At 38.6% G+C, this 144,179-nt stretch overlaps 1 protein-coding gene and 3 long non-coding RNA genes across 14 annotated transcripts in view, besides 12 other annotated features; all 4 read right to left on the bottom strand.

Moving 5' to 3' along the window:
- LOC124908062 (uncharacterized) overlaps positions 1 to 18,190 on the bottom strand; it is a 39,374-nt gene extending 21,184 nt beyond the window's left edge. The window contains exons 1-3 of the long non-coding RNA XR_007088698.1: positions 17,994 to 18,190; positions 10,879 to 10,995; positions 10,024 to 10,073 (exon numbers count right to left, since the gene is read on the bottom strand). This is a non-coding gene — a long non-coding RNA (uncharacterized LOC124908062). The remainder of the gene's footprint in view (positions 1 to 10,023; positions 10,074 to 10,878; positions 10,996 to 17,993) is intronic.
- Positions 18,191 to 20,848: 2,658 nt separating this feature from the next.
- LOC124900605 (uncharacterized) lies at positions 20,849 to 32,521 on the bottom strand. Of its 5 annotated transcripts, none has more exons than XR_007088697.1 (3): positions 29,606 to 32,521; positions 26,253 to 27,851; positions 20,849 to 24,265 (listed from the first exon to the last, which is right to left on the bottom strand). It is a non-coding gene; the product is annotated as an uncharacterized LOC124900605 (long non-coding RNA). The 5 variants fall into 5 exon arrangements; XR_007088696.1 differs by lacking the exon at positions 29,606 to 32,521 and having other exon boundaries at positions 26,253 to 26,300; positions 26,391 to 29,353; XR_007088695.1 differs by lacking the exon at positions 29,606 to 32,521 and having other exon boundaries at positions 20,849 to 23,842; positions 26,253 to 26,300; positions 26,391 to 29,353.
- A 342-nt stretch (positions 32,522 to 32,863) lies between these two features.
- NABP1 (nucleic acid binding protein 1) lies at positions 32,864 to 41,671 on the bottom strand. Of its 7 annotated transcripts, none has more exons than NR_045623.3 (7): positions 41,102 to 41,671; positions 40,679 to 40,817; positions 37,790 to 37,861; positions 37,212 to 37,315; positions 36,003 to 36,078; positions 35,511 to 35,577; positions 32,864 to 34,208 (listed from the first exon to the last, which is right to left on the bottom strand). NR_045623.3 is itself a non-coding variant. In NM_001031716.5 (6 exons), exons 1-6 carry the CDS (start codon positions 41,190 to 41,192, stop codon positions 34,039 to 34,041), a joined length of 615 nt encoding a protein of 204 aa, NP_001026886.1. In that variant the 5' UTR covers positions 41,193 to 41,671; the 3' UTR covers positions 32,864 to 34,038. The 7 variants fall into 7 exon arrangements, 4 of the variants coding, with proteins under 4 accessions (NP_001026886.1, NP_001241665.1, XP_047301488.1 ...); NR_045622.3 differs by having other exon boundaries at positions 41,566 to 41,671; NM_001031716.5 differs by lacking the exon at positions 37,212 to 37,315.
- Positions 39,301 to 40,500: an enhancer, noted in NCBI's record as "CDK7 strongly-dependent group 2 enhancer chr2:192544033-192545232 (GRCh37/hg19 assembly coordinates)". NCBI's record gives its function as "activates an origin of replication core promoter dependent on BRD2, BRD4, P300/CBP, MED14 and CDK7 cofactors, with strong dependence on CDK7, by STARR-seq in HCT116 cells {active_cell/tissue: HCT116}" and the evidence as "EXISTENCE:reporter gene assay evidence [ECO:0000049][PMID:35650434]".
- Positions 40,970 to 41,029: a silencer, noted in NCBI's record as "silent region_12197". NCBI's record gives its function as "represses an Ori minimal core promoter by ATAC-STARR-seq in GM12878 lymphoblastoid cells {active_cell/tissue: GM12878}" and the evidence as "EXISTENCE:reporter gene assay evidence [ECO:0000049][PMID:35858748]".
- Positions 41,328 to 41,830: an enhancer, noted in NCBI's record as "H3K27ac hESC enhancer chr2:192542703-192543205 (GRCh37/hg19 assembly coordinates)". NCBI's record gives its function as "activates a minimal SCP1, AML or CMV promoter by ChIP-STARR-seq in primed H9 embryonic stem cells {active_cell/tissue: H9 hESC(primed)}" and the evidence as "EXISTENCE:reporter gene assay evidence [ECO:0000049][PMID:30033119]".
- Positions 41,328 to 41,979: a biological region, named in NCBI's record as "H3K27ac hESC enhancer GRCh37_chr2:192542703-192543205".
- Positions 41,630 to 41,979: a silencer, noted in NCBI's record as "silent region_12196". NCBI's record gives its function as "represses an Ori minimal core promoter by ATAC-STARR-seq in GM12878 lymphoblastoid cells {active_cell/tissue: GM12878}" and the evidence as "EXISTENCE:reporter gene assay evidence [ECO:0000049][PMID:35858748]".
- Positions 42,040 to 42,119: an enhancer, noted in NCBI's record as "active region_16883". NCBI's record gives its function as "activates an Ori minimal core promoter by ATAC-STARR-seq in GM12878 lymphoblastoid cells {active_cell/tissue: GM12878}" and the evidence as "EXISTENCE:reporter gene assay evidence [ECO:0000049][PMID:35858748]".
- Positions 43,713 to 43,822: an enhancer, noted in NCBI's record as "active region_16882". NCBI's record gives its function as "activates an Ori minimal core promoter by ATAC-STARR-seq in GM12878 lymphoblastoid cells {active_cell/tissue: GM12878}" and the evidence as "EXISTENCE:reporter gene assay evidence [ECO:0000049][PMID:35858748]".
- Positions 43,713 to 44,064: a biological region, named in NCBI's record as "Sharpr-MPRA regulatory region 14503".
- Positions 43,770 to 44,064: a silencer, noted in NCBI's record as "tiled region #14503; HepG2 Repressive non-DNase unmatched - State 22:ReprW". NCBI's record gives its function as "represses a minimal TATA promoter and a strong SV40 promoter by Sharpr-MPRA in HepG2 cells {active_cell/tissue: HepG2}" and the evidence as "EXISTENCE:reporter gene assay evidence [ECO:0000049][PMID:27701403]".
- Positions 73,478 to 73,617: a silencer, noted in NCBI's record as "fragment chr2:192510916-192511055 (GRCh37/hg19 assembly coordinates)". NCBI's record gives its function as "represses an EF-1alpha promoter that drives an FKBP-Casp9 reporter gene in an ReSE screen in phorbol 12-myristate 13-acetate-treated (for megakaryocytic differentiation) K562 erythroleukemia cells {active_cell/tissue: K562(+PMA)}" and the evidence as "EXISTENCE:reporter gene assay evidence [ECO:0000049][PMID:32094911]".
- On the bottom strand, positions 82,304 to 104,787 carry LOC124905959 (uncharacterized). Its single transcript, XR_007088692.1, has 3 exons — positions 104,638 to 104,787; positions 84,118 to 84,304; positions 82,304 to 82,483 (listed from the first exon to the last, which is right to left on the bottom strand). It is a non-coding gene; the product is annotated as an uncharacterized LOC124905959 (long non-coding RNA).
- Positions 122,161 to 122,612: a transcriptional cis regulatory region, noted in NCBI's record as "candidate enhancer chr2.5925 targeted for multiplex CRISPR interference". NCBI's record gives its function as "positively regulates NABP1 gene expression with high confidence in K562 cells {active_cell/tissue: K562}" and the evidence as "EXISTENCE:mutant phenotype evidence [ECO:0000015][PMID:30612741]".
- Positions 125,390 to 125,684: an enhancer, noted in NCBI's record as "tiled region #3391; HepG2 Activating DNase matched - State 9:DNaseU". NCBI's record gives its function as "activates a minimal TATA promoter and a strong SV40 promoter by Sharpr-MPRA in HepG2 cells {active_cell/tissue: HepG2}" and the evidence as "EXISTENCE:reporter gene assay evidence [ECO:0000049][PMID:27701403]".

Here is a 144,179-nt window from a genome sequence, read left to right as displayed (position 1 = left end):
CTTATCCAGAGGCTCCCAGACTTTCATAGTTTATAACGTTCTTGGTGTCTCGGTTTGTCTTGGTGTCTTGGTGTTTTTTCACAGCGCCCCTAGACAAAAAGTTTTAAAATACTCAACAGTTTCATTTATTAAGGAGTTAAGTTCAAATAACTTGTTAAATACCCACTTCCTAACAACTGAGTAGCCATTTAAAAAATAATGCACATAAATTGGAAAAAAAAACTTATTTTCTTCTTTAACAATGACACACGCTTACCAATAGGATATATGCACCTGTTGGGAACTGCACAGCTTCTCAAACCTTAGAATCAAATTGGACACACCACCTTTTCTGTTCTACAGTGATTTCCGGAGGCACTTGGCTTTTATCCCAGTAACCACAAACACCTAATGCTGCAAATACATGCCATCACTGAAAATATTAAAGTGCCACCTAATGTTGAAATGGGAACTACCTTGTGCCAGTAGTTCATTGCCTGTCAATAGATATTGAGTATTGCTCAAAAATTTAAATATCTCACTGAACCCCTCTGAGTTTGCAGTAGCATCCTTGAAGAATATCTGAGTCCAAGTCTAGGGCAGAAATACATAAGATAAGCCTAGAAAATTTTCTCATACCAAGTTTGTGTGGGGGTGAGGGGAATCTATTAAAGACTGCTAGAATCATATCAAAGTATGGCATGGAGAGGGCCTTTCCAAGATGTTAAACCCAAAATTATAATAGAAAATACTGAAATTTTGACCACATACAAATTTTAAACTTTTGTAGAAGAAGAAATACCACAAAAAAGTTAAAAGACAAACAACAAATTGGAGAAAGATATTTGTAACACACACATCAGAAAATGAGGTAATTTCTTTAACATTTAAAGAACTCATAAATCAGTATTTAAAAACCACTGCAATAAAAAATGTATGAAGACATGAAGCATCAGTTCCCAGAAAAACAATTACAAGATCTATTGCAGCTTTCTTCATAATAAGCAAATTCTGAAAATACATGTTTATTGATTATCAAAAACAGAGGGAAACATATAGATTAAAATAAAATTAAAATATATACCAATCAATTACATTGTGTGGACATTATTTGAATCATGATTCAAATTTTAAAATTTCAAAGAAAAACATTTATGGAACATTGGAAATTTGAACATTGACTGAATATCTGATGATGATAAAAGATTTGTGTTAATTTTTTTGGCCTGATATCATCGATGTTTTTAAAAGCACTTATCTTTTTTGATACTCATGCTGAAGTACTTACTTATAGATAAAATTAAATGATGTCTGAGATTTCCTTCAAAATAAATAAGGAGAGAAAAACATAGAAGAGATATTAATGGCTAAGTATTGATAGTGCAGCTGGGTGTTGAGTACATATTGATTCATAAAATTACTCTGTCTACTTGTTATTGTATATTCAAAATTCTCCTAATAAAATGGAGCTTTCTGTTTTGTAAATAAAAGCTATAGATGAGACAGTATAGTCTGATATAATTTTAGGAGTGAAAGCTTCAGAGTCAACAGCCTAAATTCAAATTTAAGCTTCATGGAACAATTACCTGAGCAGACATTTTCTCAGTTTTCTGATCTGCAAATTGGAGAAAATAAAACTCACTTCACTGGATTGTCATAAATATGGCTTTGAGATAAAATCCAAAAATTGGCCAACATAATGCCAGTGACTTTGATTTCAGAAAATCATGACATACAAGTAATTCCTTTCATTACATACATTATTAGTTCTAATTTTTTCCCATGTCATACCTATCAGTACAATGAAGTAGTCTATCAGAGTCTCAAAACAGGAGGTGATATTTGAACAATTCCACGTGGAAATTCTGTTACGCTTGCCATAGGGAATCATGCTCCTGCATGAGACCATTACTCAAGCTGTTTTATGGAAAGGCCCATATGGCAAGGAGCCACATGCCAGCTATGTAAGCGAGCCACTCTGCAAGTGGATCATCCAGCCCCAGTTAAACCTTCACATGGCTGCTGCCCTAATGAACAACTGACTCAACCTCAGGAGAAACACTGTGCCAGAACCACCCAGCCAGGCCACATACCTGATCCACAAAAATAATAAATGCTATGTCAGACCATAAGTGCTTATTGTTATTTACAGACACAAAAATGCTGGGGCAATTGATTACACAATAATAGGTAATACACATATAATGTGAAAATTAAAATTCAGCTATAAAATGCTACCCTGGTTTGCAAAATTCTCAGAAAAATACTCTGAAATGAACTTCAGAGAAGTTTCTTGACAAAATCAGTACTCTTCATGGTAAATATATGGACCAATTAATACAGCACAGTACATGTTGACCCCAAAAATCTTTCTTTTTTGGGATATATAATTCACTTGTTTGAAAACATAGTATTTTCTTGAAAAAATGAACATTTGGTTAGAAATGATCCAATGTAAAGCATAAGATGTAAAATAGATTGTCATCAACAAACTGCTCCCCATGGCATGTGTATTTTTGGTTTGTGGTTAATACTTTTTTCTCAAGTGATCCTAGTATTTTTATTGGAACCATTTGGCAATATTATTTTCAAACATCATTGGAAGTTCCAGTATGGAACTTTGCATGGTGCTATGCAAATAAGGTCAGGGGTGGTTGGAGCTATAAACTATAATTGATGAACACTTTAGTTGAACAGAAGGTCTTTTATTAGCCAAGCACTGTGTTACATGTTTGAAACAGAAAACTCATTCATGTGTGGATTTTAAAAAAACTCAAAGAGTCTGAGAATTCTTTTCCAGTAATTAAATGTTTGATATAAGGGACTGATCAATTCAAGAAAGATGGGAGGAGGACCAGAATGGAAATCATGGGCCACAGAGAACCAAAATGATCAAAGAAAAAGAAAAAGGCTAACCAAGAGTTACAAGACTTGCCCACTGAAAAGATACTAGAAGTTCAGTTAATTACATCACAATGTGTGCTACTTTTAGATTTTCTGTAGTGTAATTATATTAATCGTTCAGTAAACTCAACTCTCAATTAACTCTCATTCTGTGGGGTGAGTTCTATCATTCCCAGAACTTTTAATAACTATGTAAACTGTACTGGGAAAATATTTACACAGAAATATGCATAAGTCACATTATATTTAAGTTTTTAAACCTTTAAAATTAAAAAAGAACTATTTAGTAAATGAACATATCCTAAATCTACTAATTCCCATTCTAAAGAGATACCTCAGAGAAAAAGCTTGCACACATGAACATGAATACATGTAAAGAATGCTCTATTGTTTGTAACAAGTAATATTAGAAACACTAATGAGACAATAAAGCATGGTTTGTTTCATTACTCTTTATTCCAGCATTTACCTAGTTGTTCTTCTTTTGTTTATTTTCCAAATTACCTTTAGATTCCACTTGTCTAGCTCCAGGGGAAAAATTCAGTGGCAGTTTGGCAGGGTAGTGGGGGAAAGCCTTAAATTTATATATTAACTTGAGAATTGACATTTCTGTGAGGTTAAGCCATTCTATCCAAGAATATAGAATGTCCTTCCACTTGCTTAAGTTTTCTCTCTTTTGTTTTTGGGTTTATTTTGTTTGTGCTTTTGTTTTTTTCCCACGGAGTTCATAGAGCCATCCCTCTCTCACTGTCAGACCAGTGGTGTGGGTGGGTTTGAGACTAATCTGATTGAGGGGAAAGAGAAGGTATATGACCCAGGTTCTGTTAATCAGAGTGATGGTGCTGGGTTCGGGAATGGATACACGTCCCAATCTGGACCAATGAGCATCAACTTAAGAACTGTTTCTGGATGTGTAGTAGAAAAGAAAGATACTTCAGCTGGTGTTGCTAAGAGGGTGGATTATAAGTGTTCAGCTGTTCAGAAAGACCCTAAAAACAAAGCCAACACCAAGCAAAAAACAAGTCAAGTTAATGGAGTAAGTTAGGTTCTTGATAGCAATCTCTGCGTAGAAGGATCCAGCTTTGCCTGATCATATACCCTGGAGTCAATATTTTATTTTCTTTGTTTAAGACAGTGCAAGCTGAATTTTTACTACTTACCACTGAATGAGGAAACAAGGCTAATATAATATTTTGTATTATTGTCATAGAATCATTTCTGTCTCCTACCAGACAGAGTCACTCTCATGTCACTTCATCTGGATTAAAGTCTTGAAGCAGGGGAAGGATATAGTAGGAAATATCCAAGCCCCTTCCTTTCAGAGATAGAGCTCATACAAGCAGTTCACACATGTCACTTTCTCTGGAAACTCTTTTGCCTATAGCTGGATGAGAGGGTCTCTGCTTAGGGTCATGCAATTAATCTTATAGTAAGCATTTCCGTTCAGGAAGAAATAGCTTTTCTGGATCTGTCTCTTTCTACCTACTACACACCATTCCATATGCATAAGATTCCTGATAACAGTGTTTCTGACATGTCCCTTTTTTTCTGAACATAAAGATCAGCCTCCTAGTTATTGCTTTACAAAGCAGAGATAGGCTTTCTAACTGATTAAACACATATAAAGGACAGAAAGTATGAACCCGGAGCTACTGTTTCTAGCAGTTTAAATATGTGCAACCAAAAGCTACAAGATATCTTTAATATACTTGTCCTCATTTCGCATATTCTGCTGCTTATTGCCTGAACCACAAAATGCAAAGAGCGTAGCAATACAACAAACCCAGCAAATGTGCAGTACACCATTTCACAGCAGGGGCCTCAGCATCTCACAGCATGTGGCTCTGCCTCTCAATGAGGTGAAAAGCCTGTCACAGACTCACTTTCCAGCTGATGCTGCAGCCTCCTTACACTCTGGATAAGCAATTTCTGTACTATTATTCTCTCACATGGATTCCGGAAATGGCTAATATGAATTTGGCTCAAACTTGCCATCTAAAATTTCAGAAGAAATGACATTTTTATCCCTGTAAATATAAAGTAATTTGTAAATGTATTTGAGGATTTCGCTTTAAATATTTTGTTACATATTCCAGCTACATTTTGTCTCTTGGCAATTAATAACCTTGTTTCTCTTCATTCATCCTAAAATGGATGTCATGTTTACATAACATATATTCTCTTAAAAAGTATCAGAATCTCTAGAAAACTGTAAATCATTACTATCATCCATTCCTCCTCTTTCATTATTAAGCATTTATTATGTACTACTAGACATTTTGAATTGTGCACTAGTAATTCCTTCTTTATTCTGTTCCTCCTCCTTATTTCCCTCCACCTTTTCATTACCTCCCTCTTGTCCTTCCTTTTATTATGCAAGGTCCTTTGCTAGGCCCTGGATTAATTTTCTGTATGTATGTATGTGTGTGTATATATATATATATATATATATATATATATATATATATATATATATTTAATAGAATTAAATTAATCTGTTACAGGTGCATTGACTTGACCCTGAGGTGTGTTTACTGAGGGGTTTAGGATATCTCCATATATGTAAAGGAATGGTGAAGCAGGCAAGCCAACATTCTATTTGCAGCAGGAAAAATAATTACTTTCCAGAGGACAAAAAAAAAAAAACTCATCCTAAGGGAAGAAAAAGTCAATATGTACGTTTTGGTTGTAGGATTAGGGGACAGTGAGTCCTAGACAAAGGGGCTACAGTAAGAATGAGAAATGCTAGAACAGCCAGAAGTTTGGAGGAGCAGAGTGGTTAGCACTGAAGACATCAGCCTCAGCAGCATCAGAAGATGGTGCCCTCAGTATGCATTATGCATGCTTTCATAGCCCTGGCTGCCCTCAGCCCAGGCTTAGGGACAGACCCAGCTGCCCACTAGCACCCTCTGGCTGCCAGGGACATAGGTCCATGGAATTACCAACAAGAGAACCAACCAACACTGACAGACATCAATGGGTACTCCCAGAGGCGTTGCCATTTGGGACTCCAGCAGCAACAGGAACTATCACAATATCCAGGGACTAGAGGGAAATCTCTCTCAGTACTCATTCTTAGAAGCTGAGAAGAACAGGATTGTGTCTATCTTAAATTATTATCCAGCATCTAACACAGTACCTGACACATAGTAGGAATGTTTATAGAATGAATGATTGAACTAGAAAATATCCACATCACTGGATATACCTTTTCAACTATGGGAATACACACCAAACATGGCCTTTAAAAATGTATAAAGGGAATGTTTGTGAACACTTAAAATTCCAGTCAAGGTTACTGAGAGAAATCTCAAGGAGGCAGAATGGGCATTTGGTCGTAAGCAGAATCCTAATCAAGCATATCAGACCTGAATTTGGAAGAAAAAACACATGAATAGAAGATGATCAGCCACAGAAGCAGGGGAAAAAAACAGGGTCCCAGAGGAAGAAAATGTTGGCAAATAATTATGCAACTGTTGCCTACAGAAAAAAAAATTTTGCTTAAGCACTAACATTTTGAATTTCTAGGCAACACCATCCCTAGAGTACCTCAATCTGTTTTAGCAAGGAGACACTTCTTGAATCAAATCAGTCCTAATGTTTGGATTCCTTGCTTACCAAACCTCTGCCAGTCCAGGCATTCTCATCTCTTGACGGTTGTATTGCTCTCTAAAATTTAACAAATGGATCCATAGGAGACAAGTCTCTGAGAGCTAGGTTAATCCAGGCCCCACCAAAGGGATAGCCCTGTCTTGGTATGCTGATGAAAGGAGACTTCTGAGCTCCAGAGCTGGGGACTAGCTACATCCTGATGGTGGTGTCATACTTCCAGGATGAATGCCATAAGCTACGGACATTGACTGGCTACAGCTGTTGACTGGCTAGCCTCCCAGGAGTCACCTCTCTGCTTTACTGTGTACCTTTGTAAGCATCACCTGTCCCCACAGAGAGCCAGCTGAGGAGAGGAGGAAAACGGCAGATACCACTTGGAATCAGTGGTTTGTCATGAATACAAAAAAACTCTGGAGTCCCCCAGAAAGGTGTGAAGAATTTTTAATCCTCTGGATTTATCTACAGAGCAAATAGAAGCAGGACCAGAAAAAAAAAATCCATTTTGTGTCTGTCATTGTGACTATATTTTGTTGGGCCAGTGTCTCTGGGAAACTTTGTTTATACCATATTTATCATAAACCTAACAACATTCAAAGTCACTTACTGTTGGTTTTTATGCATTCCACCCAGTCAGCAATAGCCTCCAAATTACCAAGCTTGTCTATTGATTCTCTTGGTGTCTCTAAAGGATTTGACATTGTAGTTCACCAGTTCTCTTCTCTCATTAGGCACAACAATGTGGCAATATTAGAGCTCACTTCCTATCTACTCCAGAGCCTCCTTCACTAGTTCCCACTTCTCCCGATCCTAAGTGACTTTTCAGTCTTCAGATCTCTAGTCTCCATCTTATCTTTTCCCCCAGCAAGTCCCAACCCATTCTGATTACTCAAAACACACTCAATTAATATTTACATATTGAGCAGCTCCTGTGTGGCATGCTACCATCTCCCTCCATGTTACTCAAGCCCATCCTCAGTTGGTGTCCTGAACTTTAGATGCATGTCCGTAACACAAGTGCCGGACATGTACTTGCTGATGGCCTACCATCACCTCCATCAAAGCACAGTACAACATTTGTGCTTTCTTGCAAGTCAAAACAGCCTAAACACAGATGACAATTATTGACTCAAGCCCAGATATAGAGTAGATTTCAGGATTCTGGCTTCTTTTCTATCTCCCTCAGCTCTGCTGTCTTCCATGGGTTGCTTTAATTCTCAGGCAGGCTTTTTCATGGTAAGATAATTGTTGCTGTAGTTCCAGGACTCAAATGTGCATCTCAGATGATGGAAGAGAGCCTCTCTTCCACAGCCACCGAACAGAAGCTAAGGGTTTTATTCTGACTGATAAATTGGGGCCAGTGTCTACCCCAATTTGCAGATGTATGATCCCTGTGATCAGAGAAATGCTATGAGCTGTTGGTGTACGGCATGGCTACAGGCTCATTCCTGGACTAGTTACTCTGGCAGGCAGATGTGATTATCATGAGTAGCTTAGGCCAAGTACAGCCTATGTCTGGAGCCAGAGGTGTGGTCAGTCCCACCAAGAGCATGGCTTCTAAATAGCAGAAGAATGGTGGAATGGATACTGGGAAGAAACCAGTAGTTTTAACTATAGGATCTTGTTTATTTGTAACCCAGTGAAAAGGAATAATTCTCTGTAGCTAGGTTTTCTAGACAGCTAAGGGTTCACTTCTTATGTTTTTTAACCAGTTTGAACAATATAGTTGAAAAGTGTATTTTTTTGTATTTCTGACTTTTAAAAGATATATACCAAAATTAATTTAACCATTTAATGACAATTTGAGGTCATCAAGATATAAATGTATTATTACATCAGTCACAATGCAGTGACTGACCTCAGGATTACTGAGCTGTGTGTGACCCCAGAGCACTCTTCACTTTAAAAAATTATATCTACTTTTTATGACTTTTCTTTTTCTTCTCTTTCTCTAAATTGCTACTTCTAATCTACAGTGGTATTGAGAACCAGATAATAAAGCTTTTAAAATTTCATATAAATTTAAAGTAGAAATGAAATTGCCTAGGAAGAAATAGGCAAAAGTGCAAACTATGCAGGCAAAGTGCATATTGCCTCTGCATAGGGACATTAACAGTTTTTGTTTGTTTGTTTGGTTTCTCTTTTTTTTCCTATAGCGATTAAGAATAACTTTATGATTTTACACACACACACACACACACACACACACACACAAATGAGTGAATGAAGTAAATAGGATTTGTGTGGTGCCTTCAAGTTCCCCAAGTGGAAAAATGTTCTAGCTGTTAATCCTTGCAGTCTGTGACAACCCTCCTAGCAAATTAGAGGCCTTGTTGTTGAATGCGTGGTTGCCTGGTATGTTTGGCGTTAGAGAGCAGAAGTGGTCATGGAAAAGCCAGAACATATCAGGAGGAAGGTCAGTCACCTATCTACCATGCGGGCTTAGCAGGGAGCCCTTGACCTGGTAGGTCACCCCCAGGCAGAGACTGGACTACAGTCTTATAAAGAGGGAAATTCAGTCTTGCCTGCACCCCAGGGTTGGATAAATGGTGAGGGTGATGACTCAACACTGTGGAAACTCAGAAGTGACAATTTAATAACAAACAATGTAAAGGGATCTGCTACTCACAAGGAATTTTTCTTCTGCCCTAGAAACTAGATGAGGAACCAAAGTATAATTAGAAGGTAGATTTGGTTAGGATAAAATTAGAACAAATGATGAAGTGGCATAAGGTTAAAATAGACTGGTGCATCCATCCATCAACACACTGGGCCACATCTGGCAATCACACCAGACCTAAGCAGCATGCCACTAAATGGTGCTCTTGTTGAACTGCCAAATTTTGTCTCCATGACTCACCATTTTCTTTATTTCACTACCAAACAATTCCTAAAGAAGCCATTTTTTCTTTACATATGTTAAGACAATGCCAGGCTATGGATAAAGGTCGTTGTTCTTTAAGTTACTTTTCATACTTCTCTTTATAGCTATAGCAGTTTCTGAGTTCCAGGGTAACCTCATGGTTACATCCCACTCTACATACCACATTCAGCTTCTAGGAGAGCTGACAGCCAAACAGAAAAGGGCTCAAATACGTATAAAACTAAACTCATTATCTTCTCCGCAAGCTCCTCCACTGAACAAAAGCAGTTTCCCAAACTCACTTTTTAAAACATCACTGTATGCTCATCTTTCACTTTTCTCTCTCCGTTGGTGCCCCATATTCTTGTGGAGGCCAAGTCTTCTTATTTATTCCTCCTTCTCCATGTCTCTCCCATCCATCATTTTCTTTTCACTCCCATTGCCCTACTTCTTTATCTCATTCTGAAATATTGCAATGGCCCAATAACAGGCATCTGTCTCTTCCCTTTTATGCTCATCTGCATATTATTGCCCTATTAATCCTCTAGAAGCGTCCTTATTCAAAACTTTTAACAACTCTCCATTTTGCAAAGAATCACATGCAAATGCCTTGTACTGGTGCTCAAAGCCCTGCCATATTTGGTTTTCATGTTATGTTTTGGCTTTACCTTCTGTGACCCCTCCACATGGGTGCTCTGTATCAGCCTTTGTATAATCACTATGGACAAATGAAAAAATCAAATATAAGCAATGTTTATGTTTTGCAATGCAAACCTACAGGAAAGAAGTCTTTGAAATTAGTACCAATAGATGCAGTGTGCAGATTTTCATTTTAACAGCCCATTCGGATTTTTTCTTTCTTTCTTTCTTTCTTTGACAGAGTCTCCCTCTGTCACCCAGGATGGAGTGCAGTGGCGCGATCTCGGCTCACTGCAAGCTCCACCTCCTGGGTTCACGCCATTCTTCTGCCTCAGCCTCCCGAGTAGCTGGGACTACAGGCGCCCGCCACCATGCCCGGCTAATTTTTTTGTATTTTTTTTAGTACAGATGTGGTTTTGCCGTGTTAGCCAGGATGGTCTGGATCTCCTGACCTCATGATCCACCCACCTCGGCCTCCCAAAGTGCTGGGATTACAGGCTTGAGCCACCGCACCCGACCCAGACTTCTTTTTTAATTTTCTGCATTGACTTTTATAGACACGTACAGACATTTATAGAACCATGGTTGGTTATCAGGTAATCTATGGCTTCAGTCATGGTTTAGAAAGAAACCTGAAACTGTCCAGTGTAGATCTTCATCCAATGACAGACAGGCATCACATAACTCACATTAACTTGAGTCTACCATCATTCAGAAATATCATGGAAGGTAAATCACTCTGACAGTTGACTTGGTAGAAACCCTGCTTATTCCTCACACAGGGTGTGTCCTTGAGGAGCATAATATGATTGGGCAGATCTGGCCACCTTTCAAAAAGGACCCAACACAAAAAGTGATTTGAGCAATAAAGGAAATATACTGACTCGTTTAACTCAGAAGTCCAGGCATGGCTGTTTACAAATGTTCAAACATGGTCTTGGGAAGCTCCTCTGTATCTTAGCTCTTCATTTCTCTATGCTTTATTCCCCAGAAGAATTTTTCTGTATGGGAGCAAAGATGGTCAACAAGATTAGCATCTCCTAAGGATGCTAAGGATGTAAAAGGATGAGGACAGTTTCCTAATCAGTCAGTAAACATCCTACAGTGGGTTCTCATTGGCCCAGCTCAAGTCACATGCCTATTACTGAGCCAATCACTGTGTCCAGGAGCGGAGTCGGGTATGATATTTTTATTACCCAGGACCACCTCATATACTTTTGCTCCCTTCTGAAGCCAGAGGATGGGATCAACCCCATTGAACTACATGGACTGAGAATGGGAGCAAGGTGTTTCTCCAAAGGAAAACCAAGGTGCTGTTATAAGAAGAAGACAGAACAGAGAAAACAAACAAGTGAATAGTAGGAGCAGCTTCTTGCATTTGTGGACATGCCTATTACCTCTTACTATAATATGTTCATTAATGAGACCCACAACTTTATATTCAAAATTTAAAATAAACTTTGGCAATATGCATCAATATTTTTACATACACTTAAGCCAGCAATCCTATTTCTAGAAATAATAATAATAGCTATGCTAATTAAGTGCTTCATTATGTGGCCAACACTGGCCTAAGCAATTTGCATAGGTTATTTCAATTAATACAGAACAACCCTAACATGCAAGTGATATTGTCTCCGTTTTTAAGCTCAAGAAATTGAGCTTAGAGAGGGTAAGTGATTTACTCAAGGTTGCACAGCTAATAAGAGGCAAAGCCAAAATTCAGCCTCCAAAGTCTTAACGACTATTAGTTGCTTTTTTCAGAAGTCTCAGTGGCAATACACTCTCATTGATTTTATTCTAAGAAAAAATACTATAGGTGAGAAAATATGTACATCCCAGGATGTTATTTATAAGTATTTGGTCACAAAACTCAAATGTGAAATAAAGTATCAATAAATTATGTCAACCTACATATGTCCCCTCATTATCAGTAAATACATACAAAGTTCCTACTTTATAAAATGATAAAAAATTAATGACTTTCTTTGTAAGGCTGTGAATTTGCAAGTTTGTTCAAACCAGCTGCCTAAGCTACAAAAGCACCCACAGTCAAGGTTAATCAAACACAATACGGCCTTGTGCATTGTTTCAAATCTAACACAATGTTAGCTTATTATTTAGGAAAAAATTGAATACTTAATCTGTACAATCACTCAAAATGAATCTGTATATGTATTACTGTCTTCTATCAGGCCAAAGGGAGCTTTAGGCTAAAGTAGTTAATCTTGGTGATGCTCAACACTGGAATATTCCATCAAATGGGAACGTGATTGGCTTGAGAGACCAGAAAGCTGATGATTTTAACCACTGCACCTAACATGACAAGTTTCGATTAACAGTTGGAAACCTACACTCTGCCGTAGTCCCCAACTCAGGGCAAAAGACAGATGAAGCAGGACAGCAGCAGCTCTGAAGCTAATAAGGAGCTTAGACCACTAGGAAGGTCAGCTGGAAAAATAGCCATACTGCTCTATACTTCTGACACTGCCTAGGCTGGGTGTGGGGAAAGGGAAGCTCAAAGTGTGTATGTCACTAATTCATTATTGCCACTTTTTCAAAAAGATGGATATTAATGTAAACAAGGTGAAGTTCTTACTGGACTTCAGATTTTTTTCTTTTTTTTTTCCCTTTTAACCTTTAGTAATACTTAGAAAGATCAATTAGTTTATAATCAGGCTCTTTCCATCATGCTTCCATTTCTCATTACCTTCAGGAATGTATCCTCAGCAAATATAGCCCTAAAACACTCCTGAAAAGCGCATGAAGGAGAAGCTCATTTGCACAAGAGTAATGATTTAGTCCTGTTCACTTCTAATTTGCATAATCCCCTTTCCTTTCTCCCTTCGTAACTGTCTTTGATATTTTTTCTCCAAATGACATGGGCTGGGAGAAAAAAATTAAGCAAGCATCAAAGTTCTGGTGCCTGTGTTCTCAGCTATTACATTAATCTTTAAGATTTTCTTTCCTGTTTATTAAAATCAGTGACTCATCCAACTTTACACATAAATCCATATCAAAATTAATTAGAATCTCGGAAGTGTAATGTTTGTCTCTGCCTTTATTAATTCCTGGAAGCTTGAAGTCAAGGCTCTGTGTGTGATTGTGGAAGAAAGGAAAAAGAGAAGCCAGTAGACATGACCTGCCAGGATTAACCAGCAGTGTTTGCATGGCAGGTTTCAGAATTTTGCCCAAGCCCCCTTGGTGCAAGGAAGGACCAGACCTCTAAGCAGCCCAGCTGTCAGGTCAGCCTCCTCTGAAATTGGGATTAGCCCTGTCCCCAACTTGAAACAGGGAAGATGGAGGTAAGAAGTAAACAATGAAGAATAGATCCCTGCTTGCTGACTTATGTTTCTCTCCCTCCTCCATAATCAGAAAAGCAGCCAATTCTTATAAATTAACTTTCTCTCCTTTCATCATGAAAAGGTTAAAAAAATGTATCTCACACAAATTTGCAAAACTTCTACTGGAGCAGGAAAAAGAAAGTGCAAGAAATAATGTGGGTACAAGGTGGAAATTATCATGTAGCAAGACATTTTTACATTTGGTTTTCTCAAAGTATACCTGGACACAAATGTAGGCAAAGGTGCATGAATAGGACAGGGGATTAGGTCTAGTACACTTATTAGTGAGAAACTGACAGTAACAGCTCCAGTGCCCAGGATTTTATTGCATATTGATTTTGCTTTAGGAGGTCTGTGTGGAAATCACATAAAATGAACTTAGAAAACTAATTTTCTTCTCTGAAACTGCTCTTGAAAATGTTGGAGAATCTTCCAAAGAATTTTTTCTTGTTTTAAAACATTAGTTTCATTAATAACATTCCAAAATCTAAAGAAAATGCTACAAGAAAGCCAAGAAACCCACGCTTATACCACAAAAGAGGCTTAAATCACCCACAGATAAGACAAGTTAGAGTTTTAAAGCATAATAAATCTATTTTGCATGAACACATTTGAGACTACTTTTTATGAAGTCATTTAATTCCATGGATGTGTAAGGAGATAATTTCAAGCCCCAGAAAAATGTAAAACCAAAAAGTTAATACTGACTTTAACTCACCATGGAGGGCTCCTTCAGGCACTCCAGCTCCCTGCAAAATACTCACCCAACCCAAGAGTTCCAGGACCCCTTCACAATCCAGGGGGCCCCCACTTCTCTGCATGCGCACCCCTGCCTGCTCCAAGCTCAGGAGCAGCCCTGATGCTCTCACAGGTCCAGCAGTAAACATATAAGTTGGCAACCTCCCGAACCCTTAGCTGAATCTAGCAGGGCAAGTGGATGAATAATGTCTCCTTTGGTTGCAGGTGTTTGAACCTGTGCGACAGGCATCTCAGAGCAACCTTGCGCTCTACTATGTTACATAGGTTACTGAGTCAGCCCTTTCCCTTTATCCCCAAAGCTCTCTCCTTCCCCAGGACCCAGCCAGCAAGCAGGGATAAGGATGGACTCTGGGAACAGTCACTGCATTGTACTCAACGCCTCCTCTTGCCCTGTCAAGGAAGGCTTTGTTCTGGTCAAGTTCCACATGTCCAGATCGTTTTTTCCTAGGATATTCTCACCCTTTCCCACCACCTTCCTCTCCCACTCAAATTACACCTATTGGGCAATCTCACCAGTGGGCCCTGCAAGGGCAGATGCTTCTGAACCCCAGCAATGGGCCTAGCTTGACTTCTCTTCCCAGGAAGCTCTTCTGCCTCCAATCGACAATAAACACAGACAAGCCTGAAACCCTAGATATGTTGATAATCCCAAAGAAGGATCCAGAAAAAGAACAGGGAAGGTAACAGGCAGCACCAAGAGCACTTTCACTCCTACTGAGCAGTGGCCACCAGGTTGCTTTGGACCAATGGGTGCTTCATGCCATTTCACAGCACGGCTAAAACATAGGGGTGGGGGTCTGCACAGACGGCTCAAATGTGATAAACAATTTGTCACGTAAGAGCAGGTAAAACCAGACCTATGCTTCGGAACTTACATAGCCAAGTTCATGTTCTCTGACAGCTCTATCACATTTCTACCCCTACCCATTACTGCCTATTCCCTTTGGGACACTACCAAGAGTAATTTTCCCACATCCTTTGGCCCTTCCTTCCCCAGATGCTGCATTTAAGCTTCATCTTCACTTTTCAGTGCTCTCCCAACCCTGTTCTTAAGGACTTACTTTTGTTTTGTATGAAACAAAATAATAAACACCAAATTTCGACACACCCTCTGTGCCACACTGTTTCACCACATTCAAATGAGGCATTTATTTTGATTCAATGTGTATAATATAAATCATAGAGAGGACTCATGTTTTTTGCAGGGATAGGGTCTAAAGTCAGCATATAAAATGAAACCATGCATTGCCTAAATTTTTTTTAAATTTCTTTAAATTAACTTAGGATGCACAGTTTTATGTATGCAGCCCTATACAATAAATCACTTACAAATGATTCCACTTACTATAACAGAGACATGAAAAATCTAATTTTCAAAATTTTATTTTTATAGAGTGAGAGTTAGAAGTGGGTATTCTTCACTGAGTTCTGGGTAAGGCAGTTGCTTTACATTATTTTAAAAACAAAAAGATAGATGTGTTTTCAAGGGCTAGAGTCCCACAGAGCAGCAAGATGCTGCCCTCTAAGAACCATGTCAGAGCTGAGACAACCCGGGGGGCGCCAGTTGTTGGTGTCATGGTGGGTGCACTATTAAAATGAATATTTTTGTCTTTCTTTCCCACTTCTGTCTTATTTTTATTGGGTTTTGTTGGCTTTCTTGTTTACTAAGCCAAGTACTCTTAGTGAATTCTCATAAACTAAATGTGTATGAAATGCAACTTCACTGTAGAGGGAAAAATATTCATCAGGTTGATTATTCAGCAATGTTTGCTTACTCAAATATTTAATCTAAATATGCAGTTAGGCTCCTTTTTACCAGGGGATTGAGTCCTCTTGTTATCACTGGTGCCGCACAACCAGATATCCATACAAACACATACACATCTGCATGCTCATGGTACATACACACTCTCACTCAAGCAGCCACACAAGCACCACCAAGAAGGCAGTGAATGAAACACCATCCTCCAAAACCTCCAATCAATGATGAATCAACGTATTCCCCCACTAGTTGGTAAACTCTTTGGTGTCTGTGACCCCAACCCCACATCAACTCCCTCCTATCTGGCAAGTCGTCATTCCTACTCCCCTGTGTCCCTGTGGTGCCCTGCTGGCACTGAGCTCCTTGCCTCCATCTGCACCGCTGTCTCGCTGGGTCCCTGCCGTGCACTCTGCTGCCCTCCTTGCTGCCAGCATTTTGCAGCCGCCACCTTTCTGCCTCCAGCGCTGCTGGCAGCTTCTATTATTGCTGCATTTGCTGAGAAAGCCAGTCCTAAAACTGTCTCTCTTCTCTAGAAACACAAAAAAAATGGAGGGGAAAACAAGGCACTCTCAGGGACTAGTCAGCTTTCTGTCCTTCAAAAGTCCAAGGTCTGAATTCCTGGTTTGTATAGTCTCAATAATACCACCTCACAAAGGTAGGAGGAGGTCTTCCCAGCACTAGTGCTTATTTCAGGATGGCTGATCATGGGGAAATCATTAACATGAAATAACAACAGCAAACAATTACATAGCACTTAGAACCTTCTAGGAACTGTTTAAAATGCTTGGCACACATTAATTTAATACAATTATTATGCCAGTCCCTTTCAATGTTAAAAGCATGCTTATACCTAAATTGGCCTCCTAGACCCAGATCTAAACTTTCCAATAGAAGGGAAATACTTTGCTTTCCCATCATCATCCAGAGTGATATTTCCGTCTTCCCACTCAGGATATAATAAGATTGCACGAGGTTAATACCTGGCTTGTCCCAAATTCTGAGCATTCCTAGATTGTTATATCATAGTATAAGGTTTAGCTTTCTCAGGGCAGATAATGTGTCCATTCAAATTTTTAAACTTTTTTTAAAATGAAAATAAGTAGAAGATAGAAAAATATAATAAACCCTTTTATACTAGTCCCCAATCCTTAATAATTATCATCTTATGAATAATCTTACTTCATCTATACTCCCACCCACAGGACTATTTTGAGGCAAATAACTAATATCCTATCATTTCATCTTGTAATGACCAGGTGCCTTGTCAATGGGCAGCAATATTTTGAAAAGAATCCTTTTCTCTGAGTAGTAATTCTCAATAGTAGGTTTAAAATATTCAGTAAACCATGCTATAAACAGATGTGCTGTCATCCAGGTTTTGTTTTCCCATTTATAGAGCACAGGCAGAGTAGAGTTAGCATAATTCTTAATGGCCCTAAGATTTTTGGAACAGTAAATGAGCATTGGCTTTAACTTAAAATCACCAACTGCATTATCCCCTAACAAGAGAATCAGCCTATTCTTTGAAGCTTTGAATCCAGGCATTGACTTCTTCTCTCTAGCTATAAAAGTCCTAGATGGCATCTTCTGTCAACAGAAAACTCTTTTGTCTAATCATCCTTCAGTCTTGCCTCCAGGACCTTCTACCTATACCCAAATACATACATGCTCAAGTCCCACAGTCAGCTCTGTGGAACCTGCATATATGAAAAGATGGCTCTCTATATATGTGGGTTTCACATCCCATGAATACTGTATTTTCAATCTGCATTTGATTGAAAATAATTAATGTAAAAGTGAACCTGCACAGGCTCAAACCGTGTTGCTCAAGGGTCAACTGTGCATTGAAAATCTGTTGTTTAATGTAGCCACCTGTCTTCCTCTGTTTGTGTTGCTATCAAGGAATACTTGACACTGGGTAATTTACAAAGAAAAGAGGTTTATTTGGCTCATGGTTCTGCAGGCTGCACAAGAATGTGTTGCCAACATCTGCTTCTAATGAAGAGCTCAGGAAGCCTCCCCTCATGGCAGAAAACAAAGGGGAGCTGGTGTGTAGAGATCATATGTCAAGAGGGAAAGCAGGAGAGAGGGGAGGTGCCAGATGCTCACAGAAACCAACAGAACAAGAACTCACTCATTTCCACAAGGACGGCACCAAGTCCTTCTTAAGGGATCTGCCCCCATGACTCAAACACCTCCTGTTAGGTCCCACCTCCAACGCTGGGGAACAAATTTCAACAAAAGGTTTAGAAGGATAAACATTCAAACTATAGCACCACCTTCTTCAATGAATTATCTTAGCTAGATCTTCTGGAGAACTTGCTGCAGCTTCTACGTCAGCACTTGCTGCTTTACCTTGCACTTTTATGTTATGGACTTAGCTTCTTTCCTTAAATTTTATAAACTGACCTCTGCTAGCTTCCAACTCTTCTTCTGCAGCTTCCTCACCTCTATCAGGCTACACAGAATTGAAGAGAGTTAGGACTTATTCTGGATTAGGTTTTGGCTTAAGGGAATGTTATAGCTTGTTTGATCTTCTATATAGACCACTAAAACTTTCTATATATCAGCAATAGGCTGTTTCACTTTTTTATCATTCATGTATTCAGAACAGAATTCTCTGGTTTATTTCAAAATGACTACTTTTCCCTTCCCTCTGCCAGAAGCGGGAGAGGATTTTTCTTTGATATTCACTATGAGAATCTGGTAGAGCTCCAGGAGATAAAACTCACAAAAGTGTGGGAGCCCCTCAGTGACTGGATTTTCCTGGTGTTTTTAATCTCTTAGACTTGTCACTCTGAGCCTCCAGCAAATCATCCACTACAGTTCAAGTTTTCCTATCCTGCACTGGTTCCCATGGAGGTTTCTGCTCCTGGGTTTTTGCTCTGGTAAGTTGTGATTCTTTGTATTTGCCTGACTCTGCGGGGCAGTGGTTTGCTCTATGACCTCACTGTTCTTACAGATCTAAGAAGAGCTGTTAACTTTTCAGTTTGTTCGGCTTTTTTACTTGTCGTTAGGGTAGAGTGGTGACGTCCAGGCTCCTTAAATGTGGAACTGGAAACTAGAACAGGACACAACAGGTATCTCCAAAATATTAGGACTCTTCAACATAGACAACAAGCCATGTCACACTGGGAAAAAAGTGACCCATTTCTTAATATCATCAATATCTAATCACAGTTCAGATTTTCCCAAATGTCCATTGAATACTTTTATCCAGTGGATTCTTTCACAACAAAATTCAAATAAGGTTCACACATTGCATTTAGTTTATGTTTCCCTTGAGAGGACTTTCCACAATCATCACCCGTTTAATTTCCTTGCAATTTATTTGTTGAAGAAACATGGCTGTTGATCTTACAGGGTTTCAGACATTGTTTCCTATGGGATTATTTAACTTGTTCTCTGCACTCTAATTTCCATAAACTGGTAGATATAGAGACCCGAATACAGTCAGGATCAATTTTTTTTTAAAGAATACTAGTGTTAGTTCTTCTTATTGCTTCATATCAGGAGGTGCATAATGTATGGTTGTCTAGTGTTTTGTGATTGATCAAGGTGGTTCTGAATTGTCAACTAGATCCATTTATTAGAAAGCATTCATCAATTTTCCAAAATGATTTAGAGGACATTGGTGATCATTTCATAGATTCATTATTTCATTAGAAGTAGCAAAATGGTGATATTATAATGCTGTCATTCCTTCTTAATTTATTAGCTGGAATTTCTTATAAAAAAGAACTTTTCCATATCAACTATTAGATTACCCTGAGGCATGGTTTTTATAGGATAGACAATATAAATATTCTATTCTTTTTATTTATCTATTTTCAGAACAATGAGTTTTCGGTGTGTGTTTTGAGTATATGTGTGTATATATATGTATACACATGTGTGTATATGTATACACATATGTGTGTATATGTATACACATGTGTGTATATGTATACATATATGTGTGTATATGTATACATATATATGTGTGTATGTATACATACATGTGTATATACATGTGTATACATATATGTGTGTATATACATATATGTGTATATGTATACATATATGTGTGTATATGTACATATGTGTGTATATGTATACATATATGTGTGTATATGTATACATATGCGTGTGTATGTATACATATGCGTGTGTATGGATACATATGTGTGTATGTATACATATATGTGTGTATATGTATACATGTGTGTATATATGTGCATATGTATACATATGTGTGTATATGTATGCGTGTGTGTATATGTATACATATGTGTGTATATGTATGCGTGTGTGTATATGTATACATATGTGTGTATACATATGTGTGTATATGTGTACACATATGTGTGTATACACGCGTGTATATGTGTACACATATGTATGTATACACGTGTGTATGTGTACACGTGTGTATGTATGCACATGTGTGTATGTATGCACGTGTGTATGTATGCACATGCGTGCACATATGTATACATATGTGTGTGTATGTATGCATATGTGTGTGTATGTATGCATATGTGTATACATACATGTGTATGTATGTATACATACATATGTGTATACATACATATGTGTATATGTGTGTATACATACATATGTGTATATATATACACACATATGTACATATACATATATATATATACACACATATGTACATATACATATATATATATTTTTTTTTTTTTTTTTTTTTTCCTTGGAGAAAGGGTCTTGCTCTCTTATCCAGGCTGGAATGCAGTGGCATGATCATGGCTCACTGAAGCCTCGATCTCCGGGGCTCACAGGACCCTCCCTCATCAGCCCCCTCAGTAGCTGCAACCATAGGCATGCGCCACCACACCCAGCTAATTTTTTTAATTTTGTGTAGAGATGGGGTCTCACCATGTTGTCCAAGCTGGTCTCAAATCCCTGGGATCAAGCAATCCTCCCAATCAGCCTCACAAAGTGTTAGGATTACAGCCATGAGCCACCACATCTGGCCAAGTGTAATTTTAAACTCTCAGATTTTAATATGAATTTCAATTTATCACAACTGTTGTTTTGGTATACACAATTTCCCATCTTTGGCAAGAAATAATCCCTTTAAATTGGCTCCTAGTCCTTAAAAATGCAGTATTTTTTAAGGGTTTCCTTTATTTCATGTTCAACAAGATGTTTTCAGCTCATCTCATACATTCGTCATTTCTCCAAGGAATTCTTATTCCTTTTAGCAGAAAATTGCATTTAGAGACTATAATCTGCATTCTAAGGGTGCTCATTACTGATTTTCAAATAACAGGGCTAGAAAATGTGCTTCTGTAAAGGAAATACATTATGATTTTATAATGATATTTCCAATTCAAATTTGTAATTATAAACACAATTTATAATTTTATTTAGCAGCTTTGATTTTATATATATAGTTTCTTGATTCCTAATATTAACAAAATTGCATGTTATTTATCCTCCAAAATGTATATAATAGATTCAGAGTAACAATATTAACATATATTATTATTCAATATTAATACTATTTGTAAATTAATTTTATTTTTAATTTTTTATTTATTTTTAATTTAGTTTCATACTTTAGGGCATATCCACTAAAAATGCATAGACAAGTGACTGTGTTTTAAAAATACTTGAAGTAATTCTCCTCTGTGTGTTTAGGACACCAACACAATTAGTTTCATTTATTTCATTTAGCTTTTGCTTTGGATATATAGTTACGCACCTCATAACATTGTTTCAGTCAACAATGGACCACAATGAACCACGTATGCACCAGTGGTTCCATAAGGTTGTAATGGAGCTGGACAATTTCTATCACCTAGTGACACTGTAACTGCAGTGACATCATAGCTGTCTTAATGGTATAGCGCAATGCATTACATATGCAAATCTATGAATAAAAAAGAAGCAAATTGAGTAAACCACCATGGACATATTTCTGAAAAGAGTGACACTGCCTCAAAAAGAGCCTCAGGCAGGTCCTTCAGGAAGCCTTCCAGAAGGCATTGTTATCATAGGAAATGACAGCTCCATACATGTTATTGCCCCTCAAGACCTTCCAGTGGGACAAGATGTGGAGATGGAAGACACTGATATTAATGATCCTGACCCTGTGTAGGTCTAGGCTAATATGTGGGTGTCTTACATGTTTTTTTTTTTTTTTTTTTTTTTTTTTTTTTTTTTTTTTTTTTGAGACGGAGTCTCGCTCTGTCGCCCAGGCTGGAGTGCAGTGGCGCAATCTCGGCTCACTGCAAGCTCCGCCTCCCGGGTTCACGCCATTCTCCTGCCTCAGCCTCCCAAGTAGCTGGGACTACAGGCGCCCGCCACTACGCCCGGCTAATTTTTTGTATTTTTTTAGTAGAGACGGGGTTTCACCGTTTTAGCCGGGATGGTCTCGATCTCCTGACCTCGTGATCCACCCGCCTCGGCCTCCCAAAGTGCTGGGATTACAGGCGTGAGCCACCGCGCCCGGCCTCTTACATGTTTTTTTTAAGCTTTAAAAAAAAAAATACATTTGAAAATATTTTAAAAAGCTTATAGAATGACATAAAGAAAATATTTTTGTACAGCTGTACAATGTGTGTTTTAAGCTAAGTGTTATTACAAGAGTTAAAAACTTAAAAAACATTTAAAAAGTTTAAAAAGTAAGTTACAGTGAGCTAACTCATTATTGAAGAAGAAAATGTTTTTTATAAATTTAGTGTAGCCCAAATGTTCATAAATTCTACAGTAGTGTAGAATAATTTCCTAGGCCTCCACATTCACTCACCACTCACTCACTGACTCATACAGAGCAACTTCCAACCTCTAAGCTCCATTCCTGGTAAGTGCCCTTGCAAGTGTACCATTTTTTGACTTTTATACTGTGTTTTTACTGTACCTTTTCTATGTTTAGATACACAAATGTTTACCATTCTGTTACAATTGCCTACAGTATTCAGTACAGTAACATGCTATACAGGTTTGTAGCTTAGGAGCAATAGACTACATCATATAGCCTAGGTGTGCAGTAGGTATATTCTATGATGTTGGCACAGGGACAAAAGTGCCTAACGGCACCATTTCTCAGAATATATCCCTGTCATTAAGTGACACATCACTGTATAAGTATTTTTTATCTTGATTATAAGTGTGACGTGTGTAAAACATTGACATGGTTCTAAAGTTCTAGCTACAAAACAAAGTAAATTTAGAGAAATCTAACTTCCATCTGTGTCCCCTTGCTTTCTTCTAAAAAATCATTTTAGTGGTTTCTTATTCTTTCATTTTCTAAATAAAAGCAAAATACATATTTATATTCTCCCTTTATTAAATAAGAGGTAGCATACTCTATTAACTATTCTACACCTTGTTTTTTTCACTTAACAATATATCCTAAAGATCATTTTATGAAAGTATACAAATTTCCTACCCCTGTTGGAGCTGCTTAGTATTCCACGGGGTGAATGCACTGTAGTAGGTTCAACCACTCCTGAGTTGGTGGACATCTGAGTCGTTTCCAGTCTTTAACTATTATAGGCAATGCTTCGGTGAACATGTCTTTTCATGTTTGTGCCATTGTATCTTTAGTTTTGTATCAGTTAGCTTTTGCTATGTATAGCACACTGCCTCAGAACTTAATGGCATAAAGCTACAATCATTCATTAGCTCAAGATTCTGTAGGTCAGCAATTTTGGCAGAGCTCAGTGCTGTCCTTCTGTTGTTCTCACTCATGTGACTGAAGTCAGCTGGCAACTCAGCTGGAGCTGGATAGTCTAAGACAGACTCATCCATGTGTCTGGTGTAAGCAGGCTGTGAGCCAAGGTTTCTCAAGTGACCTCTCATCCTCCAGCAGGCTAGCTAGTGATCATTTATGTGGTCTCATGGCAGTCTCAGGGCTCCAAGCACTTCAAGAGAGAGCAAGCTCAATGCCCAAGCACTTTTCAATCTTCTGTGGCCATCAAGTTTGCTATTGTCATTTTGATCATGCAGGACACATGGACAAGCCCACTGTCAGTAGAAAAGAAGAGGACTAACCAAAGACGTGCAAACATATTTCCCTGCTTCCATGGAATGGGTATACCACCGTCTATTTGCAAATCATCTACCATGGAGAGACATTCCTAAACGTGGGCGATATGGTTTGGATATTTGTCTCCTCGAAGTCTCATGTTGAAATATGATCCCCGCTGTTGGAGACGGGGCCTAGGGGGAGGTGTTTGGGTCTAGGTAGTGGATCCCTCGTGAATGGTTTGGCACTTTCTCAGTAGCAATGCGTTCACATGAGAACTGGTTGCTTAAAAGAGCCTGGTATCTCTCTTGCTTCCTCTCGTCATGTAATATGCTGGCTCCTCTTCTCTTCCACCAAGACCAAAAGCTTCCTGGGCCTCATCAGAAGCTGAGCAGATGCTAACAGCCCTGCTTGTATACAGCCTGAAGAACCATGAAAAAAAATACCTCCTTTCTTTATAAATTACCCAGCCTCAGATTTTTTTATAGCAATATGAAAGGAATAATATAGCAGGATTGCTGGGTCACAAGGCAAATTTAAATGTAAAATTGCCAAATTCCCCTATAACAGAGATTATACAGTTTTGCATTTCCTCCATCAGTGAATGTTCCTATTCCAATAGTGTTACCAAGAGAATATTTTCTTTTTTGAGACAGAGTTACACTCTCGTCGCCCAGGTTGGAGTGCAGAGGTGCAATCTCGGCTCACTGCAACCTCCACCTCCCAGGTTCAAGCAATTCTCCTGCCTCAGCCTCCCAAGTAGCTGGGATTACAGGTGCGCACCATTATGCCCAGTAAATTTTTGTATTTTTAGTAGAGACGGGGTTTCACCATGTTGGCCAGGCTGGTCTTGAATGCCTGACCTCAGGTGATCCACCCACCTTGGCCTCTCAAAGCGCTGGGATTACAGGCATGAGCCACCACACCTGGCCAAGCAAGTGTGTTTTCAAACTTTCATTTTTTTTTTTTTTTTTTTTTTTTTTTTTTTTTTTTTTGAGACGGAGTCTCGCTCTGTCGCCCAGGCTGGAGTGCAGTGGCGGGATCTCGGCTCACTGCAAGCTCCGCCTCCCGGGTTCACGCCATTCTCCTGCCTCAGCCTCCCAAGTAGCTGGGACTACAGGCGCCCGCCACTACGCCCGGCTAATTTTTTGTATTTTTAGTAGAGACGGGGTTTCACCGTTTTAGCCGGGATGGTCTCGATCTCCTGACCTCGTGATCCGCCCGCCTCGGCCTCCCAAAGTGCTGGGATTACAGGCGTGAGCCACCGCGCCCGGCCAAACTTTCATATTTTTTCCAATCTAAAAGTGAAGAATGTTATCTTGGTGGTATTTTAATTTACATCTTTCATTATGAGTGAAGTTGAGCATCTTTTTATATACTTAAGGGCCATTTGAACTTTTTTTCTGTGAACTGTCCATATCTTTTGCCCACTTTTCCATAGTGTGTTTTGTCTTCTCTATTTATACAAGTTCTTTTTATGTTAGGAATATTAGCCCTTTGTGATGTTACAAATGTTTTTCCCAGTTGTCATTTTATTTTTTAACATGTAAATGTAGTCAAATTGATCAATCTTTCCTTTAATGCTTCTGGACTTTGAGCCATTTTTGGAAAATTTTCTCCATTCTTAATAGAATTCACCCATGGTTTTTTACTGTTTGTGTGGTGGTTAGGGAGAGTATCCAGTTATCCCAATACCCAAGAGTCCATAATTTCCCTGTTGATCTGATACCACTTCTGTAGACTTAAATTTGACTAATTGGGTTTGTAATAAGTTGACATTTAAAGTATGACTAATCTCAGGTAAAAATGTAAATTAGTCAAATTCCATATTTTGTTCTCCATCTTCCCCTCTGCATACACTCCCTTTCAAAACTAACTCCAATTCTATATCCTCTATGAAGCACCATCCACTGTCAGCAGCAGCCTCAATGTTTCACTATTGCTCAACTGTAATAGTATAGGCTTTGGTGTGTTGGACTCAGTCACCGCCTAGTTGTGTGATCTCATGCAAACTACTCAATCCTTCCCATGGGGATAACAAAACCTCCCTCTCAGGGTCTTTCATAGGTAACTCACTAGCATAGTACTTGGCATATAGTTAGTGCTCAACAAAGTATAGGCAGCCCATTAAAGAAGTGGAAGGAGAGAATCCTTAAACAATTGATGAGAAAGAAAAGCAAAGACCTGATATGCATGTGACTCAGATATGTGGAGTTCAATGCAGAAACACCTCTGATGGCAGTGATAATGTGTCATGTGTTCGTGTATATACGTGCACGTGCACATGGACTGGGAAAGAACACATGACTATATTTTTTTAGTCTGTTTCACTCAGGAATATTTCCCTGTAGACTCAGGGTGGGGGGTTGTAGCGGGGGGCGGGGTGTCTTTACTTGACAAGTAACTTACACTCTCTGGCTATGCGGATTCTGAATGCCAACCTTGGAGTACAAAATCCTAAGGAGGAGAGAGCACTTCAGTTCAGCTCATACCTTAAGAAAATTAGAGCCTAAGAATCAATATCTTCTGAAGAACTGAGCAACTGACCTGCAAACACTGAAGTTCCAGGATACTCCCTCTACTCTTGGCACTCTATCTCTGAGGACTTCATATCACGCCCTGCCACAGGCTCCTCCTCTTGCTTAGAACTGTTCAGGGCAGAGGAGTGGTGTGCTAACTCCTTTCAGCCAGTTCTTTGATGGCAAGTCCTCCTTCATTTCAGCAGTTTCTGCCCCAAATGTCAAGGATGACAGGTTTAAATCTTGATGGAAAAAAGAAAAAAAGAGTTGGAGCTAAGTTGAAACAGGGAAGAATAAAATACCAAGATCTTAGAACTTTATTTGAGATGCATGAAGGGCTAGGTTTGGCTGTACTCTGGCATGGTTAAGACTTGGAGAAATCTAGAGATGACTTTGGCACATATGAAATTTCCCTTCAGATAAGAATGTTTTTTAAAGTATTGAAAGAATGATGGCTGCTGGGGCCATGGAAAAAGAGATTGACTGGGGAAGGCACATTACAGAGGCTTCTAGAATGACAGCAATGTTCTGTATCTTGATAGAGGTTGCGATAAAGCCTAGGTATTTGTTAAAACTCAACTAATGCACAACTAAGATTTCCACATTTCTTTGTAAATTTTACAAAAAAAAAAAATCCTGAAAAATACTGAACTGTAATGAATAGGCATGTTGCAACGTTTAGGGAAAATTGTACGATGTCTGCAATTGACTAAAAATATATTAAAAATGCATTAATGGCTGGCTGGGCACGGTGACTCATGCCTGTAATCCTAGCACTTTGGGAGGCTGAGGCCAGAGGATCACTTGAGCCCAGGAGTTCAAGGCCAGCCTGGGGCAACATGATGAAACCCCTTCTTTACCAAAAATACAAAAATTAACCGGGCATGGTGGCTCCCCTCTGTAGTCCCAGCTATTCAGGAGCCTGAGGTGGGAGAATCGCCTCAATCTTGGAGGCAGAGGTTGCAGTGAGCTGAGATTGCACCATTGCAATCCAGCCTGAGTAAAAGAAACTCTGTCTCAAAAAAATAATAATTAAAAATGTATTAATAGGATGCACAGATATGTGATAGTGGCAAAATCTAGGTGGTGAGTATAAATTCTTTCAACATGCCTATATGTTTAAAATTTTTAATAAAATGTTGGGAAGTTATCCAATACTATAGTTATCAGAAGCCAATAAATTACTCCGCAACTCTGGGTGCACAGCAATTCCAAGGGCTGTCACCGGGAACAGAGAATTCCTTCCAATGTGCCCTCTGCCTGGCCCTAAGCAAGCCACTAACCTCCTTTCTGACACAAACCTGGACCCACAAGTTCTCTGTACTTTCATCATCTTGTCCTGCTGGGCAGAGGTGAATGGAAAAACACCAGTGTACTCAGCTAGTGGGCAGATCTTTGTAATGAAGACCCAACCCTACATGCTGTCACGGTAAACCGTCAGCATAAGTGCTTGTCTGTGCCCAGACAAGACAGGAAAAACTTGGTTTGACTGTTTAAAAAAGAACATAATTGTAATAATTCACATAAATTGCTTAATATTTCAGATTTTAAATTATAGAAGATTGTTTTCTAATAATGGCATGGAGAAATGAACAGTATTTTAACTTATTTCCAATGCTGATGGAGAAAGGGCTTAACATTTGTTGACCCTTAGATATGGAGCAGATGTTTTGCATACATTAGCTCACATAGTCCTCCTAACACTATGAGTACATAGCCCCACTATCATTTTATAACGAGGTTCATGGTCCTGGAGCCAGTAAATAGATCCAGGACTCAAACCAAGATCTCCTCAGCCCAAAACCATGTTCTTCTTCATGGAAGCACATTCTGGCATTTAAAATAGGTTATGTTCTGCAAAGCTCACATAATTACAACAGCAGCAGTCATTTGGCCAGGATTTTACCAAATACCATTGGGTAAAGGAATGAAATTTCTAAGGGCAGTGTCGTGTTCTACTTCAATTGTTTTTACCAAACCACCACTCACCAAAAGGCATTTTTAACAGTTTACACTTCTCACCAACAATATTGACAAATGTGATGAGAATACAAAACTTGGCAACCTTTCCCATATTTTCTATAGCTTTAGGGGCAGTTCAGGGTTTCATCTACTTAACTGAAATTTAATGTCAGTGTTGATTGTTCATAAACTAAACAAATGGCCCAACTGCCCCTTAAGGATTTTCCATATCATACTTAACACCACTATCAGGCAAAAATCGCTATTCATTGGAACAGAACCATTTCCCCCACGTGTTAAACTAAGCCAGATTTCTAAACAGACAGAAACTATGCAGCAATGACCCAGTAGATGGCACTAGTTGTGCTGACTACCTTTCTATTCAAGTAGTCCAGCAACTTAGGTCAGAAGTTTGTTTCCTACGAGGGCTATAAACATTTAATACTGAACATTAGAAACACATGGCAATCAAATCATGATTTCCATGTTACTTGCAGAAAATACTCATTGTAGTTGCCTCTCTGTACAGAACTGAGATCTTTACGTGGAAGATGAAGGGTGGTTTCTCTAAGTATTTTCAAAAGTATTTATCAAGTCTCCAACTCAACTACTTTTCAATTTGGCCAGCCTTCTTTTAGTAAAGTAGGGAATTGAGGGACAGGAGGAAGGCAGAAGATGCTGGTAACATTAATTTGCTGAGATGAGCAACAATAAACTCTAAATTTTCAAAAACGTAGGAAAAAAAGCATTTTACTTTTATCTAGATAGGCTCAAGGAAAGTCATGTGACCTCCCAATTAATATCTGATCCTCGAATTGATATATAATTTAAATCATTTTATTTGAGCCTAATTCAAAATTTGCAATACCCTCATCCAGAGGCCATACTGAACCTCTTATTCTGCTCTGCGCTATATGCTTTACCCAACAATTCTGCCCTCTGGAGGGACATTCTTTTAAGCACAATTTTTTGTTTTACAATCCAACACGTCAGCATATATTAGCCTCACAAAGGTAAAAGAAACTGAGGGGAAAAAAAAAAAATATATATATATATATATATATAATTTCAATACAAGGGAAGATCTCAAGGGCAGGAGGCAGACAACCTCAGGGTTTCAAATGCAGATCTCCCAAATGTACACTGATGTTATTCTAGTAATGCAGAGGTGCAACCTGTACTTTTAACAAGTTCCTGGGAAGCCTCATGTAGATGGTTTCTAAATCACTAAGAATTTTACTCAATATGCATTTAATATACAAACCAAGAAACTAGACTTACCCAATGCTGAAAAGCATAAATTTTGATGGAGTAAGAGACATAACTTCAATTTCTGATTGGAAATAACAGGTTTTTTTAAACATCACTAGCCCTTCAACAGAGGTTGAGACATATTGTGGGGGTCTGATCAGTAGTGTGTCAATAAACTCTCAAGAGACCTGTGCTCTTTTATAGGTCAACAATGATCATCCAAGCCCACACGTTCTCAAAGCCTGGGGAGCCACAATAAAATTGTGGGTTGTCAACCAAGACCCTCCAAAAGACTTAAACGAAATGTCTACTAGTCAAACTTCTTAAAATGTTCGTTGTCTTCACATCACGCTGGTTCTCTCACAGTAGTAAAAAGCTCTTAGTAACATCTTTGGGTCCAATGTTAACATGGAAAAAAGTTTGTCATAAACCAGACTTGATTTCCTCTTTTCTTACTCTGTGATCTATACTTTGAGAAACATCAATAGATCATTTTAGTTCAGAAACCTGGAGTAATTTGGTTACAATATTTGAATTCCAAACTCAGGCAGTCTCCAGTAAAGCACACTGAAACATTTGGATGTAATTTAAATACACTTGAAAAGTAAAATGTTTTTCTAGCTTTTCCCTCAGGGCGTAACACCACACCATTCATAACAATGCTATTTTCCAAAGGTCTCAATTAGATTTCCTCAGAAGCATACCTGAACTGTTAATCATTACAACTCCTTTGTGAAACATGGGACTGGTTGATTACCCAGTGTAATCACTGGCTGAAACCTCAGCACACTGTTTTTCACCCCAGTGGAGGCAGGTTTTCACCTCCCCTCTAGCTGTACCCCTCTCTTAATGCCCATATTAGAGAACTGTGATCTTCTTTCTCCACTAGAAATGTTCACTTTCATCAGGTAAGGGATAAAACAAAAACAAGAGACAGAAGATCTTAAAAAAAAAAAATAGTAATAGGGCAAGTAAACTCAGTGAGGTTAGAGGAATTTGTTTGGGGGGCATTCTATGTTGTTAGTTTCATATCATGTTCAGTTTGTTGTTTCTAGAACCCTCTGAAATGCATTAGAAGACCTTAAGAGTCATTCTCAGCCTAAAATGGCTTGGAACAAACAGCCAGTATCTCAATGACACCAGAAAAAGTCATTTCAGTAACTAAACTGAAATGTTAGAGTTATATGTCTTCAGACTGATGTAAAACTTTTACCTTCTGAGAAAACCTTTTAGGGTCATTTACCTACTTTCCTATAGTTAAGAAGTTCTCGTATCATAAATTGTAACTTTAATCTTTTACTAACCTCACATCTATTTGTTTTTAGCATCATTCCCTTGGCATTACTCAACCCAGCAAATTAAACATTCATTTAAAATGTTAAATGATAAAAATACAAATGACTAACAGTAATACCCATATTCAGGTTATCCTAAGTTAAACTGTCATCAAAGTTAAAATTACAAAGGCTATAGGGACAAAGTATAAAGCGTTGGAAAAAGTGAGTGTTTAAATGCCTATGGGAAAACATACTGTAGCCTTCCCCACTAAATATCATTATCATTATCTAGCTTTACGATTTCATCTTTCAGTTTTTGTATTACAGCAGCTTCTCCTAGAACCTGCCCAAACAAGAAGGGGCAAGCTGATCTGATGAGACTTTGATCCACTCCAGAACTGTTTTGTAGAAATGATATGGGGGACCCAATTCTGGTGGGGGATATTTTTATACTAAGTGGTTTTTGTTTTCAGTAGGTGTTGTTTAAACTTATTTCAAAGTTGATAGCTGAGAGCACTAGGAAGGAGGAAGGCAGAAAACTTTCTTCCTCTTAAGTTCTTGATGAATGTGTTCCAGTAGGCTGGTAAGGCAAATATTCATTATGGATTGTAACTCACTTTTCTTTGATTTTGGAGGCTTCCCTTAAGAAAAAAGAAATTTGTTAATAAATGATAAAAACACAGAACAAGGTTACATTATTGAAGCAAGTGTCAATCACAAAAGTAAAAGCTTAAGTCTTTCTCCATTTAATCTCAACATGTTAAGCAGGGGTCCCCAACCCCTAGATCAGTATCAATTCTGGCCTGCTAGGAACAGGAACGCCCAGCAGGTGAGTGGCGGGCGAGGGAGACTTACTGCCTGAGCTCCACCTCCTGTCAGATGAGTGGTGGCATTAGATTCTCATAGGAGCATGAACCCTATTGTGAAATGAGTATGCAAGGGATTGAGGTTGCACGCTCCTTATGAGAATCTAACTAATGACTGATGACCTGAGGTGGAACAGTTTCATCCCAAAACCATCCCCCGATCCCACGGAAAAACTGTCTTCCAGGAGACTGGTCTCTGGTGCCAAAAAGGTTGGGGACCACTGTGTTAAAGGGTAACAATACTTTCATACTGAATTCTGCATTTTTTTCCTACTGTTGGGGTATAAGACGACATTATTATGTGTCAGAAGTCATTATAATTACTTACATGGAAATCTTAAACAAGTCTAGAAAGGATACTGTTACTTACTTGTTTTCATACTTGTGGAACCTAAGGCTTAAAGACATTTCAAGTGTAATAACTCATCCAACATCACAGGTGAGGAGACAATGAGGCCAGGATTGGAAGCCCAGCATTCCATACCTGACAGCATTTAAATTTTCTAAAATTCCAAATTTTTTTCTTTTAAAATCACCTTTAATGCTGTATTCTCCCACAAATAATTTAAAGTGTTGCTCCTATCTTACTTATATAAAACAATCATATACTAATTTGTAGGGTTTTTAAAAATTCTAAACATCTACAATTTTATGAAACATACTCTCTATCCCAGTCCTTAGACAACTTCTTTTGAGGTATTCTATAATGTGAAAATCTTAAGAAAACATTAATCACAAACAAAGCCAAATTATAATCATGAATATGCATATGAACAAAGGAAAAAAATTTCTATAATTTTTGTAACCCCAGTTACAAAAGTACTATAGACCACAAATAAACTTGTGGAGATTATTCGGTATTTTGTCTACCCCTTAACACTTTCCACACAGTGCCTAATACATAGTGTGTACTGAAATATTTGTTAAACACAGTGAATTAGGGCAAACAATCTGGCACAACTTTTTGTATTCAAATGCTATGGAGTTTTCAGAAAACAAAATCTACTTATTTTGTGATTTGAAGTGGAAAAAAAACAAAGCAACAAATGCAGAGCTAAGTAACCATGAGGTTGATACCATCACTACAACAGTAGTTAAGATGTACTGGCTCTCCACTGTAAGTCATTGAAAGGGCAAAAATTACGTAGGTTTGTTAACATTAACACATGCTTTATTCAAGAGATAATATTCAAAGAGTTAAATCCTAAGAGTTATCCACCCTACAGTAAAAAGGGGAAGTGGGTACCACTTATGACATGTACATAAATTCCACTTTTATATTTCTGAATAAAGCTGCAATTGCTTCTTTGATAGAGCCATTTCTTAAAACTTTTGCTAATAAGGCTATGTGAACTGTGTTCAGAAACTTTGACAACATGCACACTCACTCCTCTCAAAGTCAGTACCCAGGATTTTCACTCCAGGCTGAGTACCTATTAAGTAACTAGGACTTCAGACTGCATGTTACTATATGAATTCAATTTGACTCACCTCCAGTATGTTTATCTACCACAACTATTGTTTAAAATAATCAGATGAATGTTTATCATAACTTTATAACTCCCCCAAATTATACTTCAGTATTTAACATGGTAGTTTCAAAAAATAAATATTCAAGGCCCCAGTTTTAAATTTTCCTCCAATGTAATCCACAAAGTTGATAATACATGTTAGGAGCACTACTCTAAAATAAATGTAGCTTTCTTTTAAAATTACTTGTTGCAATAGAGATCACATTCTATTCCAAATTCTGATAAGGAATCTGTTTTTTTGGTAATACAACAAAAATTTGGGATGAGTCAGTCCTTGGAAAATCTTAATAGTAGTCACTGAACGAAGTCAATCATTCCGAGAGCCACAAACACTCAAAAATTACTGCTAGCATTGACAAGTTCTTGTGTTTTTTGATGGTTATTGCTTTAGTTGGCAATATCTGAATACAAGACAAAAGAACATCTCCCATTAAGCCTTATGTTAAATATTACAAAACTTATACAGAAGATAGACTCATAGAGGCTATAAAGCTGATGTCTTAAGTAACTCACCCATGAAATGGGTGCAGGTTTTTTAAAGGCTATCCAATAATCTTTTTACTCTAAAAATAAATGCCCCTACTTTTCAGTGTTCCCATTCTTCAACAGGAGACTCGAGCAGCTTAACAGTTTTGCTATAAAAACAAACCATTCTTCTTAACAAACCAAGAATATAAAAGGAAACCCAATAAAGGACGTACTTTTCACAGTTAACAATAAATAAAAGTGCAATAAGTGTTCAAGTAGGGCATGTAGTATAAAAACTACACATGAGTATTTAGCATAGGTCATCTTTTAAAGGCTCTCCGAGGGTCCCTGCCATTACTTATTGTGGTCATCACTGTTTGATTACTAGCTGTTCCTTGTAGTTGTGGATTTATAAGTCCCCGGCCATTGCTTCTGCCAGCATGTGAAAACTGGTGTTCCCTTGATTCAGGGCCAGTGTGAACACCATTTCCTAAAAAAGAATACAAAAATTCATCACTATTTTCAGAGGTAGTCTATAGAAGTAGAACTATCTTAAGTGCCAACATGTTATTAATGCTTAAAAATATTAAAGCACACACTTTTATTTTTATACAGAAAAAAAAAACAATGTGGGCTCTAAGTTTTTCCAAATGTATTGCTATAAATATGCTAACTTGATGCTGTATTAATAGAGAGAAAAAAGCCAACTTGGGCATCAAAATTAGAAATTAATAGAGTAAAAAAATGCATTGCCTACACTATAAAAGAAAAAGAAAGGGCAAAATAGTGAATATTGGAATTTGGCTCAAATATGATTAATATCTCAAAACAGACAATGTTATTCTAACTTTTTAAAGGCAAAGGCAGCGTTTCCCACAATGTGATCAGCAATGCCAAGACATGTAGCCTTCGAGTCAAATAAAACATGAGCTGGCCAGGTTCAGTGGCTCACGCCTGTATGTAATCCCAGCACTTTAGGACGCCGAGGCAGGTGGATCATTTGAGGTCAGGAGTTCGAGACTAGCCTGGCCCATATGGTGAAATCCCATCTCTATTAAAAATATAAAAATTAGCTGGGTGGTAGTGGTGCACATCTGTAATCCCAGCTACTTGGGAGGCTGAGGCAGGAGAATCACTTGAGCCTGCGAGGTGGAGGTTGCGATGAGCCAAGATCACGCCACTGCACTCCAGTCTGGGCAACAGCGTAAGACCCTGTCTCAAAAACAAAACAAAACCAAAACATGAGCCATCCTAATGAACTCTAATCACAAAAGACTGACTTTTCCTCATATATTTAAGAAAAAAGACTTCAGAAGACCTTTAACAGAGCTACAAGGATCATGAACATGATGTCTGGGGGTCATGTTAAATGACATCTGAGGGTCACTAGCCTTTAAACGGCTCAGCTCATCTTTTAAAGCAGCAGCTACTTGTATGTGAAAAATTAAGGTGAACTATGACTCTAAAGATAAAACGCTTTCAGTGCACCAAAATAACCAGTAATTCTGCATCTACTATAAGTAATCACTAGATTATAGAAATTTTATAGGAATCAATAAAAAAAAAATAGCATGGTATCTCTTCACGGACATCACAAAAACTTAGAATTCTCAATAAACTGGCTTAAGTTTATCAACTTTCTAGAAAATCAGCCCTTTGGGGATTCCCTGTTTACTGGTAGTTCACCTTTATCACTAATTTATGCCTAAAGACGTTGCTTTTCACGTGAATCTTTACAGCTCTCTTCATTCTTATACCTGATCACAAATGAAACACACAAACAAAATCTTACCCACTGGTCCAAATGTACCTGTACCCATATTACTATTCATGGAATTATTCTTCTGTTCACTCTGTGCCTAAAAAAAAGTTTTTAATTTAACCAAACGAGAATAAAAACACAATTATATTATTACAACATTATTATATCCTTTCTTTTTTAAAGTTTTGGGTTTGGCTTTTTTTTTTTTTTTAATTAACAAATTTTTTAAAGATTTTTCCTAGGTCATTAAAGGTTATAATGTTAAGAAACGTTTCCCAAACCTTTCAGAGCTCTGTTACATCCTATTTCCTGATAATTACTCAGCACACCACAAAGTGCAAAATGGCACATATATCTAGTAGATGACACCTCAGATACATATCCTCACAAAACATACAATAAAAATTAAGTATCCTTTTAAAAATTATCTTCTTTATACTAAGTATCAACAGGGCTAGCCTAATCATAGAATTATAACACAGTCAAAATTAGCCTAATCATAAAAGTATACTACACAATTACCCCTTTGTTCTGCTGTCCTCGATAATCTGGGTTGGGTTCACTGAAATTTGGCACTTCTGAATAAACCATACAAAATCTGAAAGAAAATAAAGAAAAAATTAAATGACTTCTGAAATAAAGTCCTCAACCCTTCTTTATGTAACATCTCTAACTTTTAGGAATGAACTTATGTGTCAAACAAATTAATAGCAACAAACTAACTCTTCATTTACAACAAAAACTTCCCAAATGATTATGTCCCATAAAACATCAAATATTTGACTGTCTACAAGATATATAACATTCTATTTTGTATTTAAATTCTTCTTTAGTGCTGAAAAAAAAATCACATCAAAAATCAAGGACACAAAAACATCTCTGTCCTGTTTTTCCACAAAAGCTGATCAAAGGAAAAATAACATGAGAGTGAACCATGTTTAGGGTTCCAGGGTGGTTTCTCCAGCAGTGGTAATGGATTTGCACCGATCCATTCACCCACTCCCATTCAGTCCCTCTTTTGATCGATCACTGTGGATCTGCAAAGATAATCATTTAGGGTTAAGAGTGGTTTCTAGGCAATAAATAATAACAACAGGCTACATAGCCACCAGTTTATCCAAGTGCTTCCTGTAAGTTGACCATATAATGTGTACTAACATTACAAAGAAGCATTTTATTACTCCTCACCATACTGAAGACAAATCAGAACCAGTTTTGGTAAATCCTCGACTGACCCTGACAAAGAGCAGTCATTAAGAAATGAGTGACCTCTAACGGTTTTTCACGTAACTGACCTCCATTATTATCAACACCTCTGTATGAATACATGAAGGTCAGGACAGAATCCTGAACCTTTCAGTAACAGACACTAAGACCTTTCATAACACATAACTCTATTAATGCTACTCTAAGTGAATCCTAACTTCCCTTCTAACAAAGGCAAAGCGTTAAGTGTTTCTGATCTTTAAAAGCTAGCATGATCATTTCTTTTCCTTCATTATTAACCACAGGTTCTCCAAATAAGCATCTTATTCCCTCAGTGGCAAACAGTTTTCCTTTTTTATCTGGTGCCATTTGTGGCTTCTCTTTTTAAATATCTTCCAATTTGACAGGCATTAAGTAGATGGCAGAGCATTAACCAAACAGAATGGACTGATGATTTGGCTCATTGCCTGTACCATACTTTATGAATACAACCCAATGTCTAGGCTAACATGGAGGCTGAATTACCTTACACCCCTAGAGAGGATGGCTCCTCCAGGTCAGGGTGGAGATCATTACCAGGGTAGTAGTGTATGGAATCTCGCATTGCGGCTGCCTGCACCGCACCTAGACTGTGGATAAATAGAGGACTTCAGTTTTCGTTGCTGCAAGTCCTTTTTAACATGAGTACATATTCACCCATAACCATAGAAAAAGAAAATTTAAACTTATGGCCTGAAACTTGGTGAATCACTAGCTTCGTATATGGTGAATCACTACAAAAGAGAATCTACTTCAAATGGCTCTTGTGACACCTAAAAAATGCACATTTCTAAAACCTACAGAAATGCTTCCACTAGGGCTGGTCTCAACTGCAGCTTCTTCTACTGCTCTTTGCCAGGAAAAATTGACACTTTTAACCACAGAAAACAGTACTGACAAGTGTTAAATTTGTATACACGAAGTTATTTTTTCAATTAAGCTACCAAAGACATTCAGTTTACTAGTCAAAAAAGCCAAAGAGGTTTACAATTCATACCTACCAATCATTCCGTAGATATTATTTATAATATATGCAATTATACAAAATGCATTTTAATACTTACTCCCCAATTTTTTGAAGTTCACCACCCCTTCCAGTATAAAGTGTCAGACATCCTTTCCACATGGATGCATACCTAGAGAGAAAAGAAACATTAATTCTTTAGAAATATATTTATTTTCTTCTATTTAAATCAAGTAAATCTTCACACTATATATTTTTTGTATTAAGGTAGAAGTGAGGATCAAGCCCTCTCTATCCACCATAGTAAATCAAATACAATAAATCTAACTTTGATAACTTGCTATTTACAAAAGAATACAAAAATTCTGTCGAATTTTGACATAATTATCTAAATCATAACAAATTCTGGAAAATAAGTCTTTTCGCAAAGCCAGTATTATTATACCCAATGATCACATCTTTAGTCAATTAACAAAACAAAAGCTTTTAATTGCAGAAATTTAAACAGAAACTATTTTTCAGCCACAAGATATGTAAAATCATCCTAATGTTTCATTTACAGTCTAGTCAAATAATGATATAACAGTTTTCCTTCTGCCTCCATAAAAGACACAGGATTCCTAAGCTACCGAAGATCTGGTAGAATTTCAAAGTGCTAAAAAAAACACTAAGGTCACAAAGCTTCACCTATCTGCCTTTCCAAACATGTGATTTTTAATACCATGCTGGGTTTGTAGTAAACAAACTGGCAAATGTTTACTCCGAACAATTTTGAAAGCAGACAGCATCACTACATAAAATAATCCTAGATATCTAAGAAAAAGGTAAATTAATATTATAAAATCAATCCAAGGTTTGGTTCTCAATGGTTCTCTGTACAACTACTATGGTAACTTCATGACTTTAACTTACTATACAGTTCTCTTTACTTTAATTAAAGGGTTATTTATTAAAGACACCATTCACCACTCTTAAGTTATACAAAGAGTGGCTTAGGATACAGTGCATTAACATTTCACCTTACTAAAATAAAAATTAACCCATATTTTGAGAAAAAATTTGGTTACAATTAAAATATTTAACATTCACTTTAAGAAATGAGAACACTGAGGTAAGTTTTCAGGGTATTCTGATAAACATGTTGATATTTGAACCATTATTTAGATGTTAGGTATGTTTTTCTTCAAAAGCTACTTTTCTTAGATTCAACCAGAATTTAAGGGCCTTAGAATGAGCCAGACTCCAAGCTGAGTGTGTTGTTTTGGTAAATAAGGTATAATTATTCCCATTTCACAGAAGAGGAAGCTGAAGTATGAGGTGTAGTAACTTCTCAAGGTCATACTGAAGTAGTAAATAGAGTTTCTATAGTTTTTAATTTTCGTTTAAATTGTACTCCCAGGTAATTGTTCCCCTTAAAATTCTATAGTACCTAACTAATAAGTTTAATTTTCCAATAATTTTTTTGATGGAAACACCTATGACTGTCACTACAGAACATGAAATACTTGAAATAAGATGCCGTTTTTAGCGTAAAAAATACTTTCAATCATTGGGTGAAAAATATTTGGGGAGCCAAAAACTCCAATTATACTAATCAATCCTCACCATACTTCCCTAAGAAGGAATTCTCTTTTGTTTTTTAAAGATGTGGAAGTTTAAATTACTGTCATGAGTCAGTGTATGAGAAGAAAATGTCTAAGTCCTGACTCTCACTTCCTGCTTTGATGACACTTTACCTCACTTCCTGAAGATGTTGTAAGCCTGCAAGGTAACACCAAGGAGCTCTAAGCTCCTACTCTCAGTGCTTTCCAATACTTCTAAGATTCTACTTATTAGGCCAACATCAATCTCCACCACTTTCCCTGCAGTTAATGATAAATTATTACAATTTTATTGATCTCAAAAGCTTCCAAATTCTGTTTTTAAGATCCTTTTCTGCCCTTTTATCTTCCTAAGATAAAAATTTGGTAAATTTCTAAAAGCAATCTATTTTTTAAAAAAAAAGTTCTAGTATTTTTTAAAGCCACCTATCCGCCAACTGACTCTTTTGGATGAAGGTATTGTAGATGCCTTTCTGCCAAACATTTTCTGTGTATCCCTTTGGTTTTTGCGCAACATCCACCTTACAGCAGAAGACACAAGAAATCATTTTGGAGAATGAGCCTTCCAGATACTGTAAAGTTTCCCTCTTTTTCCAAGTACAAATTTGACATATCACAGAATATGCTAAATCCTTTACCTATAATTTTCATTTATGTCCACATTTCTAAATAACATATGTAAAATACTGGCCAGGATTTCAAGTCATTAAAAATGGAGAAGGGGTGGGAAACAACTGAGTGGCAACTACACTAGAGAAAACAACTTATAAAAAAGAAAAAATATGGACTATACCAGTCTCCTAAAAAGACTCACTGACTCAGAATAGAACTAAAAATCTATGCCGGGCGTGGTGGCTCACGCCTGTAATCCCAGCACTTTGGGAGGTTGGGGCGCGCGGATCACTTGAGGTCAGGAGTTGGAGACCAGCCTGGGCAACACTCTGAAACCCCGTCTCTGCTAAAAATACAAAACTTAGCTGGGCGTGGTGGCACACGCCTGTAGTCCCAGCTACTTGGGAGGCTGAGGCACGAGAATCTCTTGAACCCGCGAGGCGGAGGCTGCAGTGAGGAGAGATCACGCCACTGCACTCCAGCTTGGCGACAGAGCGAGACTCGGTCCCAAAAAATAATAATAATTAAAAATCTACTTAACCTGTAAACCGGGGTAGAGGCGCGGATTTCCCAGCTGAAACCGACTGCCTTTCACTGCAAAGGTCTGTTACATCCCAGCGCTGCCCACCACCCAAAGTTAACACCAAAGGAGTTCAAAACTCCTCAAGAGTGGCCCACAGAAAAGGCGGGGGACTTCAGGGCTTGCCAAGATCCCAGGAGCCGGCCAATCCCGATTCTGCAGACTGTTAGGTCCCCCGACTTTTTTGCACACCTACCCTCTGGTCAACCGAATAATATCCCCTGGCTGTATAAGACCTCCGATCTCATCCCACACGGAAATAGTGATGCTGCCCGTTTTATCTGCTACTTTGCACGATCTCACTTCATGGCCGTCTTTGGTTTTGGTCACGCGTCCTGTGAGGATTTAAAAATCAAAGGGAGGGGTTGTTAGATAATGAGGACATCCAGAAAGGCTAACTCCTCCTCCGGTATTTTAATACATCTGGAAGGTGGGAAGTGACCAAGCCCAGGGCTCCCGCCTCAGGTAGGATCCGATCTCGGGCGGAGGCCACTAGAGCCACGTGGGTGGGGGAGGGGAGGGAGGAGGAGGGGAGCCCCGGGCGCGCAGCGGCCGGCGCCCCTGTCTCCCGCCCCGGGAGGCACAGCGGGCGGTGGAGTAGGCTGCAAACCCCACTTACCTATCTCCAGGACAATAAAGACGACATTTAAGTTTTTCAGTCCGGGCTTAATATCTCTTATAAAAATAAGTGGGTCGTTGACCCTATTCATATTGGGACAGGCGCGGCTACGGCTGCGGAGACGCGAGTGGGCAGGGCGGGGTCAAAGCTTCCCACCCTCCCGGGACAGGGGCGAAGGCAGAGGGGCGACCTTGGGCAGGGGTGGCGAGAGAAGGGGCAGAAAGCCGTTAGTCAGGGACCGGGCAAACCAGCCCGGACAGCACTGAGCCTAAAAAAAGAAAAAAAAAAAAAAAAAAAAAAAAGGCTCACAAGTTCTAAAGAAAAAAAGGCGAACCACTCCGCACACCAACCCCGCTCCCAACCGGGCGACAGGAAGGCAAGCGTACTAACTGCCCCGTTCTTTGGATAAAAGGAAAAAAAAACGCAGTGAGGGGACACTTCTGCCCTGAGTCCCGCTCACTCACACGGGCGCGCGCCCAGCCTGTCCCGGGCTCCGGGAAGGAACGGGCTGTGACAGCGAAACGGGAGCGGAGACAGAACACCGCACACCCAGCGTCCCAAACAGCGACTGATGAACACGCCCGCGCGCCGGCAGGACCCTCGGCCCGCCCCTCCCCTTGTGAAGTCACGCTGCGTCGGCACGCCTGCTGCCACGCCCGCCTGGTGCTGGGGAGGGGAAGCAAAGGGGCGGGACCCGGCCGCCGCAGCCCGCAGAGCTTCCCTCGCTCCTCCCCGGGGGCTGTCAGCGCGGGCTCCGCCCCCTCGTCCTTCCAATCGCTCTCGGCCCCGCCTCCCCCGCCCTCCCGTTCTCCACCCACTTCAGCTGTCGCCGCGCAGCAGCAGTTCTGTTCGGTTTCGCCTTCCTGCTGTGCAGTCTTTTGACGCTTGCTGTCCAACTTTGGAGTTTTCTTGCCTTTTTTTCTCTCAGAGTTGAGCCCCTGCCCGGGCCCTTTAGTCCCTCGGTCACGAGGAACGGTAGAGTTTAGAACCTGTGAGTACGTTAGAAAGTTCGCAGTCGAGGAAGAACAGGGTTCGGGCAAGGGCAGCTGGTCCGGTACCAAGGGAAAACAGGCTGGGATGGTGAAGGCGTCAGTGGCTACAAGGCTGGAAGTTTAGCACCAGAAGGGAATTTGGAGATCAATTCAACCGCCTCATTTCAGGCATACTTAAATTGAAACCCAGAAAGATGAGGTAATTTGCAGAAGGTCACCCAGCAACCCCTGAGCAGGCAGGACTGCAACACAAATGTCTGACGTGGGCTTCCACTGTGTAATGCTAAGCAGATAGGACGTAAATTCCTTTGCAGACTTCTCATTTTTCCTTACCCCCTGCCTCTCATATTACACACCTTCCCCATTTAGCTTTTCTTCTTTTACTTTGCACTTGCTTTTGTACATCTAAAAGGAATTAATTATTCAACAGCAGTGGGAACCCTTGAAACATAATCTGGAAAAAAAGATTAATAAAGTTTTTTTTATGTCGCGTAGTGAAAAGAGCATGTGCTTTAGAGACAAACCTGGGCTCCAGCTATTTACTTGTGAGAGCTTTAGGTCAATTGGCTTTTATTACAGCTTTTTAACCATAATAAAATGGGGATCCCTGCCTAGCAGAAGATTGATTAAATGGATCATAAATTGTCCAACTAGTGCCTAGCAAATAGTACATACTCAGTATTTTCCCCTTTTTAATCCCCGTTTTACAGGCGATGGAACTCACCAGAGACCAGATAGCTAGAGAATGGCTGAGCTGGGTTTTAAATCTAGTCAATCTTGACCCCAGAGCTCTCCAGCCTAAAGGTAATGTTTAGACTTAACTTCCAGTGGTGTCATTATAAGAGTCAAAAACAGACTGAAGAAATAAAATAGCAGAATAAAGTAGTGGGGCATTAAAGAATCATCTAGTTAATTCTTGGTGATGATAACAGAAATGTTGGGAAAAGTGTCAGAAGCCTTAATTTTCTCCCCATTCTTTCTGAGTATCTTTAGATCAACCACCACTTCCCAAGTATTTGCAAACAAGCAGCATAGATATTATAGCCCTAGAAAGAGTTGGAAACATTATCACAACATTAGCAAGAGAGTCAAGGCATTTTTAAGGAAACAGAAGCTTCCATTTCATGAACTAATAAAGCCCAAGGTGCCAAAGACACTGATGTCATACTGGAAAGTGGTGTAAAATAAAATTATAAGCATAATTTCAACATCAAATAAAACAAATGATGAAACATGCCAGTTAATGGCAGAGCCAGCGTCCAACCTCAATCCCAATCCAGCTCAGAAGCTCTAATTCTACCATGGTTATCTGGCAGGACTTGACACTTCAATTGGATTGTACTCAAAGCTGTATTTTCTTAAACAGGCAAAATATTCTCACAGAAGCAATATTTAAGGCAGAGCTCTTTTTTTTTTTTTTTAAGGTTTGACAAGATCTTCAAAAGATTAAGAATAGACAGGAAACCAATTAAGAATGTTAAGAGTTACGGCCAAGAGTTTGGGCAAAGAAAGTTTGCCACTCAACTCTCAATCATTTGCCCCCAGAAAAGGGATTAGGTTGGGCTGTTCAGGCTAATTATATGAACATTTTATAAAAAGAAATCAGACACAGAAAATCAAGCCCCACAAAAGCAGAAGCTGGTACTCCAAGCTGTGGCTCAGCCCTTCCCTTCCCCCACAGGACAGAACTCAGCTGAACATCTACTTCCTTCCCTACTAACTCAGCAGTTCTCAGAAAGGAAATGGCAACCATATGCTTTCTCATTAACCAAAACGAAAGGCAGCCTTGAGAAACAAGATGGTCTGGGCAATACAGAAACTGTTCAGCCCAGGCTAGTTGGTTTCAGCTACCTCTAAATCACTCCCAAAGATGTGGTTAATAAAAAGAAAAAGGAGATGTCAAGGAGACAATTATTGCTAGGCAGATATCTTTTCTTATATTACCATTCAGTGAAATAGATCTGCCACTCAGTCTACTCATTTAGGTCATAATGATTATATTGCTGATTCTTTAATACATACACAAGATTACTTCATGGTCTTCTTTTCTCTAAGGCTGTTGTTCTTCAAGCCTTCATTTTTCACAGCCTAAACATAAGCTTACTCTGAGATGATGGACTCTTCCACTTTACATCCAGAACCTCAACACCATGTTTTAGTGTAAAGATGCTTAGTGAGATCCACTGTAATACAGAAGGGCATCCATTAGAATCCTGGACATAGAAGGTTCTGTTATCTGGGTCCTCATTGATAAAGGTTTTGTTGTAAATTTTACCCAGCACTCAGTACCCATGCTCACTCCCAGGTTTTGGTTTCTGGAATTACCAAAATTATTTTCACTTTGTTTTCACTATCCATCTATTTAAAACTATTACAACATCAATGAAACAGTTGTTTGTACCAAGTACTGTTTGATTTTAAATATCTTGTATAGTGAAACTTAACAATTTAAAAAATTAACAAGAACCACAGTGTGCTCACTCACCTTACAGGTATAATCCACTTTGTAACATAATTGGCAACTAAAAAAACAAAAAAAAAAAACTCAAACAAATAGTATTTTCTTAATTTCCCTAAAACAATTTAACCAAAAGACTCAGAAGTAATGTTTAGTAATGATTGCAGCAACAGCCACACAAATCATCCCTATAGTGATAAATGCAAATACACTGAGCACTTGCTATGGGCCAGGCATTTTACACTTATAAGCACTTTACACTATTTTGGGTTTTGTTTTTGTATTGGAGACAAGGTCTCACTCTGTCACCCACCCGGGCTGGATGCAGTGGCTGCACCATAGCTCACTGTAATCTGGAACTCCTCTGCTAAAGTGATCCTCCAGGTTCAGCCTCCCAAGTAGCTGGGACTACAGGTGTGCACCACCACGCCTTAGCTAATTGTTTTATTTTGTGTAGAGATGGAATCACACTGTGTTGCTCAGGCTGGTCTCAAACTCCTGAGCTCATGCGATCCTCCCGTCTCAGTCACCCAAAGTGCTGGGATTACAGGCATGAGCCACCAGACATGGTCTGATTTACACTTTTTGATGTGTTACTTATGTGAAGTGATTGATCTCATTTTATAGTAAGTTATGAAGCTTGCATTTCAAAATAACTGCCTGTTACATGTAATAACTTTTTCTACAAAAAAAGGTTATTTGCCCCAAAAAGTGCATGTCTTTGTTTATCTAAATGGGTAATTGCATTTTTCGAAGGCTTTGTAATTCACAGTGATAAGTGCAGTTAATATGTTATCTGATCCCCCAAATCTGATTGCGTGGGGATAGTGAAATCTACTTGTGAGGAATGACCCTGTAGTTTCCCTTGGGAAAAAATGCATCCCTAAATGGGTTAATTCAACTCAGCTACATTATCTTTTTTATTATTATTATTATTATTTTAGACAGGGTCTTGTCATCCAGGCTGGAATGCAGAGGTGCAATCACAATTCACTACAGCCTCGATTTCCCAGGCTCAAGCAGTCCTCCTGCCTCAGCCTCCCATATAGCTGAGACTGCAGGCACATGCCACCACACCTGGCTGATTATTTTTATTTTTTAGTAGAGACCAGGTCTCACCGTGTTGCCCAGGCTGGTCTCAAACTCCTGGGCTCAAGCAATCCTCCTGCCTTGGACTCCCAACGTTCTGGTATTACAGGCATGAGCCACTGTGCCCAGCATCTTTTTAATGATATTTAATGATAGAGTGAACAACTTTGGCTTCTGTGTTCTAAAAAGCTTTTCAAATGTATCATACCTCAAATAGGTACCTGGATTTATTGTTTATTCAGATTAAGAAAATATTATTAGCAAATGAACTAATTGAAGACTGATGGGACAACATACGGTGCCAAAATGCTTCAAAAAGAGTTGCTTGCTACTGTTTTCTGATGTTTCCCCATGTCCTATGTATAAAATGAATAAATAAATAACAGTTTTTAAAAATCCAGCTGGCCCAGTTGCAGAGCCCTGTTCCTTAACAGGCCCTACAAGGAGTATGTGACAGTATGTATAGGAGACTAATATCATGCCTGACATGTTGGAGTAGAAGGCTTGGTGTCTCTTTCTAGAATTCTGATTTACTATTGTGGTTTCTCTATAATAAAGATGGATGCCTTTTCTTATTTTGGAGCATTATCAAGCTCACATACATGCACACAAACATACGCCAGTAAATCACCAGGAAGAAAGAGTAAATGCTTTCAAACAAACCCCTAATTAAGAGTATTACCCATAGGAGCACAGCATATCCCAGTGGGAAGGATGCTTACAGGTAATGTACGCTAACCCTTTCACATTGTGTATGAAAAAAATACAAGCCCAGAGATGTTAACAAGATTACCACCTAGAGCCCCTAATGAACTAATGGATCTCAGTAACTTCACCAAAGGCTGCTAATATCACAAAAAGAGAGACAACCAGTCCAAAACAATTAAATCAATATCTCCCAAGGTAGGACTCAGTCATCAACATATTTTATTTTATTTTATTTTATATATATATATATATATTTTTTTTTTATTATACTTTAAGTTCTAGGGTACATGTGCACAACATGCAGATTAGTTATATGTATACATGTGCCATGTTGGTGTGCTGCACCCATTAACTCGTCATTTACATTAGGTATACCTCCTACTGCTATCCCTCCCCACTCCCCCAACCCCACAACAGGCCCTGATGTGTGATGTCCCCCTTCCTGTGTCCAAGTGTCCTCATTGTTCAGTTCCCACCCATGAGTGAGAACATGCGGTTTGTTTTTTTGTCCTTGCAATAGTTTGCTGAGAATGATGGTTTCCAGCTTCACCCATGTCCCTACAAAGGACATGAACTCATCTTTTTTTATGGCTGCATAGTATTCCATGGTGTATATGTGCCACATTTTCTCAATCCAGTCTATCATTGTTGGACATTTTAGTTGGTTCCAAGTCTTTGCTATTGTGAATAGTACCTCAATGAACATAACGTGTGCATGTGTCTTTATAGCAACATGACTTATAATCCTTTGGGTGTATACCCAGTAATGGGATGGCTGGGTCAAATGGCATTTCTAGTTCTAGATCCCTGAGGAATCGCCACACTGACTTCCACCATGGTTGAACCAGTTTACAGTCCCACCAACAGTGTAAAAGTGTTTCTATTTCTCCACATCCTCTCCAGCACCTGTTGTTTCCTGACTTTTTAATGATCGCCATTCTAACTGGTGTGAGATGGTATCTCATTGTGGTTTTGATTTGCATTTTTCTGATGGCCAGTGATGATGAGCATTTTTTCATGTGTCTGTTGACTGCATAAATGTCTTCTTTTGAGAAATGTCTGTTCATATCCTTCGCCCACTTGATGGGGTTGTTTTTTTCTTGTAAATTTGTTTGAGTTCTTTGTAGGTTCTGGATATTAGCCCTTTGTCAGATGAGTAGATTGCAAAAATTTTCTCCCATTCTGTAGGTTGCCTGTTCACTCTGATGGTAGTTTCTTTTGCTGTGCAGAAGCTCTTTAGTTTAATTAGATCCCATTTGTCAATTTTGGCTTTTGTTGCCGTTGCTTTTGGTGTTTTAGACATGAAGTCCTTGCCCATCCCTATGTCCTGAATGGTATTGCCTAGGTTTTCTTCTAGGGTTTTTATGGTTTTAGGTCTAACGTTTAAGTCTTTAATCCATCTTGAATTAATTTTTGTATAAGGTGTAAGGAAGGGATCCAGTTTCAGCTTTCTACATATGGCTAGCCAGTTTTCCCAGCACCATTTGTTAAATAGGGAATCCTTTCCCCATTTCTTGTTTTTGTCAGGTTTGACGCAGATCAGATAGTTGTAGATGTGTGGTATTATTTCTGAGGGCTCTGTTCTGTTCCACTGATCTATATCTCTGTTTTGGTACCAGTACCATGCTGTTTTGGTTACTGTAGCCTTGTAGTATAGTTTGAAATCAGGTAGCGTGATGCCTCCAGCTTTGTTCTTTTGGCTTAGGATTGACTTGGCAATGCAGGCTCTTTTTTGGTTCCATATGAACTTTAAAGTAGTTTTTTCCAATTCTGTGAAGAAAGACATTGGTAGCTTGATGGGGATGGCACTGAATCTATAAATTACCTTGAGCAGTATGGCCATTTTCAAGATATTGATTCTTCCTATCCATGAGCATGGAATGCTCTTCCATTTGTTTGTATCCTCTTTTATTTCATTGAGCAGTGGTTTGTAGTTCTCCTTGAAGAGGTCCTTCACATCCCTTGTAAGTTGGATTCCTAGGTATTTTATTCTCTTTGAAGCAATTGTGAATGGGAGTTCACTCATGATTTGGCTCTCTGTTTGTCTGTTATTGGTGTATAAGAATGCTTGTGATTTTTGCACATCGATTTTGTATCCTGAGACTTTGCTGAAGTTGCTTATCAGCTTAAGGAGATTTTGGGCAGTCATCAACATATTTTAAAACTCCAAAACTCCCTAAGTAATGACAATGTGCAACCAAGTCTGAAAACCAGGCTAAGATTTTTTTTTAAATAATTTTCTTTGTTTTCCAAATACCTATTAATATGCTGGAGCAATGTTTCCTTTATATTAGTTAGGGAAATCCTGCATTGATATATTTCTAGGAGTGAAATTATTAAGTATATATTTAAGACTTCTGGTATGTATTATCAAATTACATTTTAGGAATTTCAAAAGAGATTTGCACTCCATTTTCCCTTTGTATATATGCATTAAACATAATTCATTAATTTATTCAACAAAATTTTATTGAACTACTACTACATGCCAGCACTGGGACTACATCAGTAAAAAAAAAAATACAAAAATCCCAGACTTCATGGAGCTTACAGTCTAAAGAGATAGACAATAAAATAAATAAGTAAAATTATGTAGTATATATTAGTGAAAAATAAAGCAGGGGAAGAGATGAGGATTTAGCAGGTAGGAGTGTAGAAAGTGGTGAGGGAAGGTGATATTTGAGTAAAGAAACAAAGAAGGGGAGGGAGGGAGCCAGGTGGGTATCTAGTATAAGGCACTCCAGACATAGGGAGGGCCATTGAAAAGACCCAAGTATCTCTGGCTTTTTCCAGGAATAGCAAGAAAGCTGCTGTAGCTGAAGCAGTGAGTAAGCAGAAAGTTTAGAAGATGCAGGGACCAGGGGAGAGGGCAGGGGTATCATATATGAAGATTTTGTGCTGATCTTGGCTTCTTAATTCGAGACAGGAATCTATTGGAGTGTTTTAAGCAAAGACTTGACATGCTAACCTGACTTAAAAGAGTCACTCTGACTGTTGGGTGGAGAGCAAAAGGAGCAAGGGTGGAAGCAGGAAAATCAGGAGGCATCATATTAATCCACTTGTGATGAGTGGTGGCTTGCACTGGGGTGGTAGCAGTGACAATGGTATAATGTGATCAGCATCTGAATCTATGTAGAAGATAGAGCAAACAGGTCCACTGTCTGGCTGCAGTGGAGCATGAGAGAATGAGATGAGTCAAATATGACCTCCAGATTTTGGGTCTGAGCAACTGGTAAGATGGAGTTGTCATTAACAGAAATGGGGAGGAATACAAGTGGAGCAGTTTAGGGGATGTGGAAAGATCAGGAGGATCATTTTAGACATAAGAAGTGAGATGGGAAGAACACAGCAAGGTGAGTGGTGTGTTGGATGCCAAGTGAATCAAATGTTTCTGGGAAGAGGGGGTGACAGTTGTGTCAAATGCTGCTGATCAAGTGAGATGAAACAGGATTGATTACAGGGTTTAGCAAAAACGAAGATCATTGGTGACTTTGACAATGAAGTTGGTGAAGGATGAAAGACTAAATAAGTTGAGTTCAAGAGAGAACAGAAGTTCATAAATTGGAAATGTGAAAGTAAGTGCATATAGCTCCTCCTAGGAGGTTTTTTGCAAAGGACAGCAGAGAAATGGGCTAATCACTTGAGGGTAAAGTGGGACAAAAGAGATTTTTTTTAATGTAAAAAATAGTAACATGACCCTAGGCTGAATGGCATGATTCAGTAGAGACAGGGAAAAGTCAAATTGCTGAAAACAAATTCTTGCCCTTGAGTAGGTGAGAGATGATGGGAGCTAGGGCTGCTGTGGAGAGGTGGATAGGAGCGTAGAGGGATTTTCTGGAACAGGAGGCTGAGTTGCTATGATGGTAAGAGTGTGTGGAAGGTCTTTTCTGATAGCTACTATTCCCAATGAAATAAACAAGATCATCAGTTTAGAGTGAGAATGGGGAGGAGATGCTGGAAGTTTGAAGTGTAAGAAGAGGTTAGAAATAGTCATTGGGGATGTGGGAGACTGTATTAAATGGGGAAATTTATTACAATTTTAGAAGCCAACTAAAGTTTCACATGAAGGAAGTTAACAGCTAACTTAAAGTTGACCAACGCACATGGTTTTGTATTTTTCTTCAGACACGTTCATCTGTGAGAGTTTAGGCACAGACCAGGCTGAGAGTTGGATTTTACCAGTATCAAGAGTTTTCACAAATGATAGTAATCCTGGTTTTTGCAACATTTGTTGTACACATCTTTCCCACTTGTGATTTGCCTTTTCCTTTTATCTGTATTTTTAGTGTAGAAACTTTGTATATTTATATGGTCAAATTTATTATCTTTTCCTAGGATGTCTTCCATTGCTTTTTTGTTTGAGGAAATCCTTCCTCATGATGAGATGATATAAACTTTTTTCTATACCTTCTTCAATTCTTTATGACTAAATATTTACCTCTTATGTATGCTGTGATGCAAAGCTCTAATAAAATATTCATCAAAAAGTTACTTTATTTGTCCAATGTTATTTATTGAAGAAACAATTTCTCAGATTTATTTTTTAAAATATTGTCTATTTTTTCTATTTTATAAACTCGAGTTCCAGTTTATCACTTTTATCTGATTTATCTGTCTGTTCTTAGTATTTAACATGCTCTAACTATTGTAAATTTATAATTGATAAGGCAAATATCAACCTTCAGACCCCTTTTTTATAAACATTCTTTAATCATTCTTGCTTACCTTATTTTCCTAGACTATTTTGTCATGATTTAAAAACAGACTTTTCTCAGGGTTTGTTTGGAATTGAAAGAAGGGTATGTCCCACTAATTTGGGACATACCAATTTCTTTATAATATTCAAGTTCCCCATTCAAGAACCAAGCTATGATCCTGTATTCCTGTCTTTTAAATTTTACTGGATTGATTACTCATTCACGTTTTTAATATATTTTAAATCCCCTTGAAATCATAGTTTTGCTTTGATTTTCATTTTGCTAGAATGGTGATTCCTCAAGTAAGTTCCCCAGAAAGAAAAGAGGAAGAAGGTACCTTCTGATACTTTACATATGCAAAAATGTCTAACTTGTTTCTCACATATTTGGGGCAGGTATAGAATTTCCACTTGTAGTTTTTTTCTCTTAATATTTATAATTAAATCCAATGGATAGAATATTCCTTGAAACACCAATTTTAGAAGAGATAAAATGAAAGAGGCCGGGCACGGCCACTCACGCCTGTAATCCCAGCACTTTGGGAGGCCGAGGCAGGCAGATCACAAGGTCAGGATTTCAAGACCAGCCTGACCAATACGGTGAAACCCCGTCTCTACTAAAAATACAAAAATTAGCCGGGCGTGATGGCACATGCCTATAGTCCCAGCTACTTGGGAGGCTGAGGCTGAAGAATCATTTGAACCCGGGAGGTGGAGGTTGCAGTGAGCAAAGATCGTGCCACTGCACTCCAGCCTGGGCGACAGAGCAAGACTCCGTGTCAAAAAAGAGAAAGAAAGAAAGAAAGAAAGAAAGAAAGAAAGAAAGAAAGAAAGAAAGAAAGAAAGAAAGAAAGAAAGAAAGAAAGAAAAAGAAACCTAAGTGTCATAAAAGAGAGATTAAGTTAGTGAACTATTAATAGGGAAGTATATGTAATTTTATAAATTAGGTCAATATACTGATAAGGAAACAAGTACATGCAAAAAAAGCTACATAATAATAGTATACGATGATTAGCTTATTATAAAATAAAAAACTATATATCAATTGGTTTTTATTATAGATATATATCTATAGTAAATATAGATATTTACTACCTATAATAAATATAGATATATATGTTACTATAGATGTATAGATTCATTTTCATACTATATATTTATATATAGATGTATTTTCATACTATATATATATCAATATATTAATATATCTATTTTCATACTATATATCTGGAAGAACACACACCAAATAGTAACAAATCACTATGGGGATTAAGATGTGGGAGAGAAAGAACTTTCACTTTTAATTTTATATACTCTGAAATTATTTGAAGTTTTAAAATGATGTTTTATTCATAGGTGTACAGTTTCTTTATAGCCAATGTACACATTTATTTCACCTTTTTATGCCTTTATTTCACTTGACATGGTTGACCACATCCCTTTTGTACAACACTGGATCAGGCATCTCTCCTACGTAGTCCCATAACACACTGTACATATCCCAATTACAGGAATTTTGACTTTAATTTATAATTTCCTCTTTATTTGTGTATTCCAAGGAGACCAAAAAGTCAGGTACTTTTCCTGTTTCTCATTTTATGTTTTACCTTACAAAGTACATATTCAATAACTATTGTTTGAAAGTGTCTGTATGATTTGAAAGGGAATGTGTATAATGTAGCATCTGAAAAATAAAAGAGGCAATGCTCAGAAGGGAGAAAAAGGAAGTGAGCTAGGCAAGATGGAAAGTCCTGAGGGTGAGCTATGCCCATTGGTTGAGCAGCCAAACCACCAAGGGATCGTTTCTTTAACTGCAGCCTAAGTAGGGCAAAAGGAACAAGTGGAGAACAGTGAAAGAAACTGTGCAAGAGCAGTAAGAAGATAACTGGCCTTCTCCATTTAGGGGAATTCCACACCTAAGTGGAAATGTAAATGTCCTTCTCTGGTGACCTCGTAGCTCAGCTATCCCATGTGGGTGGGATAAATAGGAGTAGCGTGGAACCTTTGAAGGGGAAATTGGTAGGCAAATACCACTGCAAAAGCAAGGGAAAGCTGAGTTCTTGCTTATTAAGGTAAAGCCTAAACTATTCAAAAAAGGAAACACCAAGAAGTGTACATCTATATGCAGAGGCTTAAATAAGATGGAAGTTCATTTCTTCCTCATGTTATAGTCCCAAAAAGAGCAATGCAGATTTGCAGGGAGACTATGAAGTCACTCAAGGACTCGAATTCCTTCCATTTTCCACCCACCATTCCCTTAGGTGATATCATTAGTGGGTTGTGGTCACACTCACTGGTTCCCATCTGTGGAAAAGAAAAATAGAGGAACGCCAAGGCAAACAGCTTATTTTTAAAGGTACAAATGACCCAGAAATTGCACATACTGTCAGCTTACATGTTACTTCAGCTCATATCCTATTAGCCAAAACTTAATCGCGTGGTCACATTTAGCTGTGAAAGAGGCTAAAGATGTAGTCTCTAGATGAGTAATCATGTACCTAGAGTAGCCTTTATTTCTATGGGAAAAGGGAAGTATGGATTTTAGAGGAAAACTGTAAGTCTTTGCCATATGAAGAAACCAAATATTGTGTTGTTAACCTAACCGGTAAAACTTGAAAGGCTAATGGCCACCAAATGCTGGTCTAAGACTACTATACATGTACAGTACAAAAACCAAAGACAAGGGAGGAAAGCATGCAGTTTAAAGGTTTGTCCTTTAGTATGAGATAATATTCCTCCTATTTTATGTTAAAATATATTTAATGAGATGGTGATGATGGTAGATAGCATTTCCAATGTCCTTTCTTAAAAAAAAAGTTAAAACAGAGTATTAGCAACAATACATCAGTATACCCATTCCCCAATTTATGTGTGTGTGTGTGTGTGTGTGTTGTTGAGATTTTACTGATTCTTGAAATCTTTATCTGGGAACTAATGCTCCATGTGACAACCAAGCACAGAGGGTCAGCAGAGAAGCCAGTACTATCCTTACTCCTCCTTTAACATCGAAGATGGTATCTCACCTCAAGGATAGGTTTTGTAAACTCTCCTCACTGGACCCACCATCATCTCCTTCTCTATACCCAGTTAGATCCTCCCACCTCTGGACTCCCATGGTATTGTTTACATGGTTGCACCACAGCTGCAAGGTCTCTAAAGGCCTAGACTCTGGAACTAGCATAATGTCATATTTGTCATATTCTGTTGGTCAAAGCCAGTCACCAGCTCAAACCAGATTCAAGGAGATGGTCAGGTAACCTCTGCCTTTAGATGGGAGGAGCAGCAACATCATATTGCAAAGAAGCATGTGGACACAAGGAAGTGTGATTCATTTGGGTTGTGGGAGAAGGAGTCATCACTGTAATGCTTTTCCACAACTGACATTTCCCACATGATAACATTCTATCTTCCAGCCTTCCTGTCATGCCCACAACTTCCTTTAAAACAAAGTGCAGTTCATAGGGTACCTTGCTTTGTACCATATAATTCTGCCTCCTGGCTTCAAGAAGTCAGACTGGAGATAAGTACTTCTATTAGTTAGGATTAGTACTAACTTAAAGTGAGAGAAAACCCCAATTGGCTGGGCATAAATAGAAGTTTATTTCTGGCTCTTGTTAAAGTACAGAGGTAGATTCTAGGGGTTTGGTATTGGCCTCCACATTATCAAGCCTATTCTATCTTGTAGCTCCATTGACTGTACTTTCCATTTCCAAGGTTGCCTCATTATTCAAAATGGCTGCCAAGACTCCAAGCATCATACATCCCATTTCACTCAATAGAAAGGAAAAAGGTAAGGGAAAAGAGAGCCCACTCTAATTTGGGATGTTTCCTGAAAGTTGCACACCCAACTTCTTCATATCCCATTGGCTTGCATTTACTCATGTATACACACCTATCATCAAGGGGGATCAGGAAGGTGGCTTTCTGGTGGCTGTGTCCCCAGCCAAAAATCAGTGGTTCTATTACTATGGAAAAAAGAGTAGATAAGAATGAAGATATGAAGGAGGTGAGGGAACAAATCACGTAGATATCTGTGAAAAGAAAGCACAGGCAGAGGGAAATGCAAACACAAAGTTTCAAAGCAGGAGCATTCTTGGAAAGTTTGAGGAACAACAAGGAATCCAGCATAATTAGAATGAGAAGAGGGGTATCAGATGAGAATGAAGAGATAGCCAGGGATCAAGCTTAGTAAAGGCCAGGTAATGTGCTGTGAATAAGATATTCTAAGAATCCCAAAGCAAAGCTGTGTAGGGGTCCTCAAGACCACCTACCAGGTTCAATGATTTGCTAGGAGGACTCACAGGACTCAACATATAGTCCTACTTATAGCCGTGACAGTGACAGGATACAGAGCAAATTCAGCAAAGGGAAAGGCATATAAGGCAAAGTCTGAAGAAACCAGTTGCAAGCCTCTAAGGGTCCTCTCCTAGTGGAGTCACACAAGAGGCACTTTAACAGACATGAACAGACACTTCTCAAAAGAAGACATTTATGCAGCCAAAAAACACATGAAAAAATGCTCACCATCACTGGCCATCAGAGAAATGCAAATCAAAACCACAATGAGATATCATCTCACACCAGTTAGAATGGCGATCATTAAAAAGTCAGGAAACAACAGGTGCTGGAGAGGATGTGGAGAAATAGGAACACTTTTACACTGTTGGTGGGACTGTAAACTAGTTCAACCATTGTGGAAGTCAGTGTGGCGATTCCTCAGGGATCTAGAACTAGAAATACCATTTGACCCAGCCATCCCATTACTGGGTATATACCCAAAGGACTATAAATCATGCTGCTATAACGACACATGCACACATGTTTATTGCGGCACTATTTACAATAGCAGACTTGGAACCAACCCAAATGTCCAACAATGATAGACTGGATTAAGAAAATGTGGCACATATACACCATGGAATACTATGCAGCCATAAAAAATGATGAGTTCATGTCCTTTGTAGGGACATGGATGAAGTTGGAAATCATCATTCTCAGTAAACTATCGCAAGAACAAAAAACCAAACACTGCATATTCTCACTCATAGGTGGGAATTGAACAATGAGAACACATGGACACAGGAAGGGGAACATCACACTCTGGGGACTGTTGTGGGGTGGGGGGAGGGGGGAGGGATAGCATTGGGAGATATACCTAATGCTAGATGACGAGTTAGTGGGTGCAGCGCACCAGCATGTCATATGTATACATATGTAACTAACCTGCACATTGTGCACATGTACCCTAAAACTTAAAGTAGAATAATAATAATAATAAAAAGAGGCACTTTAGTCCTCTACATCAAGTGTGGCAACCAGTATGAAATACTGCCTACCAGGGAAGCTCAAGGTTTTTATTGAGGGCTTGTCACAGAGGCACCCTTTTCCTGGCATATACCAAAGCCCTGACTGCCAGAAGGAAAGCATGGTGGTGAGCATAAACTATGCTGTTTATACTAACAGTTTAGACACAGTGGGCCACTCTTATCATTTAGGGAATGGCCAGAACCCTGCTGAAACCTACATTTCCAGATACCCATCAATAGCCAACCTTGCAAGGAGATTTCTAGGAATAGCAGTCTTGGGCCTATTGCTAATTCTTTCCTGAACAAAAGTACACAGGGAGGGAGGCACAAAGCAAAGTGGAGTAGGAATCAGGAAACTAAGCAGAGACTAACCAGGCTCATAAGTTAGTAGATGCAATGAGTAAATAGAAACCATGAACCAGATAAACTGAGACAGAGAGAGTACAATAGTAACAGAAGGAGGAAGAAGCAAGGAGAGAAGTCAGTGGGACGACAACCCCTATTATTGCTGTTAGGATATCAGAGTTGCTATTAATATATGATTCTGGAGATCAATGAACAATGCTTCAGCTTCACATGAGGCCTGATTATTCCATTAAAATGTTTCCTATACTTGCTTCCTAATGTACTCATATCCTTAGAATAAGTTGAAATCACCGAAAGTCAGAGGCATATTTGTGCTCCTTGAAACCTAAAAACACTTCACTAATACACCTAGGGTTTTAGCCATTGAAATATAGATGTTATAGAGAAAAACTAGAATTGTAGCCAAAGGATCACTGGCCAACTGGATAAAGGACCAAGATTTATAGTATGGCATAAAACCTCCCCTCACCCCACTCCATAAAGCCCCTGCTCCAGCTACATCAAACTACTCACAAGTACATTCAAAGTGCACTTCTATGCTTCTTTGATTTTGATCATGTAGTTTACCCTGTTTAGAATTCTTGGCCTTGTCATTCTCAAAAAACTCTGAAGAGCTTCTTTACCCAGCTCGAGTCATTTGCATTCTCGATGAAGCCTCTCTGACCATTTCTTCCCCATACAGTCTTGTCTAGCCCCTTTAGAATGAATCTTTATTTCTGGACTACTCTCAGTTCTTGGTACATATTTCTATAGTAGCACATATAAAACATATTGTAATTGACAATTTATGTGTCTGTCTCAGAATAAATTATGTTCCTAGCACTTAGCATAGTGCTTCACAAGTGGTAAGTCTTTACTAAATGTGTATCAAGGAAATGAATGGATGAACGAACCAAGAAACAAATCCAATGAATCACATATTGAAGAGTTATGACACCAGGAATCAAGGACAAGGCTCCATGACCAAGACACCCAATTTTCAATTCTCATGCTTGAGACAATAATATCTCTCATCTATTGGGGTACTTTTTATTTCTCCAAATTATATTGCTTTTGTACACCCTAGTTCTTTGAAGATACCGTTACTTTACTCATGTTAAATAGCTGTGTTAGCATTGATTATAACAATTTCCCTAGTGAGGAAGCAAATTATTTTCTTAAAAATTATGGCAGAACTTAAATATCCCCCAACTTAAAAAGTCTGATGCTAAATATATTTAACTCTATAGTGTCTAAGTATGTTTATACAAGTAAGTAAACACACACAATTATTCTCCTGCTGTGAAAGTACTTTCTACCTCTAGTGGCTTACATGTGTATGCATATTTTTAAGTTAAACTTTTCAAAGGGGAAATATTTCAAGTAATATTGATTTCACAACCCACTACTATGACACTGAAAGTGAATTCCCCAAGCAATTTTATAATAAAACCAATTCTAAAAGCTTAGACATGGTCATGGCAAACATCAAATAAAATCTAAATTTGTTACTATTTCCATGTGATTTCTTTTGAGTAGTGACCCTTTAAAATCTGATAGTGTATAGGTTTCCTTTATCTCCCTGAGAGTTATCAGAATCAAGGCCTTTGGTTAAATGCTTTCATCACATATTGTGGTTGTGGTGGCTATTGTTTTCAACATGCAAGAGGTTGCAAGAACTGAACTACACAAAATGGATTCCCCAAAACTGAAAAGAGATTTTTAAAAATAGGACCGTGAAATTCAAGCTCATTTGAATTAATTTTGAATTTCCTAGGTCAGCCATCTGAGAGAGGGCTTGCAAATGTGTGTTGATGAGGTTGAGGTGTTGGCCAGTTCTCACATGTGTGTAGAGAGAATGTTGTTGCAGAGTTAGAGAAGGAAACCAATATTTTTTGAACATTTTCTTTGTGCCAGGCTCTTAACATACGCTCTCATTTAATCATCACAGCACCCTTCTATCATAGAGGTCATCATCCACATTCCACAGATGAGAAAAGGAAGCTTGGAGAAGGAAGCTCCAGGCTGCACACCTATTGCTGAGGAGAGCTGAAATTCCAACCATGTTTCTCCAGCTCCAAAGTCTGTGCCTCTACCACTTGATATAAAAGACCATGTGATCACATCACTAGCTACAAACAGTTCTAACTAAATGTAAGCTATCCTGGAATTCATCCCTAAAATGGAGTGATCTGCTTGAAGATTAAAATTTAAAAAAAAAAAAAAAAGATTTAAACAGGGATCAGCAAATTATAGCCCCAAACTTGCTTGCCAAATAACCTAAGGCTGCTTCCAGTCTACGAGGGCAGAGTTGAGTAGTTGTGAGAGAAACCACATGATCCACAGAATTCAAAATATTTACTATTTGACCCTTTGCAGAAAAAGCATGCTGATCTGACCTCTGGAAGAGAACTTTTGTCAATCAGTATCTAGTGTTGTCCCAGGAAGAGAGATTCAATGTCTAGCAGATACTGGAAAGCCTACCTTGTATAAGTGCAAGGGGATCTGCTGACCCTGCCCCATTTACTCAAGTGAGTAAATTCCCCTTGCCCTGACCTATTATCCGTCAAGGAATCTCATCACAAATACCATTTTCTAAGTACCATAATAACTGAGAACAACTATGAAGAAAAACCGATAACAGTTGCTGTGAAAATATGGCCAAATTGTAAGTTAACAGTTTAATATGCTGGATTTAAAATCACCACACAATGAATTTATAATTGGTATGAAGCTCTTAAGTAGATCTGATCATATCTAAAAAAAAACTGGTAAAAATGAGTTTCTGAACTTTGCCAGAATCAAAGATTAGGATTCTTATTGACCCAAAAAGACAGATAAATGAAGAATATCCAAGTTAAGAAAGTTAACCACCTTCTCAGTCTACATCATTTTATCAGTATGTTTCCTGCATTAAATTAGTTCAAAGAATACATAAACTTAATTGATGAAAAAGGTTTATATGCTTTTCATCAATTGTATTTGCACTGTGTTTCTTATTTGTTTTTATACCATGATAGAATAATAGGATGGAAAACTCTGAACTAAAATTGTGAATAATTCACAAAAAATTTTGGAATAGAAGATAGATAGTTTAAGTTAATTAGATTGGCCCTATGAACCAATAGTCTAATTTTCAAGGTAACATGGAAGAAGTAATTTTGGATGACTAGCAAAAAAATTAAAACAAAGAACGAAGCTGGAAATAGTTTAATTATAAAGAGGGAAAAAATTTTTAAACTGAATAATCTTTAAAAAGTAAAGAATTTCTTCTTAATTTGAAAATATAGAGAAATTGGTGACAATTAACACTTCTGGTTTTAGTCTCTTTTTATATAAATTTTTATTTAGGACAGCTTTAAATTTACAGAAAAAATGAAAGAGAATACAGAGTTCTCAATATACTCCTCATTCAGTTGCCCCTCCTATTAGTATCCTACATTAGTATGAAACATTTGTTATAACTAATGAACCAATACATTATTAACTAAAGGATTCCCTTAGTTTTTATTTAATGTCCTTTCTAGGTTGGTTTAGTTTACCCATTCCTGAACCAAGTAAACATTGGCAAGGAAAATGGAATTGCTGTGATTGACTTAATTAATCCAGGCCAACCACTAGCAACCCAACTATATGCCAGCTAACCTTAAGGGTGAAGTTTAATGGATGTTGACAAGTCAATCACCATATTCACTACCATGATTTTCTGATGAGGGATCTACTAAGATATACTATGGGGAAAAGAATCCTAATTAAGCAATCAGCTTTTCCTTATTATTCTCCAATAGGACACTCACAAATATAACTAATCATGAATAGCCAGAGATGTTCATGACACAATAATTGTTTGACATTTCTAGAGGGTATTTCTAGAAACTTTAAAAATTTCCAAGATTCAGAAAAACAGAAAAATTTTATATGATTTCTTGGTTTTCTTTCCATTCTATTGATAGACATGTTGTTTCCTATGCATAAATTTAAACCCCACAGATTACTTCCTTTTCTTTAAAAAAATTAATCTCATTTTTTAGAGAATAAAATGCATTCACAAGATTAAAAATTCAAAAGACCCAAGTATATATAGTGAGATTTCCCTGTACTACCTGTGTTCCCTAGTAATTTCCATTCCTCTCTACCACCAAGTTACCATTTTCTTGTGCATTCTTCCAGAGATAATTTGTGCAAATGTGTACATATGTATATATTCTTTCATCCACTTCTTTTTACAATGCTCTTCTTCACCTTGCTTTCTGTCTTTATATCTTATTGCTCTTTCCATAGTGATATTGAGAGAGCTTGCTCATTCTGTTTTATTTCTTCATGTTATTCCATTGATGGATTTACTGTAATTTATCCAATTAATCCCCCATTAATGAACATTTGAGTTATTTCCAATTTTTTGATATTATAAACTCTAAAAAGTGCTGCAATGTATAAGCTGAGACATATGTCATTTTACCCACGTTCCCAGGAGGATATCTATAGAACAAACTATTGCCTTTCCATCTCTCACCAAAATTTTATTTTCACTCCAAGAACAAGTTTTGCACTGGGTGAGAATACTCACAAAATAACTTGCACTAATCTTTGTTTGTTTAATATAAAAGACTCATTCAAGTCACAGATCAAAACCAACTTCATATTATATATTTCACACACTAATTTACACTAAAACTCTATTGTCTCACTAAGAACAATCACTTTCTTAGAGCTTTACTTGGATTACCAGAACTAGCAATTGGAGGACACATAACAAAATAATACCATTGACTGAATGTGAAACAAGTTGATAACAATACCAGGAAGATGAGACATGCCAGGAGGTTGCCTGGCCTTGCTTAGTAGCATGGCAACTTACTCACTGGCCTTGGGATCCTTTCAATTCAACTTGACAACTCAGCAAAGTCTCTAGGTTTGTGGCCCTCTCCAGGGAAACTTGTATACATCCAAAGTTTTGTAAAAATTTTCTGTCTGAGTTCTTAAAATTGTAATACTCAGGGTATTCCAGCTGGCTCCCATTAGCAAGGGTCAGGAAAGCTAAATGCATTCTTTTCTAGTTACCAGTCCAGGGCAGAAGCCAATGTGCTCTGAACAAGATCTGAATGTGGATTATACCATCACCTGGGACTTATCAATGAATGCTCCATTCAGTCAGTGCCCTCAGGAGCTCAGTAGTGGGACCCATAATGATAACATTATAATTAAAACACTAACATTTATTGAGCATTCACTATGTGCTCTGCTAACAGCTTTAAAAGCACTCTTTTCATGATTCTTTTTCACAATTCTAAAGTTGATTCATTTGCAGATTTAATCTAGAAATCTTTTTCATGATTCTAAATTTCAGTCATTTGTAGATGTATTACGAGGGTCTACAGGAAGCTCATCCCTTCCTCTTCCACTCTATAACCCAAAGTTAACCTTGATGTCAGACTCTCTCATTTCTTCTAAGGGTGACTAAAATGAAAATATCCCTGCAAGAGGGAACACAGTAAACAGACCAGTCTTTTACACATCGTTCTGATAAATTTTGTCATATTCTTTCCAGGATAAAATCTTCATGAGGAGAGGACAGGAAGAGCTCTGCAGATACGTTAGAAGGTGGGGACAGAGTACTGCTAAAAAGGGGGCACTTAAAGGCAAGGTTGATACACAGTAAAAGTTTAGTTGGCCTCAGAGTAGTATCTGGAATATAATCACCATTATTACCCATCTTCCAGTTATAAATCTCTGATATGAACATGTGGGAAAACAAAGGCCAGAATGGTTTTGTTTGATTCTCCAAAGTATTGATAATAATAACATTTAACTAATGGTTCATTAAGTAGTGGCATGCTCAAGGATCAGAAACTTCCAATCAATGCATTAGATAGCCTTCAGAAGTTGCATTTAGGTACTTATGAAGGGTGTTTGAGATTATCCCACTTTAAATATAATCAACTCTAAGATCAGTTTAATAGACATTTGCTTTTCAAAATTATTTTTTGGAGATTTTGATCCTGGGTCTTTAATCATTAGATATGAGTTATCACTTATCAAGACCTAAAACCACTCAGACTGAAGAAGATCTCTGCCCAGTTGCTGCAAGTGGTTGGCAAGTGGCATGGAATGCCTGAAGAAGTGGGTCACACAGTTAATTACACACAATTTAGCCAAGAGGTAGGCAAAAGGCAATCTCACTCTGTCTCTGATCTGTATCTAGTTTGAAACTTTATCATTGGCAGCAATTTGGTTTTTGTACCTTCTTTGCTTCCATGGGGCACTAGTTTGGGCTGTATCACTTATGGCCTCTCCTAGATGACTGAGTATACCTTGCTGAGTGAATGTCCAGGGCTGAGGGAGAAAAAAAAAGGCTGTGTGGTATCCCACTATAGCCCCTGAATATAGGCTCTAACCAGAAGCACACAACTGGGCTGTGATTACTATGGCCTCACCTTTATTTCCAGAGAATTACCCAGCAACATTACTGGAAATGAGCTGTCTTGTCCAGTCAGCTCCCATTCTCTCAGAAAGGTTAGAGCCCCATGAATTTCACAATCTTGCAGCTTCTTGGGAAATGCATTATGAATTTCCAAATCTCTTGTTCAGCCTTGATAAAATTCCCAAATGATTGCAAAAGTGAAAATAAAATCCAAAGCCATTTTGAACCTTGGTATTTACAAATAAGACAGAGAATAAAAATTACATGCAAGTAAACTGGACTTCATAATCATATTAACTTTTTGGCACTTAGTAGAATCCATAGTCTCTATATGGAAGGAATAAATATTGATAGTAATACAAGTTTAATCTTGTCCTCTATCTCAGTAATTTATGGGATGTTAGGACTGATAGGAGTTTAAATATCATCTACTCCATACCTTCATATCAAAAATTTGAGACTAGAGAGATTGTCACTCACTTATGGGCACTTAGCTTACATGGTAGAAAGAACACTCAGCTTAAATGAGAAAACTTGAACTTGAGTCCAAACCCTGACACTTTCTCCTTGTGACTTTCAGACAAGCCAGCAGGCCTCAATTTCTGTATTGGCAAATTGGAGTAATTTATGTACCAGGAAGGCTGGCTGTGAATGTTGCTTTGTTGGCGGAGGAACAGTGAAGTGACACCAAAAACTTGGAAATACATTGACTCTTAAAACTAGTAAAGTTCACAAAATAGATGAGAAAGCCACCTTCAGAAATTAATAATAAAATTGTCAATTTATGATGGAAGAGCAGTTTTTAAAACAAGTCTTTTTTCCTGATCAAATATTACTAAATTTTCATCTTACTTTTACAAATCTAGACAATAAAAACAAAGTGAGGATTGGCTTACTCATAATTCATAGTGAATATATCTCCAAATATATTCTGGAAGAATTGATCATCTACATACAGATAGGAACCTGTCTATCTGCTTTTGACACTCAGCAAGATATTGGTATAATCTTTCAACATATTTGAGAGCACACAGAATTCTAAGGAAAGTGAATTGGGTATAACATTTGGGAAGCTGATTTGATCTGAAATGTGATGTTAATTTGATAACCGGGGGAAAGACAGTGAATAAAATCAGTCAGATTGGCAAGAAGTAAAACAAAAAGGAAGCCCCAAAAGGCCAAAATGTAGACCAGGAATGGGTCAAGGCTTTACAGACTTTATTTTATTTAATCCTCTCAATCTCCCTAACATTATTATTCCCATTTTTCTAGGAGGAAACTGATCCTTAAATAAGTTAATTATCTAATATCATAAAACTAGTAAGTGTTAGGAATTGTATCTGTACCCCAGCAGTATACTTCCAGAGCCTGATTTTTTTAAATTATACTTTATTTTTGCTAAAGTTATACACACATATAATGTGAAGAATCAAATAGTTCCATAAGGTTTGTTTTGAAAACAACCATCTCTAGCTCCTGCCTTCCATTTCTCACCCCCTAGAGGCAACTAGTTTCACTCCCCACCCCACCCAGCTAATTTTTAAGGTCTTTCCCTCAATTTTGCTAGGTAATATGCTTGAATTGTTACTTTGTGGATTTCCCATTTTAGACATTCTCTATTGTTATCTCACTCTAGAAAGTGAGGAATTAGCAGTGTTTCTCCCTCATTCCCCACTCCCACCATGAGCACTTGCCTCTCTGCCCATTCTTCCAATATATTCATACTATGATTTTTATTATATCTAATAGTGAGTGTTGTTCACATTACTGTGAAGAGGCAAATGCTATTCATAGCTGATACCTGTAGATGACAGTGATCTTTTCTTTTCTACACAACCTCCTTTTTTCTTTCCTACACAATCTACTTTTTTTTTTTTTTTTTTTGACAGAGTCTCACTCTGTTGCCCAGGCTGGAGTGCAGTGGCACAATCTCAGCTTACTGCAATGCCCACCTCCCAGGTTTAAGTGATTCTCCTGCCTCAGCCTCCTGAGTAGCTGGGATTACAGGCACCCGCCACCACACCCAACTAATCTTTTGTATTTTTAGTAGAGATAGGGTTTCACTATGTTGGCCAGGCTGGTCCACCCACCCCAGCCTCCCAAAGTGCTGGGATTATAGGCATGAGCCACCGCGCCCGGCCTAGGGGATCCACTTTTGTCTTACTTTTTGGAAGTATTGTCTTAGTTATCTTATTGCTTTTCACTTAGTTTTCTTTGTATTTATTACTAATTCAAACTCCACCTCAATTGTAGAAATCTCCTTTTAATATATTCAAATGCATTAGGACTTAACAACTTCATCTTCTCAAGGAAATCTGACTTGCTTCTATCTGGATAAGATGCTCTTCAGCATTAAAAATCAAATATTTTTCTACAAGGTTTGCTTGGAAAACAACCATCCCTAGTTCCTATCTTCCATTTTTCATGCCCTAGAGGCAACTACTTTCTCCCCCACCCCGCCCAGCTGATGGAGGCTGCCTTCGTCATACTCCTGGGGACTCTCCTGGTCATTTCTAGTCTTGGATCTTGTTTCCTGATTCCTATGTCTTCCTCTTTCTCGGCTTGTTTCCTAGTGAAGAACATAACTCAGTAGCTTCTCGAAAAAGAGTGCAAAGGAAATAAATGTTTTGAGGCTTTATGCTATGATTTGACTGTGTCCCTCAAATTCACATGTTGGAAACCTAATCTTCAAATTTATATGCTGATGGTATTTGGAGGTGGGGCCTTTGGGTGGTAATTAGGGTTAGATAAGGTCATCAGGATGGAGCCCCCATGATGGGAGTGGTGGCTTTATAAAAAGAGGAAGAGAGACCTGAGCTGACATGCTTTTGCCCTACTGCTATGTGATGTTCTTGTCATGCTGTGATGCAGCAAGAAGGCCCTCACCAGATACGAGTGCTGTGCTTTTGTATTTCCCAGCCTCCAGAATCATGAGCTAAATAAAACTTTATTTTTTATAAATTACTCAGTCTATAGTATTTACTCATAGCAATAGAAAATGGACTAAGACACCTTATAAATTTGAAAATATCTTCAGTCTACACAATACTCTTTCAAGGTGTAGAAGTCTCTTCCTGTGAATTTTGAAAGCACTGCTCTTTTAGATTTAGGTGTTGCTATTGAGAAGACAGATGACACTCTGATTCTTCATTTTATATATTAAACCTGTTTTATTCTGGAAGTTTGTAGTCTCATCTTTTTGTCCCTCTTGTGCTGAATGTTTAAATTCTTTAGTACAAATTTACACAGTGACTACTATGTGCCAGGCACTATTCTAGGTATTGAGGATATATCAATGACAGTTTTATGATGATACTCTCAGGTGAACATAAATTTCTCCCCATCATTCTGGTAGTTGGTGAGCCCTTCAACCTGAAAACTGAGATTGTAAGATTTCAATGTTACAAATTTTTGATAATTTCCTACCCTCTGTTCTCTTCTTTTAGTAATACTATTATTACATGTTGGATCATCAGGACTGATCCTCTAATTTTCATACAGCCTTTCTCCTCAATTATCCTTATTAGCCTTTTTGTTCTACTTCCTAGGAGATTTCTTTATCTTTTATCTCTTACATTAAACGTCTTATTTTTAATGTCATATTTTTAACATTTAGGTTTCTTTTGAGCTCACTGAATATTCCTTTTATAGATAATCCTGTTATTTTATATATTTTCTTATTGTTCTGTTGGCAGAGCTTGTTTCCTTCAAGTTGTTTTCTTCTGTTTGTTTGGTTTGGTTTGGTCTCTATCTTTTGTTAATAGGATTTCCTCAAATATCTAGTGATTCCTAGCTGTCTAGTTTTATTTTAAGAATGAAGCATTGAAAAGAGGATGTTTTGTATGCATGAGGGGACTCTCCATTGGGTTTGCTACAGGATGATGTGACATAGGCCAACATACTGGGCCACTGTCAGTGTCTTTTCTTTCAGGTTGATAAGATTGCCCAGACAATATTTCCAGCCTTCTGCTAAGAAAACATAAGCCTGGCTAACGGTGTTCTGGGAGCTAAGTGAAGGAAAAAGATTGAGGAAGTTTCAGTATACAACTTATAAATACATACTTAATCCCCAGCCTGCAATATTGTAGCCTACATCCTTTCCTGGTAACCCCAGTCCAGAGTCCCTGTATTTGTTCTTGGCACCAAAAGAAGAGGCAGTCTCCCACCTGAAAAGAATAGGAATGGGGAATTCGGTATCCATCAGCTTCTTACAAAGAGGTCTCACCAAATCCCATGTTTAAGCACCACCCTCATTCCTAGTTCCTAAGATATCTGTGCTTCTTTTTTTAAAAAAAAAAAAAAAAGAAAAAGACAAAACAAAAAAAAAAACAGGTCTCTCTATGTTGCCCAGGCTGAAATGCAGTGGCTCTACATAGGTGTGATCAAAAGCACTGCAGCCTTGAACTCCTAAGCTCAAGTGATCTTTCCACCTCAGCCGCCTAAGAAGTTGGGACTACAAGCATGCAACACCACACCCAGCTATGTGATCCAATTTGGGGGGTTCTATAATGTAAGCTGGGTTGGTTATCGTCAAGCTGAAGATTCAGCTTTTTTGGTTGTCTTAATTCAGTTACTACTTGTCTGTCTGCTTCCCAGTTTCTAAAGTTTTATTGCTGTTGTCTCCTATCTCATTCCCTTTGTCCTTGTGCATTTATGTTTTGTTAACAATTATTTCATTGTTCTCTCAACTGGGTTCAGAAGGAAAGAGATTCGAATGTATGTGTTCAGTCTAACATCCCAGATCCTGCGCTATTATTACTCTCTATGTTATAAGAAAGTTGGCAATGTTTATTCTAACTCTTCTAGAAAGACAGGTACTAAAACTAACAAACACAAATGCAGTCACTAAAGAAATATGTTGACCACAGTTTGGTTGAAACATCCATCAAGACCTCCATCATTTTTTTTTTTGTTTTGATTCTGTGCTTACCAGAAATCTTCTAATTATATGAAACTCAAAATGTCCAAAGTAAAATTGTTAATCTTGCATTCAAACTCTGGATGCTACAGTGTTCTCTTATTACCATGTAATAAGATGGTCACTATCCTTTTAATTACTCATATCAGAAATGTAGGAGTCATTCTAACACCTTCTTCTTCAGCCTCTTTATCTACCCATCACTAAGTTCTGTCATGAATGTTTATGACACGTTTACTTCTTTTCATCTCTACTATGAAGATCCTAGTCCAAGTTACTAGCACGTCTCTCCTAGACTTTTACCATTGCCTCCTAACTGATCTCTTTCAGCAACTCACTGGCCCATTCCCCAAACTGCAGTCATAGACACCTTTGCAAAATACAAGCCAGATCATATTCTACACAACCTGCCTAAAATCTCTAAGTTTCCTATGAATAAGAGTGACAATCATTAGCAAGGCCTGTAAAAGCCTGCAGGGATTGGCCTTATTCCTTCTCTGGTTTTATCTAGTGGTTCTCCTCCCCTGGTGTCAGCTCCCTAGTCGGGCTGCCTTTCTTTCTGATCCTCTTTTTGTCTGAAACTCTTTCCCCCTAAAAGCCCCTTCAGGCAGAACAGCTCTCTTCTACAGCTGCTCCCAATGTCTAACTGCCCTGTTCATTGGCCCTGGTTATTGCTTAGTCAATCCTTAGGTTTCTGTTCAGTGTCACTTCCTCAGGGAAACCTAGTGAGGTCATTCTTCTTTTGAATTTACACATACAGAAACATGCTTCATTTCTTTATAGCATTTGTCTCACTTATTAATTAGGCCCTCTTTTTATGTCTATTTGATTAATATCTGCCTCTCCCACCACACTATAAGCAATATGAAAGCAAGGAATACATGTATTATTTCTCACTACTGTATTCTCAGGACTTGAGTAATTGCTGATTTTCCCTTTTAGAGTTGGTTTAAAAAAATATATCTTGGATGAAGTCTTCTTTAAATTCAGAAAAATTTGAATATACTATCATCAGCCTTTCTTTTCATGATTCATGGTCTTTGTTATTTTTTAAATGCTGTAATACAGCCTATTTCTTAGTCTTTTGAGTGTATAGGGATGTCCACTACTATGTTAAATAACCTCAGACCAATTGTCCAGGGATAAAATTAGATAACTCTAAAGTTTTCAAAGGAGAATTTTAGTTCTTTAATGCTCAGCAGAAGACAACTGACGGGTTCAATTACTACCTTCAAATATAGGAAGTATTTAATAACTATATATATATATATAGTAAAATATATATATAGTAAAATATATATGTATATAGTATATAGCAAAATATTTGGCATACAAGGTAAGATTGGAGAATAAAGAACATTCAAAAAAACCCAACAATTATTATTGTTATTATTACCATTATGGAGTACTTATCACCTATCAGTAGTAAGTAAGAGCTTTAAATGCATTACCCCATTTAATCCTCACAGCAACACCCTGAGGTAGCTAACTGGTAGTATAATATTTCCATTTTACCAATGAGGAAATTCAGGCAGGTTAAGAAAGTGGTTAAGAAGCCATAGGCCCAAGTGATTGAGTTGGCATTCTTACCCCAGGCAGTCTGGCTCCAGAACCTGTTGGCTTAATCCCTTTCATGAAAATGCGGATAAGCAATTTTTTTCAAGAAAGCAGATAGTTTCACCAAAGAAAAATAATTTTAAATTTGAGAGAACCTTCATCTGGACACAAGAAAGAACAATTTAGAAGCATTGAACATTGGCGTAAACTACTTTTAAAAATAAGTTATATGTCTGTTTTAATTAACTATGAAAAATAGAATGGACCAGGCATATAGGCCAGAAGAGTCAGTCAATCAAATCTTTAAAGATGAGGCAGGGATCCAATGATCTTTTGACATCACTTCCAGGTCTCCAACCCTGAGACTGAGTTATCCTTTGTTTCTAACCTTTTCCCTGGGTGAAAGTTTGTCTAATGCCGTCAACTTTGTTTTATCCCAGGTTAGCTTATCCAGGGCAAATCTTGCTTTATTGAGTTTGGTAGTCACTTTGCTTAATGACTTGCTGCATTAACAACTTGGCATTCTCTTCACTCGCAGTCAGCACCTACCCAGCTTAATTACTTGCTTTGTTGACATTATGCTGTCTTCAGGGAAACACTTTAAAATCCAAAAGTTAATGTCTTAGTCCTTGTGTGCTGCTATAACAGAGTGCCTGAGAGTGGGTAATTTATAATAAACAGGAATTAAATGGTTCACAGTTCTGGAAGATGGGAAATCACAGTTCAAAGGGCCAGCATCTGGCAAGGGTCTTTTATTATATCATTCCATGGTGGAAGGGCAAAGAGAGGGTGAGAAAGAGACAGGAGGCCAAAGTTATCCTTTTATAAGAAACCCATTCCTCTGATAATAAACCCACTCCTGTGATAATGGCATTAATCCATTCATGAGGAGAGAGCCCTCCTGGCCTTATCACCTCTCATTAGGCCTCACCACTCAACACTGTTGTATTGGGGGTCAAGTTTTCAACTCTTGAACTTTAGGGGGCACATTCAAATCATAGCACTTAACCACCTCTACTTTTTTTTTTTTTTTGAAATGGAGTTTCACTCTTGTTGCCCAGGCTGGAGTGCAATGGCATGATCTCAGCTTACCGCAACCTCCGCCTCCCAGGTTCAAGTGATTCTCCTGCCTAAGCCTCCTGAGTAGCTGGGATTACAGGCATGTGCCACCACACCCGGCTAATTTTGTATTTTTAGTAGAGATGGGGTTTCTACATGTTGGTCAGGCTGGTCTTGAACTCCTGACCTCAGGTGATCCACTCACCTCGGACTCCCAAAGTGCTGGGATTACAGGCATGAGCCACCACACCTGGCCAACCACCTCCACTCTTAATACCATTCCATCCCTTCCTGACCCAAGTATAAGATCATAAATGATACTAAGGAGAAAGATACAGGAAAAAAAATTAAAGAAGTTAACATGATTGTCATGAGGGTTTTGATGAACTAAAAAAATATGAAAAAGATGAAAGAAGACACTACAGCTCAATAAATCAGAAAGGCAAGAGCCTATAGGAATAGTGTTAGTAAGACTAAATTATGGTTTAGAATTACCATGAGGCCTACTTAAAATATGATAAAGATGCTTTAAAGAAATGGATAATATTTTTAAACACAACAAGAATCCAACTTTGGCCAAGCACAGTAGCTCACACCTGTAATCCCAGCACTTTGGGAGGCCGAGGCAGGTGGATCACTTGAGCTCAGGAGTTCAAAACCGGCCTGGGCAACACAGTGAAACTCCATCTCTGCAAAAAGTCCAAAAATTAGTTGGGCATGGTGGCTTGTGCCTGTAGTCCCAGCTACATGGGAAGCCGAAGCAGAAGGGTCACTTGAGCCTGAAAAACAGAGGTTGCAGTGAGCAGAGATCACGCCATTGCACTCCAGCCTGGGCAACAGAGGGAGACCCTGTCTCAAAAAAAAAAAACAGAATCCAACTTTATAGGCTAATGATGTATGTGTGTGTGTGTGTGTGTGTGTGTGTGTGTGTGTGTGTGTTGGTAATAGTGTGTGTAGAGGAAAATATGCTAGAATTGGGATCCCTCCATCTCTTCCCTGGACTTTCCAAGGAGCTACTGCTGACTCAGACCCTGCTCCAGGGAGGCCTTTACACTGTAATCTCCATGCAAGGGCCATTGTCCTCACCATGTAGTGGGCTGCAGGCCTTAGATGACTCATACTTGCTTTTGGAGAATACTTGTCCAAAGGCCTTAAAACCTTAAAATCTGTGTGCTCAACCTCACCAAATGCCATTATGTCTCCCTGTCTTAACTTAAAAAAAAACCTCCCCTATTCCTCCCTCTACTGTATTATTAGAAGAAGATGGGGAATAAAGGATGAATTGTATATCTATTTAGACTCTAGGCAACTTATCTGCAGGAATGCCTTTGGTTTAGATAACTATAAAAAACTCCTACAGTAAGGAGTTTAATCTGTTTTGTGGAATTTGAGACCAAAATGTCAGAAACACTTCCATACATCAGCCTAAGCATGGGCTTCTGTAATGTTTTCATAAAAGAGAGCACTTGATATATATAACCAGTTAGCAATTTTGATAGGACAATGCCAGTGGCCCAAAATGACCAGTGACTCTCCCATATGTTAAGATGCATGTGAATATGATTGACATTATCATTCTCAAAATACACTAAAACCCCAATAGCCTTTGGAATTATTAGTTCAATGTCTGTTTTATCGCCAAGTTCACTGCAGGCTTTGTCCGTTCAATAAGATGAATAGTGTCCTGAGAACAATAGCATGCAATACCCTGCTCCTCCCACTTTTACACCTGTAATCCTTCCTCAGACTATAATCTTGTATGAGGTCAAGGGGGTTTTGACTCTCTTTTCACTGTTGCATTTCCAGTATTTCACAGAATCCCTGTCACAAAGTAAATGCTCAATAAATAGGTGGATAAATAAAACAATACATTAATGACTTAGGAATGAGTGTTTTCTTACCTTTCTCAGGACCCTAAGAACATCATTTAAGCCTTTTGCTCCCAAATCTGTCTGTACTTCAGGATCACCTAGGGAGCTTTTTAAAGAACAGAAATTAGAGCCAGGCATAGTGGCTCACACCTGTAGTCCCAGCTACTTGGGAGGCTGAGGCAGGAGGATAGCTTGAGCAAAGGGAGTTTGAGGCTGTAGTGCACCACGATTTCACCTGTAAATATCCACTGCACTCCAGCCCAGGCAACATAATGAGACCCGGTCTCTAAAAATAGTTCAAAAACTAAAACAAAACAAAACCCAGGTTTGGTCCTCACCTTCAAGCACTGCAAATAGTAGTTTACAAAGCTCTTTCAAGTGGTGTGATGTGCTGCTAAATTTGAGAGGCAACAATTTAACCTATCTAGCCTCGGTTTTCTCATCTGGAAAACAGTTGGCCGACGCCCTCACAGAATGTCATTAAAATCAAATGCAATAAAATGCAAAGTACTCTGGCAAAGAAGAGACCGTGTATGACTGTGCAAGATAGGACAAGAATGGACAACAACCAAATAAATAGCCTGCCAGAGAGAACAAACACACAATTTCGCAACCCAAGTGCTTCTCTGTGGCACATACATAACTCAACAAATTCTAAGATTTGAATAGGATCTGAATGTTTTCTGAACAAATCAACTCCTCACCTCTTTGTCTATGAATCTCCCATATGTATCTTCTGTTTAACTTGGAAACAAAGCACCTATTTAAAAAAAAAAAAAGTATGGGGAAGTTATTGGAAAGACTGAATTGTTTTGGGAAAGACCATTCATTCATTCCTCATTTTATTTCTTTGTGCTCAACATTCATAATTAGTCATTTCAACCTCATGTTTAATCTCCAAACTTGCATCAACACAAGTGCTCTGACTGGATTCCCTGGATCCCCTTTATTGTTTCTGTGTGCTTATCTCCCAATCTCCCAGCTTCCGCACACTCAGCTCCTAACCTAACTCACCAGTCCCCTTCTTCAGAGATCTACCCTTGGGCTACAGGACACCATTAGACAGGATGCACTGAGGGCCAGAAGTGGGGTGGGGCAGAGTTGATGTCCCACCCCTCACCCCAAGGCAGCAGGTAGTCAACCCCAGAATTATAGAGGAGTATGAAAACCCAGATTATTTGCCTTGATGCAGAATAAACTATGCAGTGTCAATTACACTCCAGAGCTCCCATGGAATTAGACTGAGAATGAAACCTCATCTGCAATCGGACCCTTTCTTGGCTTCTTCCTCTTCCTATTCTACTTCCCCAACTCCCTTACTGGTTTCTCACTTAAGAACTTCCTTAATAATTATTTGCCCACAAATCTTCATCTTAAGATCTTCCTCATAACTTCTTCATCCTCCTTAACCCCAGATATTATACTTTTTTAAAACTTCATTTACATTTGTCTGATTACTGAGATGGAGTGTGTATCTATGTGTCCATAATAGTTAAGTCAGTTGATTTCTTCTTTTGTGGTCTCACATCCTTGGCTCATCTCGTTAATTCAGATTAGGTATTTTTATGTGTAATTTACATACAGGAAAGTAAACATATTTTAATTATATAGCTCAACAAATTTTTACATATGTACACACCCATGTAACCAACACCCAGATCAAGATATAAAACACTTCCAGCACACTAAGGCTCCCCAGTCCTCTTCCCAGTTAGCAGTAACCACCTCCAAGTGATCACTATTCTAATTTCTATTGGTATAGATAAATTTAGCCTGTTTTATAGGCTTATAAATGAAAACATCCTGTACATACTCTTGTGTCAAGCTTCTCTCATTCAACATTATGTTTGGGAAATTTATCCAGGTTGCATGTATAGTTCATTCTTTTTCATTTCTGTGTGGTTTTCCATTGCATGAGTATACCACAATTTATTTATCCATTTTACTGTTGATGGAAATGTGGGTTTTTTGCAATACGGAGCTTTTATAAAGAAGGCAGCTATGAATATTCTTTACAAGTCTTTAGGCAGATGTAAGTAGTCATTTCTGGATGTATACTTAGAACTGATGTTGCTGGGTCATAGGTTATAGATTCTTTGGTTTGATTGGTGGTATAGCAAACATAGTAACTCTGTCATATTTGTATAAGTTTCTTCCCAATTGACTGCTTGTCTTTTTAATAATAGAAATCTTCTTTTTTCCCAAGTTTTATTGCAGTATAATTTTCACATATAAAATTCACCCTTTTTAAATGTAAAGTTTCCAGCAATACCATTTGACCCCGCAATACCATTACTGGGTATATACCCACAGGATTATAAATCATTCTACTATAAAGACACATGCACACATATGTTTATTGTGGCACTATTCACAATAGCAAAGACTTCAACCAACCCAAATGCCCATCTATGATAGACTGGATAAAGAAAATGTGGCACATATACACCATGGAATACTATGCAGTCATAAAAAAGGGTGAGTTCATGTCCTTTGCAGGACACGGATGAAGCTGGAAACCATCATTCTCAGCAAACTAACCCAGGCACAGAAAACCAAACACTGAATGTTCTCACTCATAAGTGGGAGCTGGACAATGAGAACACATGGACACAGGGAGGGGAATATCACACACCAGGGCCTGTCGAGGGTTGCGGGGCTAGGGGAAGGATAGCATTGGGAGAAATACCTAATGTAAATGACTGGTTGATGGGTGCAACAAACCACCATGGCACGTGTATACCTATGTAACAAACCTGCACATGTATCCCAGAACTTAAAGTATAATGAAAAAAAATTGACTAGGATTATAGTCATTTAACCACCACCAAATCAAGATAAAGAACATTGCCATCACCCTGGCCGGAAGCAGTGGCTCACACCTGTAATCCCAGCACTTTGGGAGGCTGAAACAGGGGGACCACTTGAGGTCAGGAGTTCGAGACCAGCCTGGCCAACATGGTGAAACCTCGTCTCTACTAAAAACACAAAAAAATTAGCCAGGGACGGTAGCACACGCCTATAGTCCCAGCTACTCAGGAGGCCAAGGCAGGAGAATCACTTGAACCCTGGAGGTGCAGGTTGCAGTGAGCCAAGATCACGCCACTGCACTCCAACCTCGGCAACAGAGCGAGACTCCATCTCAAAAAAAAAAAAAATTAAACAAAACAAAATAAAACACAGCTTTACCTGTTTATTCTTTAAGATAAACTCTAGAATTATTCCAGAAAGTGTCATAAAAATGACCGTTGTCTTCTCTGAAAACACAGATATGTAATAAATCACAAGTCCTAGCTCTTGAGTTGGACCGGTCAGCCTAGGAATCCCAGTCACTTACTTGCTGGATAACATTAGGCAAGCTGCTATCCTCTCTGATAATCAGTTTCCTCTCCTGTAACATGATTATAATAATGGTGCCTGCGTCATGGGGTTATAAGAAATGGTGAACATAACTAATATAAATGAGGGCTTGCCATTTGCCCAGCACTATACTAAACACTTTGTAGTGACGTATTTAAATCTCACAACAATCCTGTGAAGTATGTATTTTCCCTGTCCTGGTTTTATAGATGCAGAAACTGGAGCACAGGGAAGTTAAGTAAATTGCCTGAGGCCTGAGTTGGGCTCACGAGCAGTGTGCCAGCTACTACAGGGCTTCTCTGCTTCATAGATAAGGAGGTGACACAGGGGAGCATGGAGCACTGAGCCTAGCATGAAGAATGCGGAAAGGGTAACTTTTATTGTCATCGTTCATCTTCTTTATGTTCTCAATAAAGCTGTATAATTGTCTTCATTTAGGTCATGCGCATTTCTTGTTAAGGCTAGTCATAAATATTTCATGCCCTTTTGTACTATTGTGCATGGGGTGTCTCTTTTTCCTATTATGTTTTCTCATTGGTTTTTTGGGGATGCAGCAAAAGCTATTGACTTGTTTACATTGAGTAGCTAAAAGAAAACATTAGTGGCACATTAGTACCATTTAAAATTCCCCGCCAAACAGCAATTTTAATTATGTATGCTCTTTTAATATCAAATGAGGTTAGTAGATAGATAATGAGAAAAAAATGGAGGTTAGAAATAACATTTTAGAATTTTTTCACCCTTGGTCAAAGAGGAATAAAGAGAGAAAAGAATAGAAAAAATTAATACACTCATCTAAGAATAGTACCCAAAAAGCCACAGCATATTACACCTCTCCCCAGAAAAACTTTTTGCTCAATTTTCTTTTATATGTGATATCTTAAAATAATATTTACAGTTTAAATCAGCTAAATAAAAATTTTAAGTTCTTCTCACCATTAGAAGAATTATGAGATAAGCAAATATTTCTTCCTGTTTAGATGTTCATGTTTTATTGTTCTTGTTAATCTAATCAAGAAAAAATAACTATTTCTTTTGAAAACTTGATTTCTTTTAAATAGCCAGACTTTGTACTTATTGAGGGAAAAAAACTCTGGCAATATATTCAAAGGTTTTGACCTTTGTATAGTAGATATATTTGAAAGTTAATATGTCAACACTTTTAAGAACATTGTAGTGCCAGCCAAGATATGACTGTGTCAAAGTAACATAATGACTGATCTATCAGTCAGATATAGAAAAGATCTATCAGTCTTTTCTAATGGAAAAAGATGCTTCATTCAAAGTTTAAAAGTAGAATAACTTGAGGAGGGTTAATCAAAGGACTGTTTATAAAAGGTTCGGAAGTACAGAACTACAAGGGATGGTGCAGTACACTGGGATCGGTGTCAATGAAACTGCTGCTGCACCAGACCAAAAGGCAGGGGTGGAGGAGTAGTGGAAGGCCTTCAGACAAAGCCATGTTATGAAGATCCCAAAGGACAATCAGATTCAAATCCAACATGTGAAGCCTAATGTGCACTCAAAGGAGGCCCACTTACAGCACAAGAAAGGATGGTGTCTCCTTAGAGTTACTCCATCTATGGCTCTTGACATTTAATTTTATTAAACAGAAGAAAACTAGTTAATGTATTAATTAAGACTTTGGGTTTGCAAATGACAAACACCTAACTAAAACTCACTTAAACAAAGAAAGAAAAGGTGTATGATCACCACTCAGAAATTCAGGAGTGCATCTGGCTTCATATGTTGCTGGATTCAGAGGCTCAAACAATTTTAAGTGGAGAACACTTATTCCCCGTTTTCTTTCTCAGGATGAGCAAGCATGAACAGAACCCTCGCACCTTCTCTCAGTGTGCTCATTTATTTCTCCCAAAGGTAGGAAGAGTGATCTGGGTCTGCAGGTGTGTTGGCATAGAAGAGACAAGAGGGGGCTAAGATCTAGCAGAAACTCAGCTCACCAAACTGTGAGCCATGGCTTGGGAGAGTTATCCAACTGGGGGTTTGGGAAAGAAACTGGCATCTGGGTATGGTTCAGCTCTTCCAGTGCCCTTCATTCTGTCTGATCAGTTTGTCTGTCTTATCATCTGCCTTCCTGGTGCTAAGCAGTCCACAATGGAGGACAAGGTCCAAAGATTCCAGCCATGCCAATGGCCGGTTGTGTTAAGGAGAACTAAGTAGAAGCATGAACTAAGATGAACTAAGGAGCAGAGTTTTAGAAAATTCTTTTGGGCAGCAATCCAAAGCCATGAGCTCAATCAGCTTCTCAATCATAAAACTATTTCTTTTCCAATTACCTAGCCTGCATTTATCTCTAAATTTGTTCTGAATTTAGGTAAAATAAGGTATTATATTTGGACCCCTAAAAATCCCATCAATGGTGTAATCAGAATACTTTTTTACTCTTTCTACCTGTCAAATGTTTTCCTCTCTAAGCTTCATTCCCAAGCAGATTCTTCTCATTTGGGGGTAAAGATGGCAAAAGGAATTTGTAGGTTTACACTGATCTTGAAGCTCACAATTTCTGTAAAAAGAGAGTGATGCATAATAACTCCAGCAAATGTCATAGGGAAATTTTGTATTGGTTCAGCTTGGGTGACATGTCTATCCTTGGACAAGCATGGAGTACACTGATTGGCCATGTATGGATGACTTGGCTACTGTAGTTGCTGGAGAATGAACCAGCCTCACCTGAGGCATAGGGGCTTAGAGTGAGGAAAGGGACCACACTTAATGTGCAGATTGAGCACACAGAACTGGCTTAGTCTCAGTAGATTGCTAAGAGAGTTGAAATGCTTTAATTTTGTTTCCTCCATATCAGTGATTATTAACCTTGGCCACACACTGGAATCATGTGAGAACACACTACTGCAGACCAATTAAATCAGGAAAGCTCTTGGGGATCAGCTGTTTTACAGTCCTAAGGTGTTGCTGATGTACATGCAAGGTTGGCAAACATTATCTTAAGTAGCATCATAATTGATTAGTCTGGGGCCAATTAAGGATAACATTGATCATCTTCCATCACTAGCTTTAACCTGTTATTCAAAGAAGGAAGTCTGATGGTAGAGGGAGACTCTGGGAAGATGGAAGTAACAGTAACATAGCTTTTGAATCTTTCTGTATTTTACATAAAAACATACAGAACAATGAAATAGTAAACCCAAATTCCCATGAACAACATATGCAACTAAACTGGCTATAAGATAGCCCTCCAAACCACAAAATAAAAGCAGGTAGGGGCAAACCACAGACGGTGTCCATCAGGTAAATGAAGAGGGAAGTAACTAGGTGTCTGAAAGATGTGAGACAAAGTGACCCACAAAAGAGCAGACCTGAGAACAGCAGCTCCCTTGCAGGATGGGGCCCACCCAGAGGAGTAACTGCAGGAAGTGGAATCAAATTGAGAAGAGAGGGCCAATAAAAAACCAGGGAAAGAGGTCACACCAAAGTGGGGAAGGGAACAGAGTAATGAATTCACAAAATAGTCAACTCCAAAATATGGAATATAAAACACTAAACTTTCAAAAATGATTACCTCTGGCAGTAAAATTTCTGAAATATTTCATTTAAAATTTATATACTTCTTGTGATTTAATACTTTTCTCCCAGGAAGCATATATTGCTGTAACATTGGACATGTATTTGTAACATCTATCATATGCATGTTATATATGTAACATACACATATTACAAAAGACATACATATATATATATATATATATATATATACACACACACACACACACACACACACAGAGAAAATAGTAAGACACAGTATTCAAAAACATGGTTATGAGCTACCTTATATATCCAGAAGGCAGTGCAGGTTGGACCGATTTGGAGGTCACCAAAGTCAAACCCTATATATCTTGTGAACCCAAACCAGCTACTGAAGAAGAAAAATGTAACTTTTCAAGAAAGATTGTATGAAAAACAGAAGCTGCTGGTGTCTTAACCTTCACAGTATTGTCCAGACATTGTGAAGGCAATAAATAGTAATTATGTGAATGAACGAATGAATGAATAAATGAATATAGAATGTCAAAAAAGTTTAAGTCTGTTTTCAAAAAAATCAACCTGAAAAATCAAGTAAGCATCAGGAGAATTAAAAAAATATATTAATTTTTTTTGGCCGGGCATGGTGGCTCACACCTGTAATCCCAGCACTTTGGGAGACCGAGGCAGGCGGATCACGAGGTCATGAGATCGAGACCATCCTGGCTAACACGGTGAAACCTCATCTCTACTAAAAAAAATACAAAACAAATTAATTTTTTTTAGAATTTAGAATGGGAGAACACTACAGTGTTGAAGTAACTCATTATAATAGAGTTGCCTGAATAAGTAACTCTAAAATTGGGTCACGATCTTTTCACTTCTGTTGACAAACATGTGAGACACTCCATGAACATATATAATTTCTCACCATCCTCCATGTATGATTCCAGTTTTCTCTCTTCCTGAAAACAACATATCATAATGCAGATGAGAGAATCTTCAGTCTCTTCTATTTAAAACATGAAAGAAAATCTGGAAAAAATTCAGTACAACTATTATCGGTAAATATGTAGAGGTGCCATAGGAATGAACCTATGTTTGCCTGGTGACCCAGCAGGTCCTCATTCCGTGTCCTCAGGCAAATTACTTTGCACCTCTAAGCCTCATTTTTCATAGGCTTAATAATTGTACCCATGCTATTGTGGCAATAAAATGAAATAATGAATGTGGAGTGTTTAGGACAATGCCAACAAAATGTTATCTAACAACAATAGTAATTTACCAGTAAGATAATCCTAGCATGTATGGCAGTATCCTAGCATGAAGAAAACAAAAATGCCATTGAAAACTACTAAACTAAAGAGCCTTAAGTTTCATTCTTAGTAAAAGTATTTAATTCTCTCTCTGTTTCCCTCATGTAGTACTCTGGTTAACAGATCACTTATTCATTTTAAAAAGTTATGAGTAGCTACCATGTGTAAGATACATACGCATTTGTTGGTAATTAGAAACTGTATTGGGCTTTTCCTTTTATTTAGCTGTTATTTGCATATTAAAGTTTCAGGGTACTTCTCAAATGAAGGGTGATTTTAAAACCAAAGTAACACTTCTCTGTTGGGTGGGGCCTGTCCAGATAGCTCATCTTCCACATATGAGCCTTGGAAGATTCTGGGCAGACTTCTGATGGGCTGGGCAGGAGGAGCTATCCTAACCCTTGGGGCGGGGCTGTGTGGGACCACAGATTCACCAGCTGATTGCAGAAAGCCCTTGTTTTTTGAGTTATCCATGCCCCGTGGACTTGGTAAGCTTTACTCCCTGGTGTCACCAGAGTATACCAGCTACCTGGTTCCTGCTGCATGCTTGCAAATAACTTGGTTCCAGTGATTTCTCACGGAGGTGACTAAATCAATTGGTAGGCTTAGTGTTTGTGTATACAAAGACTTAGAACCTGTTTTGCGTGTGCGATTTTAGTTTCTGTGATCTTTCCAGTCATTATCGTCTACAAGCTGTTGGCCCTGAGAATTATTTACATTTTAATTAGGAGTGCTCAACCCCCTCTATGAGTAGAGTCAAGCAGCTTATTTACTTCCTACTGGCAGGCTTCTGAGGAAACAGCTTAGGCAAACTTGCTGAGCCATTGAGCCAAAATAAAGTCACTTGCAGAAGAGCAACACCATGTCCTCACTTCTTAGCTTTGCTTCTCTGCTGGGGCTTCTCATGGGGACCAAAACTGAAGTGAGCTGCTCTATGCAGCAATCAAACTACTGCCTCATTTTTTTTTTCTTCCCTTTTCTCTGGATGAAGCAAACTTTTTAATAGGTTTCATTTGCATATATAATTAGCACTCATTTTTTTAGCATAGCCAGGGAGTGAGTTTGTTCTCCACGTGCCTTTTCAGATAAGCTTATCCTTTTAATCACTTAAGCTTTTCCTTGTTTACAAAGAAATATTTTTACATACTATTCAGCCTCATTCCCCTTCTGAAACAGAGTAAACAGAAAGCAAACTTCCTTTGATGACAGACACATGACTGTCATTATGGGTTAGTCACTGAACTATGCTCTCATACCCACAAGAGCTACAGAGATGGGAGAACTTGTTTGCCCCAGCATTAAATAACCCCACAATGCTGCCTCTTGAGTTCTTGGTTCTGCCTTCATGTCTCTCCCTTCTCTGTCCAGCTGCCTGTCTCTAACTTTCTCTATTTCTAGAGAATAGAGAAAGTTATTTCTAATCTGCCAGAAACTAGGAAATCAGATAAGCCTGCTTCCTAGAACTGAGAAATCAGATAAGCCTGTTTCCTAGAACTAAATGTCTGACATAATGTTCTGTGAGAGAAGTGCATGAACTTCCATGCATACTTGGCTATTGCTTAGGATGCTTTTGGCTGCAAATAATTGAAAACGCTGATTCATCATGGCTTAAATAACAAAGAAATTTATTGCCTCCCAGAACAAGAAGACTCCAAGTAAGATACAATCCAGGAAGGGTACTACAGGCTGCATTTTACTCCTGGGGGATTCGACCAGCTCTGTCTTCTCCCACCGTTGGCTTCGTCTTCCAGCTGGTGGCAATATGGCTGCCGTGGTTCCAGGGCCACTCTAGATGCACCAATGTTCCAAAAAAGGAGAGAGAACATCAACTTCTGTGTGTCTTTTAGGAGAAGGAAACCTTTTCCAGAGGCTTGCCAGCTGACTTCCCCCAAAGAGACCAGAATTGCCCTTTCCTAAGTCAACCACTGAATAAAGGAATAGAATTCTCAAGGTTGACTTTGGCTAACTAGTATCCATCCTGGATCAAATTGAAATTCTCTTGGGAAAAAGAAGAGGAAAAGTGGACATTGGGAAGAAAGCAACGTATGTGCTAGAAATGAGAATTATTTGTCTGCTTATGATTTTATAACTGTATCTACAATGAGTTAAGACTTGGTGGAACAGATCGACTTTTAGAAAAGTGAAATATTATTTTAAAATCAAATCAAATGGTAACCAGAGATATTTAGTGAAAAACTAGCTTTGACATGAACCTAAAAATGGAGACAAAGTTTGGTGTTGCTTTCATGTGAATATTACAGCACTTGAATGATTCAACCTAGAGTTCATAGTGCATTACAAGGAAATGTACAAAGAAAGGGGCTGTTGAGAGGAAAGTGACACAGGTGACTGTGACTTCTTATGAAAGCCAGATACCCTTCAAATGTCTAAAGGCAAATATATTAAGTGACAGAAATGTCCCAAGAACAAATATTTTCTTCTTGGAGCATATTAGAAAGATCTTAAGATCTAGACCACTCTCTGGGGATAAGCAGCCATGGATATATTAGGCAAATTTGTTTGTACTTTGCTTCTTTCTTACAGCTCTGGAAAAACTTCTCCCTATATAGGGACCTCAAATTACCATCTCTTCAATTAACATAGGAATATAGATTAAATATTCTTCTGGATCCACTAATAAGCCCTGCTCATTTCACAGAGTTTAACTTTGCAGGAAGACATCACTACTCCTTTGATGTGGTCCCTGACTCACCTCCCCAGCTCCAAGCTTGATTTGACATTCCTTCTCTGTGCTCCCCTAGGACTCAGTGCCTACTTCCAACAACAAACTTACCACACTGGATTGCAATCTTCAATTATTGTTTGTCTTTTCCCCTAAATTCCAAGGATCTTGACAAAGGAGCTAGGTTCTATTTATTTTTGTATCCACAGGGTCCCAGTACTTAAGGAATACCTTTCAGAAGGATGGATGAATATGAAGAAACTAAGGAGCAAAGGAATCAAGGATTTCTTCCAGTCCACCTGGGAAGTTAGCTGCATAGTTAGAAATAGAACTCTAGACTCCTGGCCTGTTTTCCAAACCACAGATATGCTTGGTTTATGCAGGTAAGGTTTTAGTTTGGGGTGTTGTTTTTAAACAAACGCTGTAAAACTATGCTAGGGGCAGGCAAAGTTTGTGGGTATTAGAGACCAAATGACCGTGAAATCATAGCATCAGTATGTGCGGTGTTTTAGGAATGTCAATGTGGCTCAAAAAGAATTTCTGTGAAAAATATGGACTCTCAACTCTCCTCTCCAAGGCATCTTTAGTTACTAACCAGTTAGGAGACTGAGCCCCAAGCCTGTCTCTTACCCATTCCATCCCAATGTATACGAAAGGCTAGATGCTATGAATGTGGTGATAACATCTTCCAGAAACCTCCATCATTCATTTTATCCTTGTGACTTCTCTGGTAACTCACCATCTTAAAGGATGAAATTTTCTTTTTACTGCAAAGTTTCAGAGTCACTTCAGACTTCAGTGAGATCATAGCATGCGTTTCTCTTGGACTAGGACCAGGCAAAGAGTCTCACTGAGTCACAGTCAGGGCAGGGACTCCCTCCATCCCCAGGCCAGCCTTATTATGTACAAATGTGCTACCTTGTCACCTAAAGTATAAATGAAGTAAAGGTTTATTCCTGTTCCAGTTTCAATTTGACCAAGCTTCCACCACAGCCATACACCTGTTACTGCATTTGTTATTATGCTGTAGAACTTTCTGCAGAATATAACCCTTCTCATTCCTCATATTATACAATGGACATATTCCAGAAAGTAGACTAGCCCCAGGATTGATGAAAGCCTTCTTTTTGCTTCACAGCTCAGGACTTTTGCGAATTATCAGCATATTCAGTCCTGACTGGAAATGTCAAAATGTTTCAAATTCACAAACTATAGCAGATAATTTGGCTGAAAACAATTTGGCTAAATGAAATTTTGCCAAAGATAATTTGATCAAATATAAAGTACTTATAGTTTACTTTAAACTTTATTTTAAAAGTAACTTTGTCAACAGAACAATTGGTACAAATAATACTTATTGAAAATGGGTGAATACAATCACTGGTTTTTCAGTGTTGGTAATTTTAGTGTGTATGTATCACAAGGTAGTGAGGCAGTTCTCTGCGTCATCAGCATTTTTGTCTGATTGTCACAACTGGTTCCTTTTTTGTCAATTATTTATGTTATTTGCTTCTTACAATACTGAAAAGTTGGAAAAGAGAATTGTTCAACAACAATATATATTTGAAACAACCTAAATAACCAACAAAATTGGACTGGCTAAAACCTAAAGAGCAAGTAATAGGGAAATCTATTAAAACTGGGAATTATATATTTTGTTCCGTGCTTTATTTTATTATTTCAGTTCTTTGTTTATTTTCCCCGGTATAAAAGCAATGTTACTCAATAAAAGAAATTAGAAAATACAGATATGCAAAAAAAAAAAAGGGGGCATTGTAAGTCACCTACCTGGTTGAAACTTTGAGTAATTTCCTCTCAGGTCGTTTTTAATGTGCCTACACACATACACATATATACACATGGATAAACACACACACACACAACCCTGACCCCCTGCAAAATAGGATCATGCCATAACAATGCTTCATAACTTTCAATATAAACCATATATAAGCAAGCTTTAAACTGTTGGACTTTTTGATAATTTCAACTAATATTCTATTGGCCAGAAACAAATTAAGGGTTATTATAATTATAAATAGAAAAATCTGATATGTGGACAAAATGCTTAAAGCCACATAAAGGGTTGTGACTCAATCCCATGATTAATACTAATTACTAATATATTTTAAATCCAGTTCCCATAAATTAAGACTTTTAACCATATTGTCCTATTGGCTACTTTTCTTTGGAACATATTGTTTGGTTTCTATTTGCTTGTGATCAAATCACTTTTGAGCGAATTATTGGGACATGCAGCATCAGTTCAGTGTTAAGCTAGGTCATCCTTCCAATATCATCCCACCTGAGATGTCCGTATCAGTCATTTCCATCCTATTTGTTTTGATGCACACAACATCTGAGTGTTCAAAATAGTGTTCACTATGAGCCTTGTTTCAAAAAGAATTTTAGGTGTCTTTCACAAGCATATTCAACAGGACAACATTAAAATTTTTAAAAAACTGAGTGAAGGCTACACAGGAACTCTCTGTTCTATGCTTGCACTTTTTGATAAGCCAAAAATTAATTCAAAATAAAAAGCTTTTTTTAAAAAAATAGCCTGAAGGCCAGACACAGTGGCTCACACCTGTAATCCCAGCACTTTGGGAGGCCAAGGCAGGCAGATCACCTGAGGTCAGGAGTTCAAGACCAGCCTGGCCAACATGGTGAAACTCTGTCTCTACTAAAAATACAAAAATTAGCCAGGCATGGTGGCGGGCACCTATAGTCCCAGCTACTTGGAAGACTGAGGCAGGAAAATCACTTGAACTCACGAGGCAGAAGTTGCAGTGAGCCGAGATCGTGCCACTGCACTCTAGCCTGGGCAACAGAGCAAGACTCCATCTCAAAAAAAAAAAAAGAAAGAAAGAAAAAGAAAGAAAGAAAAAGAAAGAAAGAAAAGAAAGAAAGAAAGAGAGAGAGAGAGAGAAAGAAAGAAAGAAAGAAAGAAAGAAAGAAAGAAAGAATAGCCTAAAATATACACAGATTAGAGAGACATCATTTTCCAAAACTAAGAGAAATCAAGCCATACACACACACAGATATTGATAAGACAAGGCCAATATGAGAATTAGTCCACAGCAGGGCACACTCTGGGGTTTCACACAATTACTACCATAGTCGAGTAGAAACATGAAATGGTATTCAATAGGTCAGTAGGGTGAGTATAGTTAACATTAATCAATTGCACATGTCAAAAAAGCTAGACGAGAATAATTTGAATGTTCCCAGTATAAAGAAAAACTAAATATTTAAGGTGAAGGATATCCCAATTACCCTGATTTGATTATATGAATGTATCAAATTATCACATATACCTGAAAATATGTATATCAAATATGTATCAATTTAAAATATAAAAAGAAACATGGTTGTGACAAAAATCACATTATCATGTGTAAAAATGTACTGGTTTTTAAAAAAAGCAAAAGGTTTTCTACACTTGGGTCTAAGAGAAACTTTTCTGTGGGTTTTCCTAAAGTGAAAACCAGGTGATATAGAGGTTGCCATTTTCAACAACACCCTAACTCTAAATACAATCATGTCCTGGAGAAGCGAGAATAGGATCCTGGATTTAGACAGAAAGGGCAGAGCACTTAGATTTTAATAGTCATGAGCTATTAAGACATATATTTTAAACAATTTTCTTTTTAAAAGAAAAAAAAGTCTAACTGTGGGAGGAGTGGCGTAAAGAATGTTTCAGGAAACATCATCCTACCTGCCTTGTCAGGAGGGCTTTTAAAAAATTAAATACTAGATAAGACAAGCAGACGCAATATGCAGGTCCATATTTCCCAGCTATCAGCCAAGGCTGAGAAGCAAGACTCAAGGCACTAAGAAGAAATGGAGAAGCATAGTGTTCCCTTAAAATACCTGACATATCTCATGCTGGGAAACACTGCCTGCCCTGTTTATGTGTTGGGTTTTTTATATAGGCCTGTTAAAAAATGGAAGGAAGGCCCAGCCTATCCCAAGCAAAATCAGACAGGAACCGAAGTTGTGGCACCTGTTTGCCTCCCCTTGTAACTTTCTCCCCCTCCCAACTTAAAAGGATGCTGCCTTCAGACTGAAAAGAAAAGGATGGATGCTTAGGATACAATCCAAAGAAGAATGAGGGCTAAGGGAAGTGTGAAGCCCAGCCATGGAGGTAAATCCCCAAGGGAACAAAATCCAGTGGGGCCCAGGTGGGCTTGCATGAGCTCCAACTGGGGGAAAAAAGGAAAGATCCCATGGGCCTCTTTTCCTGGGCCCAGTTCTATTCTCAGACTCTTCCTCTGGTAAGGGAGGGTGGAGAGGGGGCTTCTTACCACTTTAGACTCATAAACATTCTCCTGTCCTTTCCTCCAAGAGATCAAATCCTTACTTGGTATTATTTACACTTAGCCTCTAATGTGATGGAGCTTTTAAACTAGGATCGGCTGTCAGCAAGTCTGCTAGAGGTTATTCTAGAGTTTATGGGGATTGGAAAGGAGTGGGTATTGTGTAAGAATCCAAGCTTCCTACTGACAGCCCTAGGGCTTGGAGCCCAGCCAACCTGAGCACAGGTCTCCTAGCCTAGCTACTTTTCTCTGCTCTCACCCCATTTTTTTTCTCTTCCCCTCCACTCCAAGATGCTGGGCATGCAGGATCCATTCTTACTGAAATTTCTTCTCCAGTCTTTGCTCTGGGTGCTTAGGTCTCTTTACCTGCCCCCTCCCTGCCCCCATCCCAAGCATGACAAGAAAGTCTTCCTATCCTGGACTGGGTGGGCATTGCTCAGCCTCCAGAAACTTGGGTTCTGGCTCTTCTGAGAGTGGTTGGGATGCTGCTGCATAGAAGGAAACAAGAAAGTGAAGCAAACCCAAGAGCCTCAGCCATGGGCATTGGTAAATAAGAAGGAGGCTGGAAATCCTACAAGCTGCAGATCATAGATCCTGATGCCCACTTGCCTCATAATACAGATTCAGGTAAGGAAGTTGAGGTCCTGAGAGACTTGTTCGTGATCACTCATTTATTTATTGCCAAAGTCAAGACTAGAATCCACTTCACGCAAATATCACCCAATTGATGTTGCTTCTTCCATTGTGCTAGATGGAAGCAGAAAACTGTGGTCTTTCCAGAAATACTCATGCCAACAGGAGTACGGGAAAGATATCAGAAAAGCTTTCCAGGGTCTGTGTGGTGGCTCATGTCTATAATCCCAGCACTTTGGGAGGCTGAGGTGGGTGGATCCCTTGAATCCAGGAGTTCAAGACCAGCCTGACCAACGTGGTGAAACTCCATCTCTACAAAAACTGCAAAAATTAGCCAGATGTGGTGGCACAGGCCTGTAGTACCAGCTACTCAGGAGGCTAACCCTGGAGAAGTCTAGGCTGCCGTGAGGTCCCTGCACTCCAGGCTGAATGACAGAGCCAGATCCTGTCTTAAACAAAACAAAACAAAAGCTTTCCGTTGAAACTGTTTATAGCTAGTATGAAACTAACAAAATATCATTTACTAGATTATATATTTTCATAGCAGCAATTTTAAAAACAGGTTAAATTTCACCACTATTTCTTCCTTTCTTCCTGGAATTAGGCATTGTTTTGATAATCTTGGTCAACTGAAAATATTCTCTCTATAACTATAAAGTTGGTGTGAAAGTTTTTTAGGAAAAAATGCTTTTCTATTTTAAACTGAATCACAACACATATGTATAGACCTCAGTTTTTGGAAGAAGAGCTATTTTTAAATAGTGTATAAAATGGCATTTAAAATAAGCCATTTCATCAGAGTTGCCTCCCTTGCCTAACTAACTATTCTGAAACTAATCAAATGATTCAATTATTCAGTCCAAATAAACACATGTTAGTACCTAAGTGTTAGTTTCTGCATGGGACACAAAGAGATGCTGCTCCCACAGAGATCTCCATCTGCAGAAAGGGTTAGATAAGGGCAGAGCAGCTGTCACAGGAGATGGGGGATGAGGGGGGTGAGTGAGCAAAAGGAGTGCAAAAACCTATGGACATGCAAAGGAGGGAGAGAAACAACAAATATTTGTTGAAAAAAATTATCCTAGAATAAATCAGACATTTAGTAAAGGTAGCTGTGGAGGCAGAGGCTTGGGATGAGGCTTGGAGGATGAGAGGGATTGAAAAAAAAATTCCTGGGCTTGCCTCCAGAGCACAAGCATTTAGCAAGTCCAAATATTTAAGATACTGTAATTATTTTTACAAGAATATGTAAAATATTTTAATTTCACTCCTTCTAAAAACAATTATCTCTTTCCACTGTGGTGAACTTATCCAAGTCCCTGGGTCCTAGCCATTTTTGTCAGCCTTTTAATATGAAACCAGAAGGATAGAAATCCCAGCAGCCTGAAGACCTTTTGCTTTTGTGTCATAGTAACCCTGTCCCCGATAGCTCATATTGTGTCTTCATTTGTGCTTGTACTGAGAATGGAGTTTCTTAGGGCTTAACCCACTCTTTCAACAAATATTTAGTGAGCATCTGCTGTGTTCTAGGCATTGCCAGGCACCAGTATCAGAAAGGTGAATATAAATCTTCAGGGAAATGCAAATCAGAGCCACAATCAGGTATCACCTCACAAAGGTTAAGATGGACATTATATTTTAAAAAAAAAAAAAAGTCAAGACAAGTGTGAGCAGGCATGTGGAGAAATTAGAATCCTTGTGCACTGCTAGGGAGAATGTATAATGGTGTGGCTGCTATGGAAAACAGGATGGAGGTTTCTCAAAAAATTAAAAATAGAACTATCATTTAATCTAGCAATCTCACTTCTGAGTATATACCCAAAAGAATTAAAATCAAGATCTCAAAGAAATATCTGTATTCCCACATTCATTATTTATGGCCAAGATAAGGAAACAACCTACATGTCCCTTGATGGAGGAATGGATAAAGAAAATGTGGTATATACATACAATGGAATATTATTCAGCCTTTATGAAAAGGAAAGCCTGCCATATGCAACAACATGGATGTACCTAGAGGACATTATGCTAAGTGAAATAAACCAGTCATGGAAGCCCAAATACCGCATGATTCCACTTGCAGTAGGTATCTAAAATAGACTCAGAAACGGAAAGTAGAATGGTAGTTGCCAGGGGCTGGGGGAAGGGAGAAACGGGAAGTTATTGTTGAACAGGTATAAAGTTTCAGTTATTCAAGATGAATAAGTTCTAGAGAACTACCGTACAACATAGTGCCTTGTAATTAACAACACTGTATTGTGCACTTAAAAATTTATCAGGAGGGTGTATCTTATGGTAAGTGTTCTTACCACAATAAAAAAAAATCAAGCTAAACAAAATAGAAGGGTGAATACACCCTTAAAAAAATCAGGTATAAACAAGGGAGTCAAAGACGTGAAAACGGAAAGGTAGCTGCAGCTACAGGGCAGAACTAAACCACCAGGGCGAAACATTCTGTAGAGGTATTGCAAGAAACAAATTAAGCCACCCAGATTAGGGTCTCAGGCCCATTATTTCCTAAGTACTCCAAATTAGAACAGTATGTACATCCTAATTTTTTTGCCAGTTTGCCAATTTGATAGGCAAAAAAAAAAAAAAAAGTAGTTTATTGTTGTCCCCTAGGACTGGAACAATATCACAGGCTTCTGTCCAAAGTTTCTATCTCCCTAACTCCTGGTTGATCCCCTATGAAAAGTGTCATCTTCCAGTTCTAGTTTTGGAGCAAGCTCCAGGGTATATTTCAAAGGCAACATCAAAAGACCAAGTTGAAAATCAGAAGGTTCCCTATGGGCTTCCTATTCTTTTCTGGTCTGACGTGAGGGCATATCCTTTGGTAAGGAAGAGATCTGTGGTCAAAGAAATGATCCCATCCTTAAAGGTAAGACTAGCTCCAGTTTAACAAAGAGTGCCTTTGTCTCCTGGGATCAAGACAGTACAATACCCTACATACAACACAGTCCCCCAGCATGCATAGGAGGACAGGAGCACACACTGGTCATTTCCCTGCAGAGCCACCTACGTGAAAGGAAGGCTGGTAAGCGCAGGGTATGAGCCATGTCCTCTCCTGCAGATGAGGCGACTAGTGTGCCTGCAGCTAAAGAAAATTCTGGCAATGCATTGGCTTTGTTGGGCCAAACCTCTCCCTGTTCCAGCAACATATTTAGCCAGTTTCCTCACCTACTCGTAAAAAGAAAAAACGCAGCTGGATGACATGTAGCCCCTTCGGGATTTGTAATCAGGCAAGGAAGAGCAAGAGCTAAATAGAAATAATAAAGGTCTCCATTTATTGTGTTGTTTGTAAAAAGCTTTGTTAAGGCATAATTTGCATACCATAAAACTCATCTATTTAAAAACACAATTTAAGGAATTTTAATAAATTGGCAGTTGTGTGAAATTTGCCAACTCTCCATCACCCCCAAAAGATCTTTTGTGTCCACTTATAGCCTATTCCAGCCCCAAAACAACCATGATTCTGCTTTCTGTTTTTTAATAGATTTGCCCTTTCTGGAAATTTCACATAAATGGAATCATACAGTACACAGGTTTTTGCCTTGGCTTCTCTCAGTGTCATGTTATTGAGCTCCTTCAACACTGTAGCATGTATCAGTACTTCTTTACTTTTCATTGCTGCAGAATATTTCATTGTATGGATAGATTTTGTTTCTTCATTCACCAGTTGATAGACATTTGGATGGTTTCCAGTTTGGGCTATTATGAATAAAACTGCTATGAAGGTTCCCATGCATGTCTTTATATGAACATATGTTTTCATTTCTCTCGGGTAGCTAGACAGGAGTAGAATTAGCAGGTTATATGGCAAGTTTATGTTTAACTTTTTAGAAACTGCCAAGCTATTTTCCAAAGTGGCTACATCATTTCCCATTCACAGCAGCAATATATATGGGGTCCAGTTTCTCCACATCTTTCCTAACACTTGCTGTCTTTTTCACTATTATCTTTTTAGTTGGTTTATATGTTTTGAAGACTCAGATTTTTCCCACCCTCCAGGACCAGAAACCAGCATGGCTAAGCATAAGATTTGGGTCCTAAATGGCTGGAGCTCTTGAGGCAGTGGTACTTTGCGAAGAGCATGGTTGTGGAGATGGACAACCACATCCCTGTTACTATAACAAGGAAGGGGTAGAGCAAGGCCAGATACCTCCATTGTCCAATCTCTATTGTTCAAGGCAGAAAAATCAGTTCTTCTAAGGACAAAGAGTTTCCTTCAGATTAGAAATTATCTCAACTTGTTCACGCAAGGATTTGTGAACATTTATGAGCACCTTTAGAGAGAGGAAAAAATATACTCTCATATACTACAAGAAATCAGCTAATTCAACTTCAATATATTTTTTATATCTGTTGCAAGCAAAACATCATGCTGGGAGGAAGATAGAGCAAAACAAAATCTCTAATTAATCAAGTTTAAAATCTGCTCACTCCAGCAGATGGAAGTAGGGAAAAGAGGTAGGATGGGAAGGGGGTGGTACCATTGCCTCTGATAAAAATTGTTGAGTCACAGCACCTTAGCATGTGTCTAAGTCATCAGTGTATGGGGATGTAAAGTGGTAGGAAGTTCAGCAAATGCTTTAAAAAATTAATTTGGGGGTTTTAATAATTATAACCTCAAAGTAGGCATATATGCAGTAACAATTCTGAGAGTTTTAGCTGCCTTCCAATTAGTGACCCTTTAAGAAACTTCTGAATAGATCCATTTATGACTCATTGCTTATGACTTTAAAGCTATTCTAGGGTTTGTCAGCATCTTGTGAAATTAGATGGGGAGGACTAAGAGGAAGGCAAACCTGGAAAATGACACAGTTTTGTGAAGATTAATTTCAGGCTTGCCTTCTGTGGGTAGAGAAGGGATTCAATTGGCTTCTTCATTTCTTACAGAATAGCTTTTCTCATTATCCCTGAGCTGTGAACCAATGGCATGCTAGAAGCCTATGAAGTATGTTTAGGGAGCAAAAGCCAATTGGGTATATTTTTCCCAATTCTACATTCAGTGTCATCTTTAACCAGCAAACACTAGGAATCAGAACCAGTTGTTGAAAATTTGCCAGCACATCACTGCAGAAAATTGTACAAATTCTCCAGCAAGACATTCTGGATAATCTTCCTCTGAGACGAAAGAAGAATTCTGAGGCTAACCTTGGAAGGCAGCTACAACAAGTGCTATAAAAGCCTCAAATGGTTTAACAAATACAAAAAAAAAAAATAGGTATAGCTAGGCTTTTTCTTGTAGAGGAATGATAGCAATAGAGTGCCTCTGGATTCAACACAGAAGCTAACATTAACTGTCGGGGGTAGCCATTGGGAATTAAACTCACAATCTTGTAAGATGGATAAAACAGCTTCATAAATAACTATGATATGAGACAGAAGGTGGTCAGAGGCACAATGTACAAATGAGAGGAGATTATTCAGAGGAGGCAAAAGCTGAGCCCACCGCATGGCCAGGTGTAGGGCCTCTCGCAGGTGAGGAATGCCCGGGATGCACCCATTTCTAAGCCTCCTGTTGTACTAACACAGGAGGAAATGCCACAACAGGATTACAAATATTGTGGTATGTCTTTACTAAATATATTACTACTTTGAATAAACCTATACACAAAATATAATGCTATACAATTGCAATCTTCATAACATTTTAGAAGTTATTAAAATATTAATTAACTGTGCACTACAGGGGGTATGGTTTCAGTGGAAAGTTGTCTAATAAACATCTTTTTTGAAAACTGTTAGTGAATCTGAGTGACTCCTTGTTGAACCTCTGTGGGAGGTCAGTCTAAACCTTAGGGCCATCTTGACAGGAAAGCCCCCACCCTCAGAGCCAGGATTATGGCAAAGTTCATGACGTCCAAGCAGGACTTTGTCATATACAGAAAGAAGCATTTATCCAGCAGAACTTGGATATTTTCATTTTTACATAGGTAAATTACCCTAATAACAAGTGTATCACCCTCGAATACTCAAACAATTTTGTCTATACAGTATTTAATGAGAAAACTTCCACAGCCTTCTATTATAGGTTTTTAAAAATAACGTCACCTCCTGTTGACAAATTCGGAAGTATTGTTACTCTCTGCTCTCATTATGTGACATGGTAACTGACAATACAGTTTTGCCCATTTAAGGTTTTGTCTGCTGCCCGTTCGATGCTGAAGTCACTTCCTGCTGCTGTTGGCACATCTGCCTGCCCCCTGCAGCTGAGCTTTTTCTGGTTGGTGATTACTCTGTACACTGGTTTGCTGCTATTTGGAGAATCAGATAAGCAGCTTGTTTACATTTGTTATGAAGAATCTGTAACATAAGAGAGGGAGCTGCAACCTCTGACCCTGATGGGACTGTATAACCCACCTTCTCCACAGACTTTGTAGGCTAGAGCTGTGCTTGGGAGCTTGGTTGTTGCTGGAAATATGGTGTCTAGATGAGGAGTTTTTAATATACTGTTATGGGCTGAATTGTGTCCCCCTCAAAATTCACATGTTGAACCCCCTATCCCCAGTATCTCAGAATATGATTGTATTTGGAGATAGGGTCTTTAAAGAGGTAGTTAAGTTAAAATGAGTCATTAGTGTAGGTCCTAATCTGATAGGACTGGTGTCCTTATGAAAAGAGATTAGGACACAGACTGGCACAGAGGGAAGACCCTGTGAAGACACAGAAAGAAGATGGCGGTCTACAAGCCAAGGAGAAAGACCACAGAAGAAACCGACCCTGCTAACACTTTGATCTTGGACTTCTATCTCCCAGGATTGTGAGAAAATAATTTTTCGTTGCTTAAGACACTCAGTCTGTGGTGCTTTGTTATGGCAGCCTGAGCTGACTAATCCACTAACCAGGCAGCTTTCACCTGTGGTGCAGTGTCCTGAGATTATGCCTGGAGTAGAGAAAAGTAAGAGTTATCCCATAGGCTCCCCTCACCAAGCCCATGTCTCAGGACAACTCTTTTATTTAACCTGTTGGTATTATTGCAAACTTTAAGGTTTTCTAGGTGTGGAGCCACCAACTCACTGATGAGAAAGGAAGAGATGACTGGACCCTGCAAGGAGACAGAGAAATGAGCTTTGATGTACACAAGAATAATGAGGAATTTAAGCAAAAAAAAAAAAAGTTTCTCCTATGGGAAGGTGGATTCTGAGCTATTAGTTAAAAGTTAAGAAAAACACCAGGAATTGTTGTTAATTCTTTCCTAAATCTATCAGTTCAATTAGCTGCTGAGACCAAAAAAAAGTCATAAATTGTGAGTTTTTATACACAAAACATTTTTTATAAAGCATAAAAGTAAATCATCAGAGTATCCTTGAACAAAAACCACAGTGAAAGATGAATGACTATGTAAAAACCCGATATGAATAATTTTAAAAAGACATCAGATAAAAAGAAAAGGCCTAGAGAGAGAATGAAAATTTGAAGGGAAAGAAGGGACTTAGAAATGAGGACAGAAGGGACCAGGAGAAAGAGAAGGAACAGAACTGCAGTTTTGGAAATTATGAGATAAAGTCTGGGTAGACAGGTGCTGTTTCCTCCAAACCTCAGAGTGCCAGGCCTGATGAAAACTTGTGAAGTTTGAAGCCTTGCTTTAGGATACATGAAAGACAATCAACCCTTGCCTAATAGGTAATAGTCAATATTCTAGTCTTCTCTCAATTATTGGCTGGACCAAAAAAAAAAATGTATATAGATTTGAAGTAGATTTGTATCAGCATATTGATGAATGGATAATATTAAAGGAAACTTAATGTTTGAGAAATTCCTAAGGAGCAGAGGCTGAATCCAGGGTAAACAAACTCACTCGCCCACCATTGATCCCAGAGCCCCTGCCTGAGATAGAACTCACATGTGTCTTCATGGGGCGCAAACCAAAGATACCCTATAAGCCTGGGTGGGGTGGGAGACACACAGGACAGAGAAGCGCTAGGTCTTTACGTATCTTCAAGGGGATTTCATTTTTTGTCTCCTTAATAGCCTTAAAATTTTCCCATCTTCTTAGAAGTGTTAGCCATTTCTAAGAATACACAAATAACAAAAGTATGTTTTTCCACTGTTCCTAAATGTTAAAGCAGAAAAATCTTAAACCAACTTGGAGCCCTTTGAAGTCAATTATTGCCTACTGAAAAGCAGTGTCCTTGTTTCCACATCATGCCTGGCAGGTGAGCTCAGACACAATCTACTGACTCCAGGACTGTTATCCCTGGACTCGGAGATGTCCTTTGCAGATTGACTCCAAAGAAAGCCAGCAGGTCCAGACTTGGTGTGGCTGAACCCCAGGCTCATGAGCTGATATGATTAACACATTATCTTCAGACGTGAGCACCTGCAAGCAAGGGGATGGGGCCTGGCAGAGCTGCTAACAAGTCAGATTCCAAAGAACCTGACAAACTGGAAAAGCAAACACAGATGAGCATGGCCAGGTGTCCATGAATTGACCATTTAACCTCACCTGAGTTTACTTCTCTGGTGACCACACTAGCAAGAACTTTAGCCATGTAACTCACCAACCTGTGAGCGCTAATTAAAGTTTGCTAAGAGCTTTATAATCAGTCCAGACAACTGCTCTGGGAATGCAGAAGTACTCATACATACATAGTGCTGCTCTTAATCTTTTGTTGTTGTTAGGATTCTTCCTGTTTTATAATAATGCTTCAGCACATAATTGGCTGCAAAGATTCTATTTTTGTTGTGGGGTAGGAAGTCCTCATTCACAATACGCACTCTTTTCCTTCTCACAGTGGTGCAATGTAAGCACCATAATGCATGTACACAGCAGGGATGATGGATAGCACTACAACATCCATCCCCTCTCCTCAAACCTCCTCTGGACAGAGGAGTCGGGTGTGAGGTGAATAGTCAAGGGTGGGCTGGAGGTGCTGTCTCTGGGCTGTCACTGAGGTGTTCTCCATGAGCACACATTGGTTGGCATGTGACTCAAACCCAGCCTTTGATTCATAAGACATTTTAGCTCTCATTCTATGACTTGAGATGTGAGTGCTAGAACAAAACAATTGACTAGAGGTGGAAGCCAGGCATTTAACATTAGGATTCATTTACTTCATAGTCTAAAGTATATGCCCTACTATCCCCAACACCCACACAGTCCCAAACACCACATCTTTTTTCTTTTTCTTTTTTTTTTGAGATGGAATTTTGCTCTTGTTGCCCAGGCTGGAGTGCAATGGCATGATCTCGGCTCACTGCAACCTCCACCTCCTGGATTCAAACGATTCTCCTGCCTCAGCCTCCCAAGTAGCTGGTATTACAGGAATGCACCACCATGCCCAGCTAATTTTGTATTTTTAGTAGAGACGGGATTTCTCCATGTTGGTCAGGCTGGTCTTGAAATCCTGACCTCAAGTGATTCACCTGCCTCGGCCTCCCAAAGTGCTGGGATTACAGATGTGAGCCACCGCATCCAGCCAACACCCCATCATTGTTTGGCCATCAGATAATTAATTCTACAAACTAGCTGAGTAGGGGCAGGGGGCCAAGAATGCAAGGAGGCTAACTTTGACCTATTCCATTCTCAAATGTAAGCTAAGTAAACACAAAATCTTTGAATCTGGAGGAAACTTACAGGTCTATCAAGTCCAAATTTCTATACAATATGAAATCTCTTCATTACGTCACCAACATATGGTCATGTACCCTTTGTCCAAATCTCTAAAGACAGTAGGTAGATTTTTTACCCTGAACCTAATGAAACGTTTCATTTGGTGCCTCTCACTGCCAAGGCCTTCTTCCAGGCCCTGTGCTAAATTTTGTATGTATCATTTACATTTTTTTCTTTAAAAGGGCCCCCAGAGTGGGGGCCCTGTATAAGCTTCTGGCCCCACAAAACCTGAGGTAGGGACAATAATACCTTTCCAAAGAGCAATGCAAAATGCTTTCTTACATTGGAATTAAATCTGCTTCTACAAGTACACCAAAAATATCAGAAACATGTTTTCGGTGATAGAGTGATATTTCTGAGATTGAGTGTATTCATTGAGTGAGTATTTAACAGGGTTATCTGAAAGTCCTACATTTAGATTTAAAAAACAGTTGCTCTCTTTCACCCCAGTACCTTCATTCAGGCTGACCCCTCTTCCTAAAAATCTCTCATCTTTATTTTGTCTGATTATCTCCTACTTTGCTTTCAGATCTCAAATCATTAGCTCCTCAAGAATGTCTTCCCTAACTTCCCTGACTAGGACAAATCTTCCTATACCTAGTGTCATCACACTATGCTTCTTCAGGGCACATACCACATTGTAACTTTTACACATATTTGCATGCTTAGATTTCTCTCTAAATAACCCACCAAGCTGAAAGATGCATGAGGCCCATTCATTACCTCCCTTTTCTCACCTCCACAAGCCCAAACTCAGCACAGAGCCTGGCACAGAGAAGACACTCAAGACATTCACAGACTGAATCAATAATGCACAACAAGGGTTAACAGCAATTGGTAAGAAAAGGTCCTCTAGATTTAGGTTAAACATAAATTTAATAAGAACTGAAAAGTCCATGTGATAAGGAATTATATTTTAGCTCATTATGAAGTACATTTTCTGATAATTATTGCTGTCCAACAGTGAAATGGGCTACCTTAAAAGTAGAGTATGACCCTCAAAGGTACATGTTTACAACTAGGAAAGCTTACAATTGGACTAAGATCAGATAGATCATTTAAGATTTGTTTCAACTAGAAATCTTGTGGCCATTGAGATATAGCTTTTGTTAATGGCACGATGATGATCTGCATATGTGTTAATATGGTACTGTGTTTAACAAGGAAGACATTAAGTAGAACAAAACAGTTTCTGTTAGAAATTTATGTTCGGTATAGATAGGAACCAACACAGAGGAGTAACTATATGTAAGAAAATAACAGCACTGGAAGGGGGAACCCAGAAGGAATCTGCAGTCTCACTGAGTACAGAAAGATCAGAGTTCAGAGCGCTTAAGGTGTTTAGGATTTGTAACCCTGAGTACCATCAAGGAGGGAGCTTCAGGGCCTGGGAAATCTACAGAGAGGTCCCTTCAGGTATTTGACTGAGTGCTAATCTGGACAAGCATGAGAGGAAACCACCCAAGGCTGGGGAAAGAACCATGAGAATGAGTAGGCAGAAAAATGTTTGGAACTTACACAAGGCTTGGACTAGTTAATTGTCCTTTCAGCCAGAATAGAAAGACCTCTTAATGCAAAGGACATCAGGTGTTGGCAAACTACAGCTCACAGGCCACACCCAGCCCACAGACTTTTTCAACAGCTCACAAGCTAAGAATGATGTGTATATTCTTGAAGGATTGAAAAAACAAAGAAATATATGCAACAGACAGTGTGTGGCCTGCAAAGCCTAAAATATTTACTATGTGTCCACTACCAAAAAAGTTTACCAATCCTCCAAATAGTCTGTAGACAGCTATCAGTTTTATTATTATTATTATTATTATTATTTCGAGAAACAGTCTCACTCTGTCACCCAGGCTGGAGCGCAGTGTCACGATCTCAGCTCACTGAAACCTCCACCTCCTAGGTTCAAGTGATTCTCATGCCTCAGCCTCCCGAGTAGCTGGGATTACAGGCACACACCACCATATCTGGCTAATTTTTGTATTTTTGGTAGAGACAGAGTTTCACCATGTTGGCCAGGCTGGTCTCAAACTCCTGACCCCAAGTGATCTGCCCACATTGGCCTCCCAAAGTGCTGGGATTACAGGGTGAGCCACTGCACCTGGCTTGTTATCAGGTTAGTAGTAGATATAAGTTAGCCCTAAGATAAAGACTGTCCTGGACCCACCCTAACAAACTTGAGAGCAATCCTCAAGAGGATTCTACTTGTAACTTAGCTAGCAATGAAACAAAAGCCTAGTACTGTTCAATGAAATACAACAAACTCCAGTTTCCTAAAATATAAAATTCATATTGGTCATTCAATAAAAAATTGCCACACATGCAAAGAATAGGAAAATATTACCCTGTATATTAATCTATTGCTGTATAACAAACTACCCCAAGAGTTTGTGACTTCAAACAATAAACATTTCTTATTTCATGTAGTTTCTGTGAGTCAAGAATCCTGGCAGAACACAGTGGGGAATCCTTGTTTCTTCTTTAAAGTGCTTGGGGGCTAAGCTGGAAGACTTGAAGTCTGGGGGCTGGAATTATCTAAAGTCTCATTTATCTATATATTTTGCATTTAGTGCTGACTGTTGGCCACATTTTGTGAGGAAAGAGTTAGCAGAGCAGGTGTGGTCATATATTCCTTGCATGGCTCCAACAGAACCTAGAACCATGATTGATCCTTTGCCAATCACTAAGAATATGGCTCTTGGATGTCAGGGACTGATGATTTTGTTGTGTACACCTGAAGCAATGGACTGTGCTATACTAGCTTTTCAGGTTGCTTTGTATAAGTATCAAGATTAATGATGTGCACCTGGCTTCATTCTTGGAGTCCTGTATTTCAGTTGCCATAGTTGGTTGCATAGCAAGATATGCTTATGTGACCAGCATACCAAAAATTCTTTGGATCCTAGGTAGAGATATTTCACAAATGTTTCTGTAAGTTGCTGCTAGAGAGAAAGTACATCCTGTGTGGCCTCTAATGAAGAAGGACTCTGAAGCCTATACTGGTCCTCTCTGGACTCCGCCCAGTAAAAATATTTATCCTGCTATTTTCGCTGTATCCTTTGCCATAATAAACTGTAGCTGTGAATATAGCCTTCTTGTGAGTCTTGTGAATCCTGACCAACCACCAAATGTGGGTGGTCAACATACATTTATTGCCTCATTGTTTCTGTAGGTCAAGAATCTGGAGTGGCTTGGCTAGGTATTGATTCGAGGTCTCTCATTATCTAGGAGTTAGGCTTGGCCAAGTCTGAAGGATCTGCATCCAAGCCCATTTATGTGGTGTTTGGCAGGAGGCATCAGCTCCTTGCTGCCTAGATTCTCCGCAGAGCTGTTTATGACATACTTTCCCTGAGAGGAAGTGATCCGAGGTGATCCAAGAAAGAGAGAGAGAGAGAGAGGCAAGGGCAGGAGCTGTGACAGAAGCCATAGTCTTTTGTAATCTAATCTCAGAAGTGAAATAACATCACTTTTGCCATATTTTATTGGTCACACAGACCAACTTTGGTACAATGTGAGAGAAGACTACACAAAGGTCTATATACTGGGAAGTAGGGATGATTGGGGACTATCCTGAAGGCTGGCTACTATACTAGAATAGCTGTATTAACATGAGACAAAGTAGACTCTAGGAGAAGGAATACTATTAGTGATAAAGAGAGACATTTCACAACACTAGAGGGGTCAATTTCTCAAGGAAACTAAAAATCTTAAGTGTGAATGCAGAGCTTCATGCCAAATTCTGTCCCAAATAGAGATTTTCTCCATGTGTGTTTATAAAAGGAAACTTTTTGTGGTGGATTTTAGCATATTTCTAAGTCCACAACAGCATCTTCATTGCAGTTGTCTTCATCAACACCAAGGGAATCTAAAAACCTACTTTTTTTCTAATTTTAGAAAATAATTATGAAGATGCTATGACAAAAATGAAAGTTCATTTGTAAATAGCTCTGCTTTAAGTAAAGTACAGTGGGGAAAAAAAAAGTCACCTACGAGTTAAGAAAGGGCATGGGGATTTCAAGAAATCATAGTTCAGCAAGGCAAACAGGAAATCATAACCACAAACCAGGAACAAGGCCGAAGCAGCAGAAGGTGATGTCTAGGTGACGTTTTTTTTTAATGGTTGATAGGCAGGCAAAGTTTGACGCTGATGATGTCTGAGAAGTGAGGAGAAGGTGCTGGAAAGTCTGTCAACCAGGCTGTGAGCACTGGGAACTAAGAATGTGTCCTGCTCACTATTGATACCCTGGTGCCTAGCATAATACTGGGCACATGAAATAACACATGAGTAAATTAATTTTTAAAATATTAACTTTTTTATGAAAGAAACAGCTAATGGAAGAGCCTGCCACAATGTACCAATAGTTTTAAAGACATCATTTGAATAAGAACTCTAGAATATAGACTTTTCTTTTTTTTTTTTTTTTTTTTTTCCTGAAATGGAGTCTTGCTCTGTCACCCAGGCTGGAGTGCAATGGCACGGTCTCAGCTCACTGCAACCTCTACCTCCCGGGTTCAAGGGAATTCTCCTGCCTCAGCCTCCCGAGTATCTGGGATTACAGGTGCACATCACCACGCATGGCTAATTTTTCTATTTTTAGTAGAGATGGGGTTTCACCATGTTGGCCAGGCTGGTCTCAAACTCCTGACCTTAAGCAATTCACCTGCCTCGGCCTCCCAAAGTGCTGGGATTACAGGCATGAGCCCCCATGCCCGGCCGACTTAGTTTTTAAGGTTAGGTTATCTGGTCTCATCCTAATTTCTAACAGCTTTTAATAAAAAAGAAATATCTGGAAAAAGAATAAAAACAGAAAATATCAGATATACCCTGGCATTCAAGATTCCCCATTGTCTGGCTCTACTTACTGTTCCAGATTTAGCTACCGGTTCCACCTTCTGGAAATCTGCCACTCCAATCAAATTGACCAAATACTATATTTTCTTGATTTAACTTGAACATTTCCCTCCCACTTTTTAATATCTCTGAAATCAAGATGTTTTACAATCAGTACATTTGGATTTGACAAAATGAGGTGACCTTCCTTTAAACATGTCCTATTTTTTCTTCCCTTGAAGATTTCACTAATGCGATTTTTTTTAACCTCTTTTACATTTGTTGAAATCCAATCAATCTTTCTCATCTCAGTACAAATCCAAATCTCCTAAAAAGCCGTCCTGGTCAGCTTTTTAAAAGTTAATTTACTTTCTTCTGACTTATACTACTTAATATCATTGTTATATATTTTCCTGTCTTATTTATTTTTCCAGATTATAATAAGAATCCAATAGGCAAAAACTATGTCTCTTACAACTTTGTATTTTCCACAGCAACTAGCACATATTTTCCTCATTTTTATGATCAACAGCTATTACTTAAGTAAATGAATAAATTAATGACTATACACAATTATGCTTAAAGAATACGACTTACTACAAAAATGGGAAAGTTATATTTGTAACAATATGAGATGTCCATAGTACATTGTTAAAGATGAAAAAAACCAAGCTGCAGAACAGTATGTATATAATTACTTTATTTTTACTAAATCTTCAACAATAAATTTCTCCCTAACACATAGAATGTGAACGGTTATGGATATACCTAAAAAGTTGTTTGGAAGATCACAGGCCTAATGGTTAACATCAATTATCTTTGGAAAGTGGAGTTGAGGTAATGAACCTGTGGAAGTTCATGATAGATTTTTTTCCTTTTACTTGTTTACTTCACACATACACGTGTGTGCTCACAGACACATCTATGTTCTTTAAAAAAAAAATTCAACCAAGTATGTGAATTAGTTTTATAGTGAAAATTGAGGAAAAGTGATAAAAAGGAATGGCTCGCTGTCTTTCAGGTATGTAGCTTTATGATGAAGGGGAAAGAGAAAGCCCAAAATTCACTACGTAGAAGGATGTGAGTTATGAGATATGACAACCAAGAAATAAGATTCATTCAGAAAACTGGAGAAGAAAATAGTTTTCTGAACCCAGATGTAGCCAAATTCTGGAGGCTTCTACACTGGTTGATACAAAACCCAGTATCACACAAAACAAAGTGGAAAGTTTAGGGCAGTGGGCCAGAATGGGGAAGTTAGTTATCTTAACAACAATGACCAAAAAAAAGTTCTTTTTTCTTTTTTAAAAAAATTAAATGTTTATGGGTACATACTAGGTATACATATTTATGGGGTACGTGAGATGTTTTGATGCAGTCATGCGATGCATAATAATCACACCATGGAGAATGGGGTAGCCACACTCTCAAGTGTTTATCCTTTGTGTTACAAATCATCCAATTACACTTTTAGTTATTTTAAAATGTACAATTAACTTATTATTTACTATAGTCACTTTGATGTTATTTTAAGGTGTAACTGAAGCAAGATTTCTATTCAAGAGACATCACTCAAATGTATTTTTCTCATAAGAGTGGCCTCATCAGAGGCATATTGCTAGTAGAGAATATTGCCCATTTCTGTGTAATCCAGTGTCATCACTGATGTCAACTAAACATACTGGATGAATGAGATATTTGTACCTTTACCGACTGTAAAAACTTTTTGCTTTCTTTCTTTTTTCCACTGCTAACCATATACCAAACACTATGCTAAGTGTTTTACAGGTTTTATTTGTGCCTCCAACAACCTGTAACTCTCCCCACTTCACAGATGGGGAAGCTGAGGCTTACCTCAGTTTAACTGATGCCAAATCCCTTACCCTTTGCCTCTCCACAGCTGTGTCTTTCACATGATAATACTGTTAAATAAGCCCGAGGCATTAGCTTGAAGTTGTGTCCATACTTTGCATTCCCATATAACAAACTGCAACCTAACTTAATATGTAAACAAGCTGAAACTTAACTTAGAAGTATAACCGACAGCCGAGTTTCAGCCAATCATAGCCAGTCAGTTCATTGAGCCAAGCCCTGATGAGGCAGACACCTAGCTGTAGCCAATCAGGTGATTGCTCTACTTTGCTTCTATGTCCAGATTATAAAAGCTTGCTGCTCACTCTTCTGGGTGGACTCTTCCTAGCTCTTCTGGTTCTGAGTGTTGCCTGGTTCATGAATTGTTCTTTGCTCAAGCTCTGTTAAATTTAATTCCTTTGAAGTATTTCTTTCTTTTTTTTTTTTTTTTTTTTGGAGAGGGAGTCTTGCTCTGTCGCCCAGGCTGGAGTGCAGTGGCTCAATCTTGGCTCACTGCAACCTCCATCTCCCGGGTTCAAGCGATTCTCATGCCTCAGCCTCCCAAGTAGTTGGGATTACAGGCGTCTGCCACCACACCCAGCTAATTTTTGTATTTTTAGTAGAGACAGGGTTTCACCATGTTAGCCAGGCTGGTCTCGAACTCCTCACCTCAAGTGATCCACCCACCTCCACCTCCCAAAGTGCTGGGAATACAGGCGTGAACCACTGTGCCAGGCCTGAAGTCTTTCTTTAAAAAATACCTATTGTTGCTAGACAGCCCGTATATAGAACATTATTCCCCATTTCACATTCTTGTTCCACTATTGTGTGAAGTTTTTTCCTAATTGCCCATATTTGTGCCAACAATGCACCATCACACTATATCTCAGGTCAGTTTTTCCATCCATTCAGCTTATTGTTTTTACTAGAAACAGTAAAAATATTCTGTTGAAAGGCAGATGTTCCCAAATATTTCTGTTTTTCTTTGCTAACTTCTTGTAGCTCCGACACTTCTTAATTCATCTATTTCCTTTTTTGAACAGTGCATATTTTCAGCTGCATTCAATGAGCAGAGGGAAAAGTATGTTAGCCATTGCATGAGGCAGTATAGGTTGACAATCCCTTTTCTACCTATTTGGAAGTCCAAAGAGATTTGATAAATGAAAGACTTTTCATAACTCATTTGGCATCAAAACCTGACCTGACGTAAACTCATTTGGCAACAAAACTTGTCCTCAACTGACTTGAGGCTATTTTTAATCTCCATTGATCACAATCATTGTGAATGTTCACACATTTCACTGAAGCAATATCAATTTGTTTCATTACAGGGTGCTGCCCCACACCCCACAGGGTATCTTATGTATGATTTGATATAATTTATCTCATTATCACTCCAAGATTCAAAAAGCCTTACATTACAAAACACTTCTGGACCCTGAGGGTTTTGGATAAGTGATTTCAGGTATGTATTTTCTTTCCTTATGCTTCTCTTTTTTTAAAAGTTAATATGTTTGCCCAAGTTTAACACTTTGATTTGGTGAATGTCTATGGCCGTTTTATACAAAACCTTTGTGTATAAAATAAATTCAAGTGTTATAGAGGAAATGAAACCCCTTTTAGAAATTTATCATCACACAAAAGTCATTACACAGTATCTCCTGCCTCACCAATTGTTTCATTGTTTATTGATGGGGAGCCACTAAAACATCTACCCCAAAGGATTAATTTTTTTCCCCTCAGACAGTTTCTAAATGTGGGATACCTTTTTTCAGGCTATTGGTTATTTGATTGACTTTTTTGGAATATGTAGTTTGTAATTCTGTGTGGGATCAAATTAACCATAAGGTGATTAAAATTAGGGTGATCCCATCCTAGATAACACGGTGAAACCCCGTCTCTACTAAAAATACAAAAAATTAGCCAGGTGTGGTGGCGGGTGCCCGTCATCCCAGCTACTCAGGAGGCTGAGGCAGGAGAATTGCCTGAACCCGGGAGGTGGAGGTTGCAGTGAGCTGAGATAGCACCATTGCACTCCAGCCTGGGGGACAGAGCGAGACTCCGTCTCAAAAAAAAAAAAACTAGGGTAATCCAGATGAACCTTAAATTTCAGACTGGTCTGGATTCTCTCAATCTGAATTTTCTGTATATATTTATACAAACCCACAGGTTCATTTTCTCATTCACTGTCACATGAATGTCACACTATCTGGTATTCTGGCATGCTTTCAGGACCTTAGGTGCTAAACCGTAACATCTGAACATCTATTAAACCTGGCACTTTAGAAATTTTTTAACTGCCACAGAATTGTTATTCATTGAATGAAATTTTTCATGATAGTTGTCTGAGTCACAAAGTTTAATTCTAAAAGTCAAGGAAAAGATTCCCAAATAAAGGGTAAGGAAAAGCACCTCTGACTTAAGACATTTCCCTGCTTTTCTGCGGTAAATCAGTTGCTATGACAGTAGACTCACTCAGAGAACATGCACCTAAGTGCTTAAAATAGCTGAAGAGCACTTTTCCCTTATGAATCAGATTCTTCAAGGAATTGCTAAGTCTTCCAGCACTTATGTGAGCATTGTTTCTGCCATTAGTAACTACAGTTACATGGTGGAGTTAAACACATCCTATTGTTTGGGGTTTTTCAGTTCTAACAGAGAAAAAAGAAAGGAAATTCCTTAGTAGTTAACATGTATAGATATACGTGTCTGTTAATTTTAAGGGTCTTTTATTTGGTTCAAGGTGAAATAATTTTAATTTGAAGTCCACATTTTAAAAGCATTAATTAATCCTCACAATAGCATCTGTATGGCATACATTAATGAAATTATGCCCACTTCACAGGGGACTGATTAAAGTAAAGATGCCAAGTATATTTCTACATTAAAGTAAATTGTTATCCAGAAATAAAATTGAAGACCTCAGACTCTTAGCTCTCTGAGTAATTGCTGTATACTATGACTGCTTTTCTCCATGTACCAAGCTATTCTGGATTATTCTCAAGTTTTCCCATTTGTCTTTACTGAATGTTTGTTGGGCAAGCAATGTGGATAAGGATTCCAAGAATATATGGGAGGGCAATGGCTACCTCAGAAAATAGGGAAGGTGGACATGCCAGTCAGCCTCCCTGTGGGTTATCCACAGCTCTTCGAGTTGCCATTCTTGTTGAACAGCATCCATGGCACCTGTTCTCTTAGCTGCCCCTTCCCAACCAGTCCAGGCTGTCCTCACTCCTGAATTCTTCTGCAGAGTTTCCTCCATCCGCCATCCCTGTGCACACACTTCACTCTGCTGCCAAAAGCAACCAATCGCCTGTCAGAGTGGATGTGCATGGGGCTATTACCAAATGGGAACTGAAAGCCAGAGAATTTCATCTCCATGAGGTAACAAGGGCTACTTCTGAAAGCAGAAGTACCAGATTCGCCCTTTAGTGATGGTCCTTCAGGGTAATTATAGAGGGCAGAGAAAAACCATTAAGAAAATGGAATAATAAACTGTAGACTGGGGAATACTGAAAAGAGAAAACATGCTACAGACTTTTTGGCTTTTGTCTCTTTTTAAACAGCTATATACTTAGTTTATGTGCTAAGCACATATTTCACTAAATGGGAACTTCATTCAAGTTCCTTCATCCAATAAAATGTATTATTCTACTTCCCCTTAACCTTTTTTTTTTCAGTAAATATAGCTATAAGAAGAAATCCATTAGCATGTATTATCCATTGAGCCAGTATAGGGCTTATTAAGCTTGAGGAGAAGCCACTGAACACTACAGGCTTGGCCCTGCCCTCAGGGAGTTTCCATTTTGTGCACCTGAGATAGCCTGAGGACCCTAAAGTCTTGTTAAAGAAGTCACCTGTATAACGCTGCTTTGAAAGTTTGGCATTTGTTGAAAATGAATAAGGATATGTTGGTCTACGTTACATATTCAGAATCAAGTATCAAAATAAAATTTATAACAGGCTTTGGCATAACTCCAAGTTTGAATTATGAAGGATAAATGTTCTTGGCATTATACTGGAAGTTTTTTGGAAGAGAAGTGCTATAAAAGCAGACTCTAAGGCAGTATCTAAGATAATACTAAAACCATTGGTTGAAAATTTAAACATTTTAAAATTTGTAATAAAAAATAAGCCATTATTTCTCTGTGTTCTCTGAATGGGATTTAGCCAAAGATATATGTTAAATAATTAGTCATTTCAGTTAAAGTGATTGCACAAGTTGCTCATTTATGCAGCAATCATGGAAGAGATGCAAGTAGGAATTGCATTTTGTCTGTTTTACAAGGTCTAATTTTCACTTTTACAAGGTCTAATTTTCACTGGCAGTCCTCAATCCTTGTCCCCACTTCCTGGGAACAGATGCTACAGATCCTCTCACTTATAGGTCAACCTATACTCCCACTGTCTCTGAAGAGATGGTATAGCCTTTTCTCGTGAGCCTCTACTTGACCAACTTTATTATGAGCAGATTCTTTCTTACTAGGCTTCTTTTGAAATGTAGGCCCATTTTTTTGTTCTCTGCTCAAAAGCTACTAATATACACCCCTGTTGTTCCACTCCCCATAACTGCTTTGTCCCTAGCCAGCCTACGCCCTACCAAGGAACAATTCCCTAATTTAGGAAATCAGATCCACTGCACAAACTGACTCTGCTGTTAATGCCCCTGTGGCCACAGGTTAAATGCTTCTGCTAATATCACTGTCAAGAAATCATGTTTGAGACCTAGAGACCTGGGATGAGAAATAGGTATCAAGATCTACAGCTGCAGCCCTGTACCTCTAGATCAAGATTAGCAGGGCCACAAAGTTCAACATCCAATCAAGGATCCACTGGTCTTCCAATTCCTAAAAAAGACTGAGAAAAATAAATAGGCTTGGAGAACTGCCTGGACATTATTGTTGAATACCAACATCTAAGCCCCTTTTAATTATTTCTAACAAATAGATAAAAATCTATACAAATCTCAGGTGAGCAAGAGAACTACTATCTTGAGTTCTCTGGAAAGTGTTCAAGCTGTGAAGTTACTGGGGCATGCTGGACCAGAGACAGAGCACTCTCGGAGGCCAGTGAGCAGGCCAGGCCCACAGGGCCATCTGACCCATACAGAACACCAAACTGACTCTCAAGGGACAGTATAGAGCTGGACCCCTTCAGTGTAACTTCCTTAGAGGACAATGGCCAAACATTTGCATGAGCAGCATATGTCATTGGAGGATCCCAGCACAAGATAATTTGTGCCTATATTCTTTATTGACTCATCCCAATAAGCATTTCCTTCTGACTTACTACTAATATGTTAGCAAGTCCCACATCCTTCCATTCAGAAGTTAGTATTCTCAATTTTAATCAATTATTCCAAATATTATTCCAAATAAGAATTATTTAATCTAACAAAAATTATATTTATACCAAAAAGTGGTATAAAGATGTTTATACCATTTTTTAACCTAGCACAATAAAGGATACCAGTGTTACGTATGTGGGTCTCTAGAACAAAGACATTCTGTGAGTTTGATCACCTTATGGTCTAGAGTTCACAGAGGCTGAACAAAAGCATCCAATCGTATCAGTTTTTATATATACCCTTCCAATTTTCCTTCACACACATATATTTATACATGCATGGCACTATTATCTATGAAATAAAAAAACTGGAAGTAACCTAAATGTCCAAAATTAGGAAAAATTTTTATCTAACTATACTATGGCCAATTGCTGAAATATTATGTAGCTGTTCCAATAATCCTTATAAATGTTATACAACAATGGTGGAAAAGAACTTTAATATACATTTAAGTGAAAAGACTAGCATACAAAATTATTTGTATGCAATGAAACAACCTATGTAAAAATAAATGCACATGGTGGGGATGAGGGGACTGGAAAGGTATACAAAAACCTACTAATAGTTGATGTTTTAGGGTAATATGCTAATAGATCATTTTCTCTTTATTTAAAAAAATGTTCATAATGTTGCTACATTGGCTTTACACAAAATTAAGCATATTATACATATACACATGTGTGCCTCTTTCAAGACAGTTCAGAACTATGCTAGGCCTTGGATTTTAATATTATGTCTTAGAAATACAAGTAATAAAAGATTTTATGCAAACTGGATTAAACCTAAGAGAATTTATGAAACTACGTCGCTAGAAAGTTCAGAGTGTGGACCATTCTCAGGTTGAACTGCTCCAGAGATTCATGGGGTCCTCAGTGCTGTGGCTCCCTTGCTCTTGACACTGCCTTCCTGCTTTTGTCACACTTCTTTCCTTGTGGTAGAAAAATGACTGCAGCAGCTCCATATTGGTTAGAGAAATAACAAGATCAAGTCTTCCGCCAACATCAGACAGCAATCTTTGCTTCCCTCTGTTTGGACCAAAGTAGATCAATTGCCAAGGCCAAGGAACTATTACATGGGCTTCAGGTGAAACGATGCCATCCACACATCAATCTGTTACTGTCCACAAATATTTGGCTGGCCCTCCCTATCAGAGGACACTACTTCCCTACCTCACTGACATCAGGTTTGGCTATAACTTGCTCTGGCTATTGAAATACAAAATACCACTCTTCAACAACGAAATGTGACCTAGTTGTTCAGCAGCACTATTGGCTTCACTAAAGCGGTTTTGTTCCTTCTCTCAGGTATTATACAAGCGTTCAGAGCCAGTGTGTTGTTTTCTGTGCTCCCCTTCCCCTCTGCTACAACTCCAGACAGACAGAGGCTTCATGTCAGCCTGAGTTCTAGTGAATCTGTAATTGAGTGGAGCCAAAGCCCACCAACAATGTACATGCAGCGTGAGCTACACCTTCGTTATTATAAGCTGCTGAGATTTGAGAGTTGTTTGTTGCTGTACCATAACTTAGCCTATCCTTACTGGGCTAAAGTCCCTGCTTAACCATTTCCTAACTTTGTGACCTTGGAAAATTTACTTCATTTTTCTGAACTTTAGTTTCTTTATTGGTAAAATAAAGTTGATGTTTAAAATTCCTGGTATATACTCAAAAATGACAATTACTATTTATTAATGCTAAGAATTATAATTCTCACTGCAGTGGTGGAATTTTCTTCTAATTTATCTTCTGAAAGAGGAGTTATATTATATTCCTTTTTACTAAGGCAAAGTTACAGACTCAAAGTCTCAGTATATTCACTGATCATCTGTAGATAGAAAAAAATTCTTCCCCAAGATATGAATCTTAGTACCTTGGAATGCTCTTTTTTTTAAGAAGTAAAAAAGATTAACCCAAAATTTCATACAGGAAAAATGCTTTTTCACGCTCAATACCAAAATGTGATATAGCTATTCAACATTGCAGTTGACTTCACTGGAGTAATTTTGTTCCTTCTCTGAGTTATCTGTTATTGAAGATAGTCAAGCACAGATATTGAAATAGATTATTTTTCCATTCCATTGTGAAAACCTTTGTGTTTCCTGCACCCCTTCCCATAAAGTGATGAATTCTATAATGTGAGATAGAGAGTGACAGAGAAAGGGATTATAGTCAGAGAAATGCAATTTAAAAGTAAAAATTCCACTTTCTCTTTTAATTGAAATTGTAATTACATTTAGACTTGAATCTAGCTTGGCTTGATTTCATAATCAATAATTATTTTACATTATGCAACACATTTTCTATCTTAAACATCCATCATTGACATCTGATACCTAGTAAATTCTTTCAGATATTGTAGGTTTTATCTTGCTTAGTTTTCTGGTATCCAGTAATTAAGATATGAGACAGTTGTTTGTCCCTTTAGATGAAAAATGTGTGACTGAAAAAATTAGCACAAGCTAAATCATGGTTTAAATGCATTACAGCAGTAGTTCCCACACAATGTTATGCAACAGAACAACCTGGAACTTTACACATACACCCACACACATTCTCTCTCTCTCTTCTGGGCCCTGCCCCAGGATATATGTATTGCAATCTCCCAAAGCAGAACTCAAACATTTTTTTTCCTAAAAAGCTCCTGAGACACCAAGATTTTGGTTTCTAAATACCATTGCCAAGATGGGCACGGTGGGACACACCTGTAATCCCAGCACTTTGGGAGGCTGATGCAGGAGGATTGTTTAAGCCCAGGAGTTCGAGACCAGCCTGGGCAACATAGGGAGACCCAGTGTCTACAAAAAAACAAACAACAACAAAAAAACCACTATTGCCCACTAAAAGAATCCAGTGACTCCTTAGTGAAATAGGGCTGAGGTGGGAAAAACCTGAGCTTAGAACATTTTTTTGTGCCAGAAAGTAAAAAATTCCTCAAAATGATGGAGATCACGTCAAAGGAAACAGAAGCAAGCAGACTCTTGCAGGCCAGGTGTAGCAAAATTTGATCATGAAAATAAAACTAATAATAGGTTATAACCCAGCGAATAAAATAAGAATCAATACGTCTATATTGTTAAGACGAAAGGATGAAGGAAGGAAAGAAGGGAGAGAGAGAAGCTCTTAAAACAGAATGCTAACTAAAAAATTTAGAAGGAATGATGAAATTAGAAAATCAGTTGAATTAGAATTATCAATAAATACTAAAACTAATGGGTGAGAATTGTGATGAGGAATAAAATATTTACATAGTCTTCCCACAAATTACTTTTTAATGCCAAAGAGAAAATAATAACTTCACAGTGAAACAAGCTGGCAGCCACCAAATGTACTCGCTTGAATGGTGACCCCCGAAAGATATGTCCACATATTAATTGCCAGGACCTGGGATGTGACCTTATTTGAAAAAAAAAAAAAAAATGGTGGGGTGGGGGGGATCTTTGCTGATGTAATTAAACTAAGGATCTTGAGATCAGATCAGTTGGGATTACTTGGACGGACTCTAAATCAATGACAAATGTCCTGACAAGAGACAGAAGAGAAGACATGGACAAAGAGAAGGAGGGGACGACCATGCAGAGATGGAGGCAGTGATGAAGTGATGCAGCCACAGGAATGCTGGCAGAAGCTGGGAGGCGCAAAAAGGATTCTCCCCTAGACCCTCCAGAGGGTGTAGGGTCTAGCGACACCTTGATTTTTGGACTTCTGCCCTCCAGACAGTGAGAGAAGAACTTCATACCTTTTTTAAGTGATCCAGTTAGTGATGATTTGTTATGGCAGCCCTAGGAAACTAATATACATCCTAATCAAATGATCAGCGTTAACCTCACCAATAAAGGGATTTACCTTCATCAAGTGGCTCCTGAGGAGATGCACTGAGAGGTTTACAGCATTACTCACTAATGTTTGTGTTAAAATTGCATAACGTGAATCTAATCATGAGGAAATATCAGACAAACTCAAATCAAGAACCATTCTATAAAATAATTAGCCTGTACACTTGAAAAATACTAAGGTTATAAAAAACAATGAAAGGCTAAGAAATTGTTCTAAATTAAAGGCGACTAAAGAGATACAACCATAAAATACCATGTGTATCCTTTATTGAATTGTGGACAGTGACGAAGTAGTCACAAGGGACATTTTGGGATAACTGGCAAAGCTTGAATATGAGCTGTGGATTAGATAATATTGTAGTAATCTTAAATTTCCTGTTTTTGCTAATCCTACTGGGATTATGTATGAGAATGTCCTTGTTCTTAGGAAATAAACACTGAATATTAAGGGGCAAGGGAGCATCCTGTATCCAACTTATTCCCAAATGAGTCAAAGTGAAATATTTATGCATATATGTAGAGAAAGAATGAAAAGCACATCTGGCAAATACTAACAATTGGTACATGAGAGTTCTGTGTATTGTTATTGCAATTTTTCAGTAATTTTGAAATTATCTCAAAATAAGACTTTTTTAAAAAAAAAGGCTTACTACAGTATTATAATGTGTAACTAGTTATGAAAACCACTGCATTAGAGCTCCCCTCATAAGGCAGTCATTCTCAAATGGGATGATTTTTGCCTCCCAGAGGACATTTGGCAATGGCTGAAGACATTTTTGATTGTCATGACCGCACAGGGTAAGGAGAATAGGGTCTGGGGATGTGCTACTGGCATCTAACTTGCAGGGGCCAGGGATGCTAAACATTGCAAAATGCACAGACAGCTCCCCACGCAAGTAATTAGCCCGAAATGTCAATAGTGCCACTGTTAAGAAACCTTGCTTTAAGGAAATTATACACCTTCACTAATATAATCAGATTCTAAATACCCATAGGAAATAACACCAAACTTGTATAGATTTAGATTAGTTACTACAGCAAAATTTTATATCAACAAAAGATTCCCACTTTGTAGGTAAAAATACATTTGCATTTCAAGACTTAGCAATCACAAACAGAATGCATACAGAAAATCATTTCACCCCATGCATCAGACAAGAGTAGTAGAGGATTGGAGAAGCATAGAAGTTCAGCTCATCCATTTTAACAGCAACCAAGTGTCTTTTATACAATTGGACAATAAATCCACAGAAAATGTGATTTCAAGGCTTTAGAACAGCTCTGTGAAAAAGATAAATAGACTTTTCTCAAACTTATGACTATACTCATAAAGCAGTATAAATATGTTACATTTACAGGTTACCTGTGGTAATCCATATCATTTCTTTCAAAACCTAATGAGATTTCCAGTTGTTATATTATTAGCATAGGAGGGCTACACAAATCTCACCATAACTAATAAGGGATGAATTCGACAGTATTAGTCAAGCTTTTGCATAACAGATAACCCCCAAATCTTAGTGACTCTCAACAGCAGACATTCATTTCTCACTCATGGGTCTGCACACCTGCTGGGTTGACTCGACTTCAAGTTCAGGTCTGCTCTGCATGTCTCTCACTCTAGGACCAATGGTTACCAGAACAGATGGCTGCTACCTCATGGCAGCTAACAGAAGCTCAGGAACCTAGGCCAAACTCTGCAAGCACATTTAAAGCCTCACTCACATCACATCTGTTAATGTTCCACTGGCCAAAGCATATCATGACCCAGCCTGAAGACATCGGAGCAGGGATGCATACTTTGTAGAATGCTACTGGATGACGCTGCAATGTCATATCCACATGGCTATAGATATATAATCCTGTTACACAGAAGCAGAGAGGACTTGAGAACAATAACATAATCTATCATATACTACTAAAGGCAGTTTACAATAGCGGTCACTTTTAATGGGACCTTTCTGATGTTACTTACACTTATTATGTTAAGACGGGCTGGCAAACTTTTTTAGTAAGAAACTGACAAGTAATTATTTTTGGCTTTGCGGGACATACAGTCTTTGTTAAAACTCTGATGTTGGAGCATGAAAGCAGCCATAGACAATATGTAAACAAATGTACCTGCACTCCAATAAGATTTTGTATATGGGCAATGAAACTTGAATTTCATATAATTTTTATGTTACAAGATGTTATTTTTTTCAGTCATCTAAAAATGTAAAAATGATTCTTAGCTGGAGGGCTATACAAAAACAAATGATTCACCAAATTTGATCCATGAGCTGTAGTTTGGCAGCCCCTGAATTATACCATCAACCAGCAAAGCACTTGATGTTTATTCATCACAGAAGATGGTACAATAGAAAGAAAATGCAATAACCAAGGAATTTACAATATCATTGAGGATATAGAATACATACATGTAAAAACTATTTTGAAATCTTTGAAAAATAATATATATGGTAACACAAGTCCTACGCCACAAATCATAGGAGGCATGGTGCCAAGAAGAAGTTATTCACATATAGTAAGTAAGACAGAATTCCTTGCAAAACTAAGTTTTGTAGATGAGGACATGGGTGCATTGAAAGTTTACTCAATTATTTCTTCATATACAGAGAAAAATACTTTTAGAAATAATAAGTTCCAATAGTATAGTCTATCTTATTTTATGAATTTTTCTTAAATATAAAGTATTTGACAAAAACTGTATATATTTTAAATGTACAATGTGATTTGATGTGTGAATACATTGTCAAATGATTACAACAATCAAATTAATTAACACATCCATCACCACATATAATTACGTGTGAGGAGGAGCAGTTGTTTTCTACTGTCTTAGCAAATTTCAACCTAAATAAAACGTTGTTAAAATTGTTAATATTGCAAAGTAGTCAGTATAATACCAAAATGTTGAAAATAGAAAGTCACTCTATCATCCCACCAACCAAACATATCCTCTGCTAACAGCAGTATATATAATTTTAGTTTTCTCTATACATACACATACATATTTGATTGTTACTTATTAAAATATTTCATTATACCTAGTGTTTCACAATTTGCTTTTTTTTTTTTTTTTTTTTTCCTAAAGACGGGATCTTGCTCTGTCACAAAGGCCGGAGTACACTGGGCAAACACAGTTCAGTGCAGCCTCAACCTCCCAGGCTCAAGCAATCTTCCAGCCTCAGCCTCCCAAGTAGCTGGGACTACAGGCACACACCACCAAACCTGGCTGATTTTTATATTTTTTGTTGAGATGGGGTTTCACCATGTTGCTCAGGCAGGTCTCAAACACCTGAGCCCAGCAATTTGCCCACCTCAGGCCCCTAAAGTGTTAGGATTATAGGCATAAGCCACCGCGCCCGGCTTGCTTTTTTTTTTCATTTAGCAATACATCCTGAACATCTTGCCATGTCAGTATGAATAGATTTATCTAATTTTAATTGTTGCATATTATTTTGTAGCACATGAATACCATCATTTATTAAGTCCCTTGTTGAAGTATATCTAGGTTATTTCTAATTTTCCCCTATAATATGTAAAGTTGTGATAAACATCCTTGTGACTAAATCTTCAAATTAACCATTAATTTCTAAGGAAAAATATCTAAAGGTGGAATTTCTGGGTCAAAGCATATGACATATTGTTTTCAAAAGATTTTTCTTAATGTTATCTGGTATTAAAATCAAAATAGTTGGCCGGGCAAGTGGCTCATGCCTGTAATCCCAGCACTTTGGGAGGCCAAGGCGGATGGATCTCAAGGTCAGGAGTTCAAGAGCAGCCTGGCCAATATGGTGAAACCCTGTCTCTACTAAAAATACAAAAAATTAGCCGGGCATGGTGGCAGAAGAATAGCTTGAACCTGGGAGGCAGAGGTTGCAGTGAGCTGAGATAGTGCCACTGCACTCCAGCCTGGGTGACACAGCGAGACTCTGTCTTAAATAAATAAATAAATAAATAAATAAATAAATAAATAAATAAAATCAAGGTAGTCAATGTTAGGCAGTCGGTTGGGGATAAGGGGATTTGCAATATTGACCACATAGAGCAAAAGTAATATAGTAATGTATGTGGTTTATATGTGTATATAAACAGGGAGAGGAGGGGACAAGAGGGGAACAGAGAGAAGAGAGGGAAAAAGAGAAGGGAGGAAAAAAGAGGGGAAAAGAGATATATTGCTGCATTCTGCAATATTTAATGTAAGAATCACCCAAATCCAATGTAGAACACTACTCAGATGTTATAAAGACTTACTTGTGGAAGTAGGAGAACAGTTTCTAAACCGCAGGTTTTACTCTGATTGATTTGTAAATGAAATAAAAAGGCAAATCCCCTCAAATCAGAAGCTCTCTCAGTGTTGTACAAACTTAGCTAGTGACTTCTATAAGATGCACAAATATACAGCTAGTGTTGTAGGGCTTTATAATTTTTAGCAGAACTTTATGAATGTTACTTCTTTCCTTTTCTCAATAAATCATTAAGAGCAGTGGTTCTCAACAGGGGTGGGTGGCTGTTACAGTTTGTTATATTTGCTATGTAACAAATCACCCCAAAACTCAGTGGCTGAAAACAACCATTTATTATTACTGCTCTTCCTTGTGTGGGTCAGCTGGGCTAGAATGGGCTCTTCTACGCAGCTGTAGTCAGATGTTGTCTGAGGTCAAAGGGATGACCTCACTGGATGAATGACCAGGATGGCTCCCTCCCACGGCTGGCAATGGATGTTAGTTGTTGGCTATGAGCTCTGAGTGTGCCAACCTGAGGGGCCACATGTGATCTCTCTTTGCAGCTTGTGACCCTAACAGGATGGCAGCTGTGTTGTAAGAGGGTATGTCCCAAGAGTAAGCACTCCAAAACTCCCGGGTAGAAGCCACAAGGCTTCTTATGATCTAACCTTGAAGGTCCTAGAAAATTTCTTCTACTGCAAATCATTCAGTTCAGCAAATCATTCAGGAATGCCCAGAAGCAAGAGGAAAAAAAATTAGACTCTACCTCTCGGTGGGAGAGCAGCAAGTCCCATGGCAGAAGAGCATGCGGGATGGGAGCTGTTATTTTGGCCGTCTTCAGAAGGTACAATCCAATCTGCCACAGTGGGGGAGTTGACAGGAGCCCTCTGAAGTTATGGAAAAAGATGTTTACATCTTTTTCACAAGGGAACCCTGACATTAATAAGATTCTCAAAGGGATCTGGGGCAGAGGAGAGGGAGGAAGAGGGAATGAGAGAAGGAGAAGAAACAATCACTGATCTAGGTAGATTATAGGCTGTTACATAATGAAATTTATTTTATACACTAATATTCCTCCTAAGGTTTCAGGATATTTAATCTCTGCCACTTACTTGGAATTGCTCCTCATCTAGCTATGATTCACTAAGAAACTCAGCCAATTAAAATTTTAAAGAAATCAGAATAATTCTGACAGTGTGACTATAATACTTAAATGAACCTGGATGGATACACACACACACATATATAAATGTTCCAGATTTTAAACAGGGGCCGGGGGGTGCTGATTAAGTAGGATTGTATTATATGTTGGGCAACTATTCCCATTAGAACTACCTACATTTGATAGAAAGAGAGCTCTAATCAAGTATTAGTATTCTGCATACAGTTAGGGTGAAATTTTTAGACCCCTGAAGCACAATCCTGCACAGTGCAGCTACGGATTTCCATCATAGAGGATGAGATTTGATTACTTTTATCTCAGCATATGCAACTATTGTTATTACTCACAAACATTATTAGACTCTGTGATGCCCAGAATATGTGACTACCTCAGACAAGCTCTATTTTGAGTTAGAACTGTTACTGGAAAGGGGTCCTGATCCAGAACCCAAGAAAAGGTTCTTGGATCTTGTGCAAGAAAGAATTCAGGGTGAGTCCATAAAGTGAAAGCAAGTTTGTTAAGAAAGTAAAGGAATAAAAGAATGACTACTCCATAGAGCAGCCCTAAGGGCTGCTGGTTGCCCATTTTTATGGTTATTTCTTGATGATATGCTAAACAAGGGGTGGATTATTCATGTCTCCCCTTTTTAGACCATATAGGGTAACTTCCTGATGTTGCCATGGCATTTGTAAACTGCCATGGCACTGGTGGGAGTGTAGCAGTGAGGACGAACAGACGTCACTCTCGTGGCCATCTTGGTTTTTGTGGGTTTTGACCAGATTCTTTATTGTAAACGGTTTTATCAGCAACGTCTTTATGACCTGTATCTTGTGCTGACCTCCTATCTCATCCTGTGACTTAGAATGCCTTCAGTGTCTGGGAATGCAGCCCAGTAGGTCTCAGCCGTATTTTACCCAACCCCTATTCAAGATGGAGTTGCTCTGGTTCAAACACCTCTGACAGAACTATTTCTGTTTATACCCCTATACTTGCTACTAGTTTCATGAACTTCAATGAAGGTGAGAAGGAGAGGGCAGAGAGTTTGGGAAGGAGTGCAGGAATCAGAAGCCAGCTGCATTCTTCACAAGACGTCAGTAGAAACACTAAGCACTCAACTTACTAACCACACTCTTTTGCTAGAATGCATATGCACATGTGAACATTCAAGATACAGAAATAACCAGGAAAGTAGAAGGTTTCTTCTGCTGTAGTTGAGGTTGCTCTTAAGTGTTTTTTGTCATGAGACAAAAGAGGTCATCATGCTTCGTGATAACCACGAGGCATGGTCATGTTCCCAACTGCCGTTTATTCAAGCAGTGGCTTTTTTAAACAGACTGGGTAGTTGTACCAGAAAATTCTGGATTCTGCAGATTTTTTTCAATCTGTTTCCATGTCCTATAACCTATAAGTTACATATGAAGGCTTGGTTAGATTCAGGGCTAAAATTTGTGGCATGGATGCTTCACAGGTGGTACTATGTGCTTCATATTACATCCCATCAGAAAGTAAATAATACCCATTTGCCCTGCTTACAATGGTGCTAAGACTCATCAATAGATTCAGGTGGTGACTGCCTGATCCCTGGTTGTAAAGTAGTTGTGTGACCCTTTGGCACCCTCGGAATGTCCAGCTCCTCATTAATATTTTAATTTTTAGTCTCAGCATCCATTGATATTCATTTCCTAAAATAGTGATTTCGCTACATGTTGTAAAATGTTGATTTTTCTATCATTCTTTCTACATTTATCAGAATACTTCTGTCCGAACAGCTCTCTCTCTCATCAACTATTTTGTGACTTAAAAATAGAATTTTCACAGAAAATGCAGATCAAGACCTAATTCTTTCCTCTTAATTATTAATTTTTAGAGTACGAAGTTGATGGACTACCTCCAGCTGTGACAAATGAGTTGTGTTTGTTACTTTGGCTTTCTCTTTGGGATATTATAAATTCATGAATTTTTATTTAATTAATGAGTTTCAATAAATTGCCATCATTTTTCTTTTTGATGGTGAAATTGTCCACCATTGGCCAGTGGTCAGCTTCCTTACTTTCCAGCATAATAAGGTGATTCATTCTCAGTTTGTCATTTCCCACCTCACCCCTGGAACCAGTTATTCCTCCAAGAACTACTTGTGCTAAGTAGAGAATAGCATTCAGAGCCCATCATGTAGGTGTTAACACTCTCATGTTACTGGGTTCTCATTGCTTCTGGATTTTTTAAAAAACATTTTAAAGACATTATGAACTTATATTTATATCCCAAATTCAAATATTCAAATATGTTTGAATATTTTATATGTCAAATTCAAGTTTCAATTTCAAATATTCAAATAGTTCACTTTCAAATTTAATAAAAAAAACCCAAGTTTTTCTTTTAAATTTTATACTCGTGGCCAGGTGCAGTGGCTCACGCCTGTAATCCCAGCACTTTGGGAGGCTGGGGCAGGTGGATCACCAGGTCAAGAGATTGAGACCATCCTGGCCAACATGGTGAAACCCCGTCTTTACTGAAAATACACAAATAAGCTGGGTGTAGTGACATGGGCCTGTAGTCCCAGCTACTCGGGAGGCTGAGGCAGCAGAATCACTTGAACCCGGGAGGCGGAGGTTGTAGTGAGCTGAGATCGTGCCACTGCACTCCAGCCTGGTGACAGAGTGAGACTCCATCTCAAAAAAAAAAAAAAAGAAATTTATACTCGTTATCTCCTTTCTCTTACAGTGAAAATTACGATTTCTAAAAATATTGACATTAATTTTTTATTTATAAGTATTGTATACATAAGTCTCAAAATATAAATATAATATGGTCTATTAAAATATATAGATACTAATATTACTACTAACAAAAATTTGTGTTTTTGTCAGATTTTATTCCATTAATGATATGTAATATAACCTATATTCTAAAATACCCAGTGGACCTGACTAACTGCAGGTAGAAGCCTTTCCTTTGAGGAAAAGAAAAGGTCTGGCCAGGACGATGGTCAAGATGGCTTCATTTACCTTATCTCCCCTCTCCCCAAAAACCCTGAGAAGAGAAGACGGGCTAAGGTGAGCAGTGTGTGGGGATATGTTAGCCTGTTGACAGGTATCCCGAGAAACTCTGAGTCCCACCCTTCGGGATGGTCGGGTGATGGTGGCAGCCCAGGAGATATGCCTGAAGACATGCTGAACAAAGACAGATGAAATACGAGATGCGTGTTTATCTGTGCACAGTGTCTGTGCAGCGACTGCAACCATGAGATAGCCAGACATTTCACCACAGTGATGAAAATGTTTCGTTGCAGTTTGACACTTAAAGATAGAATAAACTGCATAAATAAAAAGCATATACTCCCATCCCCACCCCTAGATCATCCAAAATATTTTTCTGGACAGCATGTGGCACCAGCCTGACATTTTGGGGTGCATCACAGGGCTCATTGCTATTATCTATCATGTTCTTCTCAAGTTGACATTTAAGCACCTTATCGCCACACATGAGAAAAAAGATCCCGTTTCTTTGGACTGTGTTTTTTTCAGCCTGTGATTCAGAAGCACTGATATGCTGCTCTTTTAATTTTGAACCGTACTCCCATTTCTGCTGGGAGGCAGCAACGTGGAAAATAACAGGTGAGGCTTGCAGCCCTCAGGAAATAGCAGGTGGGAAGAGTGATCAGGAAAAGCAAGGAAGGCTTTGGTTTTCTTTAGGTAATCTGAAATGTTTCTGCCTCTTTGAGACACCATGAGCTGACAGAGGCTTGTTTTCTTCTCTTCTCACCTTCTCCCCTTCTGTTTTGCCCACACCCTTCTTTTCAGGCTCAGAGAGGTGAAGAAACTTGCTCAAGTTTGATTCTCTATCTCTAATTAATTAAGCCTGGCCCCTAGGAGCCTGCTGCTTCACCTCACACAGTCTGCCCCCACGTTGTAATGCATCAACATTAATTACTGGGAGCAATGTGGACATTTTGTTTCCCATTTTTCTAGCCCTTTCCTTAACCCTTTATATTCATAAAAATTTGCTTAAAAAATAGTGTCAATTAATAATGTGCAGAAGCATCCTAAAGAGGGAGGTTGCTAGAAATAGCAGGTCCTCTCTCTTGTATTTAAATTCTGATCTAATAAGATCAGATCTAGTAGTGGGGCTCTAGTGGTACTAATGAAGGAAGTCCAAGGTTTGTCCCTCAAGGAACAATGGCTTGAACATTAAGTCTTAAAGTATGACGAGTGGAGAAAACAGCTAAAGGATAACTCTTAGATCCTGTCTACGCTCTCACTCAACTGGGGCAACCTCAGTGGTACGTAGCAAATTTGTATGTACCTTGTACATTGGAATACTACTCAGCAGTAAAAAGGAATGAACCACTGATACACACAACAGGATTGAATTTCAAAAGCATTACACTGAGCCGAAGAAGCCGGACACAAAGGAGTGCATACAGAGAGAAAACAGATCAGTGGTTATTTGAGGAAGGGAGAGTGTCTGATGAGAAAGGAGTTTGGGGGAATTTTCTGGGAGATGAAAATATCTGTCTTGATTGACAATGGTGTATATTACAGGAGTGCATGTCTTTGTCAAAAATAGATCTAATCGTACATTTATGATCTATGTACATCATTGTAAGCAAATAATACCTTAATAAGTGTTTTATCTTGAATTATATGGGGTAATGATAATTTTTTTACCAATTCATATCTTTAAAAGTACATAACAGGCCAAAAAAGAAGACTTACACGTTAGAAAAAGATCTAATACAGTGCTGCACACATGGTAAGCACTCAATAAAAATGTTATTTATGATGAATAACTATGCAAGAGTAGTTCATTACGAAGAGCTCTTTCTTACAAGATGCCTCCTTTCAGCCCAGCAATATAGTCCAATTCGGCACTGTGTACAAGATTAAAGTTTCCCAGCCCTATATAAATATTTCCAGTAATCTTCTATTCCATCAATCCAGTTATACAGCCTTTTCATGGGAGCACAATAAATAAAATCAATACATTTTATTACTTCGATTCAAAGGCATAAGGCTGTCTGCAATGTTGATCCAAACTTTAGGGAGTTCTTTCTGAGGAAAGGGCACTGCTAAAATTTTGTGTGAATAAGAAAAGCTATCCTTAAATCTTAAGAATTTCTTAGATTGAAAAAAATACATATAAGGGCTATCAATCTCTATGTATGATCTCTACTGGATAAATATAGTGGGGAGAGGGGGCACCAGCTAGTCTTCCAAAGAAATACATTTTCTGAAAATATATAGTGGATGAATTTTATATTTCTATAATAAAAAAAAGTGTCCACTACCAAGTCTCAGGCAAATTGGACAGATTACTTAGTAGTACTTACTTTTCTTAATTGTGCTGAGGTCATAATGTATCTGTGACTATCTTCCTTTATTTTTAATATTTTTACTCACTTTAAGGAGTATAACAAAGAAAATTAAGTAACCAAAAAATCAAAAATGCAAATCAAATTGTAAGCTTCAGGTTAAAAGAAAATAATTTACTGTTAGGTTATATCTCCACAATGCTAAGTATGAGTCTGAAAACATTCTTTATCAACAAGAACTGCCCCCAATATTTTCAGTTGTTTTGTCTCTAGAGGATTCACATATAGAGAAGAAATAAGCAATAAAGCATTATAGGACAGCTATTACAGGAAAAACATGATTTTCTGTTTCAATTTCTAGAAGATAAATTTCGTTTTGTTATTATACTTTAAGTTCTGGGGTACATATGCAGAATGTGCAGATTTGTTACATAGGTATACATGTGCCATGGTGGTTTACTGCAGGAAGATAAAATTTTTAAAGGAAAAAAATAGAAATGATGAAAAAGTAAGGGCAACTCAAAAACTGGGGGAAAGTTTTAAATCCCGTGACCACATAGAAACATTTCCATTTTTTGGCCGGATGTGGTGGCTCACCACCTGTGATCCCAACACTTTGGGAGACTGAGGCAGGCGGATCATCAGAGGTCAGGAGTTCAAGACCAGCCTGACCAACATGGTGAAACTCCATCTTTACTAAAGATACAAAAATTAACAGGCAAGGTGGTGCAAGCCTATAATCCCAACTACTTGGGAGTCTGAGGCAGAGAATCGCTTGAACCGGGGAGGCAGAGATTGCAGTGAGCCAAGATCGTGCCACTGCACTCCAGCCTGGGCAACAGAGTGAGACTCCATCTCAAAAAAAAAAAAAAAAATAGAAAGAAAAAAGAAACATTTCCATTTTGTAATCAAAGAATTAGAACTTTCACAATTCAAACTTTATTTATTCCAGGAATCTCAAAATGGGATATCCTGAACCAGCAGCACCCAGAGACTTGTTAGAATTGCACATCCCAGGCCTCACTCAGTCCAAATGAGTCAGAAATTCTAGGGACGGGACCCAGCATCTGTGTTGAAACAAGCCCTCCAGGTGATTCTGTTGCAGAGTAAAGTCCGAGAACCACTGACTCATTCCAAAAACATTTGCTGGGTGCCCACTGTGTGCCAGCCTCTGAAAAAAGAATTAGAGATACAAAAATGAAGATTTATTATGATCTATAGTTTAATTGGTCACCAAAAATGGAATATTTGCTCATAGTTTTTTGAATACGAGAGAGTTGCCTGGGCACAGCTGGATCAGGTAGGACCACCAAGATCCTGAGGCTGCTATGGAGGTTGGGGCAGTGGTGCTTAGTCAGAATCCCCTGGGAGGATTTTTTCACCAACACAAGCCTTGTCCCTCCCCAGGCCTCTGGAATCACAGTCTCTGGGAGTGAGGCTCAGGAAAGCGGTATTTTGTTAATTCCCCCCAGTAACTCTGATGTCCACCCTGAGTCCACCCTGAGTTAATCATGCTACTGCTGTACAGTTGTGTGGGTTCTGTGGTTTTTTTCATCACTGCCCTCCCGTCATCTTCTGTAGGTATGCTCTAGGGCCCACCTGAACTGAGTCACCTATGGCAGCACTGCTAGGGACAGGGGAATGGGAGTTTGCACACACATGAGGGAACATCTGCCCATTTGAACCACAGATCTACTGAATCTGAATCAGAATCTTTGAAGGCAGGCCTCCAGAGCATGTATTTTTTTAAACAAACCTCCTGGAGGTTTTGGGGTTTTTTTTTTGTTGGTTTTTTTGTTTTTCCGAGACAGAGTCTCACTCTGTCACCCAGGCTGGAGGGCAGTGGCGCTATCTTGGCTCACTGCAACCTCCATCTCCCGGGTTCAAACAATTCTCCTGCCTCAGCCTCCCGAGTACCTGGGATCACAGATGCGTGCCACCATGCCCGGCTAATTTTTGTATTTCTAGTAGAGACGGGGTTTCACCATATTGGTCAGGCTGGTCTCGAACTCCTGACTTCATGATCTGCCCGCCTTGGCCTCCCAAAGTGCTGGGATTACAGGCATGAGCCACCGCGCCCGGCCACCCCCTGGAGATTTTTAAGCACACAACAATTTGAAGTGTACCGCTTTGTCAAGCCCTCTAAGGAGATACTTTAACTGTCCATTACAGTCTAGTCCTCAAGAGTCTCTCAGAGAACATTCCATTTGTCTCTTTATACATGTGGTAGGAAGTAATAGCCCCCCACAAAGATGTCCACATCCTAATTCCCTGAATCTGTAAACGTTATCTTACGTGGCAAAAAGGACTTGACAGACAAGATTAAGAATTTGTGGTGGGCCTGAGCGTGGTGGCTCACACCTGTAATCCCAGCACTTTGGGAGGCCGAGGCAGGTGGATCACCTGAAGTCAGCAGTTCGACACCATCATGGCCAACATGGGGAAACCCCATCTCTACTAAAAATACAAAAATTAGCTGGGCATGGTGCCACACGCCTGTAACCCCAGCTACTCAGGAGGCTGAGGCAGGAGAATCACTTGAACCTGGGAGGCAGAATTTGCAGTGAGCTGAGATTGCACCATTGCACTCCAGCCTGGGCAACAAAGTGAGACTCCATCTCAAAAAAAAAAAAAAAATTGTGGATGGTTGATTCTTCTGGATCATCTAGGGGTGCCAGATGTAGTGAGAAAGATCCTTATAAGAGGAGGCTCACAGGTCAGGGTCAGCACTTTGAAGATGTTCCAGTGCTGGCTTTAAAGATGGAGCAAGGGGCCACAAGCCAAAGAATGCAGGCAGCCTCAAGAAGCTTAGAAAGGCAAGAAAACAGTCTCCCCTAGAGCCTGCTGAAGGAACGCAGCCTTGCTAACACCTTCTTTAGTGTTAAACCCTTTTTGGGTTTCTGACCCAGATTTGTGGTAACATACCAGCTGTTGTTCCAAACCCTATTGACTCCAGTGGGGAAGGTACCAGGTTCAAGAGGCCCAAGAAGAGACCCAGAGCCAGCAAAGGAGACATGGGGTCTTACTGGGGCCTTACATACAGAATAAAGAGTCCAGTGGCGGTGGGCTGAACAGACCCGCAACTGCTTGCAAAAGGAATGCAGTTTACATAGCATTTTTCTCCACCTGGCAACCTTCACTTAACCCAAAACAATCCCCTATATGGCTTGCATTCCATGGCCTGGGGTGGGTGCAGAGCAGAGAGGGGGGTGCTCAGATATTTCTTATTGAGAAGGAGTGAATCTCCCAGTAGGCCAATCCCTGATCCCTTAGCTTGGAACTCCAAACACACATTCAGGTGCATTGCCATACAGGGTCATTCTCAGGAAATGCTTAAGCTATTGCTATCAAGTGCATTTACCATACACCAGCAATAGGGAAATAATACAATATGTAGAAGATATAGAAAGGAAAATAATTTAGAGACAAACAGTGCTATTAACTGAAGAAATCTCATTTGGAGATTCTAACACATAAGAGATGGCATCTTTAGTGTTCCCTTGGGATTTATATTTATTAAACAATTTCTTTGACTAGAAGTCTTAACTAGATCTACAGTTACAGTAATCATAAAAAATTACGGAACCTTAAAAAAAAGAACCTAAGTTGCTTGACAACAGTTCCTTTCCGATTCATTTCACCTTCACAACACTGTCAGATGATACAGAATACCATCTACTGTGTATAGCTAATGACACCATTTTCACTAGTGTCTACTCCCCAATAGCTGACAAGCCTAAAAATATTGATTTGGAGGAAGAATCAGGAAACTCATTCATAATGGACATATTTGACGTGATGTCATCAGTTATACAGTAAAACCTGTGAAGGAACATAACACAGGGAAAAAGCCTTCAAATCCCCTTGTTTGGAAGATTTAAAAATAGGTGAACAATTGCCGCCTTCTCCCACTCACCCTTGCTTCACTCTTACCAGTAAAAGGCTCATTCCTCTAAGCTGTGGTTCTCATTCCGAGTGTGCATCAGAATCACCTGGAGGGGTTGTTAACACACAGATGGCTGGGCCCCACCCCAGGGTTTCTGACGCAGTAGGTCTAGGGGCAGAGACTAAGAAGGTGCATTTCTAACATGTTCCATGGTGTCGCCCTGCTGCCTGTCTGGGGATCATGCTCCGAAACTTGCAGACCAGAGTAGTGGCTCTCAACATTAGCTGTAGGTGAGCATCACCTGAGCACATGTAGGAGCCTTGATGTCCAAGCCACACCGAGGCCAATTAAGTCAGACTTCCTGGCACTGAGATTCAGACATCACTATTTTAAACTCCCCAGGTGATGCCAATGTGCGGCCAAAGTTGCTAACCACAGTTCTCAAGGTCAAAATAACAGTGAATGCCCGGCACGGTGGCTCACGTCTGTAATCCCAGCACTTTGGGAGGCCAGGGTGGGTGGATCACCTGAGGTCAGGAGTTCAAGACCAGTCTGACCAACATGGCAAAACCTGGTCTCTACTAAAAATACAAAAATTAGCCGGGCATGGTGGTGCATGTCTGTATAATTCCAGCTACTTGGGAGGCTGAGGCAGGAGAATCACTTGAACCCAGGAGGCAGAGGTTGCAGTGAGCTGAGATCACACCACTGCACTCCAGCCTGGGCAGCAGAGCAAGACTCCATCTCTAAATAAATGAATAAATAAATAAATAAAACAGTGAAGAAGGAGAGCAGGTAAATGCTAGGGAGAAGAAGCAGCAACACTGCCAGTGAGATGCCCAACCCCTCGGCCGTCCCTTGAGCCTAGGATCCCCTGCCATGCAAATGCTTCTCCTGCCTCACAGTCTAAGTTTAAAAACATCTGATCTCAAGGAATAAGAATATGATGCTGCAACATACTGCCCAGTCAAAGGATATGATAGGGGAAGATGGTAACCTGTTGAAACAAATAATACAATTCTAAACACTGTCTATATAAAAATTTAGAATTGTTTTGAATTTTAAGAAAAGCCTTTAATCTTTACAGAAAGACTCAAAGGAACCAGAGTTTCTTATAGTAAATAAAAGTTCAGTGCTTAACTCCCAGATAGCCTCCTTATTTTCTATTTTTCAGGCAGTTAATGTCCCGTGCTTCATATCCAAGTGTTTCTCTCCTTCTTACAAACACACACCCTATTTTTATTGTCATGAATAGTCATTGGTTCCAAACAATGTCTAATTACCAATTTGTCAGTAACCTCTCAATTCAGGTTTTGTTCATTTAAATGCATCGTTTTTTGTGGATATCTACATGACCTAGAATTTAGGTCATGCTACAAGTAGAATATGCTACTTTTGCTCCTTTTTGAAATAACTGCAAGGTGGTACTACTTTCTAGCACAGCTTTTCTCCTGCTGCCAATGCTGAAGAAGCTCGAAAAATAATTGCCTTTTGAGGGGCTGACTTTTTCTTATCTGTCCCCCCAAGAGTGGCTCCAATTTATTCATAAAAGTTTGATACATGAGCTGATATATTTACTCATTTTCATCCTAAATTCGATTGATCTATGTACAGAAATATGCTTTGGATTTTAGCATCTATCAACAAATATCATAAATCCCTCAAGCAAATGTGTTTGTAACATACTGTGCGAAACAGGTGTTTAGAGTCACATTGATTTCTCCCAGGGTATTTGATGTGTAAATTTCTTAAATATTTACTTATAAGAAAGAAATTTACAAATTCTTTCTGCCTTTCCATCATGGTAGGAATCAAGCTCTAAATGCCCTCTTTTCAGTTTTCTTTAGGTGATTGTGAAGGAGAAGCTTGAAGGACTGACCTTTACTTCAAACCACACCTATTTTAGCCTGTTTTGTTAAAAGATACTATGATCCTATGTCTTGTATCACAGAGTTGAATCTTCTCCAGAACACAGACCAGATTTTATTTATGGTACTAACGTATTAATATAAATCAGCCCACAGGACAAATTAAACAAAGGTGAACTATAAGATTTAATTCGTCAATGCCAAATTAAACTGTGAAAATGTATGTCAAATGGCTTATTTAATAGCAAATGTATTACACACATGAACACAAATTTAACTATTTTCACACTTATTTCCAGAGTATATATGTCTTTTTTGCTATTGGACTGATAATATGTAATGGCCAAAAATAATTCACTTATTTCAGGAAACTAAAAGTTGGTACCTCTACTCTTATACCCTTAGTAAATTTGGGCTGCTATAACAAAATACTATAAATGGGTGTCTTATAAACAACAAACATTTATTTCTCACAGTTCTGAAGGCTGGGAAGTCCAAGATCAAGGTTTTGGCAGATTCAGTGTTTGGTAAGGGCCTGCCTCCTGGTTCATAGAAAGGGCAGCTTCTCCGTATGTCCTCACATGGAGAAAGGTCAAGGCAGCTCTCTGGAGCCTGATTTATAAGGGCACTAATCCCACTCATGAGGGCTCCACTCTCCCTCTTGACCACCCCCTCCAATCTCCCAAAGGCCCTACCTCCTAATATCATAACATTGGTGATTAGGTTTCAACATATGAATTTTAGGGGGATGCAAACATTCATATCATAGCATACCCCCTATGTTTTGGTAAACATATGTAGATCCATACCATAAACACCATACTTGAACTGCACTGTTGTTGTTGTTTTTAGATAGTTCTCCATGTAAATACAGTAAGATTTCCATGGAAAGACTTGTAGACTATTTCTATGTTTGGATAGATCCTACTGTGATTTAACTAATCCTTTATTGACTGACATTTATTTCCATTATTCAATATTGTAAACAACTTTACAAGAAACAACCTTGTAGCACATATCCATTTCCCTACAATAAATTCCTAGAAGTGGAATTGCTAGGTAAGAGAACATAAATATTTGAAATATGAATAGGTTTTACTAGATGTCCCCAAAGACGTTACACCAAATTTCATGCTTACCAAGTGCTTATTTTCCTCTGTGATCACCAGCACAGGTGTTTTTTTTTTTATTTTTTTTTTTTTTATTTTTCAAGGGAGACCAGAGTTTTATTATTACTCAAATCAGTCTCCCCAAACATTCGGGGAGCAATTTTGTTTTGTTTTGTTTTGAGACACAGTCTTGCTCCCTTGCCAGGCTAGAGTGCAGTGGTGTGATCTCGGCTCACTGGAACCTCCACCTCCCGGGTGCAAGTGATTCTCTTGCCTCAGCCTCCTGAGTAGCTAGGACTACAGGCATGCACCACCACACCCGGCTAAGTTTTGTTTTTTCAGTAGAGATGGGGTTTCACCATGTTGGCCAAGATGGTCTTGATCTCTTGACCTTGTGATCCGCCCGCCTCGGCCTCCCAAAGTGCTGGAATTACAGGTGTGAGCCACCACGCCTGGCCTGGGAGCAGAGTTTTTAAGGATAACTTGGTGGGTGGCAGGAAGCCAGTGAGCCAGGAGTGCTGATTGGTCAGGGATAAAACCATAGGGAGTCAAAGCTGTCTTCTTGTGGTGAGTCAGTTCCTGGGTGGGGGCCACAAGATCAGATGAGCTAGTTTATCCATCTGGGTGGTGCCAGCTGATCCTTCAAGTGCAGGGTCTGCAAAATATCTCGAGCACTGGTCTTAGGAGCAGTTTAGGGGTGGTCAGAATCTTGTTGCCTCTACCTGCATGACTCCTAAGCCATAATTTCTAATCGTGTGGCTAATGTCAGTCCTACAAAGTCAATCTAGTCAGTTTGACCTTAAAGCATATAGCAAATCTGATATCTGACCTTAATTTAGACCAAATGTCTACATTTTCAAGTCTTTTTTTTTTTTTTTTTTTTTTGAGACCAAGTCCTGCGATGGAATCTCGGCTCACTGCAACCTCTGCCTCCGGGGTTCAAGTGATTCCCCTGCCTCAGCTTCCTGAATAGCTGGGGTTACAGGCACCCACCACAACGACCTCAGGTGATCCACCTGCCTCGGCCTCCCAAAGTGCTGGGATTACAGGCGTGAGCCACTGCGTCCAGCCATTACCAATAATCTTTAAAACTGTCATTATTTCCAAAAGACTACTAAAGTCACATGAACAAAAAGGCATTAAATTTTCTATTTTTCTGAAAAAATATTTGATTTAAGCGCTTATTTTTCAAAGCCAATTAATCAGAGCTCTTTTATATATAAACATAACACAGACACCCAACACATATAAATACAGACAGACAGAAGATTCGGCACTTGTAAGATTTTTCATTTGCCAGTTTCTTAATTGGATTACTGGCTTCAGAGTGGAGCCCTTGGAGGAAGAGGGCCAGGAAAGCATGCATTTCTGGGGCCAAATAAGCAGCAAATAAGCAGCTGAAGGCAAAGACAGATTCCCAAAATTGAGTTTGCCATTTTATACTGGATTCTGGATCCCCAAAAGGAAGGAAATACTATTGGAGAAGACAGTGCAGTGCTTTTACCATACATTTCATTTCAGGGCAACCCAAAGCCAATCAACCGTTTTGTCATCAGCCCATCCCCCATGGGGATCTTATCTCCCAGTGTGGGGTGGAGATGTTTCCTTACCTTCCAGGTGGACAATAGCGTGCTTCTCTGATCGAAGTGTGCAAAGGGTCAGGTATCCCTCCATAACTACTATTAGCCATCCCTTAAAGCATATTTCCTACCTAGTTATTACACACCAAAGCTCTGTCATAATACAAAGTTATTTCTGATACCCCCAAAACTCAAAACCGTCAGATAACACAACGTAAAAGAGAACAGAGCCTTTGATTTTGAGAGGGATCTATCCAATTTTAATTCCTGGGGTTTCATGAGGAAAATGGAGGTTTTTCCCCAAACGGGGTCTGTGGTGACTTCTCCTTTTTCCCAATGAGTCCCAGGCTACCAGAAGAGCCTGTTGTGGGTGCATTAAGAGTGGACAGACAAAGAAAGGAAATGGAGAAAAATAATTCAGTCAACTGAGAAGAAAAAACCTTTTTCCAGAAAAACAAGTTCGAAGAAGAGAAAAACATAGAGACCTTTTAAAATGCCTATAGCTTGTTTATCCACTTTTAATTAAGCTGACTTTTAACCATAGCACTCTTAAAAAAAATCCTTTAAAATTTTTTTATTACCCAACTCTAGCCATGCCAAGTGGCCAATAGTTTTGGCTTTTGAATTCTACCACAGGTAACTTCCTACATGAAATTAATCAGTTCTAACTAAGGTTATAACTTAACCAGGGACATAGGTGTCTCAAAGACATGGTAAGCAGTTTCTTTTTTTGCAAGATTTAGAATCTCCCCCAGGGTAGTTTAGAGAAAGGAAAATTCAAGACAGGAAATCAGAAGCTATTCATGATGGGGAGGAACCTCAATAAATGGCAAAGTTACATAAATTAAAAAAAACAGAAAGGAGTCTTTTCAGAAGCCAAGAATAGAAGTCAGGCCGTCATTGTCAAAAAGCAAAGCCTTGGCTGCTGAGTTATAGCAATGAGCAGTTTCTATTGCTCTTCCCAGAAGGAGCCTAGAGAAGCCAATTTGAAGCTTGCAAAGGCTTTTAACTGCCCAAGAAAATTTTTAGGGTTCACTATGACATGAACCTCAAAATTCCTGTCCTCTGGATGGTGGAAACCAAGAGAAAGTATCCCCACATGGTCAAACGGTTAAGCTCTTAAGGAAATAAAACAAGACAGAAATTTCATACGGTGTTGGTTTCAAAGACCCGTAGCAAAGTTTGTAACTCATAAGCCTAACAGGCTGGCTTGAAAAGCTGCCTTATAAGGGTCCTAAACCCACATTCTATCCTGTGATACTCCTTTCTTCATTACAGAATACAGAAAGACAAAGACAAATTCTTAGCACAAAGTACACCAGTTTTGCTACCGCCTAAGACTAGGGTCTTACAAATCCTTTTTCTTAATCAAACCTTTGCAGAGAGACAAATAGTGACATTTACCGTTTACCCAGACAGAGAGAGAGAGAGACCAGAAACTTGGCTGATAAGAATTTCTTATCCTTTTTGCCGGAATACCAGGTTTCTGGGCTCCCTTTCTCTACAGCTTCCAGAACGGAGTGGCTTCTGATGACCATGCTCACTGCACCACAGCTGTGGAGTTCAAGCCACTTTTCAAGAGAAAATCACCCTTTCCTGTTTTATGGAACCATAAGAAATATTCTTACTTTGCCAGATGCTGCCCAACAGGCTGCATGGGGAACTAAATTAACATTTTCCATCCCAGCAAAACACACATATCAAAACAAACATAGTCACCTCGCTCAGCACACAGTATCAACCTGGCAAAGCTCAAACTTTTTCCAGTTGATCCCTGTTGCTTTGATCCATCGCAGGTGGGGATGGACGACCTCCGAATGGTAATTCACATGGGGTCTCTGGGTAAGGTGAAGAGCAGAGACAGGCCCCAAGAGACAGGCCTGTTGAGCCTTCTTTAGGGCTCACTGAATGTGACCAGACAAATAAGGAGGGTTCTCTCAGTTAGGCCTGCTGGACTTCCATTAGCAACCCCTTCTGAGATCCCTTCCACATATGCAAACACACACAAAGATGAGACGGACAGAAGGCCTTCCAAATCAGATTCCCAACCAAGAACTCCAAGAGTATCCCTTCCAAACTATCCTCCTTTTCTCCATCTGAGAAACCTCCTCGAAATCGTCTTGATTGAGGAGAAGTCTCCCAAACCAGGACTGTTCCTACTAGTTAGAAAGAGCCAACCTGTTAGTTAGAAAGAGCCAAGACCCCCAGGAGCTGAACAGACATCCAGTAATGAGGCTATAGACACCGACACCCCATGGTGAAGCTACAAACAGACATCACACAATGGGGCTACAGACACCCCACCATAGGGCTACGGAACCAGTTGGGAGAAGGAAAGAGGCATTGGCAGCACCTAGGATACTCACCAATCCAGACACCCTGCAGCAGGGCTACAGACAGACACCTCACCATGGGGCTACAGACACCCTGTGATAGGGCTACAGTTAAGGGACATCTCCCCATGACTATTTCTGCATTGCAATTAAATCCATGCACATTGGGTCGGCAGCACCCTGCCAGTAGAGAGAGTACCAGAGTCAGCTCCCAGTCCAAGAGAAGTAGGTGGCAGCTTGGGCTGGCTTCTGGATCCATCCCAGCACAGGTTTTTATCTTAAAAGTTTGTTTTGAGATGTAATTAACATATCATAAAATTTACTTATTTGAACTATACAATTCAATGATTTTTAGTAAATTCACACAGTTGTGCAGCTCTCACCACCATCCAGCTTTAGGATATTTCCAGCACCCTGCAAAGGCCTCCCATGCCCATTTGTAACTCCCACCCTAATGCCGAGGAACTACTAATCTACTTCCTGCTTCCATAGATGTACCTTTTTTGAATAGCTCATGTAAATGGAATCATGTGTGAATCCCGAAGGCCCTACTTGAGAGTGAAACAGTGCTTTTCCTTGACTCTGATTCTACTTTTGATAAGAAACTTCTCTGTCTGTTTGGGGGCTCAAGGATGATTTTAAGGCTCAGGCTGTCAGTGGCTTTTTAAGTCCAGGCTTATGTGGAACCCTACCCAAAGTTCTTTCACAAACGTAACTATTATCCGTTATTTCTTTCCTTGCTTCCTCAGCTTCATGCCTCTCTCACATGCACCCAATTTGATGCCAGCATCCCTGAAGTCATATGGTTTGGGAGAAAAAGCTACACCTTTAATTGTATTTCCTATTGTTTGGAATCTAGAAACGTTGGTGTTTCAATCTCTTTGATGCCCCAGATTTCTTCTCTCTCTGTATTTATTTTCATTTCTGCTTGGAACCTGTCAAGCTATTTACTGATTCATTTTTTTTTTTCTTCTAATACCTTCCTAATGGAAGCCAGTAACCACCAACACATATCACAAAATTCTGTTTTCCAGTCTCTTTCCCTAGAGCTACAGGCTCAATGAGTACCCGGCTGCATTTATGCTATTTCTGGTGACAGTTTTAACACACATTTTATTTTATGTACTTCTTTTTTAACTTTTATTTTAGGTTTGGGGGTACATGTGCAAGTTCGTTATATAGGTAAACCCATGTCACGGGATTTGCTGTACAGATTAATTCATCACCCAGGTATTAAGCCCAGTACCCAATAGTTATCTTTTCTGCTCCTCTCCCTCTTCCCACTCTCCACCCTCAAGTAGACCCTGGTGTCTGTTGCTTCCTTCGTTGTGTCCATGAGTTCTTATCCTTTAGCTCCCACTTGTAAGTGAGAACATGTGGTATTTGGTTTTCTGTTTAGCTCCATTCATGTTCCCACAAAAGACTATGAGCTCGTACTTTTCTATGGCTGCATGGTATTCCATGGTGTGTATGTACCACATTTTCTTTAACCAATCTGTCATTGATGGGCATTTAGGTTGACTCTATGTCTTTGCTATCACGAATTGTTAACACATATTTTACCACTGTATTACATGAGTCTCCATCTTCCTATCCTCTGATATTAATGTCCTCACTACCCAATGCTGATTCCACATATTTTAGGTTTTTATTACAGAGTAGTACCTAAGTTTCAATGGTAATATCTCTATTAGTTAAGATTATGCTAGCACTAAAATGTCTAAACCCCCAAATCTCAATATCTTAACATTTTATTGGAATTTTATTTCTCAATCTGATATCAATTCAAGCCAGTGGGAATGAAGGGTATTCTGCCCCACATTTCTTCAGAAACAGCCTGACAAATGCTCTGCTGTCTTTCTCAAATGCCTCAAGCTCACCCTGCACTGACACACCATCAGCAAATAAGGAAAGAGAGAGCCTTGAGAATTGTGTAAGAGGTCATTTTGGGCCAGACCTGGAAGCATTGTGCATGATTGTATCACTTCTGCCACATTCCTTTGGGAAGAATTCATTCTCATGTCCTTACCTCACTGCCAGGGAGGCTGAGAAATGTAGCCTATCTCTGTACTCAGAAGGAAAATCAAGCAAGTTTGGCAAACAGCTAGCCAGTATTTACCATAGCTTCATGTTAAACATTTAGCCTTTGACTCAATAATTCCAATTCTAAAGATCTTTGCTAAAAAATATTCTGAAATACAAACATGTTAATTCTTAGGTCATGTAAAGTCACAAAAATAAATATATAAATAAATAGAACACTAAATATAGAGTTCATTTATGTAATGGAATATTACACAGCAATTAAAATTTATGTTTCTCACCAGGTATGGTGGCTCACACCTGTAATCCCAGCACTTTGGGAGGCCAAGGCAGACAGATCACCTGAGGTCAGGAGTTCGAGACCAGCCTGGCCAACATGGTGAAACCCCATCTCTACTAAACAAATACAAAAATTAGCAGGGTGTGATGGCGTGTGCCTATAGTCCCAGCTACTTGGGAGGCTGAGGCGTGAGAATCGCTTGAACCCGGGAGGCAGAGGTTGCAGTGAGCCAAGATCATGCCACTGCACTCTTCACTCCAGCCTGGGTGACAGAGCGAGACTCTGCTCAAAAAAAAATTACGTTTATTAAAAATTTTAATCACATAGGAAAATGTTGCTGATGTAACATTAAGAAAAACGCCGGAAACAAATTTATACATATAATATGTATATATTTTTAAATAGAGCAGTAAAATTATTGGAAGGAAATATGCCAGAATGATGACACCTATAATCACCTATAATCTCACCTATAATGTATGGTAGGAGTACAGATTTGTCTGTTTTTTGTGTGTGATTCTTATGATCCAAATTCCTTACAATGTAGTGCCATTATAATCAGAGAGAAAATAAATATTATTCTAAAACATAATAAATTTATAGCCAGATCTATGCCTTCTAGTACTCTAACCATCTCAAATGTCAATATCTTTAATAACGAATTCAGCAAAGTAACATAATAATAAAGTAACATATCTTTAAATAGAAGTCAATATTATTGTTATTTAATCACATGCTTCAGAAAAATACTTTGAGATGGATAAAGCTAATACAATTTCCTCAGAGATGACAGTACTTTAGGAATGCAATTTTGACTTTTATTTCCCTACTATATGCCTTCTGTGTTTTATGTTTTAATTTCATTTACAAAAAATCCACAACTATTTCTGAAAATATCTTCTAATAGTCTCTCTCTCTCCCTCTCTCTCTGCAATATACAGCCTGTCAAAGTACACTTCTCCAGCTGCTGGCAGATGGCCTTTATCACTCATCAAGGTTTTTAGCAGAAGTTTATTTTGTGTATGTCCATCAACTTCTGTACTTGGGACAAACAGACAAAAAAGACCAAAATCACCAGATTATTACCACATTGTTTCTCAGAATATAGAATGGATGGTGGCCACATTTCATGAACAGTTTCTATCAGCACTTATTTTCAATCTTAGACTCTTCATAACCAGATATTCCCAAATCCCTTATACTTACCTGAAATGAAGCTATTATTCTCACCTATGTATCAGTACTGTGAATCTATCGATTATCAGTATTTAAGTTAAGAGCTGTTGATTTTTCTGATCACATTTGAGGGTTCCGTGTATGTTAGAATGAGTGATGCTCATCTTTTTCGGCCGTTGTGGAAATAGGACTACTTACCCAAATTTTTGGCCAATTAACCTCCATGACTCATTATGCATACCCATTCAAATGTGCTCCCATGGGACTTGTGTGTGTGTAAGTGTGTGTGCATGTGTAATATACATATATACACATAAGACATTGTGAAAATAAATCAGGGGATAGTATATAAAATGGTGTGTTCATGCTTTTTAAATAAAGTACTTTGCACTTAATTTTTTTCTATTTAAAAATGAATTCATATCATTCTGTTGCCTCACTCATATTCTAGTATTTAGATTGTTTTCTATTGTGTTTTATTTATTTTTTCTTTTATTTCAGAAAAGGAAAAACTTTAAAATCCAGATATCTTATTAAATATCTTTTTTACTATTTCCATTTATGAATATATTTTTTGTTTCTGACAATGCTTAATGTACAATGGGTAACTATGAATAGTAAAAGTTGTATGGAACTACTAACACAATTCTGAAATCTAATCTTTAATATTTTGCCAGGGATTATGTAGAAACTTATAATTATGTTTTACTTTGGATTTACCCCATCTTTACTTTATCTCACATTAAAATGTAATCAAAATCAGCCTGTTTCCAATCGGTTGCAAATCCCCTTCTTAAAGCACCTATTCAAAAGTTTCCCCAATTTTCATTTTCTCTGTATTTTCTTATTATATTAAATCCTGATATCTGAAAATTGAACCATATAGTAGCATTGCCATATTCCTTTAAAAATACAGATCATATCTATTCTTCCTGTATTTTCCAATTATAACTGTGGTTTTTTTAATCCTTGACAGGTTGCAATTAGATTTCTAGTATGCCATTGTATTACAGTAAATACCATTATTATGGTAGAAATAATTCACTTTGTTTAGTGCACTGTTCAGATAGTCTGCTGAGATGACTCTGATACCAAATGTCATTTTCATTCTTTAATTATAATTTTTAATCTTTTCTAGTTTACCATTCTTTCAGTAGATTAATTATTTTTATTCTAAACTTCAGAAATTGTCTGAGTTTAATAATGTTTATTAATAAGAATTATAATATCCTATTGCTTTTATTCCACCCCCGCCCCCAGAACAGTAGGAGTAATTTTCTTATTCTCCAACTCTCTGACCTGTAATATACTGGAACATTGTGTGGAAGAACAACCCTCAGATGCATTTAGTAGTTGAATGCATTTCTGAGCATAGTTGTTATTGCATTCCAAATAGTAGTTACCACCTGAAAAGTCACTCCATCAGGAACAGAGTTTCCTTTGTCTGGGGCTGTTGTTTATATACACAGTGTAAAATTAGGCCAAATTCTGACATCACAAACAAAATTTAAAGCATGTATATATTAAACACATCCATAATAAGATTAGATGCCCTGTGAGGACAGGGACAATGTCTATCATACTTAATCATTAAATCCCTAGGACATACTACAATGCACTGGCACATAGTAGGTGCTCATTAAAGGTGAGTTGGCTGAGTAAGCGTGCACATGAATGACCCTCATCGGATTATGTGTTCAGTTGTTGTCTCTGTTGCTGCATGCATGGATACATCTTTATCTAAAAAGTTCAATTCAATCTAAGCAAATCAGTATGAGTGAGCAATGCAGTACAATGGAAGAGGATGTAACTCTACAATCTGATTAGAGCTAATTCTCCTTCTATTTCTCCTAGTGGTGTGATTTGGTCCAACTTGTTTTTATCTCTCTTAGCCTTGATTGCTTTATCCATACAATAGAAAAAATAATGTCTACCTCCCAGATTTGTTGTGAGAATTAAATGAAGCATTATTTGAAAATTGTCTACTACTTAGTCTAATTTGAGTATTCGTGATCATTAGGTTTGGGGGATAAATATTGGCAGCCTTGAATACCAGTCAGTGATTGCTGCATATCAAACAACTACCCAGCTGATTTCAGCTGAGTGATTCTGAGCTGCAGTTGAGATCCAAGTCTGCTCCATGTGTTTCTCATCCTTCTTGGACCAGAAGGGCAACTAGAACATGTTTCTATCATGGTCTTAGCAGAGATGCAAGAGGGCAAGCCTACTGAATAAGGCCATTTTTAAGCCCTGCCTTTGTCACAACATCACATTGGCTAAAGCATGCTCTGTGTTCATCCTAAAGTCAAAGGATGAGGAAGTGTTCTTTTTTTTTTTTTTTGAGACAGAGTCTCACTCTGTCGCCCAGGCTGGAGTTCAGTGGAGCGATCTCGGCTCACTGCAAGCTCTGCCTCCTGGGTTCACGCCATTCTCCTGCCTCAGCCTCCCGAGTAGCTGGGACTACAGGCGCCTGCCACCACACCCGGCCAATTTTTTGTATTTTTAGTAGAGACGGGGTTTCACCGTGTTAGCCAGGATGGTCTCGATATCCTGACCTTGTGATCCGCCCGCCTCCGCCTCCCAAAGTGCTGGGATTACAGGCTTGAGCCACCGCGCTCGGCCAGAAGTGTTCTATTTACACAGTATTTTTAAACAATAATCCAATTTAACACACCTTTCATATCTATAGGTAGATGAGAGCCATAGGTCTTTTCTTCTAAATCCTGGCTACCAGGCAGAGGAATACAATGGAAAGAAGTCTCAGATGGCATTCTGCCACAGAAAGTAGACACAAAAGCAGTCATAGAACCTGTTCTGTAAGCTTGAGGAAGTCCCACATCTCTACCTTTTAATGTGCTCTGATGGCTTCTTGAATGAAAAGGTTTATTAGAGTGGCAGGATTTACCTAATTTTTTAATAGAAATGGTCAGATTTTTCAAATCATCTACTGGTTCAGTCAGAAGTCAGGAGTGCCATTCTGAAAGCTATCAAGTATTGGGACTTTAAAAATATTATGTCCTGTGCACGCAAAGACAGGAATTTCTGTGTAATATTTTCAGAAAATCCACATTTCTTTATCATTACTAATTTTATCAATACAGAAATAATTTCTAATAAACATAAACATATTTCTAATAATTTAGCCATTAACAAAATCTCTGGTGTTGATCAAAACTTAAGAAGAAAACTTGCTGAAGTGTCTCTGACTCATGTCTCTCCAGTGTTGCATAACCATTCCAGTATTCCCAATTAGGGTATATTCCCAATCAGGGTACTCCAAATGGTAACCAACCTTCACCTGAACAGAATTGTACGCTAACACTGTACACTAAAACTAAATCACTATGTTAAAGTATTTTAAAAGTAAATTACAGACAACACAATTAGATATCCAAAAAACAATGTTTGTTGGGTGATTTTCATACCTGCCATCTTACATTCAAAACTGTAAATTACTGTTAAGCTGTGTCTCTGTGATTCTAGAAAAGAAAATTAAATATGCAATAATCACTTGTTGTTGATCTAAGTATTTGACAAAACATCACGTTGATCTTTTAGTTGCACTGAATTCATTCTTTTTACATCACAAAAACAAGGATGTAAAATTGGGCTAATAATGAATGAAAACAGCCATTTTAAAATCGTATCACAATTCATGACCATGAGATTTAATTTAGCTTTCACTTGAGAACAAAGTACTCCAAATAGCATTAGCATTTCATATTCTTAAGACTTTTGGCCAGAAAACTGAGATGAGGACAGTAAATCTATCTTGGAGCCTCTTCTATAGCTGTCAGGTTGTTCCGCTTAGATTGTCTGGATAGAGCTGGTGTGAAACTCCCCAGAATGTCCCTGTCATGCAAATCTCAGGTGATTATAACTGTCCCTGATTATCCATTTATTTTAAAATACAGAAGGGAGATGGCAGCTGTCTTTAAACATTTGAAATGTTGTCAGGCCAAAGAGGGAGAAGAATTATTCCATGTTTTCCAGAGGACAGAACCAGGACCCATCAAATCTAAGAAAGGTAGTTCTGCTCAGTGTGAGTTAAAGCATTCTAACAATTAGAGGAGTGTGAATTGTAAATACTGCCTTAAGTAGAAGTAAACCTGGTGACTGCTATCTACAATACAGTTGAGGAACAGGAATTAGGTGACCTTATGGAACCTCTGCTGCTACGATTCTATGAGTCCATGATTACAAGAAAAGAATCGAGTATTCTCACCGGCTTTGTTATCTTTCCTTTGCCCTGTTTCCTCATCTTCCCTCCTTTCTTCTTCCCATGTGAGTAAAATTTTCTGACCAAGAGCCTCTTCCATTGTTCAGTGTCAGACCTAACTCAGACTTAGGCAACTATGTGACATTTACTGACTCTATTTGAAGAGAAATCTCAATCCCAAATGGTTACCTTTTAGTTACTACGTGTGTGTGTGTGTGTGTGTGTGTGTATGTGTCTCAATATACATATTTGAGACAGGATCTTGCTCTGTCACTCAGTGCAGTGGTGTGATCCTAGCAACTGTAGCCTCAAACTTCTGGGTTCAAGTAATCCTCTGGCCTCAGCCTCCTGATTAGCTAGGACACAGGTGCATGCCACCACACATGGCTACATGTTTATTTAGAAGGACAACTCCAATAAAAAGTTTTGACATGTTTTCTATTTCTGGTTAGTCTTTAATTCCTTTACCAAAAATAGGGAGAAAATCAGATTTAGTTAAAAGTTATAAACAGGTTGCTAATGTTTCACAATTTTTGCTTGTATTCTTCCCTAAAACCAACACATTTCCCTCCTTTATGAAAGCTACTTTCTCTTCCACATGCGAATTGTAATCTTGGAAACATAAAATGTTTTAGTTAGAGAATTTTACCCTTATTATACATCTATAATACTTCTATGGTCTCTCTTCAATAAATTCCCTTCATTTTTTGCAATAAAATATGGACACTTTCCGAAGTATAAACCCGGTGGTGACTTGATGATATACAGAATCAGCAGCACTATTAAATTACTAGAACTGATCCCTTTTGTGGTTTCTCAACCCATGAAATACTGTTGTAACTCTCTCAAATCACACAGGTTTAATAAATTGGATTTTTGAAATTATTATTTTTCCAATAATAACTATTATTTGAATTATCAAGAATACGATTTATTTGAAGAAGCAAATATCAAATAACAATTATGCCTTAGTCCTCCAATTTTGAAGTAGCAGTTAGTATCAGTTCTAAATCACCAGAAGTCTGTCTTCCCCCATCCAGGGGTGTGTGTGTGTGTGTGTGTGTGTGTGTGTGTGCAAAAGTCTCACTCCAAGGCAGATGCCATAATGTTTAATGATGGGAACAGGCGACATTCTGATCAGGCAATGGTGTTCTGTGACATGTGGGACCC

Source organism: Homo sapiens, chromosome 2 (assembly GCF_000001405.40).
Source record: "Homo sapiens chromosome 2, GRCh38.p14 Primary Assembly".
NCBI lineage: Eukaryota > Metazoa > Chordata > Mammalia > Primates > Hominidae > Homo > Homo sapiens.
This window is presented reverse-complemented; position numbering and strand designations above follow the sequence as displayed.

Coding starts and splice junctions, on each gene's coding strand:
- NABP1 (NM_001031716.5), bottom strand. CDS start 41,192: ATGAATAGGGTCAACGACCCACTTATTTTTATAAGAGATATTAAGCCC. Junction 36,079..37,789: donor GAACTTCAAAAAATTGGGGA/GTAAGTATTAAA, acceptor ATTTTCTTTCAG/ATTTTGTATGGTTTATTCAG. Junction 35,578..36,002: donor GAGGACAGCAGAACAAAGGG/GTAATTGTGTAG, acceptor ACTTTTTTTTAG/GCACAGAGTGAACAGAAGAA.